At 34.8% G+C, this 144,179-nt stretch overlaps 10 protein-coding genes across 10 annotated transcripts; 4 read left to right on the forward strand and 6 right to left on the reverse strand.

Moving 5' to 3' along the window:
• Positions 1-14,269: 14,269 nt before the first annotated feature.
• Positions 14,270-17,323, forward strand: LOC120637158 (COP9 signalosome complex subunit 8). The gene is made up of 4 exons (XM_039908827.1): positions 14,270-14,426; positions 15,091-15,161; positions 15,837-16,018; positions 16,987-17,323. The coding sequence occupies exons 1-4, from the start codon at positions 14,373-14,375 to the stop codon at positions 17,235-17,237; spliced, it is 558 nt and encodes a 185-aa protein (XP_039764761.1). The 5' UTR covers positions 14,270-14,372; the 3' UTR covers positions 17,238-17,323.
• Positions 17,324-18,524: 1,201 nt separating this feature from the next.
• LOC120636993 (chitin synthase chs-2) lies at positions 18,525-54,948 on the reverse strand. The gene is made up of 23 exons (XM_039908572.1): positions 54,852-54,948; positions 44,169-44,273; positions 31,309-31,553; positions 30,370-30,536; positions 29,625-29,952; positions 28,940-29,139; positions 28,166-28,484; positions 27,624-27,844; positions 27,091-27,358; positions 26,247-26,509; positions 25,946-26,156; positions 25,661-25,861; positions 25,340-25,566; positions 24,793-24,960; positions 24,413-24,718; positions 24,099-24,340; positions 23,451-23,604; positions 23,215-23,367; positions 21,966-22,142; positions 20,600-20,767; positions 19,557-19,800; positions 19,110-19,255; positions 18,525-18,963 (listed from the first exon to the last, which is right to left on the reverse strand). Exons 2-23 carry the CDS (start codon positions 44,261-44,263, stop codon positions 18,769-18,771), a joined length of 4,698 nt encoding a protein of 1,565 aa, XP_039764506.1. The 5' UTR covers positions 44,264-44,273; positions 54,852-54,948; the 3' UTR covers positions 18,525-18,768.
• A 2,263-nt stretch (positions 54,949-57,211) lies between these two features.
• On the reverse strand, positions 57,212-76,678 carry LOC120637332 (chitin synthase chs-2-like). The gene is made up of 24 exons (XM_039909127.1): positions 76,615-76,678; positions 74,997-75,105; positions 73,132-73,376; positions 72,850-73,016; positions 72,408-72,741; positions 71,951-72,150; positions 71,560-71,875; positions 71,226-71,446; positions 71,020-71,111; positions 70,743-70,894; positions 70,260-70,522; positions 67,668-67,878; positions 67,152-67,352; positions 66,450-66,676; positions 65,909-66,076; positions 64,703-65,008; positions 64,106-64,335; positions 63,384-63,504; positions 63,060-63,212; positions 62,193-62,369; positions 60,957-61,124; positions 60,289-60,520; positions 59,272-59,435; positions 57,212-58,200 (listed from the first exon to the last, which is right to left on the reverse strand). Exons 2-24 carry the CDS (start codon positions 75,092-75,094, stop codon positions 58,021-58,023), a joined length of 4,626 nt encoding a protein of 1,541 aa, XP_039765061.1. The 5' UTR covers positions 75,095-75,105; positions 76,615-76,678; the 3' UTR covers positions 57,212-58,020.
• On the reverse strand, positions 75,606-81,886 carry LOC120637333 (MPN domain-containing protein CG4751). The gene is made up of 7 exons (XM_039909128.1): positions 81,582-81,886; positions 81,055-81,171; positions 80,267-80,501; positions 79,817-79,910; positions 79,290-79,459; positions 78,677-78,925; positions 75,606-78,595 (listed from the first exon to the last, which is right to left on the reverse strand). The coding sequence occupies exons 1-7, from the start codon at positions 81,777-81,779 to the stop codon at positions 76,971-76,973; spliced, it is 2,688 nt and encodes an 895-aa protein (XP_039765062.1). The 5' UTR covers positions 81,780-81,886; the 3' UTR covers positions 75,606-76,970.
• Positions 81,887-82,449: 563 nt separating this feature from the next.
• Positions 82,450-85,269, forward strand: LOC120637253 (ras-related protein Rab-14). The gene is made up of 3 exons (XM_039908995.1): positions 82,450-82,864; positions 83,079-83,323; positions 83,851-85,269. The coding sequence occupies exons 1-3, from the start codon at positions 82,685-82,687 to the stop codon at positions 84,047-84,049; spliced, it is 624 nt and encodes a 207-aa protein (XP_039764929.1). The 5' UTR covers positions 82,450-82,684; the 3' UTR covers positions 84,050-85,269.
• Positions 85,270-87,479: 2,210 nt separating this feature from the next.
• Positions 87,480-95,112, reverse strand: LOC120636937 (cysteine desulfurase, mitochondrial). The gene is made up of 9 exons (XM_039908515.1): positions 95,026-95,112; positions 92,825-92,958; positions 92,630-92,706; positions 91,997-92,251; positions 91,583-91,748; positions 91,205-91,489; positions 90,294-90,467; positions 89,725-89,857; positions 87,480-89,155 (listed from the first exon to the last, which is right to left on the reverse strand). Exons 2-9 carry the CDS (start codon positions 92,943-92,945, stop codon positions 89,002-89,004), a joined length of 1,365 nt encoding a protein of 454 aa, XP_039764449.1. The 5' UTR covers positions 92,946-92,958; positions 95,026-95,112; the 3' UTR covers positions 87,480-89,001.
• Positions 95,113-95,231: 119 nt separating this feature from the next.
• LOC120636938 (negative elongation factor E) lies at positions 95,232-98,268 on the forward strand. Its single transcript, XM_039908516.1, has 4 exons — positions 95,232-96,216; positions 96,653-96,806; positions 96,994-97,152; positions 98,043-98,268. Exons 1-4 carry the CDS (start codon positions 95,949-95,951, stop codon positions 98,245-98,247), a joined length of 786 nt encoding a protein of 261 aa, XP_039764450.1. The 5' UTR covers positions 95,232-95,948; the 3' UTR covers positions 98,248-98,268.
• Positions 98,269-99,512: 1,244 nt separating this feature from the next.
• Positions 99,513-101,436, forward strand: LOC120636517. Its single transcript, XM_039908031.1, has 2 exons — positions 99,513-99,849; positions 100,951-101,436. The coding sequence occupies exons 1-2, from the start codon at positions 99,684-99,686 to the stop codon at positions 101,073-101,075; spliced, it is 291 nt and encodes a 96-aa protein (XP_039763965.1). The 5' UTR covers positions 99,513-99,683; the 3' UTR covers positions 101,076-101,436.
• An 899-nt stretch (positions 101,437-102,335) lies between these two features.
• Positions 102,336-107,944, reverse strand: LOC120636526 (aromatic-L-amino-acid decarboxylase-like). The gene is made up of 5 exons (XM_039908041.1): positions 107,744-107,944; positions 104,512-104,632; positions 103,877-103,990; positions 103,629-103,748; positions 102,336-103,530 (listed from the first exon to the last, which is right to left on the reverse strand). Exons 1-5 carry the CDS (start codon positions 107,821-107,823, stop codon positions 102,460-102,462), a joined length of 1,506 nt encoding a protein of 501 aa, XP_039763975.1. The 5' UTR covers positions 107,824-107,944; the 3' UTR covers positions 102,336-102,459.
• Positions 107,945-112,018: 4,074 nt separating this feature from the next.
• Positions 112,019-119,884, reverse strand: LOC120637273. Its single transcript, XM_039909029.1, has 5 exons — positions 119,720-119,884; positions 115,625-117,756; positions 114,486-115,544; positions 112,851-114,403; positions 112,019-112,332 (listed from the first exon to the last, which is right to left on the reverse strand). Exons 1-5 carry the CDS (start codon positions 119,882-119,884, stop codon positions 112,040-112,042), a joined length of 5,202 nt encoding a protein of 1,733 aa, XP_039764963.1. The 3' UTR covers positions 112,019-112,039.
• Positions 119,885-144,179: the final 24,295 nt, after the last annotated feature.

Genomic DNA, 144,179 nt, shown 5'->3' on the forward strand with positions numbered 1-144,179 from the left:
TGCAGCTTTTGAGTGGTCTCATTATACCTACTCATACGTCAAGTGATATCGTAGTCAAACGGTGTTAATGGTAGTGCAAAAAAATGTACCTGCCCCAACTGTTATTAATGATCCTTCAAAAATTTTTGGTACACAAATTTTTATATTACATGACTAGATTAGAAAAAAAATAAAGATTTAGTCATCCATAGTAGAGTAAAATAAGATATAAACTTTGATACCGCGTAACTAACATTATTAAACAACGCGTTATTAGGGACAGATAACAAATAATTTTCAAAAAACTTTTTAAGCTCATTTTGATCTAACCGGTAACACTCAGGATATTTTGCTCTATTTAAATTACATTTAAAGTTAACTAATATTCCTAACCAGGTTGTGTACAAAATCACTTAGGTACCTGTCTACTGGTATTGTTTCAACCGTTTCTGGAACATTATTAGTACTCATTGAAAATTTTACATACATATTATAGTACTTAATTAGATATAGCTACAGCTAAGTAGGAAAATCCTCAAATATACTCTATGTTATCTAAATATTCTTATCGATTTAACTTTTGCAGCACAAAAGCTTTAAGAATATAAAAAAAGAATTTCAAGAAATATAGTAAGAAATAATGTATTAAAATTCTAACATAACATACTCAGTAGGTAGGTACCCCGATAGTTTTTTCTGAAAGGCATTATGAGTATCCATAGGTGAGAGCTGTTATATTTTACAACCTTCTAGATGTACGAGGTCACAGACATCTGCCTGTTTATTTCAAATTAGATTGTCTGTAACGTATTAACAAAACATAATTTGTTGCGGACTTCAAATGATATATTGTATCTAATTAGCATAATATGCAAGTGGTTAATGTTATTAATGTTTAGGTATTATCTTGTTAATCTTTGCTTTAGGCAACTCACATGCAATACAATCATTATTTATTACTTACAAATAGATAACACATGCAATGACATTTCTCTACTATTCACCTGCCGCAAAGGATTTGGGATTTAATATCAAGTTAGTAATTGTATGTCTATCGACCTATTCTTAGTTCACGTCATTATGTTAATGAAGTAGGAGCTTTGAGTTATCCAATCATTTTATACTTACATGTAAGTCCTCTAATTTTCCTTGATCCTATAAATGCGACTAGATAGTGCATACGTCAAAAATATTAATATTTCTGAAAGTACAAAGGATACATTCATTTATTTAATTAATATCTACCTACCAAAAAATGAAAGAACTTGAAAAAGGAAAACTTATATTTAAATTTCTCCCAGGAATGCAGATTATGGTTTAAATAATCTAATCGTTATCTATACCTACTCGTACCTACTTATAATAAAACTGTAACTGGAAGATTTCTGCACATTTAATATATTTTTAAAATTTTAATCTGGGGATACTTTATAATCGATACTGAGTCCAAAACAGATATCTCGGACATAAAGGACTCTTTATAGATACTAGCAAGTCGCAAGGCATATGGTACTCGTACAACGATCGAATGCATGCGTACCATCCTACTGATATTATAAATGCGCAAGTTTGTGAGGATGGATGTATGGATGGATGGATGTAAGAATAGATGGATAGTTTTAATGTATATTTTACTATGGTTTTCTGTAAATTGGCTGAAATGTAACGATGGTTTCTAAAGATGACTTAGAGTTTTACTGGCGAACGCCGCGAAATGATTTATACATAAAAATAATGTACTACATGTTTAAAGTAATCATGATTATCTACAAAAGAATCCGTGAGGCTATATGTCTAACTGTTATGGTTAAGTCACAATAACTGTTTTTTTATAATTTTTCTTTCACAACACGGGTATAATCGTAAGATGTTGACATTCCTATCATGATAATAATCTTTATCCAAATAAATAGGTTTAAAAATATTAATTTTGATTAAATACCTGCAAATTCCTTTTTAAATTATTCAAATTGAACGTATCGCTTAGAAGTTGCGACGGGTATAGAAACGCAAAAACCAAGAAAAATGGAGCGGGCCTCCCGACCGCGAATAACATAGTTTGGAAATAATACTGGACCTGCGCTACAATTCGTTTCTAGGTTTTTTTAAGATATTAAAATCTAATAACCGATTCGGTGCACACGAAGTTGCGCGGGTTAGCTAGTCATAAAATATGTAGGTATTAGTGGCATTATTTAACAAAAGCTTTATCACTCTAACTTCGATAAATTAGTAACTTAGTTTTAAGATTACAAATATTGTTATCGCCATCATCTCACTACCTATTTTTCAAGTAATTTACGCATCATAAGTACCATCTATGGGCATACTTGAATGAAGATATTTTTTACTTTGACTTTCATTAGAATAATTGAAAAGCATATTATCCACCTCAGCTTTTTTTTATTTGACTTCCTTTCTTAAAATTCTCCACGCTGATCCAATGTGAGTTGGAGGGCTTGTGACAATATTGAATGTTTGTATTTTAGGCTCTGTGTACCCAAAGCCTAGCACTGTACTTTCAATGTAACACATCAAAAGTGTATAACAGGTCTCTGCAGGACTAAAAGCCTCTGCCAACGGGAGGGTTCTCCTATAATCGCTGGGCAGTCGAGTTGGTGAATGCCGAACGATCTCCGCGAGAACAGAAGGGTTCGTGACAACGGAATTCTCATGTGCCGTCACCACACGGCACCGTTGTAACACAATCACTCTGTTACAGACTCCTACTCCTTCTCCTATAATACTTAGAGCAATAAGTATCTAAGGCTGTTATCGTAGGACATGAAAACTGTGTAGGTAATGTTAATGCAAATTTCTGTCTTTTACATAATGTAAATCAGCTTCATATATTTAACGTTTTACTTTGGTATGCCAAAAATAGCTTAAGTGATTGTTGTTTTCCGGAGGTTCTACTTTTATCTTTTTATTTATATCAATACACGATTTTACATTTAAATAATTAAGTAATATGTAATTATGTTTATGAAAATAGTGTCTTATTATTTAGTTGTACCCTGCCACGCTTCGCTGAGGCACGTTTTTATGGAATGGTTGAGAAATGAGAAACAAAACAAAGAATACATTACAAATGTCAGCGAGTGTTATTCTAACTTTGGGCAGATGGCGCGGTCACTGGTACATCGATCGTTATAAAAAACTGTAGTTTCGCGATCGCGGATATGTGACTGATGCAAAAAATAGTTAAAAACCATCCTTGATGTGGATTATATATCATGGTAAAATTTCAGCTCGATCGGTGCAGAGCTTTTTGAGTTTTTGAAGCGTACACAAACCAACATAACATTTTTATATATATAGATTGGACTGCGATATTTTCAGAATACACTGTTTTCAGCGCTCCCCGCGGGTGTCGTACGAGGCGACGAAGCAACTATATAACAGAAAACGGACAGCAGCGTCCTCCGTGCTACTACTACTAACTTCTGCAATCAACAACCCGTCCGTACAGCGCTGTGATTATAGGCAAACCCTCCCGTGGGGAGTCCAGCAGTGGACTGTTATAGGCTTTCGACTAAACTATCTAGTTTGATCAACTTAACTAACTAAACCCTAGAAAGATAGCCACAAAAATAACACATAAATACTCATAAATATACAGATTAACACCCAGACACTGAAAAACATTCATGTTCATCACACAAACATTTTCCAGTTGTAGGAATTGAACCAACAGCCTTGGACTCAGAAAACAGGGTCGCTGCCCACTGCGTCAATCGGCCGTCGAAATTATTATTTGTTTCCGGCGGAGTAAAATCTATTATTGCTCTACTTTCCAATTTAAACGGGACATTTAAAATTATTAATAATAGACTAAAAAGCATAAATATTAACACAATATTAATTACGGAAAATGACACGATGGTTATTTTCGCGCGCCAAGGTATACAGCCGCATCTTATACAGCCTATATTCTAAATAAATAAAGGTATTATATAATAATAGGTTCTTATTTAAAAATTACTCATTATGAATTGGGAATAATTTCATAAGGTTCATTTAAGGAAATGCCTACTATTTTTAGCCGCAAAACCTCAGTGTTGGTTAAACAAAAAGGATCTGTATCCGGCTAAATTAAAAATTATCCATTTTCATACATACATACGAGTATAATTATTCGTCATCTTAGCTAAGGTGATCTTCGAGCTCGCTAAAAATGTCTAGAACTTAATTTATGCTACTCTCTTCGAGGCCCGATAATTTAGATATCTCCTCTTCTGTTAGCAACGTCTTTCATGACATTAGTTGACATTAGTAGATGTAGTTGACATTTTATTAAAGAATTATATTAGAATAGAATCAGATTACAAGCCGTGATAGCCGTAGCCGTGATATACCAGTGGGTAAGATGTCAGCTTGCTCAGATTGTTTACAATAATTTTGGGATATATAGTTTGGTAATTACTTACACAGAACGTTATTGATTTTGTTATCGTTTTCATTTTTGTAATACGATGAACGTTTTTGTTTTCGCTATCGTAATAGATGAACGTTATTGTTTTCGTTTTGATATCGTTTTAGGTATCGTTATGTAACAACAAGCTTCAATAGCCGTAGCCGCTAGGTAGTAGTTGGCTGGTAATACTTCAACCTCCTCTTATTTTTTTTATTTTGATTTTTGTGGTTTTTCGCTTTGGATTTCGTTTTCGCTATCTTTTATGTTTATTTACGATGAACGATTACGTTATCGTTTCCCATTGGTCGTTCCTATTGGTTTACTTATTTCACTTTCAACAATCTATACTTTCTATTATTCCTCCGTCTAAAGCAGTATTATACTGCTTTACTGGAGGTAAGTATCAAACAATTCCAAAAAACTAACGAATATGTATAAATATTAAGTTAAACTTACTCAAATTTTACAACTAAAATATTTAAAAAGTTACACAAAAGATGAACATATGCCGCCGGAAACCACCATTTCACGAAAGTGTAGACCGACTACAGAGTTGACTGTGAATCACGAATCGAAGCACTCGGGTCGGAAAAAAAATATCAATTGGATTCCCGCGCGGGTCTCTGCGAGGTAGCCTATCTTTCTAGGGAAAAATATGAACGATCTTCCTCATGAAGGTATGTCCCACTTTTCCGATCAAGTATAATTCCACTATACCTATTTCAATTATTTTTGATGGGCTACGTATAGCAAATCACAACCAACATATGTTTTATGTTGGTTATGATCGAAAAAATATGCATAGCAATTAAAACTTTCACAATACCACTTATCTCGGCCTTGCTTTGAATGATTACTTTATCTTGTAGCTGACGAGCCACTTAAAAATGCTTACAATGTTTTGCGGATCCAATTAGACGCCATTTCGTGGCGATTAAAGATAGCCTGGGTGACCATTGTTTGGTGTTGGCGATCGTGTAGGAAGCCATCGACGGCAAAGCGATCACTCACAAACTGTCAACTACGTAGTAATGAACGGTTCTTAGGTCAAACGCACACTATTAACCCATGTTCAAGTATCAGTTAGGTTATATCGGTTTCTCTAACAGAGTGGCATTTTATGTATTTTATTCGTGTAGTTTCATTTATAACGAAACAGGTTATACCGGCTGTTGGCGTGGTGACACACAGTGGGCGTTTTTTTTGAACATAGCAACACTTCGCAGGGCTTGCAAGGAGCACCTTCGTTTCTGTTCCGCACCGCTAGGATCTGGAATGCCCTTCCTACTAGCTACCACTTTCCCCAGTGCCTACAATATGAGTACCTTCAAATCAAGAGTGAATAGGCATCTTCTAGGCAAGCGCGCTCCACCTTAGGCTGCATCATCGCTTACCATCCGTTGTGATTGCAGTCAAGCGCTCGTCTATAAACATATAAGAAAAACTCCTGAACCTACATCCATCAAGCCGACGTGTTGGTGTTAAGCCTCATGTGCCTGAAATTACGCCCGCAACCAAACCTTCCAGTCAGGAACACAGCTGCTTGGTGTACGTGTGTAATACGGTACTGGTACCCTCCACAAGGTCTGTCACAAAAAGCTCTACTACTATTTAAAATGAAGCGGACGTAAAAGAGTTTGCGTTTCATAGAAGGTTTTAAAACAATCAACGTTTTCAGTAGGTACCTATATTGTAAAAAAACCTACTTTACAATATTTTCTAGATTTTTTTTAATGTTTTAGGCCTCCCAAGACGTCGGCATTTTTTCATGTTAATAAAATAAAATGTAAGTAGGGCTTGGACTTACTTTTTATTTTATTTACTTGTTAAGTCAACATTACAAGTATTTTACACTTATCCAGCTAAATCCGACCACACTTTGCTATGGCTCAGTCTGATATTTTATTACTGGGGAAGAAACAAGTGTTCTAGAGGTGTTTTTCAAATTAAAATTCAAACCTCAAGAAAAGCTTAGAATTTCTGATTCCTGATGGAACGTATACACCGAGAGTACATAAGAACACTTTAATAAAAAACTAAAACGGTGCAATATAGCACGAGTGTAAAAAAAGTCGAAAATGCCGAACGGGCTATTCATCCGAACGGGATATAGGTTAGCAAATATATTAAAAGAATTAAAAGATTGTATCGAAAAATTATCAATTATTTGCGCAGTTTTTTTTTTATATTACATAAAATATAACGCAGTTTTCTACCTCAAACCACTACTTATAGTGCGCGTAAGACCTAAGCGTATTCGTCAATATAGTACCTACTCCATCATGCGTCAGTTGTTTTATTAAATGTTTACTGATCAGAAACCTATTAAACGCTTAGTGTTAAACGACATGGCGACATTTTACGACATTTCATTAATTTAAAAAGTATTACCCCAATTAGCCTTACCATGCGCTTATTTTCGGAGCCTTTTCCCAGCCATGAAATCCTTCAGGTTAATACAGCTTGTCTGCCTTTTTCTCTGCTTACCAGTAACATTATAAAAGTAAATAAACATACTGATGCTTTATTTTATTTATTTATACACTTTATTTGTACACCACAAATAGGAAAAAAAAAAAACAATTAACACAACAAAAATAAACTTAAAAAGTAGGATACAAAGGGCGGCCTTATCGCTTAGTAGCTTTAATAAGTTTAATTAATCTTGATTCCGCGATTATGTCTACATACTTGAAATTACTGTTGCCCAGGGTGCTAGAAAAAATTATGCTAGTGTGCACACTATGTACCTAATGAAATTTTGCAGAACACTGTAGATGCTTCCACGGATAATAATAAACAATTGATACAAATTGTATGCGTGCATTTCGTCATGAATTAAAGTCCCATATCGCGTTACTATAATGTAACGAAATCCAAAATTATTTCCAATGCCCGCGTTAGTGACGTTGTGAACAAACTACCGGAAATTTATAATAAGTAAATTTAAATAAAGGAGAACAAAATCCTAAATATTTTTCATGTAAAATTCGGTTGGCAAGTTTATAAGAAAATAAGTTTTCTGTGCCTCTGTAGACTAATTTTATTATAAAGGTGTGCCACCTTTAGTACACTAATGTGGTATGGAACTAACAACGATATTTCTTGACGGAACACTGACGTGATATAAATCCAGTTTAAGTTTTCGTTTCGCGGCATCAAGAGCGGTGGTAATTCCACGTAAGCTTATGAGATGCCACTAGCCGATATGGCTCACCTCCATAAGAACCTTTGACCGCGCATATTTGGACAGTTACATCCCTTGTAATCAATACTTATAATAAAACTGTAACTGGAAGATTTCTGTACATTTAATATATTTTGAAAATTTTGACCGGCTGATGCTTTATAATCGATACTGAGTCCAAAACAGATTTTTATTTAATTTTTGTCTGTCTGTCTGTTTGTCTAGCCGGGCATCACGTGAAAACTACTGAACGGATTTAAATTAAATTTGGTATAGTGGTAGCTGATATTCCGGGTCAACATATAGTATACTTTTTATCCCAATGAACATCAAGTTTTTTCCGGGACAACGATCGTATGCGTACCATCCTACTAATATTATAAATGCGAAAGTTTGTGAGGATGGATGCATGTACGAGTATGTATGTATCAGCTAAAATGATGACAACTTACTAACTCAGTATACCACGTAAAATAATAGTGGGTATGTAGCTAGCACGACGATTATGATTCTAGCATCAGACCTATTCTAGCTTCTCGATTGACTCATACGCGGACGAAGTCGCGAGGGTCTTAGTACTATGGTTTTACAACTAGAAAAATAAATTAATACGAAACGAAGCAAACCTAAATACCTTTCAAAAGTAACCAATTTAATCTAAGATATAGACATTAGTACCCTTTCGATATCTTTACGAAAATCTTAGTTAAGTAAGTAGATACAATAAGAACCAACATTTTATCAATCCATATTTTAAGTAAGTATCCTTGCAACAAAGTTTAATTCAGATGTAAGTAATTATATTTGCATTCGTTACAAAATCTAAATATCCAAACGGGTATTTTACTATGTAAGCTTCTACTTTCGGTACAAATGAGATGTTGCAGGCCTTGAAAAGACGAGCTTTTGCAAAACACATTATCACTGACGTCCTCTGCCCGTAGACGGAAGATGCACACATTTAAATTGTACATTGGCTATCCCAAACATAAAATAATCTACAATATCATAAATAAGTATCTAATATATTGGTTTTTGTTAGCATATAAAAAGCATATAAACCTTAAAAGGCAGTTAATTTATTGCAATATTGCAATTTAATTTTTCATTCTATACCATTATAAGATAGTTTATTATAGAGGACACGTCCCAAGAATGAGTATTATATCGTAGTAGTGTCTATAAAAAGATCCATAGATAGTCCAAGATATAATAATGGTTTATATTCATTAGTCAATGCCTCGGAAAATTTTAAATGGGTACATTTTAAAATAGGTAGGTAGATACGTTAGTACCATAATGCTGAATTTAGTTGAAGATCAAGATATAAAAAGTGTTCATGTAATTACGAAATAAGCACCACTCAGATTACTGATGGACTTTTGGGTCCCTAGGTGCTACAGCGGCAATCTGGAACCAGAAATTTCTGTTTTGATAGACCTCTACTCAGGGAACATGACGAAGGGATTCGCGGAGTCGCTGTAGACAAGTGTCGCATGACTGTGAAGTGTGGAAATGACAAAACACCTATGTCCAGCAGTGGGCTACCATCGAATGAAATTATACTTAATGAATATGGTGATGAAAAATGATTAATGAATAGTTTATTTGAAGCAGTTGCAATACATTTATTAAAATACTTTGCAATGAAGTTACAAGTTGCACTGGTTTACCAAACTAGTGAAAACAGTATCATCAATTATACCGTATATTAGTAGGTGTATACCATAGGCGTAACACCAGAAGTAACTTAAAATGGACAAGTGATTAATGGTGTAATAAATCTCGATTTACCTATATTGACTAAGTAGGTAATAAAATAAAGCTTCCGTACGAATGGAATACAGAATCTATCCAATTACTCAAATATAGCACGAATTATAGTTTTTACTTTCATATTCTTCATTTTTAAGATTAAGGTAGTCACAATAGATAGATAAAGGAATGATAATAAAAAATCGTTAATAACATTCAAGTTTGAAAACCAACTTTAATGTGTTCATTATGAACATTAAAAATATAGTTTTTATCAATAATCTGTAATTTGTCTCCCTGCTTACATTATTTAGTAGGTAGGAACAGGTAAAACGTAATAAAACTAAAATTAAATCAAGTCATGTAAACCTTTTGGCTGACAAGTCCACCTTAAAAAATGAAATTATTAAAATGATTAAGTGAAAATATTCTGATTAATGGTCTCCACTGACCCGGAGGAAAATACGGTGAACTGTGATTAAGTTTTTATAAATATTCATTATCAATTTTATATACCGCTCGTAATATCCGTCCGAACTGGTCCGTTTTCTCTTTCGACGAAATCGTGCAAGTGCAGGACAATAAATCAGTAGTGTAAAGTTGCCTTAATTTACGCTCATTATTTAAGTCGTATGTGCAATTTGCCGAGGGCTAATTGTATTAATTAATGCCCATTAAGTTTTGATGCGACGAAACTTTAGTGCTTATATCTTACTGTATTTCAAAAATGTTTAAACGCTTGTTAACTGAACACCGGCAACGGTCACTTTGAAAAAGGTGTTATGGTTAACTGTAAATGTTTTGTGCAGCGCAAAAAAGTACCTGTATCAAATAACTCACTTCCTTTATTATATAATGTTTGTAGAAAAAAGTAAACCTATCCTTGAAATTGTGAAAAAGACTATAAAGATAGCAACCACTACTCACGATCTCTAATACAGTTCCCATTAATTTACATTGAAATATAAAACCTACTTTAGTGTTTATTCCAATGTTTATCGGTGTCTACTTAGTTTCAGAATAAACACCTATTGAAGTAGATTATGTGTTGCCTTATTACCACTCAGTCGGTTGAATTATTTATACGATGATGATCCGAATCGGTTACTGGATGGGTGATAAACTTTCGGGGTCTTTATTTGGACTTTTTTCTTGCGTACCTCGGAGAGCTGCTAAAACCCCGCAGATCCTTTTCTACCGTTGCTTCTTATTATGCAACAAAATGTTCACCTTAAGCTGCCAATCGTACAAGGATGACCGTGGTCGCTCAGGTGTGACCTCGGGGATCAAGTGACGCCGTCGGTTCCGATATTAAAAATAATAACCCTGAATAATTGAATTTGATTAAGGTGGAAATGCTTTAAAAATTTCACTCTCTCCCTCGAATGAGAACGTGATGAGGCTAATTAATAAGTATACATTGGGAAATTAATCCACTTATGTTGAACAAATATTCTACTTACTGACTAGGGTAAATATCCCTAGTCAGTAAGTAGAATAATTGTTAAATATCAGATCCTGAATTATCCCAGAATCCTGGATTATCTATTTCGGAGCTAAATATCAATTCCACCTATTGATATGTAGAATACCTGCATAATCATCAAAATGTCTCCAAGCCAAAATAGGTTCTTACCTAGACTTACCTACCTAAGAAACCTAGAGTTGAACCTAGTAGCTAGGTATCTAAGCAAATCACTGAATTTACTATGTCCATTTATATCTTTGTATATCTAAATACAACGAGGTAAACATCTTGTACCTGCCACGATGTGTGTAGTTTAAGTGAAATGTTGTAGGTACAGGTACCAGCACGTGTTTGCGATGTGGCAAGGTAGAAATACAGCGTGAAGCAAAGCTGCTATTGAATGCAATTAGCGATTTTGCACAGCGCTGTCGGCGCAACGGCGGCGATGACGATGGACGAGCGACCGTTAGCCACGGGTCAGATGGTCCACTCACTTGGACAAGTTTACAACATTCGTGTCCAACAAGCATTCGTATCTTCTAATTAACAAAGGGTATAGAGCTGTATGTCTCGTTGGTATTTTAGTACTCTCGTTTGGATATCTAGGTACCTATTGTGTTCTGTCAATTCCCATTACCAGAGTAAAAAAATAATGTTTGTCTATCCCGTCCTTTTTTGTGCATGTTAAGCGTTTGGTACCAGTTAAAATTTTTAATTAACTCGTGTAATAATCGTAGAGGCCCGTATTGGAGAAGTGTGAAGGAGATCATATCCTCTGCCTAACAGTGAGACTATAATGGGCTGAGGATGATGGAGCTTTGAGGAGTAGGTAAAGTATCAAAACCATTTACAGCTTCGTCCTTTATCTCGAAACAGACATCTAATTGAGTTTTCTTGTTTTTAGTTAGGCTATTTTATTTCGATATGAATTTTATAAATAAAATAAAATAAAAATAAAAAAATTTATTTAATTTTATATCGGCATTAAAATTAGAACATTAAGCTACGTTAACATTTCGCTAGAACTTAGGATTCCTAGGAATTAGATGACTTGAGCTAGGCTGTGGAAAAGCTTATGTCTACAACTGTACGGTTTTAATTATTCCGCCTAGAAAAGAGCATCGTTGTCAATATTGTATCGGAAAATGGACGTTACCTACCATTTGCTAGAAAGCTGCCACTTTTTCTCTCATTTATGTTTATGCTAAGGATTATATTACTAAGTTATCTAAGTCCTAAGTCGTGGTAGGTACAGTCATTGCCGTGGTCATTTGGGCTGCGGCCGCAGCTCGCCAATCCTCAAGGCGGGGCAGTAAGCATGCCCATTGGTTACCGCCAGAGCGTGACAACACTCATTGGACATCCATACAACTAGTGAAAGTGACGACTTCACCATAACACCTTGCGCAAAATAATTACCTATTATGAGGTACATGGGTCAATCGCAAGCAAATTACATAAAACATATTCTTTTGTTTTTGTTAGTCTTGTTTGTACAATTCGACTTGACTCGAAGCTCTATAATGATTGCGTCTGGGCCTAAATCTACCTTTTAGGAGCGATGATACAATGATGTCTATAGGGTGACTGTGGGTGTACCTATGATCGGTGAAAATGTTTTACAGCCTTAGAACCATGAATAGGCGGATAGGTAGGTACCTACAGTTTACAATTCAATTGTAGAACTTTCTTCAAATTTACCAAAGTACCTTTAAATACCAAACGTACTAAGGTACCTAGTAATATAGAAAAAATCCAATTTAATGGCCGAAATACCAACTTAGATTAGAAAGAAAGATAGTGTACTTTATTGTAACACCAAGAAACACATACGATATTAACTTAATGACACAATTTATTAATAGTTGCACAATTTATTGCTAAAAATCTCTTCCAGGCTACCTAATAGCAGATGTCAAGTGGGTGAACAAAAAAAATTACAATTTACATGCCTCTTTCTATGTACATAGGGTATATACCTACTCTGTAACTCCTAAAACGGTGTTACTGTATAGAGGGAATACTTACCTATATAGGTAGGCGCCTACCTTCCTATCTTAAAAGAACAAAGAACCTTGAGGTCCAAAGGTGCTGAAATGGTTCACCCTTACAAGAAAGCTTAGGGTTGATTAGCATAGCCGGCAGTCTTGAATACAATTTGAGCTTATCAGAAAAGTCTCAATTTTAATGCATGAAAAGCGGTGATAGCCTAGTGGATTGGACTTCGGCTTCACTTTCGGTAGGCAGAGATCGAATCCCAGCACACAATTCTTTATTTTCTAAATTATGAGCATTTTAAGCAATACCACTTGCTTTTACGGTCAAGGAAATCAGATGCATGCCTGAGAGTTCTCCATAATGTTCTTAAAGACATGTGAAGTGGCGTGCGGTAATGGGTTAATAGGATGAGGTTATGGACTAAAAGGGTCCAATAAGCAAGATCCTTAATTCAGTGAAAAGATCCAAAGAAGAACTAAGTGGGTACTTACCCAAAAGTTTATAACTTACTTTATATACCTCGTCAAGTTCCAATGATTATATTTCTTACAAAATACCTACCTACTTAAGTCAAGCTTAACAATGACCACTAAGTATTACTTACTTATTAAGTTAATAGGAACTTAACTGCACTGCATTAAAAACTAAAAACAAATATGATTACAAAGAGCATTACGATGCAAATCGTTACACGCTTATTGAGAAAATTAGCATTATAAGCGACAATATTGAAGAATGACTCAGCATGTCAGTCTGTCCATCAACTCCGGTTACATTGTGACGCAAGTAAGTCGACAAGTTGACTGCAGCAAGCCCGCCCAAGCCCTCGATCAATAGCCGTGAAATTCAATTATAAAAATCAGGCCACAGCCCGTGCAATGATAATAGACATAATATTATTATTATTGACTACACAAAAAGCAATTTTGTGCAGTCATGGACGTAAACGACCTAAGACATACAAAGTAGTACCTACACCATTACGTTAAGTTAATATATATTATTTTAACAGCAACGCGCATGTTATGTTCGTTGATGTGCCACTGCTAAATTGCATCGGATAATAATTTCTTTATTCGAAAATAAGGTGCGTGCGGAGGTGTTTGACAGCCAAAATAATATTATGTATAATAAGCTCTGATGCAGATCACATCTGCATCACCGAAAAGAAAGTATTATTTTGAATTGGTTTTACGTCATTAATATTTAAAAGTAACAACTAGCTTGCCCTAGCAATGTAATGTAGTTTAATGTTTCGTACCTGTGGAAGTTCGGTGAAAGTTATATTGACTTTGCCAAAGAAGATACACACATTAAGCTACTGTGCTTTTTTTGTCTATGATGGTGCTGCGTTGCTTAATGCTCCATTGACAGAGTAAATACGAGTTAATATGGCTTAACGGTGATATATCTTTGTCTTTTTCCTACGGGAATGAATAAAGAAAAAAAACTGTCATTGCCAAATAGACATAGTCTTAAGTCTTCAAGTTGTCACTGTGTTTTGTGTATGAAAATTCTGTTTTTAGTTAATACTAACCATTTAATTATTTATTTATTAAACGCTCAATATGATCACAAACTTTGATAAATTATGCTCGGACCTAGAAAAACAAGAGCTTGAGGTAAGTTTCAATTATGTATTTGAAGTAAAAGCTTATATAGAAATTAAAAACCGCTAAAGCAGTCGCCTCATTCATAATTTCATCACCGTAAGGTAAATCTTAACGTCCACCATTCGCCAGTCAGCCAGTCATTGTGAATGCAACCAGGCCAACCAGAATAACGCTCTCCAAACTGCATTAGAGCAGTGTGATGTTTCTGTGTTTTAATACCTTGAGACTTGTGCAGAAGTGGTACATTAACAGTCTGAGAATGATGGTCACTTGTCAAATAAGTTATTATTAATTAAAGTTATTAATAACATTGTTTTTGTCACCAAAACAATAATATAAGGAAAGATTACTTTCATAATCATCATTATCATATCAACCCATTACCGGCCCACCACAGGGCCTCCACACACAATGAGAAGGTTTTAAGTCCTAGTCCATCCTTGACTCCACATGTTTTTGTCAACATTATGGAGAAATCGCAGGCATGCAGGTTTCCTAACAATGTTTTCCTTCACTATTTATGCAAGTTATATTTTAATTGTTTAAAATGGATGTAACTCCAAAGTTAGAGGTTGCTAGGATTCAAACCTGACCCTTGAAAGTTAAGCTTGAGTCCACTAGGCCATCACCATTCCCAAGATCAGTTTAAATTATTATTATTAATCTCTTTCAGGCACCAAATGGAGTTGCTTCAACATCCACATATGCACAATTATTAGCTATTTATTTGTATCAAAATGACTTGTAAGTATGCCTCAATCTTAAACTCTCAGCACTCTGACAAGTGCGTTACAAAGATAATTCTATAATCTCAAATTCTTCTTAGAGATGCTGCTTGAAGTCTCAGAGTTACGTCTACAATCATTAATCTATTGATATCACTATCTACGTTTTTTATAACCTAAGACAGGTTATAAAAATGTATAAAATGTTTTAAAAGCAGAAAGAAAAAACATTTGTGTTACTATGAATTCAAATAATTAAAATTAAAAGAGATTTTGCCTATACAGTGTTAATTTATATTATTTTCTATACAGTAATATTAAATGTTGATCTTAATAAAAGTAGGCGAGTGGAGTAACAAGAAAGAAGAAGAAGCCATAGAACTATACATCTCTATTATAATTATGCTTACCACATAGATCTCAAATGCCCTTACAGGTTCAGTTTACCCCATCACTTATAAAATATATCACTTTCAAATCAACAGTGAATCGGCATCTTAAGCAAGTGTGTTCCAACTTAGCCTGGTTCAGGTGCGATTGCAGCCAAGCTCTATTCTATAAACTGAAAAATATCAATAAAAGTGTAGATGTTTCCTAAGATTGGTCATGCTTGCCTAGCTTGCCAATTGACTAGTTCTTAGTTCTAACTACCTATATCTGTTTGATTTTTAAATTTAATCTTTGTTTCTTCTAGATGCAATGCTAAATTCTTATGGAAAAGAATACCACAAACAATCACCAGCAGCAATCCAGAATTAACTGCAATATGGGCAGTGGGTCAAAAACTTTGGAAGAAAAATCTTGGTGCTACATATATTGCTCTTGCTGCATACACATGGACAGAACCTGTTGCTAATATTATCAGAGCTCTTGAAGGTACATTATATTAATTGAATTAGTTCTATATTGTAAATTATATTTATTTTATTAGTTCTGGGATTTAGTGCTTTAAACATGTCACTAGTCAGCTACGCAGGTATTAAGGTTTGACCAAAGTGAAGATTGCCGACTGGAAGTGTCACACAATTTAGAGCATCTTGCTGGGTGCTTGCTCAAACTTACAGCAGGGTATTTAGGTGAATCAGTAAAAGGAAGGAATTATACATGACTACAAGATAGGTTACCTTTACTGAAATTCTTTTATAATCCATACTTATATTAAAAATGCAAAAGTGTTTGTTTGGTTGTGTGAAAGGATTTCACTGAGAGTTACTTGGCACAATCGCACATTGCCCTCCTACCTAAAAGACCTTCAGCCAACAAAAAGAGTCCACAATTCTGACCTTAAAACGTCATGATTAAAACAATAATATGTTAATTCATAACTTCTCGATTTACTCTCTTCCTCAAGCAATATATTAGACAAGTCACTTGGAAATAAAGAAATGTTTTGTAAAGCTCACCTTATGGTATTAACTTAAAACCTAAATAAATACCCAAATTCTCATTTTATGCAAATATTTTTCAAAGCCAGTTATCACATGTAATATTTATTCTACATTAATACCTTTGGCATTTGGTATGTCTTGTGGTGACGACAGATCAGAATACACTTGTAACCACCCCTCCTCTTTCCTAAGGGAATATAATGGAGAACGGACAGCAGCATCCTCTGTTCATCTACTACCATCTACTTTGGTCACTCCGTCCAATCCGACCATCAGTAGAGTGATCATGGGCAAACCCCTCTGTCATATGAATCCTTGAGCACACTAGTCCTGGACATTGGTTGAGGCAACTAGACACCACCACAACTAGTTACCAGCTGAAGTTCACAAACTCTCTGCATGTAATCTCTTACTTATGTTTATCAATCTTACCATTTATATAAATTTGTCTTTCAGAAAAAGTACGTGAAAGGGCGTTCAATTTAATAGGCCGCTCATATAACTCCATTTCAATAGACACAGTTGTATCGATGACCGGCCTAAGCTGTGAAGCAGTCCAGCAGATATGCAGAGAGCGCAAATGGGAACTCCAAGCTGATGGTGTAACCATAAATCCTACTCCACCCACTCAGCCAGCACCTTTACATACATCTAGTGAAGACCAGTTATTCAAGCTAACAGAGTTTGTATCTTTTTTAGAAAACTAAGTCAGTATATTATAAAAAAATATTTTTAAGATTTCATTCACACTCTTCAATTGAAGTTTCTTCTAATAAAGGTAGTTGAAATTTAACAAGTATTTATTATTTTGATTCAAAGCTGGTGGAAGATGTTTTTTTTTTTTAAATACGATATTACACTTATCGCGATCTAGCCCCAAAGTAAGCGTAGCTTATGTTAAGGGTACTATGACTAATGAATATTTTTATGAATAGTATACATAAATACTTAATAATGTACAGATAAACATCCAGACACTGGAAAACCATGTCAATCCACCAGTTTTGGGAATCGAGCCCACAGCCTTGGGCTCAAAAGCAGAGTTGCTGCCCACAATTGGCTGTCAAATGTTAAGACTCAAATCTTTTCTATTATAACCCATACTATAATATATATAATCGGCTTCTATGCGGCATCGTACCAGGACGCTATATCTCTTGGCAGGGCGTTCATTTTGGTAGGATAATAAGAATCCACGGTCGGAGCCCCCCCACCAAAACCAGAATAGAGAAAATTTTGAAATTACCTGAGCCGCGGAAATGTTTGTAGAGAAGTAGGCGTAGGTGCAGTACAAAAGTTCCCGTGTTACGTCACGCACCGCGCCTAACGCTACGGTCATTTGGAGAATTATGCAACGTGTAACTGAATTACGAAATAATATTGAAGGATATATAAGTATATTTCATAAGGACCCACCCTTTAAAGATATTAAATCAAAAGAAGCATATTGATTTTTCCATACAAATGAATTCAAAACATTTTAAGTGTTTACTTATGCCAACCCTATTGAAGATAAAATACCGACACGCGCATAGTACCTACGCTACGCGACGAGTATCTTATAAAGTAACAGGAGTCACATGATTTTAATTTTGCATGTGATGTTAGGGCTGTATCCGATTTCTTTCAGTATAAACTATGGCAGTGGTTTACTCAAAAACCTTTTCAATAACGGTTTTCGGTTTCACAGATAAGTCTTAGACATAGTATATAATGCACGTCTAAAGCCTGTGAAATATTATTTCGTGTTTCATTTACACTTTGTATAACACAATTGTAAGATTTTGGCACTTGCTTTTTTTATATATATATATATATATATATATATATATATATATATATATATATCATAATCCTTTGTTCTGTACTGGGCAGATTCTGGATTCAATATTAGTTCTCTACGGGCAAAATTTCAAATAAAAAGAAAAACCTTTTTAAAAATACTAAATGTATATCGATATGTCTTATAGAAAAATACAAAAGTAGAGTGGCAGTGTAACATCTATATCAATAATTAAATATAAACTAAATACAGTAGTGACAACAATGTTTTCACATCAGTCCGTTCTGGTAATTTGACACAATAATCACAAGACATTGTGATATTTATAAATTCACAAATTGAGTTCAATAATAATATTACTACGCTACTAAATGAGTATCTACAGTGCTTAAAACTATTCATTTTAATTCTCTAAGTTGGCAACTACGTATTTGCGACAAAGATACGCATGTTCACTAGAATCTTCCTTGGAATGAAACTTGGTTTTGCCTTGGTTGGAGTCTTATTGAGTTACTATCGTCCTCGTCGCCTAATGAGGTCTCATATCCTCGATTGACCATCCCGCCGTTAGGTTCAGCAAACACATCCTTCACTGATATGTTTGCGGTCGAAGTTCGGTGTCGCGGAGCTATTCCGAGATTATTATTTAACTGCAATATAACAAGAGTGCATGAAATTAATTATAAGGCAAAAGTACTTTAATCGTACATTGCTGGATCTGTAGATTATATAAAGCAATTGTATTGCTCATAATCATTATTGTCTGAACAAATGAAATAGTTATCATTATTTTTACCTTGCCAGTCACTCCATATTCGTTGTTGGCACCAAGTGTTTGCATTTGTGACTTTCGTCGTTCAGCCATCACAGAATTCCTTCTGGTCTCTAATGCTTTCAGTGTTTCCCTACGCAACGTCATCTTGCGATTTAAAACCGGTGTACCTGGAATGCAAAAAATTAAAACCGCTAGAACAAATAGTTCTAGTTTGCTGTCTGGTCTAGTGAAAATAGAGCTAGCAGTAGTATAGCTTTTTTCGACAGAGCTCTTTCGGGGAAGTACTAACGCTATGCTTATTTCTTTTGCCAAGCAGCAGTGTTGTTCTGGCCAAAAGGGCACGATTCCCTGGCTGAACTTTGTGGTGGGGTGTGTTGGACGCCCTTCAAAGTGTTGCTTTGTTTTTAGGGTATGATTTTCACTAGTGCATCTGCTTGGTCAGTCAATGAGTAAGATAAAAAAAATTACCTGGACCATCATTGGCATTCATATTAAAGAATCGTTTCTTGAAAGCAACATCAAGCGTGCCTATATTCCTCTTCTTTTGTCTCGCCTTTTCCAAGTTATGAATTGTTTTTCTCCTACCCACATTTTGGGGTCCCGAGCCAGAATCATTCTCGTAATCGTCATCCAACCCGTTAAGCTTTTGTAAGTCTTTTACTATTGCTATTGCATTTTTATCTAATAGAGCATCTTGAGATAGATCATCTGACTGTAAAAATGAAAATAAGTAACATTAAAAAAGCGCACTTTGTTTACCTGGTTCAGTTTGTTGCGTGTAGTGTTAGACTAGTAGGCCTATTTTGTATCTAGGTTTATATTAAACTATGTTAGGAACTATAGAAAGTTACCTCGGTTGCCTTTGGCGACATCTCGGTATGGAACTGAGATTAAAGGTTGGGTACGGCGGTTATTTGAATTTTATAATTTACATAGTAACGTAATTGGAATTCCACCGTGACCTAAAATAGACCTGCCGGGCGCTTTCTTTTAAGTTTACAGATATAGTGATTATCAGTCATGCCAATATCTCACTACATCTTATAAGTTATTTTAATTAGGAAATATTTAACTGAAACTTTTTATAAAGGGTTAAATAAAAAATACCAGAAAGCTCTCGGCCTTATAGTTCCTATTTTTAAAACTAGCAACTTTTGTTCTACGGCTTTTTAAAATTCAGTATTAATTTATTTCATACAAAAAAAAAATTATAAATTATGTTATTTCTGTGAAGTGACATTACACTATAAAACCAAATAGGTACATGTCCCTGTTGCCAAAACACAGCGAGCACGCACGATAGAATCTAGGTTCGCGCGCTGTTACCGATGTTACATTATAGAGTATCTACGTAAAATATTGAATGTTTCACAGTTTTTTAGAGTTAAAAGAAGCCGTAGAAGAAAAGTTGTTAGTTTTAATGTAAACAACTACAGGCCAAGAGCTTTCTGGTATTGTTTCTTTACCCTGTATAAAACATTGATGTATGGTAAAACTTTAAAAAAACTTACCTTCTTCGAACAGAACATGTTCAATTCAGTTGATGCTAATATATGTGAAATAGTACCGAATCTATGGAATAACATAGCGGTAAACTGAATAACCAGAATCAACGCGAAGAAAAACACGAAAACTAAACCAATAGGTTCCAGTTGCAAGTATTCCTTGCTTATAAGTACCTGAAATATTTGAATGAAATTTAATCGATTGTGTCTCAATAATTATATTGTGCGGTTTAACAAAACAAAAAAAAACAGCAAAAGCAATGTTAATAAAACAAAATTCTTATTTACTTTGAATGGAATGCTATAATTTATTTAATGATACAATAAAATGAGGTATGTGCAATTAATATTAAATGACTTGTAAATATATTTACGTAAACAAATGAATTACGAGTATTATTACACATAAGGTTATATACGACCGTGTATTAAGTAAATTGTACGAATTTTAAACACTGTATGTTTTATAAAAAGGTGCTTGCTTCAACATCAACGAATGTACCACTATAGTGCATAAACTTTGAACGAAGTATTGAAAAAGAAATATGGCAATCGAAAGTTTTGTGTTTTCTAAAAATTTTACTAATAGTAAGGTTAAACAAATCACCACATCATCAGGGATCCGAATATGTACATAGGAAACCCGTGACTGTTAACGGACATAGGAGAAACTTAATGGAAGAAATTCCACCACCTTAAAAGAAAGATAGACAAAGATTGTCAAGGTTTTGGGGTAGTGCAATTAATACAGGTTTTAAACAAAAACTGTTGCTTCATAGAAACATGGTGATGTTTCTACGGCAACTTTTTCATTGTAAGTCTGTTTAAGGGCTATAAGGTTTTTTATTAAAAGGATGTGTGAAACCGTCGAGTGACGCCCAAGTTGTTTAGTCTTCGGTGTGGAAGATTTAGAATCTTCATGCTGGTGTGCCATACCAAGACAGATCGGTTAGAGGAAGACCGTTAGACTTGTGAAGTGACACACATAAACTTGTAATATTTGGCTGTACCTCGCCTGTGTCCTCGACGTACGTAATGTTGGTCTTTACCCCCAAAGGCCAAATCACGTGGAGTTGATCTTTGTTGAGTTGTAATAAAAATACTATCAATATAAATAAAGCATTGAACATAACAAACGCAAAGACTGACTTATTGCGAAGCTCAAGTAAATCACGTGCAATTCGAGCCTGTAATATAACATAAAATAAAGCATTAATCGCATCAACTTTCAATGGTGACTGCAAAACTTACTCTAGCGGTAATATTAATTCTAGAAACGTCGTTTAGGTATAAGGCCGATTACGTATAGTCTGTTCTCACTAGTCATCATTGAAGGCCGATCATCGTTGATCACAGTTTATTATAAAGTTACCTCTTGCGAAACCTCATCATACGTAATATTAGTTTTAACTCCGAACGGCCATTTAATATGAATGTTGTCCTTGTTCAGTTGCAGCAAGAAAACAATGAGCACAAAAAGAGCATTTACCATAAAGAATGAGAATACAGAAGAGTCTCTCAATTCTTTTAGGTCCCTGGATATACGTGCCTAAAATTCAGGGTAGATTAATAACAAGGAAATAATTTCATATCATCATCATCATCATCATCGTCATTATATAATCCCATTACCGACCCACTACATGGCATGGGTCTTTTCTCAGAATGAGAAGGTGTTAAGGCCGTAGTCCACCACGCTGGCCCAGTGCGGATTGGTGGACTCCACACACCTTTAAGAACATTATATAGAACTCTCAGGCATGCAGGTTTCCTCACGATGTTTTCCTTCACCGTTGAAGCAAGTGATATTTAAATTACTCTAAACGCACATAACTTAGTAAAGTTGGAGGTGCGTGCTGGGATTCGAACTCGGCCCCCCAAAAGTGAAGTCGATCTCCTACCCACTGTGCTATCACCGCTTCATAAAATCATACGCTTAAACGTAACTCGGTTCAATAAACCGACCTGTGAAAAAAAATATTTTATCAGTAGGTTTGATAGGTATAGGATAACAATTAATCACTCGTAATGTGTCCGCAGGACGAAAATAAAAAGTAGTTTTAAGTTTTAAGACCTGTTTAGAGATTCTAATACCTATTGCATTTAAATTTTAAATAAAATTTTATACTAAGTAGATTCGTATCTGTTAGTACCTTAAGTACAAACCTGTATGATATAAGTTTAATTTTGAAATAGTTTTTTAAAAACACAAACAATTAGGTACAGTAAGCGTCAAGGCCGAGGGCTTGTACGGCGTATAACGCGAGAAGTGGCTGTGTTTCCCGCATTCGTCGACCAGTCTCTGTCATAGTGATGAGCTTGACCCTTCTGGCGTAGTGGTTGCAGCCATTAAGTTTTCATCATCATAGATAGAATGAACATATTATAAACAGATTCAATTCAATCAATATCCGTTGTAACTTGATACTTGATAGTCACAAAATGACATAAAACTTTTTTTTTACTCATAACTTCAAAGTATTTACCAAATCGTAATGGACTTTGCTAATGGGTAATATTTGTCGTGATTTAGGAAATATTAGACTAACATAAAATAACCAAATTATTTTCATTAAAGAACAAAATAACCTCATTATTTTCATTAAAGAACGTATGGTTACCTCTGCCTCCTTATTTGCGTCAATGGGGTACAAATATTTATCGATAAGGTCTTTCCAGAACGATAACTCCGATTGGTTCATAAAGTCAACCTCTCCCTTTTTTAAGTCGGTGTCTTCAATCCAATAAGGATTAATAAGTTCGTCCCTCTTTTCCTAAAAGAACATAAAAAAACACGTTAAAAACACTTTGTCGTTAGTTAATCTCTAAAGGTGAGAAAATTAATAATTGATATTACTCTGGGCATTGAAGACATAGTTTCGGTTTCAGAATCAGAACCCCGGTCTTCCTCCTCGCCTTCGGCCACAGTTACCAATGGGTCACCATTTGTACTGCCTCGGTGCCCTAACGAAAGCTTACGCCCTCTTATTTGTCCATGTGGATCTACAATTCTGAAAGAAATAAAACAATTTAGTTAGTCTATACCTCCTCTTTCTGCGGGTGTACAGAGGAGGGACAGCAACACCCTCTGTGCTAAATAAATCCTATCTACTACAATCACCAACTGGTCTGCCCTGTCTGGAGATTGTGGGCAAACCCTGCCGTTGGGAGAGGCCTTAAGTCGTTGGGTTAAAGGCTATTGATGATTTGGCCATCAATTGACATTATTATGTTTTACACAGACGCGGCTCGCGTTAGCAGTTGATCGTCGATATGATTCTGATGCGACGGTGCTTCTAAACTACCCACTTACAGTTTATAATTTAATGATACTGCGCTCGAAGATGCAATTTTATATAATTACCTACTTTTTGTAAATTAGCCTGTAAATTCCATTTAAGTGGAAATTCCTTTATGGTATAACAATCAATATTTGCGTCAACCTACAAATATTTATCGTAAAGGTCTTTCCAAAACGATAAGAAGAAAAAAATAAATTACTAACCTTTCCACGGTGTCCAATTTTTTCTCTAACTTATCAAGTGTAGAGGCAATGTGCATAAGCTGCAGTTTTTCTTCATTGCCTTTAGGTTGAGTGCAAAGCAAACACTTAAACAGTCCAGCGAACGAGAACTCGATCGAACCTTCCTCTTCGTTACTGTTAACACCTTGAAGGAATCCAAGTAGAGATTTTTGTTTCGCCTTTTTCTTAGCCTCCTCTGCGTCCTTCTTTTCTTGTTCGATTTCCTAAAAATATATTTCTATTATAATTACTGGTCTTTTTTATTTTAAAATAACCTAGGAGTTTTTATTTTATACCTTTTTAGTCTTTTTTGTCTGAACTTCTCTCGTACCCCAAGATACTACATTCAAGTTAATGACCGAGTATAAAATCAAAAGCAAGTACATAGACGGAATCGACAGTAAGTAAATTATACCAGGAACTATACACCAAAACTCTTGCGGATGCAAACAAGCTGCTATGAAGAAAGAACTTGAAAGTGATATCAAGAAGATAGCTGATGGTGATCCGATACCGTCCTCTCCTAATTGAAGCGCAGTACCAACGATTACAGCCATCATTATCATAGCATATGCAGTAGATAAGATTTGTGCCACCAATAACTGTAAAAAATAATGTATGGTTAAAAAATTGAATAAAAGATCTAAAAAATTACACAAAATACAATAAAGTTTACCTGATATTCTGATTTCATCGTGAAGCAAACAAACATAAAGATTGCGATAGGATATAGGTTGTATTCGAAAGATGTCCAGTTGTCGATTCTAAAGGCTGCCACAAAAGCACCCACCAACATAAGAAATATGGTACCGGGACCCAAAATCGTACCGCCCATCAACATCATCTGTAAACATAATAATTAAATATTATTTAAAATTAAAAAATAACTCAAAAACCCAGGTCGGGTCAAATTGTGTAAGGTATTATGTATTTCTATTAACGAATTTTCGGTACCAGCTAGGAGCTAGGAAGTTGGCGGTATCAGCCCCCGTGCCTCTGAGAGCGCGTAAAGCCGTCGATCCCGTTTATTATCACTTTATTGTGGTAATAGTCGTTAAAGCCCACGAACCCGCATTCGTGCAGCGCGGTGGGCCTATACTCTAAAACTGTCCGTGCCCAGTCAGTCAACGTCAGTTAACGTCCCACTTAACAGGCTGCGGAACATATTTTACTAACAATCTTTTCATACCAGATATAATTTTATTAAAAGAAATCATAATTACCTGGTATGCGATATAGGGAGTTGAAATGTTGTCGTTAATTTTAATCGTGTGTTTGTAATCGGCAAGCAGGTCCATAATGTTGGCAATGGTAGAGGGCACCCAGCGACGACGTTGGTTGTAGAACTCGTTGAAACCTTCGGGTGCATGAGTGTAAGCATCGGAAGCAGCTGAATATTCTACTCGATAGCCTCTTTGTAACAAAAGTGTGCAGAGCCAACGATCCTCTCCTGCAAATGTATCATAGAGTTATAGATTAAGTCAACTCGGGACGAAAAATTTGATGTCTTCAGCCTAGATGTTTATTAATTGGCTATTGCTCACCCTGATCGTATTGTACGTAGTGCCGAGCTTCGTCCGACCTTAAGGTATACTTCTTCATTACGTTGTCATCCATAAGAGCCTTTCCTCTGAACAGAGAGAAGCATCCAGGACTACAAAGTACACAGCCAATCATGTGCTCGGTCGACTTTTGCAGCCAATGCCCAATAGCGTACTCGAACAGTTGATACCATACCATGGGTCCTGAAAAATTTGTATATATTGCGTTATTGAAATTCCATAAACAAATAAAAATGGTTAGACATAAAATGTATGGGAACTCCTTACCAGATCCAACAGGGTGAATGCGTCCACATGCTGCTCCTAAATTCTTATTTTTCTTCATCAAATCTATAAGAAGTCGTACAGCTGGTGGCTGGAAATCAATATCCCCGTCAAGAGTTAGCAGAAAAGTATTTTCAGCCATCACTTCTTTCCTGTCGACTGATATAGGCAGTTCCATTAGGCGGAATCCGAGAAGATAGTACATGTACATAACCTGAAATACATCAATAACATATTATTCAGAAATTCTGATACAATTTCGGCTATAAAGGAGGCATACATAACATAGAAAAATTAATGTCACCTGAGACCATCGTTTCCTATGACGAATTTTTCCCTTATCTTTCAAATGACAGATCATTTTCGTTTTTCCTGGCAGTACCCAAGTTAATCGTCCTCCATAAGGCGCGGGATACTTCTTCGGCGGTCGAACACGAATAATAGTTTGATGTACTTCGGATGCGGCATCGTCAATTGTATCCACGAGAAGTTTAACGAATCGGTTCACTTGAGAATCGTCGTCACTGTGGTCAGATATTTCAAATGCGTCATCCAAAAATATATGAGCTAAAAAATAAATATCATTAATTTAAATTCAAATCTCTACTATCTACTTATCTATTTACTAATTAAAACATTTTCTTGTAGTCATCATCATATCAACCGTCCACTGCTGGACATAGGCCTTTTTTAGGAAGTTCCAAACTCCACGGTTTTGTGCCGCTTGAATCCAGCGGCTACATGCGACGCGTCTAATGTCGTCCATCCACCTCGTCGGGGGTCTACCAACGCTGCGTTTACCATTGCAGGGCCGCCATTCCAGCACCTTGTGACCCCAACATCTTCGACATTTCTTTTAGTAATTTATTATTATAAATTCTATGTCCGCCTTCTAAAATCGAATCTAATCGATCTAGAGCCTTACAAAATAATAACACGATGCACCTATGCACATACGTAAAGTCACAGTCTTAAAAAACCCCAAACAATTTATCCTATTTTGAGAATCTTGTAAAAAAGTTAAAAACAGCAAAGTTGTTTGAAAAACTTATACCTAACCTTGACCGATTTTAAATATCATAAGAAACTATAAAAAGCATTAAGTGTATGCAAAGTTAAAACAATGACAGAAATAATAAAGTTTTTACTTTCAAATTCGTAGTAGTCAGGGTCAACAACACGTAAATATTTCTGGGCGACACGCCGAGCGCACTGGTCTTCGTCTAAGCGCAAAATAGACTTCAAGAACTCCATCATCTCGTCTTTCGTTTCGTGCCACATAGTGCAGCATGCGTATATTCTTGTAATTTGATCTGAAGACTTTATTGTTTTGGGTGAAGATCCAGTGTTGTCTGTGTGCACCGAAATAGTTTCGTAATATTCGTCGCCTTTCTCTTTCTCTATTTCTGCAAGATCCTGTAATGTAAGTAGGTTATGAACAAGTCATTGCATGTCCAGATAAGCATCACCGCATACCGAGCGATTAACTACTAGATCATCATCTGGCTAGACGACAATATTGGTATTATTATTCGTCGAGGCTTGATTCAAAATTTCAAACATGCGAGCGGACTTTTACGCTCGGTTTCCGCTGAACCTAATGTTACCTAATAAACTGTTACATAGATAAAATTTAGACGATTCAGTTGTAATACTATTACCGTAACCGGTTGTATAATACCTCAGTTTTAACGTCCTTTTGGTCATCTCGTTTTCTATTAAGTGCCATACTCTGATCAATCAGCAATGCATTATACATTGGAAGGATAAACAGTTTTTCAGTAGACGCCAAACGTTCAGCTTTTGGAGTCCAAATATGAATCGTTATCCAGGTTTGTGAAAGTAGCCACAGCAGCCATATCCATGCCATTTGGCGTGTTATGAAGTCACCAAGTGAAAATACTATAAAAATACATAAAAGGTAGTTGTAGATTTGATTTGGTTAAACAAAAATAGGTACTTAGGTAAATTTTTAATTACGAGTCGAATTCTAAATTACCATATAATCTTTAACTGCGAAATAAATTTATTTTCTAAACATTTCTAGGTTATTAAAGATTTAACTAAGAGAAGAAATCATAAATACCAGTAATACATTAAACCAACGATTTGTTAGGTTTCGTTAACAGAACCTGTCATAACATCAAACTTATTTCTCAATAAAGGTTGTTTGGCGATTGAAAAACCGGCCCGTAATGTTATAGGATGTTATAGACAAATTACCTGGTGGACTTTCGAAGAATAGATAGTCAGGAATTGTACCATGGAATATGCAATTATCACCATTTCTTAGACCACACGCGGCAATCAAAAAGTTCACCACCAATGGAATAACTAGATTAATTGGGAAAGCATAACTGAACCCTTGGATGAGGATTTTGCAAGCAAACTTTCCGAATATATAACAGAAGTAGGCTGCGAAAACTTGGATGAGCAGCACATAAAATGCAGACTTATGTACCGCTGCTACCTCGACTGAGTCACCAGTGAGAGTGGCGTTTGCAAGATCCGGAATTAGTGTTCCGCCAAGTGTTATTTGAACCTGAAAGATAACATTATAGAAATTATATGGGGACATATATAATTTCAATATGAGTATAATATAATATAGGTATAAGTACATATCTAAACTGTCTTTCATAATAAAATTACATTTTTTGTTTAACAGACTGTAGAGTTTTATACAACAAGACGCTTTTAAAACATGTCCATTAAGTAGGTGCCATTAACAAATTAATCTTTTAATCCGCAACAAAAATGTCTTTGTATAGGTATTTTGTGTTTACAAAACTACATAAATCTTTCAGAATGTGCTCTTTTATCGTACAATTTCAACATTGATCGCGGGGCGAAGACTTCGTTGATATCGCTGCTATTTTAAAGGATATAAATAAAACACCTCATAGATTTGTTAGTTAGTCACAGATGCAGCATAAGTTCAGTGATAGTAGAATTGTTTTTCCAACCAAAATATCATTTCCTATGATATCTACTCACCTCCTCAACTACGATATTATGAGGTCCAAAACCAGGATTGAAAAGCTGGAAGAACATAGCAGGATCATCGCCGTCCATCCAAATACTCATGAGTATACACAGCAAGAACAAGATAATCTTCCAGACTGACATAAAACGGTAGGTAAAGTAGCGTGTGTAGTTTAGTTCGTCTTTGATTCTTGCCAGGCTCTTTATTATACCTATAACCATAAAAGACTTTTAAGACCGACCGTGACTTAATAAAAAGGGATTTCCTGTCAACTCATTTTTTTCTTTTGAAATCACTAGTGGCCATGTGATATTGCAAATCAAACGATTGCGTTGGTTAAATAATTCATATTTTTAATGCATGTAGACCTATCGCAGGCACTTATAAAGGGGTCATAAATATATGTTACCATTATTTTGAGGTGATGGTGATAGCTTCATTTGTTAACTTAAAATTAAAGCTAGGAGGGTTCCAAACGCGCCCTGGTGACACAAGAGCTCACAAAACACGTGTTTTTTTTTTGTTATCACCATCTCACACATTCATTAAAAATGTGATTTGATTTCCCCCCGAATAATTAAAATGTGCGAATACATTGTGCTGTATATTATAGGTACATATATCGTCGTTCGATAAAAACTGGCGCAAGTAACTAGGTGTATTCGCAGTTCGACAATGATATAGTATATTTCTTACCTATTGGACTCTGACGTGAAACGTAGTTTTCCCACCATCCTAAGGAAATACATAAGGCGGATATTGGGATAAGCCAAATAACTGGTTTGTTTTCTAACAGCGGCCAGACAATGAAACCAGTGACCTGTGCGACGATCGCAGCCATGTCAACAATCACTTTCATAAAACGTTTTGAATCTCGCGAGCTTCGGGACAGCAAGCCAAGGATCGCTGGTACAATGCAGAGACAGTTCGTTATCATAGCTCCTTTGACCACATCCAGTTCTGGTAATATTTTAAAGAATAGCAATCCCATTCCGATTGTATGCAGCGATTCCGTGATAAAGACCTGAAATTTAATTACCAAATTTTAACACTTTTTTATTCTAAATAGGCCCCCGCTTGACGACAATCTCACACAATGGACAGAAGATGTGGCATAACATAGGACGGGCTTGCCTAGTTCGCAGTATTTACTCTAGTTTAAAAGGTCAGGCCGTTCGCAACCCTAGCCATGCTGGTTTAACTTAGCCATCTTTGATTTACGCTCTAACCGTAACTTTGTGCTCTTACTTGATAGAGCTTAAAACAATAGCTTCTTACATGCAGCAACTTAATATATTTTTATAAGCTATTTTCAACGATGAAAACTCTGAAACATTGATCGGTTTTCACCCGGTTATCCCAGTAACCCGGTTATCGCGAATACTTTGTTTTAAGGACTAAGAATATAAATGTTAAAAAGTTATGTAGGTAAAATACTTACCACCATAAACTGTATATTAGTTGGTGTTTTCGAAGTTTTGAAGAAACATATTCTGACAGAACGTATTAATGTCCCTATTTCTGGAATCGCAAAGGCGGCCAGGATCGCCCACATCCAAGCCACCCGCTCCTCGTCCGGCAGACTGACTACAAATTGTTTATCCCTACCTGAAATTAAATAAGAAACAATTAAAATAAGGTTTTTGATTTTCAATTTAAAAGAAAACAGATCTTGGTCTTGGTTGGTAGTTTAAAGTTAACGTATTATTATTTATTTGATTATATAATTTAATTGCAGCGCGCCGTTTACCTAGAAGCAACTGTCTTACAAAAATAAGTAATCGTTCATCGTATAGTATTTTGTTTCGTTTTCCATTATGAGGTTCTGAAGCTAGAAGATAATCCAGAAAGCAGATTGCTGATTGTTTGCTTAATTTTCAGAAGTTTCAATATCTAAAGTTATTATAACTCTATATCTCTTCTATAATATCCTTTATACCAAATTAAGTCTCCATTTGGTACCAGCAAGAGATCTTGTTGTTATTATAAATGCAAACGTAAGTTTCTTCGATTGTTAAGCTTAAACGCCTTTAGTTTTCAAAACTAAAGGCGTTCACATAAATACATTTATAGACAATACACACATCGCCATCTAGTCCCAAAGTAAGCGTAGCTTGTGTTATGGGTACTAAGATAACTGACGAGTATTTTTTTATGAATATAGATAGCGAAATGTTTCGGGTTGTCAGGCATATAAAAAGGCAGGCTCATCCAGAAAAAAGCACTTGGGACGCAGTATTTCAGAAACAGGATTGAAAAAACATTGTAATAAAAGGACAACCCAAAATGATTGAGTAAATCTATATTAATGCGAGCGAAACCCAAGCGAAGGCAAAAGCTGGTCGCTAATAAATACTATAAGTAATAATAAATATCTTACCTAAATTTCTATTGCAATACGCTAACCGTTTGTCTTTCTTGAGTTGGGAGGTCATAAAAAGTACTGTGCCCTTGGCTATCACACCAGAACCCAGCACTACTATGAACGTGATCGTGTACGCCAGCACTTTCAGAATTCGAACTGTAAACTCCAGGCAGACCTGGGTCTCCATTGACCCACTGTCCTGCTTCGGTGGAAATTCTCTGAAGACGTCCCATCCTTTTGTTTCTTGTACCGTTCTTTGGCTGAAATAAAAAAAATGTATTTATTTAGACTATAAAATCACTGAAATTGGCCTTCCACTGCGACATATTATGTTTAGCTTGTAGGTAGCAATTTAATTAGGGATATTTATTTAATCACAAGGTTGGAGATTTAGTTAAAAAAACATTATTATTACAAGCAGAATTAAAGAGCGACTCTCGCTCATCTTGTCCTAATCCAAAGGTTGCCTGGCAGAGATCGTTACTATCGCTTAATAAGGCCGCCTTTTATATTCTACTTCTGTCTATGTATTTCTATTGTTCTTTCATTTTCCTAACTTCATAGTGGTGTACAAATAAAGAGTTAAATAAATAACCTTTTATTACCATCACGTAGTAGATGAAACAAAATTAAGAACAGTGATCTTTTTTAATACACATATTTACGCTGCCTGTATGTAAATCTGCAATTGTTTTTTGCGGGAATGCATGCTCCGGAATCTAAGCGGCACATGCGTAGAGCAATGGCGTAGAGAGCTGGAATTTCACCCCAGAACTAGAAAACGCAGCGTCGGTCAGCCCCCAAAGAGGTGGACAGACGGCATCAACCGAGACGCTGAGAGCCACTGGAAACAAGCGGCCCAGGACCGTGGATTTTGGAGCTCCTTCCTAAAGACGGTCGGTGGGTGTTGATTATAATAATATATATACAACATGTTATTGAAAACCGAGCTTTATTTAGGTACGCGTCGCGTTGCGTAAATACTATGCGCGTGTCGATCTTTTATCATCAATAGGTTTGACATAAGTAAACACTTAGAATGTTTTGAATTAATTTGTATGGAATAATAAATATGCTTCTTTTGATATAATATTTTTACAGGGTGATTCCTTATGAAATATTCTTATGTATCCTTCAATATAATTTCGTAATAATGTAGTATCATTCAAATTGATCAGGATGGGAGGAATTACAGCAAATTATAACTGTTTAATCTGTTATTTTATGTCAATATATTTGCGCATTGGAATCCTCCTGTTTGCTATTTGCTACAAATATTGGCTTATCGTGCATATTTCTGCACACGCTAATCACGGGCATTATACTAAACAGCGATGACCATCACGTGACTATTGGTCTTCAATGCTTATTAAATCAAGAAAAACAACTTTCACACGCGACCATGACGAGAAATATCTCGTGTGTTTTGTTAAGTAGATACACTTCCTTCCTCCAATATCCGGTATTTGGTGACCTCATAAAATATTCTTAAGTACGTATGATTTACAATTCGGGAAAGGCTATTTTATAGTAGTAAATTTAGCGTGTACTTATTTCAATCTTAACTTGAATTAAATAACTAGCAAAATATGATCTACATTTCGTAAAGGCAAAGTCAGGGTCGGTTCTTAAAAAAGACTGTATAGAAAGCTGTAACAATGGCCGAGTGTTTCAACACCGCGTTCTCGATTAGCCACTCGTGTTGTGTCAAAGGATTTACGTAAGGTACGAGGTGCTATATAATTTTTGTTGCGTATATAACGAACAATTACTACCCTTCCACCTCTTAGTGGCAGCGCAAATTTAGCTTGAATGCTTTTATTGCTTTGTTATAAGGTAGTTAAATGTATTTTGGGCTGAAATGTTGACTCGTTGAATGCATACTAATATGAAATGCAAAAGTATGTCTGCTTGTCCTACCTTTACGCCCTACCTAAGCAAAAAATCTACTTGATTTTTGGCATAGAGTTACTTGAAAGGACGGAGAGTAACAAAGGCATACTTTTTGTCCCAGGAAAACAAACGGTTAATAAACGCGGGCTAGTGATTAATAAAATCTACGGGTAAATATAGAATCTTGAAAAGCACGACGCGTGGATAATGTGTCAAGGGGTTTGCGTAAGGTAGCTTAATAAAATTTTCCTATATAACGCATAATTTCGTACAGACTACTCCGACTACTCTATATTTAACAATGTACCTACTGACTTTATCTATTTTTAATAATAGAAGAAGAAGAAACACTTTATTGCACGTATAACATACAGGAAAAGAAACAGTAAAAAAGTTTATTTTCTGTTTTTAAATAGTTAAAAATCGTGTAAGAAGAATCTGGAATGTGAAAAATTAAGCTACGGCTCTCCTACCGTCGATACCGAAATAAGTATATGCCTTTTTACATTAGCCAGGATATTATTGTTTCAAAGACAAAATAAAAATATTATTTTAGCATAGTAAATTATTATTATTAGTATAACTTGAATTTTAATAAACAGGTAGATTTATCGTAATAAGTAATTCGTAAAATAACATTCCGGAAGCTAATTAAATCATTTGTAATCGTTTTTGGAAACGGCTTTTAAACCGAATATACTAGGTTTATACCTAAGCTATTAGATTCACATTTTTGGAAATAGGTAGGTATCTATTTAACCTCATACTGAAGCAGGCTACCGAGGAGGTTTTAGTGGGACGAAATCTAACAAAAACGAATCTCTCTCTCCAAGAATCGGGTGTCTCTTAACACGTCAACAAAAAGAAAGAAAAGAAAAAAGAAACCAGTCAACTTTATCGTCATATTGCCGAAATAGTGACGTTGCTTACACTTAAAGCTATCTTAAAATTTTAGTGTCATGTTTCGAGTTTACACGGAGTACTGGTGACTGACGCGTTTCTGGTGATATATATATATAATATATATATATATTTTACGGCCTCCCTGGGCGCAGTGATAAGCGCTTCGACACAGTAAATTTAGCTTATATATTTACTGTGGCTTTGATTTGAGCCTTACCACCGTGCCGCCCAGAATTTAACAGTAGAATGCCGTGTAGTCAACATAGGGTTATATTTATCTAACTACTGTACCTCTAACAGGTTAGTCCGCTACTAGGCACCATAAGTTACCACCGGGTGACGTTGCAGTGTAGGGCAAATTTTAAGTGGAGTAAAAAAACTGTAGGAATAAGTAGAGCCTTATTATAATATAAAATGGACACAAGTATCTCCATTGATTCAATAATATATACACACTTGTATGGTAAACCAAGTGTGATACTTTTTAGTATAGGTCAGTGTGCTGCAACTTCAAGCATGGTTTGCTATTAGTTGAAAAATAAACGCGTTTCTCTGCTTAGTACATATAAACTACATACAATTTTCTATCGCGACTCACCTTTCTATCGAGATTTTTAAAGTCAGGAATACCTTTTTTTTATTTTATCTTTTCTATGAATGTTTTTTACCTACCCTTAGTTGAAATATCGAATTTATAGATTTGTAATGCATTAAATATTACGGAACCGACAACCTGTGACTTTGTCAATCGCGGCCTGAGCGCTATATTTGTAATACCATCGATGCCGAAATTAATATAACATGCCTTTTTTATCAGTCACAGTATACTTAAGCAATAATATTTTCACCTAAATAATATCAGGGCATGTACCTGTATATGCTACAATAATTACTGTAAATCGAATTATTGTTGTTGGCAACGTAAATGGGTTCCCCGTCCACATCCTGCCTCTCATAGTAGCTCTTGCGGTCTTGGTCACTCATTTTGACACATTACTATCCCATATAATGTAATCGAACACTGTTATCACACATCACTGGTTATATCACGAGAGATATTACAGCTAGAAATAACAAGGAACAAGTCCTCCCTGTTGGAATATTATTCAATAACTCATTGTTTCAATCAATCGAGGACAGACAACGGTGCGATCGCAATAGACACTGCTAGTGGCGGCACGCGTCTACCAAAGGAATCGGTGCGCGGTATCGCTGGACAAAATGGGAATATTAATTTTTGATTTTCGCAATTGAAAAAGACATGAATATGACAAGTAGTTTTTGCCATAGCCTTATACGTGCGTACTTCACACCAATTTTTTGTTAAATAATGAAATCTGTATGGTAAAATTTATCACCAGATTGTACCAGGAATTATAAGCCTTTAGCCAAATAAGACATCTGTTTTTTTTTATAAGATCAATTAAAATATATGGTCTAATCCAATGAGTCGCCAAGTTTGACATGAATTTTTCCTTAGTTTGGTTAAACCAAACCAAGTACAGATACAATGAATGGGAAGTATCTACTAATTAGATAAAGCATTAAACTAGATAGAGGTAAAATTAGTGGTAATAAATATTAATTAATATGACAGTTGTTCGTGAAATAAATGGGAGTAAGTACCAAAAAGTAACTTGATGTAGACATACATACTTTTTATAAGTTTTTTTATGTTTTTTATAAGTAATTTATAAGTTTTATTTATCATTTGTTGTGTTAATAAATATTTTAAAGGAAATAGTCAACCACTTTGTCCATTGTTTTCTATTCAAGCAACACTGTGCAGAGTTCTTCGTTCTGCGGCAGTGGGCACGTGAAATTATATCGCTTCGCTAATTATATTATTAAGTATAGTAAACTTATGTGAAACCAAGAGAAATGAAAGTTTCTTTTAAAAACGAAATTTATTAAGTAGATATTACAAGTGGTATATCCATATAAATGAAACACTTTCGACAGCTTGAAATAAAACTTATATATTTCATTGATTTATATGTTTAAAGTTAGTTAGTGTTTGTAGACTTTTTATATAAAAAGAGAACCAAATATTTATTTTTGTATCAAGTTACTGAATTAAATTAGTTAGATATATATTCGACCTTTGATACGAAGTTGAAGTGAATTGCCAAAACCTGTCTATAAAATTTCTTTACTTAAGTCAGTATAAGTAGGCTTAATGTCAAAATTTTAACATGTCTTCTTTTAGAACAATAGTTTTAAAACGAATAAAAACTCAAATTTTTAGAACATTAAACGCGTACGGTTACATAAATTATTATAAAAAATCGTCGAACCAAAGTTCCGCGGTGTCCTCTTGTGGCCTTTAACCTTTATAAAACATCGTTTAAGAACCTGCTTTGAGGTGATACTCGTGTAATTCAAAAAACGTGCATATAAAACAATAAATAACCTTAAATGAAAAATTTAAATGTCCCTCTATTTTTTTTCAACATGGGGCCTAATTTTGTCCATTCTACCCAGGCCAAATACGCTATATGAAATGTGAATGGCTGAGGGGTTTGGGATCCCGCAGACTTCTAGTATCTGCAGCACCAGCTCAAGTTATTATTTCTTGGGACTGCCACCGGAGTAAAATAACAGTCTACACACCTAATTTTAAATCAATAGCTACTGTGAAAGTTGTGAAGGACCTTCTGTCAATCAGGCAATTGGCTGGTTAACAGCCCTCTTTTTGTGTCGAGCCCATTCTCATACTTTATTGCCTCGACAACGCGCAAAAGTGATAATCAATACTGAGTCCAAAACAGATTTTTTTTTAATTTTTGTCCGTCTATCTGTCTGTCTGTCTGTCCGGGCATTTGCCCGGATTTAAATAAAATTTGGTATAGTGGTAGTTGATATTCCGGCTCAACATATAAGATACTTTTTATCCCGATAAACAATAAGTTTCCTCCGGAAAATGGGATGGAAATTTTTATCAATTTTACTTCATAGCTCCGTTAAATTTGAACCGATTTTAATAATTATTTTTTTATTTAAAAGTGTATACTATCAAGCATGTATGGTCTTATTTTAATAAGGATCTGATAAATATTGTCGGAGATAAAGAACATAACTCTTCACAAATTACTGTAAGTCGCAAGGCATATGGGAGAACGATCGAATGCATGCGTACCATCCTACTAATATTATAAATGCGAAAGTTTGTGAGGATTGATGTATGGATGTATGTATGTATGTACCACCTAAAATAACACGTAACAATGGTAGGTACATAGCTAGCCACGATGATTATGATCTGATACATCAGATATATTCTAGCTTCTCGGTTGAGTCATACGCGGGCGAAGTTCCGGGGGTCTGCTAGTGTAAAAATAAAAAGCGTTCCTAATTAGGAAAATGGTATTAACAAACATACACACTCACTGATGCCGAAAATGTATACCGTGTTAAACGAACAACAATCGTGGGTACTAAAAAAGGTCTTGACCTTCCCAAAATCACGATCCTGACCGTCCGCATAGGTGTAGCAGTAGTCTACTAGCTTGATGTCGTCATCACTAATTGCTACTCGATTATAATCTGTATGATAAGTTGCATAAAGCTCACTTGCACATTCAGCTATATAACGCAACATAAACAATAGATCGCTCAATGTCCCCACAGGTCACGAAAACTTGCGAAATCCTTGCCTGACTATAGAGTTCTTATGCCTTACACGGTGTAAACGCGAAAGACATAGCCCATTAACCAAAGTTTTACCAGATAATGGTGTTAATTTATAACTAGCTTCGTAACATCTTTTTTTCCAAAAGACAAGTCTGTGACAAACTTTTTTAACTTCACATTCATATTATGAATATGTTAGAAAGTAATCAAAAAGTGTATTTTGCGAGTGATAATTACTAATGTTCCCAAACATAATCGCTGATTGCGAGCCGCAATCGATCGAAAGAAAGAGCAATGCTTGTAGTTGCAAATCATAATTAAGAAGATCCGTAAAACAACCGGGATAACATATATATATCAACCAATTGCAATGAGGGACACAGCTCGGAAAACTAATGGACCTGAAGGGTCCGGAGGTGCTGCAGGGGTACCTACCGTAGAACACGTTGTGTTTTATGGTGCGTGGTAGACCTCCTACTGAATAGCCGATGACATCAGAAAACTACCAAAGCAGCCCAAGAACTCGAAGAGTGGAAATCGCTACGAGAATCCAGCATTAGACGTATATAGCTTTGATAGCGCATTTGGTAAGAGCTCGACTTCACTTTCGGGCAGCTGCGTTCGAATCCCAGCACGCCTCTAACTTTTCTCAGTTATGTGCGTTTTTAGTAATTAAAATATTACTTGTTTCAACGGTGAAGTAAAGCATCGTACAGTAGGAAACTTGCATGCCTGAGAGAACATAATGCCCTGAAGGGTATGTGAAGTCCACCCATCCGCACTAGGTCAAAATGGTGAACTACGGCCTTAGCCCCTCCTTATTGTGGGAGGAGACCCATGCTCGGTAGTGGTAACGGGATGATGTAATAATGTTGATGATGATGACTATTTATAACAAAAAAATTGCACTCAAATAAGAACCTACTGAATAGGTCCTATAATGACAGGAACGCCATTTATATTCTGTTAAAAGCACCAACAGTCAACTCGCTGCTACTAAAAATGTTTCAAGTAAAAGTTTAAATTGGAAAAGTTATTAGTATGCGAAACAGCATCTCAAATTCTCTTACGAAGTTCAGCGGTCAATGACCATGTCAAAAACCGACGCATGCACTCTCTTTTACCGATTCGCTTACGTACCTACATTATTTTGTCATTTCAAGTTTTCCTGTGACGTCATTTGTTGTCTACCGAAAAACATAGTAAACATAACAATTGAATTTATCCTGCAGAATTCGCTACGTTATTTTTGCTATAGTTTATTTTCATTAAAAGCTTGTTTCATGGGTTAAAACTTGATAACATGCTAATATACTGGCCAGTTGCTTCGTTAACAAATAAAATCAATTAAAGGAACATTTTGTTTTAATTATAGAGTAAGATACATAAATGAAATAAAATAAGTTACATACATATGGCATCTTTATTCGATATCAAGAGATGTGGATTCCTTGAAGCTTATGCTGCCTCTAAAAATATATCGGAGCGAATGTTTACGAACCAAAATAAACCTAAACAGCTAGGTAAGGTGGAACCCGTTGTGATCTAATATTCCTTGCACGCATGCCCTCGTACCTCGTAGGTACCTTTCTACTTTAGTAATAAAAATACCAAGCAATTATACGACTTATTTGCATTATGTTAAACGTGAATTTGGTTTGATAGGTTAAATTATTTTAACTGCCATTCGTTAAACTGGTGCGACTGCAGGCAATAAATTAATACCTACAGGTGACTAAAAATGATAGATTTGCAATTGAGTTAAAGGAGAAAATTGTAATATCCTTACTTAAATGAAGTGGCTTTAAACTCCATAATATAATAATTGAAATTGAACGGGGATTTTTAAATAACTGGTTGTCAAAATTACTTTGTAGAGCTAAGCCTCTAGGGTTCAAGCTAACTTTATACAAAACTTTGTAAAGATCGGCTTTGCTGTGAAGCCGTATTGGGGGTAACAAAATCTAATTCTTTTCTAAATTCTGCTTGAAACTGGGGGCTTTTTTGGGATAAAAAGAATCCTATGTCTATCTACAGGAAACAAGCTACAAACGTGTGTAGTTTCATCAAGAACGGTGCAGTGGTTCATCAAATGGCTGAAGCCGAAATTAGGTATAAAACAAAAACACTAGCATTTGTAGTAGATACCTGCTATGGATTATTTATTTTCTAAATGCTTGAGCAAATAAGAAGTGGATAACTAAGCCACTACAGTGTACGCGCGGAAGAAGTGGGGCGCAAAAATGTGGCGCACTCGATCGAAAGTTGTGTCGTCAGAGTTGACAACCTTGGCATTTGAGCGGGTTCCGGGCAACAGGCTGCGGTGACCGATCGAGCGACCGACCTCAGGCCTCTATAAAACCTATGAGTGATACGTTATTGATCTTTTGTATACCTTAATTAAGCAAGATTTTGTAAATAACACAAAGCTGATAAGCGGTTTGTAATGGAAACGTAGCACGCTAAAACTGAGTCTTCCAATTTTAAAGTAGGTTCTTGTACTTCCTACTTATGATTGATATGATTTCTAGGCATAAGTGAACTAGGGTTTCTATTTTACTTAAAAAACGGTAAAAACTCTAACTTACTGCTAAACATTTTATTTTTCATTATATAAGACAGTTAATGGTGCCAATTCTCTTGAATATAAATATCTAATCAAAACCAAATTGAGAATTCTAAAAATAGTGCTGTTCTTTTACTGGTAAACATTTCAAAAAGGACTTTAACTTTTGCCAATTTAGTTACTTTAAAGATTTGTATGCAGTATTGGCATCAAAATAGGTAATTTAATATTTATATAAATAAAATAAAAATACTAACTAAATTTAAAGATTCTTTATCCGAAACTTCAACGAATCAATAACTATAAATCTTAGTAATATTTTTACTCACGAACGCTCTTAAAATTTTGTCTATATCGGCTTCATATAAAAAGCTTAGGCTATATAAAAACCTGTTTCGGTCTTAGATACCAATGTTTGTATCGAATTGCCTGCTTTTAGGTTTTCAAAGACTAGTCAAAGTTGCATATTTTAAAACAGAATATTATTGCCTCCCGCCACTCCATTCACCACTTGAATAGCTATATGCACTTGTATGGCTCATATTATGCGCGTCACGAGATTATTATGTCTATGACGAGAAAATAGTAGACTAATAATTTTTTGTAAACCGCTTTGATTTCCTGGGATAAAAAGTAGCCTATGTCCTTTTAAATAACTTTGTGCCGAAAATATAGTATGTTGGTCACTTAGGGCGTGAAGGAAGCACAAACAAACATACAAACTCACTTTCAGTTTAATAATATCATATACTAAGGATTAGCCTGACTGGTCGTGATAAACAAAGGGATGCGGTTTTAATCGTACCTACCTACGTCCTACATTTTTATGGTGTCGCTTTCATTTCCTATAACTGCGAAATTAGATCATTTATATCCAGCCAAAATATTTAATTAGTAAATAAATACAAAGTATGTAAAGTATTTTTGGTTTCATATATTTTCTGCCTCGTTAGATTAAAATCTTATACCTACATTCGAGTCTGCTAATTAACCCGGTTCGCCTACTCAGGAATGCAACAGTGAAGCTAGCCACCTGTTTGTACATATTTTTAATGTCCACTTACACAACCGTGTAGTCAATGGGAATTTAATGCCTATCGAGGTGGTTGCGTGATGTTCCAACAACATTTCACGTTACGATGATTCCTAAGACTATTGACTCATATCATGTATATTTTACTATATATGCAAACGGCAATGACATTATATTCACTCGTATACTTCGAAGTCATTTGAATGGAAATCTGCGAAGGATTCAAGCATAAAGGTCTTAAAAAGTTTGAATACAGTCTGTAAATGTCAATTCAATCCCGGTACAATACAAAGTTTCATATTTATTTTTTATGTGCAATAAAGTATCTCAGCAAAAAGAATCTTCGACTACGGTGCAAACCTGAATGTACCTGCAACTAGCACTTCGTGTCTATTGATTCTGGTACTCTAGGTATGTATTTTTCTCCATGCATTTATACAAAGTGAAAATACCCGTGCTGACCTTACGAAGAAGGTATGTCTGCATGACGTGCTTACTACAAATGTAAAGCCAATGATATCATGCAATTGCTCTTTATGTATAGTCATAAATAAATATACGGGAAAAAAATAATGAGACTGTTTGGAAGTTTAAATTTAAGGATGTAATGTTTGTTTATATCGGTGCACTGTGTTGGGTAGCCATCGAAATAAAGGAGACATTTATTTGTATGGGTATCAGTTCGGTGAGTCATATTGTATCATCATCATCAAATCAACCCATTACCGGCCCACTATAGGGCACGGGTCTCCTCCCACAGTCAGAAGGGGTTAAGGCCATAGTTCACCTCGCTGGTCTTGGTGTAGATTGGTGGACTCCACGCACCTTTGAGAATATTATGAGAACTCTCAGGTATTCAGGTTTCCTCACGATGTTTTCCTTTACCGTTAAAGAGATATTTTAATTGCTTAAAACGCACATAACTAAGAACAGTTAGAGGTATATTATACTTACTGGGATTAGAACTCGATCCCCGAAAGTGAAGTCGAAGTCCTAACAACTTGGCTATCACCGCTTTTATATTGTATAAATTAAGAGAAAGCCATGTTACATCGATAATAGTTCTATCATTGGTGTTAGAAAATTGGCGGTACGGTATCCAACTAGCAGAGCACGTTGAGCCGCCGCCCCGGTCCAACGCTGGTAAAATTTGATATCAATCGGTAACCCGTCGTTTAGTAGTTAAACGTGCCTGAACATCAGAAATTTTGTGGAGTAAGTTAGTAAGTTGTTTAGTCGAGTCAATCCATTTCATTTTATTTTTCTCAAGCGAGTAGCAGCCCCCACAGCTCGTCCGTGCTTACTGGTTTGGCTAAACGCATCCGAACCTGTTGATTTGGTTAGGTAGTTCAGTAGTTGACTTTAATTCAATTCATTAAAAGAATTGATTTCATTGTAGGCTGTTCATCTTGCCAAATACAACTCACTCACTCGTAAACTGGACTCGACAACTGGGCAAACGATTTTTGGGCAGTAGCGAGTATTTTACCTACTAAATTACTTGATACTAGACTAAACTACTAAAATAGTGCGTACTAGGCTTCAAACCCTTTTTAATTGAACATACTGACTAGTAAGGAGATAATGAATGGATTTCTAAATTCAAATCCAGCACAATAGATTACATTAGCAGTGGTACTGCTCATATCTAAATCGTTCCCACAGTCTAAAGCATAAGAAGTGGGATGGTAGCTTGTCGCAATTTGGTTTTGCCTACTAAATAAAGCTTTACTGAATACTTTTAGTAGCTGCCAATAGGCATTGGAACAGTGTAATGGGTCTATTCTCTTTAATTCGCTCTCCTTCAAAAGAGGGGGCTTGTGTGATAAATGAGCTGAGATTGAACATTCAATTTATGACACTTCAGGCTGCTAGCAGGTCGCTAGGTCGATAAATGTAGAAATCATTATTATTATAATAAAGTTATGTTTAGGTTCGAAGAGATTGTTGCCGGTCAACATATTATGTCAGCATGTCTGAGCGAAACTTAGAAAGCGGTGATAACCCAGTAGGTAGGACCTCGGCTTCACTTTTGGGGGAGGCGAGTTCGAATCCCAGCACGCACCTCTAACCTTTCTAATTTACGTGCGTTTTAAGCAATTAAAATATCACTTGTTTCAACGGTAAAGGAAAACGTTGTGAGGAAACTTGCATACCTGAGAGTTCTCCATAATGTTCTCAAAGGTGTGTGAAGTCCACCAATTCGCACTGGGCCAGCGAGGTGGACTACGGTCTTAACCCCCTCTCATTGTAGGTTGAGACCCGTGCATTGTAGTCGGCGGTAATGGGTTGATATAATGATATTGAAGCGAAACTTTGCAAGATCTATTATTTAAATCTATTTAAGATTGCATACACATATACACTTGAGTATTAAGGCCCGGTCAAGTTCCGGGTCTCATCACTAATATGTGATAATGATTGTTAATGCCCGCCAACCCATATTGGAGCAAATTAATGGTATGACTACCATACTCCCTAACAGGCTACCCCGCCACTTACCACCAGACTGCAGTCAAGGGCTAACTTGTAGTGGAATAAAAGAAATAAAAAAAAATTGTCACCACCCGTCCTCTCCGCGCGGGTGTCCTGAGAGGCAACTTAAGGAATATAACGGAGAGCGGGCAGCATTGTCCTGTGCTACTACTACCACCTACTGCGATCACCAACCCGTCTGCCCAGCGTGGTGATTATGGGCAAACCCTACCGTTGGTAGTGTTCTTTAGTCCAGCGTTGGACTTTTATAGTCTATTGTAGAAGTAGAAGATACTGTTATTGGTATGCACTCTGCAATACCATAACCGAACCGATTTTTGTGCTATAGAAGTACTTTATTTAATTACTAACCTGCCACCATAAGTGTCGTTGGCGAGCGGCAACAGCTCGTCGTCGGAATTGTCGCTCACCTCCTCTCGCCGCGACTTCCCCCCTGAGGTCGCCATGTTTGTTTAACTGCTGAAACAAATTTATTAGAATTAAATCAATCTAATTTTGCCCAGTATCCTAAGGCGTACTCTACTTTTATTTATTCCACTACAATTTAGCTCGTCTGATATCTCATCTTGTGGTAATAATGACATAATCTATTATGGTAGCGGGCTAAGCTGGTATATTAAACCCCTCATTAATACCATTTCCACGCGGCATGGCATCGGAACGCTAAATTTCTTGGTGGGTCAATATTTCAGTGTTTTTTTCTATCTATTTTCCTTAGGTATATTTTTATCATTTGGTGAGCTTGAAACACGCGTTGAAGTCTTTTGCAAAGCGGTTAAATATAAGACCCTAGAACCGAGTTCTACCTAATAAATGGAATTTGTAACAAAATATTTTACACAGAACTATATATATATTTTAGAACAGGAGTGTAGATAATCACGGGCATAAATATATGTAAGTTTTGAATACGGAAAAGAACAAAATAATCATGTTAAATTATCATAGAGCAAAACTAACTTTCGTTCGAAACACAGAAGCTACAATTTATAATAATAAACGAGCCTCTCTTCTCCCTCTCTCTACTAAAACCGTCTCTTTACCCGGAATATAAAGTATACCATATCCATGTCCATCTCCAATAAGTTTAGTAGCTAAGATGTGCATTGCTTACTAATGAACAAGCAAACAGAGAACATGTTATTTTTAACATAATTAGATATGCATTACTTTTTTTTAATTTTCCCTAAATTTAAAATGTTATAACGATATTTGAATAGATAGCATCTATACAATGCAACTTGTTTATGATTTTTTTTAGACGACAATAATTGACAATGATCTTTTCTATAGAAGATTATTCTTTGCAGATTTATGGCGATTTTTATAAACCTAATGAATGGAAAACATACCTACTCACAATTGCAATTCCATTTTAGAACGTGATAAGGAATAAAATATAAGGATAAAATAATGTTGATCATTTATTGGTTTTTCTTTTGACATAATCAATAGATTATAACAATAGAACCGTAACTTGTCTGCAAACTTATGTCGTAACAATATTCACAAAGTGATTTAATAGTTCTAAGAAACATAATTTGCAATAATTATTTTAGTAGTTCTACAATATTATTTAGGTACAAAACATTCGATACATACGCACCTCCGTGTACAAGAAAGAAAGTAAAAAAAAAAAGTGGTTTTTTAGGATATCGATATCTCAGGACCTACTCGTACAGTGAAGCTGAACATTCCAATGAGATTACATGTTCGGTTATCCATTTACTTGTCGATTATTTATCTTTTGGATTCACTGTTTTGAATGCCTCAGAACATTAGATTTCAAAAAGCTACTAACTAACTGTACTGTAAAATGATTTCTTTAATTGATATCAAAGTGACCCTAAAATTGTATTTAAATTTAAAATTTTACGTTCGTATTTTTAGGTTATTTTACAGTTCCACGGAAGCAAAAACTTTCTGTATGTATGCCAGATGTAAATGTCGGTACGCAATATTATCCAAGATCGGCTTAGCTGCGAAGCTATGCATCAGTTCGAAGGGTATTTCTTTGACGTGCCCAGTTTCCTTTTTAAGCCTTTTTTTTAATGTACTATGAAAATATCGCCATCTATCACCAAAGTAAGCGTAACTTGTCTTATGGATACTAGGATGACTGATGAATATTTTTACGAATAATATACATAAATACTTATAATGCACAGAGAAACACTCAGACACTGAAAAACGTTCATGTTCATCACAGAAACATTTTTCAATTGTGGAAATTGGGTTCGATTCCCACAGCAGGAAAATCGCTCTTGGACTCAGAAAGCAGTAAAAGTGTTGTTAAACTGGTGGCGATAACAGATTGCATTTGCCATATAGATACAACCACAGAAATCGTTGAAAGCAACTGTAAATGATAAAAGATATGACATTAATTGATTGCATATTCAAAACATACCTACATATATCTAATAATAGTATGACAAAGCAGTACCTAAAAATACGTTTATCTTATAATATTTTTCCCCAGTGCGCAAGTTGGCCCAAAATAGAAAACAAACAAACTAATATAAACAGAAACACTTTGAAATTTATAATATTAGGAAGGAAACATGTAATAGTGGAATAAATAATAAATATCATAAAGTATTGCAATATATTTTTGTTTGTTTGTAGATGTCTTGTTGCATGTGTTTTTAGCTTAGAGGCGGGGGGAGCGTCGATGCCCGCAAGGTCAGCGACTTCCGCACACGCCGTACAGTAAACACCGTCTACTCTATACCCTATTCCCCACGCCGAATAAACTCCATACTTTTATATGCCTACTTATGAAACAAAGAACCAACACAAAGATATCGTATACGTCGGCTTCCTTAATTTTAGTCTCGAGAGCCACTTTTTGTAGAGTACAATACTCTAGAGCCACCATAAAAGGATTATCAGTTTCCTAGATGTTTTTTTTATAAAATTATTGGCTTTTGTCCTCGACTTTACTCGCAAAGAAATTGACCACGCTGCAATGGATTGTATAAAAGAAATCCACCACATTTTGTGTTCCCTCCAAAAGTTCCCTTGATATCGGGCATTATTACGCCCAATATTGTTTGATTTTTGGATTTAAAAAAAACAGATTAAATAGACGATATTTTTTAAGAAGTAGACATATTAGTTTTATTTGCATATTGTTATGAAATCCAAAATTGTTGTGTTCAGGCACATAATTCGAATTAAAACTAATAAGGCCAAAGAATAAATAATTTTGCATTTAAACAAAGACACACTTAACATAATAATAACATAATAAGTTTTTCGTCATAAGAACAGCATTTCCAGAGTCTGCTCAAGTGATCAACTTTGTAGGTACTTACCTACTTATCGAGCAGCTGTTTTGTTTTTGTCTCTTAAAATGAAGCACTTTAAGGTGATTTATACTTATTTCAAGGTCAAAGTTATAAAATAGTTTTTTTAAGCTCATTTTAGATTCAGAATAAAAGTCAATAGATTCCTACACTTAGCCTGTTTATAAATAACTCAATAATTATGAACCAATAAATATAATACATTTAAAACAGCTGAGTTTGACACCGATAGAAGAGTCCTTAAAAACTACTCAGTTTACTCTTTGCCATAGTACTCGTATGGTAAGATCTACGTATGCTTCTCAATCAATAAATATAAAATATTTATGTTTCAAATATGTAATGAATTAATGTCATATCTTTTATAATTTACAGTGCATGTTAACGATATCTGTGGTTGTATCTATATGACAAATGCAATCTGTTATCGCCACCAGTTTATCAACATTTTGACTGCTTAAAACGGTTATCGCAAGAAAATTATTACCAAATCATGAGAAAACTAGACCCTCTTTATTTCTCTATGGCAAGCTACACACTTCTGGCAGTGCATGAAATCCACCACTCAGCAGAGATATTTAAAAATAGAATTGCTAATTTTCTTCGAGCTGTTATTACAAGTAAATACAATAATGTAAACATGGGAGTGTAATCGAGCGTTTATAAATAGGTGTTTTGCATTCACTGTGCATTGAAAATCTCCGTAGATATAGCGCTGAGTAAAGTTAGAGCCGTTCGACTTGAGCTCACTTTCACTATTGGCGGCCGCCAGCTGTTCCCTCCTCCTCTCCTCCCCCCTATCATTACCTTCTAACTACCTTAGTACTACGCAACACTGCCTTACATTCTTAGCAACTAGTAACAAAATGCTCGGTACGATTTTAATCTATCTATGGTTCACTGGTACGTAAATAAAATAGATAAAATCTGTATTTCCCGTGGATGCCAGGTATCAGGGAATATCAAAAAAGTCCAAGACTTATACCACCACTTAGCTATCTAATTTTTCGCGTAATAATTATTTCGGAATCGGGATTTTCAGACCTCTAATTGACGGAAATTTATTATATTACATCTACTCCACCAAGTTCTTATAGAGCTATTTAGGCACAAGTATATGGCTATTGTTTGCAGGTTTAGTATCTACGGACAATTTAGTTAATTGTTAAATAAACATTTTATTTTACAAATATTTTTTTAAAAGGTGACCTTTTATAGATTGATCTGTGTTTCCGTTTTAATTTACTTTTGCTCCTTAAGACTAGCTTCAGAATTACGAATTGAAATCATAATAATTATACCTAATTTCTATACCCTATTAACAATCTCTGTTTTAAGTTCTTATAAAGCTGGTCTCCTTGCTAAACTGGTCTTCTGTTTACTTATCACAGCTTCACGTTTTATGGACTTTTATTGTTTGGATGAACAATGGATATACAACCGTTTATAAAAGAGAAACTTAGTTAAGGTTTCTTTTTGTATTTTACGCTTAAGAAGAATTTAAATCATAGAGGAATTAAATTTTTCTATATAACTAACTGAATGGCAAATAAAATGCGTCAATTCGTGCAAGTTCTTCTAGAGCCATTACATCAATCATAAAACAATACTCTAATAAAATATATCTGCTCTCAAAAATAAAGCAAATATTTATTGAACCATATTAAGATACATTAATTTTACCTTATCAAAAAAGTATGTATATGGCAAACATAGTTTTTTTAATCTTTACAATATTAAAATAAATAAAATTGCAGTGAGTGGTGAAAACTGCGTCTTATTAATCTCATATGATTATTTGATCAACAAAAGATTGCATAAATAAAACACACGTTTACATTTGTCAGTTTGTCCAGTATAGCTAACGCTCTTTAATATAATTATGTCTACGCGTTTCATCTTCAATTTCTTTGTGACAAGGCGCGAAAATTGTTAGACGTAACTATATCGTAGAGCGCGCCTTAGCGCCACAGGCTCATCTTTGGAACGGCTGAACAGATTATGATATGATTATGACTTTTCTATCGAAACAATTTTTTTATAGAATAGAAAAAAAACTAAAATTCTGCGCAATACAACTCGCGGTTAACAGTGATTCTTAAATAATGACTAATGGGGTATCATATATATAAACGTCACATACCTATCTACGTGTACGGATTACGACAGGTTTTGAGAGATACACGTTATGCGTGATATTATGACTCATATGAAAAGGTCTTTAATATTAAGTTATAGTTAACTTATGCGTCCCAAATAAGTTGTTTGTAGTGGTGTTAATTTATAGCGGCCCCTCCTGTATTACTTCTATGAGTAAGGTGTTCGTGTATAGTCGATTTCATTTACGTAATTCGAATTTTAATTATTTGTGGTACAACTAATTATTTATATATTATTGTACCTACAAACTTGAACAATTTAACAATTTATTTAGTTTTATTTCGGTAAATAGGTTATTACTAAAAGCGGTTTAGCGAGTTCGAAGCCCGGCACGCGCCACTGCTTTTTGGAAATATATGCGTTTTTAATTTAAGCAACTTAAATATCACTTGCTTTAAACGGTGAAGGAAAACATCCTGGGAAATCCTGCATGCTTGAGAATTCTCCGTATCGTTCTCAAGGGCGTGTGAAGTCTACCAATCCGCACTTGTCCAGCGTGGTATACTACGGCCTAAACCCTACTCACTCTGAGAGGAGACCCATGCTCTGTAGTGGGTGGAAGTTAAATGTAATTTCAAATTAAAGAAATATATACATATAATATATATATTTAACAAAGGTTTTTTTGCAATATTTTGATAAAAGAAAATAATGTAAATAAAGCTAGATTTAATTTTATATTTACTTTTACTACAATATAATTTGTAAGTTCCGTCAGAAATCCATACTGTGATAGAGCCAGTTATAAGAGAGAGCAAGGCCTTCAGCTAACTTTACACTCACGACAGTAATCCGAATTAACTATAGTATGACAAAATAAATATAAATATGCACCCATACAGTTATACCATTGTAGAGTATTCATTTATAAAGTCAATTTTAATTGATTTCTTTTAGACCTAATAAGAAGGTATCAACGGTAATAAATTAATGTTTACAATTCGCTGGAGCCCGTTAATAAAGACAAACGCGATAGTGAATTACATGATAAAGATAATATTACAGATCATGGGTATAACCAGTTGTTATATATCTCATTTCATAACGTAGTGCAACTGGGTTAGGACTAAATAAAACTATAGCTAGCCTGAAATACCTGTTCAATGTATTACAAATAAGCACAATAACATAGGCTATTATTTATATAAATAACTATTTATCCCGGGAAACGAACGGTTCCCACAGGATTTGTAAGAAAAGTAATGAAAGCGGACGGAAATAAAAACGGAAAAAAGCCAGTTTTATATAAGAACAAACCGTTTGCTGGACACCCATAAGGAAGCCAGACGACATCATACGCGGATACCGTGGCGTATAGTAATCTTTGCAAGACATCTCTGGAAGTTCATCGATTTAAACGCTGATCTTGATTTTATAAATTTTGCGGTGCATGCTGTGTATTGTAAAATAATTATTTGAATTTCGAATGAGAGATTAGGATAGTGAAGTAACTTGAAGGTAATATGTTACGAGTTATGACGCGATGCGAGGTAACGCGCGTGCGTTGAAGTCTTTTGTTAGCGATAATTATATATTTACATCACAACATTGTAGTACCTAAGGTACTACTAGTATTTAATAGGTACATATTAAAGTTTCGTGGGATACTTCTACTGAATATAACTACGCATATCAGTGCGGCATCATATAATATAAAAACCGCGAATAATTAAGTACCTATGTAATCTTAAACGAAATATTTTGCTTGAGCAACTCTTTGGTCTCGAAATAGTAGCCCACAATTATAAATTTTCGTAATAAAACAATTAAGCACAACTCAAAATTGAGTCTTGGACGTATTTTCTTCAAATAGTTACAAATTAGGCAATATCATTAATAGAATACTATGATAGATACCTACTACCTATTACTATCTAAATATCTTTCTCAATAATATTCATTAACTGATATCACTGAGACATTCATTATTTATTTTATAGAGTTAGTGGTATCTTTTAAGTAAGTGTCATTTCATATTTATTTTATTTTCTCATTTATTAGACTTATTGTCTGTTCAACTATCAACAGAAACTTAATAAATTATTTGTATACAGAGATTGAACCGTAGCGACATCTCTTTTGACCCAAGCTTCAAATTAATTTGTGTAGGCCTAATATAAGCACTTCTGGAACATACATTCTGTTTAATAAATAAAAATAATAAATATACTACGACAATACACACACCGCCACCTAGTCCCAAAGTAAGCGTAGCTTGTGTTATGGGTACTAAGATTACTGATGAATATTTTTATGAATAATATACATAAATATTTATAATATACATATAAACACCCAGACACTGAACAACATTCATGTTCTTCACACAAACATTTTCCAGTTGTGGGAATCGAACCCACGGCCTTGGACTCAGAAAGCAGGGTCGCTGCCCACTGCGCCAATCGGCCGTTTGTTTGGAGTGACTCTACCAACCGTTAGGGAGGAAGATTTGCAGATTGGCAGAGCTATTCAATACGTCTTTATGGTAAGATTGATTGGTTGTCGAAATAATCGAAGTAATTTTTAAAGAAAATTTCATAAACAAGCAACCATTTTGTAATTCACACTTGTAAATACATAATTTAAAAGAATTTTTATTTCGGACGGGTGTCAACACTCATATATCACTAAATCGTTTTTAATTAAATGCTACATATTAGTTCCTTGACTTAATATAACGAATCTGGTATAAAGGTCACAAACAAGATGATCTTAACATTTATTGTTAGCCTTGATTGCTTATGCGTGATAAAATACGAGTAAATCACTTAAAGTGCTACCATAATGATCATTATAATCAGCCTAGGAATCCCACTGGTGGGCTAAAGGCCTCTACTGCACTACAGGACGGGCTGCTGGTCGTTATTATTTTAAATTAAATGCGTGTTTGACGAGACACAATGGTGGGCATCGCAACGCTAATTTCTTCTCACCGTAAATTTTATAATTATTTTTCTGTTTTTATAATATGCTCATTGGATAATGTTAGAAATGTACATATGTTTAACAACTAAATATAATGAGAAGTTTTATCGAGCCACAATATTATTATCGGTACGTAAAACCGACCTTAATAAATTTTGTCAACAAAAACTTAAACATCAATTCCCTAAGAACTAATAAAATCACATCGCAAAAAACTAAATAGGTAGATCAACGAAATTAGATTGCGCAGATATTATTTAACTATTACATTAAATATGTTGTATCTCTGACTAAGTAACGTCAGTGAATTAACAGTATTGTTGTCGTTCACAGAAAATATTTAAATTAGATACTCTGTAATGAGGCATTGGCAATTGCGAAAGAAAACATTACTAATGAGTGCTATAATAGCAATTAATATTAGCGTGCGCTTTGAATGTAATTTCGTTTTGTAAGTGAACAACAGGTCGACTACGCAATGCATAATTTTTATTAATTGCATAATTATTGTGCGGAAATCGCAAATGGTTTTTGTTTCAGTGAGAACGACCCTCCAACGGAACCGGATATACGCGAGGTCTACGGGCGGCCACGCTGTCTTTTTCATATAATTATTATGTGATATGAAACAGGCTTATGTAACTACTACCTAATACAAAACTGAGTTCTTTATACCGAATAATTTTAATTTTAATCCTGTTTAATAAATGTATTTGGATTTTTTCAAAGATTAAAATAAGATCCATCGCGATAAGTAATAAAGTAGAGTAGGTTAACATACTTACTATATTTAATTACTTACCCGCGTTCTTCTTCAGAATATTTGACTAATCCCGTGGGGGCCATTTGTTTTCCTGGGTTAAAAAGTATGCCAACTCTGCCAAAATGGAGTCGATTGTTCGCTTAGTTAGGGTCTCAAGTAAGGACAAACAGACAAACACACTCTCGCATTATAATAAGGTTTAGTATGGTTGGATTATTTTTAACCCCTGCCGCCATAATATCTGGTGTTATAATTACTTTTTAAACTGGCTTTGCCTTCACAGTTTAGCTATGCTTTATGTATTCTGCGTCCAAAAGGATAATCCGAATTAAATGTCCGAATTTTATATTTGAAGGAATATTTAATCGCAGGGTTACTTAGCAAACCTTCAGTTTATTAACGTAATGTTTCTAAACATAGATCACCTCTCACATTACACGGAAAAGTAACGGATTAAGAGCTTAGACCTTGAATCTAGGCAAAGCCTTTGAAAGCTGACAGGGCTTATGTCATTTCTAAATAAGCGAAGATAGGTATTTATATTCTATTTAGTTAATAAGCACTCACCTAGGCAATTAGTAAGAAGTGAATAATATATACCAAAATAAGTGGTACATCCGACATCGCAGTATTGTTTTAGTAACAAACTTTGTCGTATGACAAATGAAGGTTTGAATTAAGTCTTCTATCTATAGAAATTCGTCGATTGCGAGGGCTACCCAACAACCCGTTAGCCCAACAACCCGCATTGGAGAAACCTATGCCCAGCATTGGGACGTTAACAGGCTAATGTTTATTACGGAACGTGGAACCAAGTCGGTAACTAAACGGGTATGTGACTTTTGAAGTTAGAATTTGGCCTTGAGCTTTCGAACCCAGGTATTAATACCAGATAATGTATTAGTATGTTAACAAATACTTAGTCACAATATGTTACATAAGCCCTAGTGGGTTAGTGAGTGGTGTAGGTAAGATCTATATTCCCCTCTCTAAGACATAGATGGCCCAGCACGTACTGAAGTGGGGCATTGCTAAGGTTGATTACGATAATCCTTTCATGTAGGTCTACGAGGCTTGAAGTGCCTACTTTAAAATCCTACAAATTAAAGGTATTTGACGAAAGTTTAAATTAATCTCTCATGTAAACAAAATTTCTTTGGTAACTATTTTTGTGACAGGAGTATATCATAGCCATTTATGTAAGTAGGTATAACTTTCGCTCCTAATACCTAATATATTAACGAATTTTTGGTCATTTATGTTCGCTGTTAAAAAGATATGTCAGTTTTTTAAGAATCGTTACTTTATCAAGGTTAGTACCGTCTACACACACAAAGAGGTGGTAGGAACGAGGAATTTACATAAAGTGAAATTTTATTAATATGAACAGCATATCATTAGTATAATTAATAAGGAATTCCCTCAGTACTAAGTTTCTCACTCTTACTTAAGCGATACCTACACCTCTACTTCCATTCACTTTTGTTTGACATTGCAGAAATAATAAGCGTAATGGTAAATCGGAATTTAAAGCAATTTGAGCTGTAAAATGTGTATTAGTTACGAAATGTCAACATTTAACCCACTTTGAGACATAATAGTAAGAGTTTTTGAAGCCACTTCACACTTTCGAAAGGGAAACTTTACTTGATATTTCTTGAGATAGCAATTCTTTATTATACTTCACCAACCGTGTTTAACTTACTTTCTCATTTAGTTTACTAATAATATTTTATATTGCGAATAGATACAGCTTAAGTAATTCGATTGTCTCGCATACTTTCGCAGCTGATCGCGTAACCTCGAACAAGAAAAGGTCACACAAAAGTTTCATAAAAAATTTACCAATGAAATAGGTTCACTGGAAATACTTACGTTCTATTCCAGATGTGTGTAAAATCCGGATTTATTGTTCACTTCACTATATTTTAATGGTTGGTTCACACTCGCGGATCGCGCGCATGGTGCGTGAGTGCGGTCGATCGGGTCGCCAAGCGAACACTGCGCCCGCGTCGAACTTCCAAGTCCGCTAGCAGTCAGTCGTTAGCCTTTTCTTCTGACTCACGCAAAGGCTTTTATTTCATGGGTTTTTCTTTCTAGTCACTTGACAGAGATCGAAAAAAGGCGTTTTATTTTCAAATTTATATTAGTTCAATGTAACAATTACAGAGATGGAACAAAGAAAATAAAAAAGATCAAAACATATTGAATTAGCAACTTTTTATTCTAAAATTCGTCCCTTAAAGGGGTAAAACGGTAGTTAAATTATTTATGACTAGCTGTTGCCCGCGACTTCGTCTGCGTTTGATTTATTTTTTTGATGTGGCATTAAAATTAGTTGTAGTTCTAAAAAAAATTAAAGTATTCAGTATCGCTAAGCCTTAAATGAGGGGTTTGCTGCTGTCCGCTGAGGAGTTCTGTCCTCTATCTCCAACCACAGTTTGGGCACAATTAAACCCATATAACCTGTATAGTACAAAAATAATTATTTAAATCGGTTATAATTTGTCGGAGTTATGGTGTAAAATCGTCAAACACTTTCATCCCCTCTCCCAAAGGAACCGAGCTTAATGTCGGGATAAAAAGTATGCTATATTACTTCTAACACTTCCAAGAATATGTGTACAAAGTTTCATGAGGATCGGATTAAGTTGTTTTTGCGTGAAAGAGTAACAAACTTACATTGACATTTATAATATTAGTAGGGATAGGGATAGGGATAGGGATAGGGATTATAAGTTTTTATGTCTACTATTCATAAAAATATTCATCCGTTATCTTAGTACCCATAACACAAGCTACGCTTACTTTGGGACTAGATGGCGGTGAGTGTATTGTCGTAGTATATATATATATATTTTTTATTGCTGGACCGAACAGATGGTCCACCTGATGGTAAGTGGAAAACCATCGCCTATAAACAGGTCAACACTTCGTAGTGCATGCGAGGAACACGTCCTGCAACATGCCGCCCTGTGGCCATCAACCTGAGGCGTAGGTGTTATGAGCCTGTTATGAGGTACAATGCTGTTTAGCGGCAAAAATAATACTTATCTCTGTAATTGTGTATTATCTAAGTTTATAATAAAATAAATATATATAATACTAGTGTATTCAGTATCGCTAAGCCTTAAATGAGGGGTTTGCTGCTGACCGCTGAGGAGTTCTGTCCTCTATCTCTTAATTTCGGGATAAAAGTATCCTATATTACTTCTAACACTTCCAAGAATAGGTGTACAAAGTTTCATGAGGACTGGTTAAGTAGTTTTTGCGTGAAAGCGTAACAAACAAACTTACATTGACATTTATAATATTAGTAAGGATAAAGATGTACGCATCAAAAAGTGTCATATATGTGCCTATTAGAATAAAGAAATATTTGACTTTAAGACTTTATTTTGTTAAAACTTACAGACTAAAAAGTAGAGGTTGTTGGCATCTGTTAATGAAGGGAAACGGGATTAATGGTTTGCAAAAAAAAACTTTATCTTAGCGGTTTTAAACAAACCACAATTAATAATTCAAAAGATATAAAAAAGGAGATGAAAATTGTTACTTGTTGATTTAAAAAAATTACTTATTAGAAATTATTCGCGGATGTAATCGCTGTATTCCGATAGTTATATAAATATAATAAGCTCGATCTCGTCTAAACCAATAAATACTGAGTTAATATATATCATCAATGTTGATTTGTGTATTGTGATGATGATCGATGATGATGATCACCATCGATCATCGTCACAATAATTCTGGTCGCCGTCCTATTCTTAACGCTGCACAAAAATCAGACATGAAAAGGCAATATGAAGAATACGGCTTTGTGTTAATAAAAATATATATTATTGTACGCTATGTTATATTTTCAAGCTATATTATAACGTCTTAGGTTATTTTAAACTTTTATTAATATATAACATTTATATGAATGTATTTTTAATTTATTGTTTTTATTATATTTTAACGATTATAAAAATATATGGTTCCAGTTGCCTGAAACAATAAATAATAACAATAATAACGAAATACTGCAAGTTAGCAATCTCACCTAGTGGCAAGTGATGATGCAGTCTAAGATCGTAAAATAACAGTTCAACTAGAAGAACGTTATTTTAAAGTGTGCAATAAAGAATTAAATCAAACATGGTTACGGGATAAAAATCCCATGGTTTTCCAATATCTTCTTTCAACATATTACACAATCAATCTTAAAGTAAAGAAATGAAATACCTTTGCAAATTTTCAATTGCTTTTATTATTTTAAAGATAAATTTAGATATACACTAATCACAATGGAAGTCACATTTTACAGACATAAATACTCTTTTAAGAGGTTCTTGTGCATGTTTTTAAATAAACAGAACTTTAGTAGAGACAGTTGTAAAATGAAGATGAGTCGTTTGAATAAGCCTAATAAGAAAGAGCTAGCCCGTACTGCGGACAACGTCAGCACGATTTTTGCTCTCGCGATTTACATTCTGCGTACGACATTTCATGACGCACTGCGAATAAATTTCCTGGTGTCTTCATAATCAAGAAAAAGTTCGCGCATATTAATTCCGCCCCGTTTCCCCGTTTATTTACCGCGTCAATATTCTATCGCAAGTATATGGATCTCTTTATGATTGTAACTTTGTAAGTGTTACAGAATTGAATATTTGGTTTGATTCAAATTACACGCGTTGTAGTATGACAAAACTCGTAAGGAATTTTAAGTTTTTTTTTTATTAGGAATTACACCAGTTACGAGTTGGACACAGGACAGTCGCGTCGCGCTAAATATCAAGCGGCATGACTGGCAAATCATCTGACTGAAATAAATGAATGGAAATATACAGAGCATGCTACAGTTAGAAGCGACCGGCGGCGCGATGTGTGACTCTTCTATTCATAATATTTCTTTATTCTCATTGACCTGCACGTTAATTGAAAATCTGTTCGCAGAATATAAATCGAGAGAATAAAAATCGCGCGTTTCTTTCGCAATGCGGGCTAGTTCTATGTCTCGGAGCTTTTTCGCCAGTTTATCACTGGGTACAAGTGATTAAAAGTGCATATGGTTGTCGCTCGAAGGCCCGCTCAGCGTGTACGAATTGTCTCGGAAGCGCACGTTGCTGCGTCGAGGCAGCGGCGTCATGTCATCGTCGCTATCGAGTGCCGGCTCGTAGCCTTTGTTCACGTACGAGCCCATCGACGACCCACCCGCCAACGCCATGTTGTTCATCTGACAGTTAAAAACGATATAAATATGAATAAGAAGCTGTTGCTAGCGTTCTTCGTCCGCGTTTTTTACACATCCCGTGGAAACCGTTTGTTTTCCTGGTATAAAAGTAGCCTATGTTACCCTCCGTCTTTTCAAATAACTCTATGCATAAAATCAAGTTGATTGGTTGCATCGTAAGGGCGTGAAGGAAGGACAAATATACAAACAAACAAAGACAATTTAATATTTTTCAATTTATAATATGAGTAAGGAAATATATAGGACGAGCAGTAGCCAGTTTCCAGCGATTTTCTGTCCACCTTTTTGTTTCATACAAATATCACAATAGTCGTATCCTTTCCAAGGCTTAAAAGTATCCTCTATCTGAGCTCGCGATGTATGCTTTTCTCAAATACTTCTCATGATCGAGTTTGCTGTTAGGCATGGTTAAATTATGAAAATTAAGCTTAATTTCCTATAATTCCACGAAACGCAGGAGTATCTGTATGTTGTGGGAGTATAAAGATTGAAGAAATTATAAATCACACCATACGAATTCCCCTGCTTTTCGCGGAGTATAGCAAAATTGAGCTTAATTATATATATAATGTAGTTCCGCAAAGCAACGGAAGCATAGTTGAACATGGTTTTTTTTAACCAACAATAACGCTTTTTCGGGATATAAGATATACCATGTTGTCCCACGTTTAAAAAAATGTATCTGGCGTTCGGAGTATTCCGCTACTCGAGCCTATTGCTCGGCTTAACGATATACCTATGTACATATATTAATAAACTTAACCATTGATACCTATGTATCAAACACACTTTCGAATTTATAATATGGAAGAGACAAATGTCCGGACGAGATTTAATTTTGTCCATTGTGTGATGTTCTTGTCCCGCCAGATTCTGAGGAGTTTCAACATGGCAACGGACGTTTCATTATGAGAGGAGGCCGGTGCCTTTTTTAGTTGGTGACGGGTTCATAATGGTGTTGAAGGCTACAGGCGGGTTTTGCTCAGCAGTGAGAATAGTCTGGGAAGGATTGATGAACAATTTGTTTGTCCTTTTTCAGTACAATTTACTTACCGCAGTGATCGGCTCGTCGTAAATATATCCTGCGGCAGAATCCCTCGCGGCCTGCGAGCGTCGCTTCTCCGCTATAACCGAATCTCTTCTGGTCATCAAAGCACGTAAGGTCGCGCGTCGAGACGCCGAGTTCCCTCCGAGCGACGGTAGCCTCGTTACCATTTCTGCGATGGAATACTTATTTAAAATACAAGTAATCTGCTTAAAAAGCTTTCGACGCTATCTCTCTAAACCCTATGACTCAGGGTTGAATCATGTACCATACTGCGTATTTTATATACATAACGTATATTTAATGTAAATAAACGAAAAAAATGTAGCGCCTCTCTTTACGATATAAGTAATAAAATATCAAAAACCACCCAAAATTATAAAACCGTACTAGGCAAACAGGTTACTAAAGGTTTAAGGCAATTATGAATAATAACAACCCAATACTGATGAAGGAAATGAGGCGCAGTGGCGTACATGCACAAAAGCACTACATACCCTAAAAATTATATATAACTCATATTTCTGCCATTTTATGCAATCAGTCGCGACCATTTTGTTTCTGCAGCATTCATAAGTGTCAGCGACTTAGTTTAATTTATTAAATTTAACTTTTTGCTCTTTATATTATTTGTGTTAAGCACAAGTAATACGTGTACTTAGTTGTAGAAATAATGCAGTTCAAATAAATGTGTGTGTGTGGTTTTTTTATATTTATAATACCTGTTAGAATGGATACTAATGGATATGGGATATAGAAAATATATTTTTTTTTTTCATTTCTTTCGGTGGGGACTCATTTCGTTCCCCAATAGGTTACCTCTAACTTTTCGAAGCTAGGTAATTTGGTAATTAAAATATTACTTGCTTTAAAGGCGAAGGAAAAAATGGTGGAAACGTGCATGCCTGAGGGTTCTATATCGTGTTTCGACTTTGGCCTAAACCCTTCTCACTCTTAGGGGAGACCCGTGCCTAGTAAAGGGCCGGTAAAGGGTTGATGATGGTGATGATGATGATTTTACATACCAGGGTCAGCATTATGAAGTATAGTAAGTCTTCTCTTGAAGTTGGCATCGAGATTGATGACACTCGTTTTATTGTCCCGCGCTTGTTCCAGCTTGTGGAGTGTCTTGCGGCGGGATACTTTGGAGTCGTCGACTCCTCGCCTTTCTAAATCGTCTACGTTCAATTTCTGTAAGTCCTTCGCAATTTCCACCGCATTCCTCTCGAATTGTGCATCTTCAGATAGATCGTCAGTCTAGGAATAAAAAATGGCTTCATTAACTGAAAAATGTGTCAAAACATCATCATCATCAAATCAACCGATTGGCGTCCACTGTTGGACATAGGTCTTTTGTAGGGCCGAGGACCTGTTTGGTGTGAAGTGTAAAGATTTAAGGAGTTATAAATAACGCCATAAAGATTCTCCTGCTTTTCGCGGAGTATAGCAAATTACGCTTAATTTTTATAAGATATCCTGGAATTCCGCACAGTAACGCCTGCTTCAATCCAATATCTTTTGATCTGATGAACAGATTGACAAAAATCTCTAGGCCAGCGTAGCGTTGGCGTTGTGGACTACAGCCTAAAATCTTTTTATTCGTGAAGGACACCTGTGCCCTGTCGTGGCCCGGACATAAGTTAATAATGATGCTGATAAATCTAATAACAATTTAAAGTTTTTGTTCACTTACTCTCTTGGTGAAATACCAGTTGAGTTCGATGGTGGCCAGTAAATGTGTGATGGTTGTAAATCGATGGAACAACATGCCAGCAAACTGTATGGCCATCACGGAACCAAAGAACAGAATCAACACCGATCCTATGGGCTCTAACATCAAGTATTCACGTTCGATTTGCACCTGTAGAAAAAAAAAAAGAATTACTAGATTATTGAATAAGAAAACTTAGTCCAGGACTACAATTCAGATTCTTTCATGAGATGGTCAGCAGGCTTATTAGGGAGGAATAGACGTCCTTTTCCTCCCGCCTAAGCCTCCCTCCGACTTTTACAAGAGACAAGAATCAAATGCGTATGTCTTTCAACCTAATATAGCAACAATCAGCACTACAATCGGTGTTTTATACCAGACAAACAGCCAAGTACGAGGCACTGATCCATATCATCACAAACACTTAACAAAGATCATCTTTTAACTAACGCGAAAGTCACAAATACACACAAAAGATGCCTTATAGCAAATAATGGAAGACCCTAATAATTGGCTATATAAGCTCGAATCTAAAGCGCTGGACTAAAATACAAGAAGTCATAGGTTACCCTACCCGTTGAGCTATTTTGGTACCCATTTCTAGTGCAAACATAACGCCTCATTTGGGGCGAATGGGAATAAATAAATAAATATACTATGACGATACACACATCGCCATAGACCCAAAGTAAGCGTAGCTTGTGTTTTGGGTACTAGGAAGCCTCATGAATATTTTTATAAATAATATACATAAATACTTATAATATACAGAAAAACCCCCAAATAACCAAGAACATTCATGTTTATAACACAAACATTTTATAAATATATTAATCGAACCCACAGTCTTGGACTCAGAAAGCAGGGTCGCTGCTGCGCCAATCGGCTGTCCATAAAGCATTAACAGAAGTTCAGATTTTTTATTCCAATATCTTTTCTTGTTTTCTGACCATTTTTTTTTTCATAACAATTTTAAGTGTAAATGATACAAATTGGAAAATCCTTCACCTATAAGATCTCCTTAGATTTTTAGGTTCTGAATGTAATATATTTCGAGACATACGTATAGAGTAAACTCATTAAAATAAAAAAAGGATTAAGACGAAAGAAAAAGTTATTTGAAAACTAACTTCGGAACTAACTTTTGGAAGTCAAGAAAATAAATACTACCTACGTGAAAGTCTAGTATGTGAAATTCGAGACTGACAGAATACTCACAACGTTGTTGTCGCTGTCATACATAATCTTGACCTTCTGTCCGAACGGCCACTTGAGATGCAACTGGTTCTGTCTGAGCTGAAGCAGGAAGATCGCGAGCACAAACATTGCGTTTAACATCATGAACGCAAACACCATAGTGTCACGCAAATTCTTTAAGTCCGTTGCTATCCGATCCTGAAAGGAAGATATGGGAGAATGAAACAGATTGTGCTTGTAGTGTGGGGTGAGGGCAGATCAGAATACAGTTCTCACCCCCGGGAGGAGTCGTACGAGGAGACTAAGGGAGTAATGGAGTCGCTACTACTTCTATCTGTTGCGATCACCAACCCGTCTGCCCAGCGAGGTGATTATGGGCACACTCTCCCGTTGGGAGGCCTTTTTTCAAGCAGTGGACTGTTATATTGATGAAACAGGCTATTGTTGAATTGATGAAACAGATTGTGCTGCAGAATGTGGGGATATTCGGGCAGAATTTACTGACCCTTCAGCCAGTATTATTTTGATCTTTTAGACGCTTTATTTAATAATTCTGAAATATGCAATTGGCCTGAGTACTCAGTTTCGTGTCAATATCATGTGCAGGTTGTATAAAAATGAATAATGCTATCAATACTTCTCAAATGTCAAGATATACTACCTACTGACTAAAAGTACGGGTTCATACAATTTATATGCAAGTAATATTTCTCCAGGACAGATTGACTGTTAGGGAGACAGGACATTAACTGGGCCCTGCCCCTGATAAATGATGATAGATCTTCACAGAATGCATTATTTGTTTCTAAGATCTAATTATATTTATATGAACTATAAATTTACAATACTACGACGAGGTAGGAACGAATGATTTTTAAGAAACATTACCTGTTCATCTTTATTCTCGTCAATGGGGCGAAGGTATGAATCTATCAAATCTTTCCAAAATTCGGTTTCAGCTGTCGTCAAAAAATCAACTTCACCTTTTTGTAGATTCGGGTCTTCAATCCAGTACGGGTTAATAAGATCGTCTCTTTCTTCCTGAAAAGGAATCATTTTTTTATATCTGTGTCAAACATTGCACGAATACTGCGTTAAAAATTACTGCAGTTAACTCCGATAATATCATTTTTGGATCAATAACAATCCCGGAACAAGTGACATCTTTGTTATAGGGTGGTTGCTCACTTTGTACCTAAATGTAATACGTACTCTCGGTATATCGGCTGAATGTTCACTGTCTTCGTATTCTGGCAGCATGGATAAGGTATCACCTCGGAGACCCATTGAAGATCGCCGACGTTGCATTTTTTCTACCTCTGGTGGTGCACCTCTGGAAATGTCAATGTCATGATTGGATTTTAAGCAATACGAATTAATGCAATTATTTTAATTAATAAATTTACTGAGTGTCACACACACAACAACTTCTGTATAAGATATATCAAAAATCAAAATATAAACAAACGATGAAATCCCCATCCGATGACGACGACGATGTTGTAAAACCACTTAAATTAGCAAACGATTTATTGTTAAGCACATATCAGGTACTCTGTTACGAAATGCTGTACCATTTCGTAACAGAGCTCGTCTGGGGAAGACTACCGCCATGCTTATATTTGCTGCTAAGCAGTATTGTCGCAACTTTGCGACAATGCAATTCTGAAGCGCGTGGTTGCCGGTGTAATTACAGGCACGTGAAGGCACACATCTACGCCTTAGTTTGACGGACACAGGGCAACACTTTGCAGGATGTGTTCGCACGGCATGCAGAAGTGTTGCTCTGTTTATAGGATGGTTGGTTGGTTGGTTTTGCAACTACAATCAGGTGGGCCACCTGCTTGGTCCGTCAATTATTAATATAAAAAAGTAGGATAACTGAAAAGCATCATAAAATATTTTAAAAAGTGTATGGGTAGTTTGCAACGTACAATGAGTCCAATCTCTTTTCAAGCTTCTCTAGGGTGTTGGCGATCTGAAGTAAGTGCAAGTCCTCCTTGTGATCATTAGGGTTAGTGCACAGCAAACATTTGAATAGACCCGAAATTGAGAATTCCAGCGAACCGGTTTGCTCTTCGGATTTGCTGAACCATCTCGTGATACTCTGATTATCCATTTTCTTTTTGGCCACCTCGGATGTCTTCTTTTCCATCTCCATTTCCTAAAATTGGAGAACTCGATGAAAGGATACAATCAAGGCATTTAAAGGCCTATTTGTTAGTCAAGATAACAGATTTTCTTACGGCTAATCACCGAAAAGGACGGACCGACTTTTCCTATACTTTTCAAAGTGAGGGACTTTAAAAAATTTAATGTAAGTTCTTTTTAGGCTATTGATATCCGATAATAAAGAGTTTTCTAAACGGTTGAGAAGGGTGTTGGAAGTATGTAAAAAAATACAATATATGACAATTTAGCACATTAATATGTGCATAGTTTTAAATATAATACCTATGGCTAAGAACGAGTTTTTTAATCAACCCCCAAGATAACTAAACCTTTCTTTTTTATAAATTTTGACAATTTACCTTTAGTGTCTTCTTTTGCGCCACCTCCCGCGTCCCCCATGTGACGTTATTGAGGTTGCACAACGAATAGATGATAAGCAACATGTACATGCTCGGAATTGTTATGTAGTATATAACGATATACGCCAAACATATAATCTCTTGGGGATGCAGCGCAGCTGTGGTGAAGAATATTCCGAATGTTGCCACGAAGAATAAACTAGATGGTGCCATCCAACCATCTTCGACTATTTGAAGCGCCACTCCCACGATGACCATCAACATCACCATGGCGTATATACAAGTTATGACACCTGCCACTTGAAGCTAAAAGAAATTTATGAGTACACAAATATTTATTTTAAAAGTTTATATCCCCCACGAGGTGGACGGATGACATTAAGAGTGTCGCAGGAAGCCGTTGGACCCAAGCGGCTTAATACCATGGTGTTAGGAATTCCCTACAAAAGACCTATATCCAGCAGTGGACGTCCATTGGTTGACATTATGATGAATATGATATATCAAAACTGCTGAGCCGGCTGGGTTTGAACATGCCTTTCTCTTGCCTCGACAGAGAAATGAGTCGGAAGGAAGTCGGAAAGATTTGCCAATTCAACCAGACTCTGCCCCTCGCCCTGCTAAGTTTAAGAAATGTTTTTTATCTAAAAGGAAACATTGCAGTTTCGATCTACTTTGGAAAGTTCGAAAATTTAAAGGACAATAAAAATTGCGTCATCCCTCGTCAAACGTGACATTATGATTATAAAGATTACAGATATTTTGTCAATATCCCTGTTTAAAGGGTGAGCGATTTGGTATTTATAGCTGGGAGGTCCCGGATTTTATCGCCTGGGGCCACTTTAGGAATTTATAATTTCTGAATTTCCTCTGATATGGTCCGGTAAGACTGGGAACAGTGACTTTTTTATTTACTACTTTAGTGGCAAGCTATCCAGCGTTGCAGTACGATGTCGCGTAGAAACTGATTAGAATGGGTTAATACAACTGCCATACCCCTAACGGGTTAACCCTCTTCCGTCTTAGACCACTAAAGTAAAAATTATTTATATGTATTTATAATTATTTGTATTATTTATTCCCTTAACTGCATTAAGGGAATAAATAATACAAAAGTTTCTCTGGATAAATCCAAGACATTCGCTAAATTGGAACTAAAATTTAATCACACACGCAAATGCAAATAAATCGACTAAAAAGAAATACCTGCACTTCAGATTTGCATGTCAAACAAATTAGCAAGAACAGCAGGATAGGGACCGAGTTGAGCATGAGCGCGTTTAGATTGCTCAAACCGGTGATGGCGTTGATTGCTCCTATCATCATGAGGAAGATTGTTCCAGGACCCAATATCGTACCCAGCATTAACATCATCTAAAAATGAAACAATGTATAATTTACTCTCAATGCACGAAATAGTACTTTTTTGCGAAAGAACTCGTCAGGGGACTTCCCCGTACTTACCAGCGCCATACTTATTTCTACCGCCAAGCGGCATAATTGTGTTAAAATATAAAGGGCGTGGTTGCCGGTGCTATAACAAGCACACGTGGTTTAACACCTACGCTTGAGGGCGATGGATACAAGGCGACACTTTGTAGGACGTGTTAAGATCAAATACTCTTAATACGACACGGACAGTAGTTAGGTGTCGTGTTCGGTGTCTGTTTTTCCAATCTCCATCTATGATTTTAAATCATCATGTAACACTTAAAGTTATGCAAACAAAAAAAGGTACTTGTCTCACCTGATATACTATATATAATGTGGATATGTTGTCGTTGACTTCGACCGTCCGTTTGGAATCGGCCAGCAAATCGAAAATGTTGGCCATAGTCGAAGGCACCCATCGTCGGCGTTGGTTGAAGAACTCGTTAAACCTTTCTGGACAATGGGTGTACGCATCTGACGCCGCAGAGTATTCGACTCTGTAACCTCGCTGTAGCAATAGAGTGCAAAGCCATCGGTCTTCCCCTGGTTATTGAACAAAATAAGCAAATCAGTTTGAAGGCAAGTACCATTGCAAGGACAAAGAAAATATGCTTGCATCATCATAATGCGGGCATCTTCTAACATACAATGCTGCCTGCTGTCAAGTTTATCTTTACTAGCTGTTTTAAAAACTGTTTAAATTAGTTTATTAATTCATTAAAAATGTGTTTGAGTACATAATATTTCAATTGAGAAAAGTGGTATTTCAATCGAAATCTTTCCAAGTTCCGTGGAACTAACATCATAAAGGTAAACAAGAAATATGACCATTTTGATTATAACCTGCGGGCCTTATGGTTATTAGGCCTTATTGTTTTAAATAGAGATCTGATGACTTTATTTATTATGGCTTAAATAATCCTTCATAAGTTTTAATTTTGAAAGTGAGTTTAATGGCTTAGGGTTATAAGATCGCTCCTAAAAGTTGCCTTCTGGCAGTACCAGTGTAAGTATTTACCTTGATCATATTGTACGTAATGTCTCGCTTCGCTGGAAGTTAATGTATATTTTTTCATAACGTTATCGTCCATCAGAGCTTTTCCTCTAAAAAGTGAGAAGCAACCAGGACTACAAAGTACGCAGCCAATCATGTGTTCGGTTGCCTTTTGCAGCCAATGTCCTATCGCGTACTCGAACATTTGGTACCACGACATAAACCCTGAAATTTACCAATTTAACTTTAGAACACTAATAAAGTAATCTGGTGTATCTGTGAACTTGTATATCCGATCGATATAGTACTACTCTTTGTTTGATAATTTTGCACGGCATTTGTTATTTTTATACTGTATCATTTAATCGGATCTTATCAATCTTTGGTATTTGAAATATATCCGGCAGTACAATTACTGGAAATATTTACTTTCGATATCATATACTGCACGAAAAATAAAAATAGCTTCTGTATCTTATGTGTCAAATCAAGGATATCAATGCTGAAAGCCTACCTCAGCTAATAAAATAAACCTCTTACCTGAACCAACTGGATGAATTCGACCGCAAGCAGCACCTAAATTTTTATCCTTTTTCATAAGATCAATTAGTAATGTAACAGCTATTGGCTTGAAATCAATGTCACCGTCAAGAGCGAGCAGATACGTGTTTTCAGCTATAACTTCCTTGCGGTCTACCGATAGAGGTAGGTCCATCAGCCGGTGACCGAGGAAATAATACATGTACATTACCTGTAAGTGAATATGAATATACTTTCTGGTAAATCTCTTTAAACAAAACGAAATCGACAGTTTTGAAAACTAGTGCTATCCTTCAAGTGTTTCAACCGTAAATATGTAAAAAAGAGAGCGCTTCTTTTAGATAGAGATCGATTAAGTTTAGTTTATAGATACAAGAGAAATGGCATTAGCCTATAAATGCTGCATTCCCGTCTCCCGATACTACGCTCAACACTATAAGATAATGAACGATCAGTTCTAAAGAAGGACCTGCAATCTATTGTCCAGTTAACTGTGCTACTATACTATACTCGATACTTGCCTTGTAATACTTAATAGGTTGTGACTAGAGAACCTAGTTGATTTTTTCCAAGGGCTTATATTATACACTAGCTTTTTCCCTAATAATGAGTAATCAGCAAGGAGGATCGTTTATGACGATACATTCATTAGGTAGGTACATTAATTATTATAAAGTTTGTAAGGTTGAATGGATGGATAAATATTTGTTTGACTCTTTCACGCAAAACTACTAAACTAATTCAGTTGAATTTTGGAATGGAGATAGATTTTTGGATTAGCTGATGTTACTTATTAGCTGACATAAGCTGATTTTTATCCCGGGAAAATGTACGGTTCCTGCAGGCTTCATGAAAAACCAAAAAACAAAAAAACCACAAATGAAGCCGCGGGCAACAGCTGGTTATTAATACGAATGTTTATTGTTTATAGGATACTATATTATAGATGTTGCGTGCATTGGTTCGTAGCGTTAATCACGGCTTTTTACTAAACCGTTTGATTACCTGGAATAAAAGTAGCTCTCTGTACTTTCAACTGACTCTAAGCCAAAAATCAAATTGATTGTTTGTTAGGACAAACGAACTAAGACACTTTCGCATTTATAATATGAGTAGGATTCACTCATTTCAGTGACGCTATTCTTGTGTTTTTTTTGTTCCAAGAGTGCAATAAGCTTAGGAAAAAACTTGCTTAACTTATGCATTCGTAAATTATTATTCATACGAAAGTTAAATGCGTGTTGCCAGTGATGACTTAGGGCTCCGAAACGTTGTCTTAACTATGGTATTCTCGCATAATAATTTAAAACGCTATTAATATTTTTGGAAGTAATTATGTACTACTGGGCTTAAATGGATTAAATTATATCACCGACCTACATATTAACGAATTACAGATACTAGGCCAAGATCATTCGGGCTTAGGTGTGATGTCATTACCGTTTAGGCGCAGTATCGAGTATAGTATAGTAGCACAGATAACTGGACAATCGATTGCTTATCAGCAAACAATAAACAACAATATGAGGATGGTGTAGCCAAGCTGTAACGTAAATCAACCGATTGCATTGGTTGAAAGGCGTCTATTTCATATTTAATATTTCTCAATTCACAGGCCTCTATGAAGCGTCTATACATATTTTTTCCTATTATTGTCGGGTGATGGAAATAACTACATTAGTGATCCAAGTGAGTAACTGCATAGACGGGGCCAAGACTTTTCCTACGTGCCTCAGAAAGCACGTACAGCCTCGGTCTTTTCATTATCTGCATTTAAGCAGCATGGTATGGTATGATATGTGCCTTAGCTCTCACTCTCCTAATATCAAAGAGGAGAAATTTTCCCAGTATTGCAACATTACTTTGGCTGATAATGATTAAGAATCCATATCCCAAGTATAAACATAAGTTCTTATAATGCCGTAAACCGGTAGAGATAGAGTGCATAATCATAATGGCAAATTAGGTACTTAACCACGGAGATAAGGAATTCCTAATCAGTCAATTAGCTTTTGCTATAACATTAGCCAAACCATACATAGGCAGAGTCATCATCATCATCGTTATCAACCCATTACGGGCCTAATACAGTGCACGGGTTTCCTCTCAGTCTGTGGAGGGTTTGAGTGTGGTGGACACGCTGGTTAAGTACGTATCGGTAGAATTCGCACACTCAAACATTCTGAGATGTTTTCCATCACCGATAGATAACCTGCATAAAACACATGAGGCATTCTTTTTATTTTAATGATCCGTTACCTCTTTCATCTAAAGTCATACGGTTGACTCATCATATCGACCCATTACCGACCCACTACAGGACACGAGTGTCCTCCCACAATGAGAAGGAGTTAAAGGCGTAGTCCACCACGGCCCATTATGTAGAACTCCCAGGCATGCAGGTTTCCTCACGATGTTTTCCTTCACCGACCACCGTCGAAGCAAGTGATATCTTTTTGAATTAGAGGTGAGTGCCGGGATTCGAACTTGGCCACCCGAAAGTGTAGTCCAGCTCCCAGGCACTGCGCTATCACAGCTTCATTGTAAAAAAAATATAAGTTAGGTAATTATAATATTAATCTATTTTCTCACCTGTGACCATCGCTTTCTGTGTCTTATCTTCGCCTTGTCTTTCAAATGGCAAATCATTTTATTCTTTCCCGGTAAAATCCATATCAATTTCCCGCCATAAGGTGTTGGATATTTCTTTGGCGGCCGAAGCCTTACGTTGGTTAAGTGAACTTCAGATGCCGCCTCGTCTACTGATTCCACGAGACATTTGACGAAGCGATTCACTTGGGAATCTTCTGCACTATGATCAGATACTTCAAAGGCGTCATCCATGAATATGTGAGCTAAAATTTAAAATGTTTTAGAGGCAACTGTAATAATAGTCAATTTTCTCTTTCTTGTTCATATCCCAATTGATGTGGGATCGGTACAACATGTCTTTTTTTTAATTGGCCGATAAACTGGGTTTGCCTGGCGTCAACTTTCATCTTTAGGAATATTCTAAACATATTTTATCAACACACAAAACAAATTAATATTTAATTAATAAATCAGTAGATTTACCTTCTAGTTCGTAATAATCTGGATCGATAATACCCAAATATTTTTGAGCAACACGTCGCGCACTTTGATCTTCGTCCAAACGGAAAATAGACTTTAAGAATTCCATTATCTCGTCTTTTGTTTCGTGCCACATCGTTGCGCAAATATAAATCCTGAAAAAGTTATGAAAATAGTTGAGGCATAATTCCCGTCAAACTTTTAAACGAATTTACATATCAAATGTACCCCACATTCTGCAATTAATAACTTGACAGACATTTCGCATTTCTATAAATACCTGGTAATAGAATCGGAAGGTTTAACATCGGTCATTACTTTTATTGAACTAGCATTGGATATTCTACCCGCATCATCGATGTCCTTGAAATCCTGAAACGCAGAATTGTCTTCATAAATTTATTATTGACAACGTAGAACTCAAAGTTTATTCAATGTGTGTTTATTTAAGTTGTGGGTACTATAAAGAAGCTTGTAAATTCTTACTTCTGCTTGCAATTCGTTTTCATCGTCTTTAGTCCTGTAGAGCAAGAGAGACTGGTCTACCAGAGGGCCGCAATACCACGGTTTAGCAAACAATTTATCCGTGGCTGCAACGCGCTCACATCGCGGCTGCCACGCGTGCATCGTTATCCAGGCCTGAGATATTAACCAAAGAAGCCATATCCACACCATTTCCTGCGTAATGTAGACCCTAAGGAAATAAACTGCAATAAAAATGTAACTTTACTAGATATAACGTACGTAATTTACAGAAAAAGCTTGCTGGAAGTTACAGTCTATATTTCTTTTACATTCTCTTTCTGTATTAAAAACTGACCTGGAGGTATGTCGAAGAATAAATATTCCGGTATAGTGTCGCGAAAAGCGCATGGATCCGCATTCCTCCTTCCGCAGAAGTAAATTAGGAAATTTACTGTGACTGGTCCAACGAGACTCAGTGCAAACGTGAAGCTGAACTTTTGTATAAGAATCTTGCAAGCAAACTTTCCACTCGCGTAACAGACGTAGGCCATTCCGATTTGAATAAATGACACCCACAATGCGGAAGACCAAGTGACGCCTAGTTTAAAACTCCCTCCCGTGAGTGCGTAATCTAAAGCTCCATGGTAAAGATCTTGAAGTATAACTTGTATCTGAAAATTATTACAGATTTTTTAATTAATGAATGTATATAAGTTAGTATATAGAAAATATTGAAAACCGTTTACTTCATGGACTGTATATAGTCGGTCTCCGAAAGCTTCGTTCGCACGAGTAAAGAAAGTGAATGGATCATCATCTTGAAGTTTTAATGAAACCAAAATGGTGATCATGAAAACAATTATTTTCCAAATCGAAAGCATCCTTTGTGTGTAATAACGTGACCTCTTTATACCATCTCGTAGTTCACAAAGATATATCATGGAAACTGAAATAAAAAGGTTTGTATAAAATAAGCTTCGTAGTACCAAAGCCATAAAACCGCAGGGTGATTACATATCTCGCGACAGCAATGCGACAGGCGTAAATCTTGCAATCACTGCTGTCAAACGTAACTTTTCCATACAATAAATAAACAAAAGTGACGTTTGACAGCAGTGATTGCAAGATTTACGCCTGTCGCATTACTGTCGCGAGATAGGTAATCACCCTGCCGTTTTTTTAACATTTAATTATAGAATATACCTGAAGTATGTTTACTAATAGAGCCTGCGAAATTCTCCCACCAACCAAGTGAAATCAGAAAACATGCAAACGGTGTACACCATAATGCCGGAGTACCATCCAGAAGAGGCCAAACAACAAAGGCTGTGACCTGAGCGGAAATTGCCAGTACGTCCAATATCATCATTATAGGGTACCGAGGCTCGGCGCTGCTCCTCGTAAACGCGTTTAGTAGACCAGGGATTACGCAAACAGCGTTCATTAACATAGCCCCTTTAACGACGTCCAGTTCTGGCAATATTATGAGCACAAGAATTGCCACTCCAATTGTTTGCAATGTGTCTACCGCGAACGCCTAAAATTTATTTAAACTGTGTTAATGTTTAATTACAAAAGGTTGCGGTAAGGACCTATACAGAGGTTATAGAGAGATTTAAGTAGTTGTGACTACTCTTCGACTTACCACAAGCAAATGTAGAACTTCAGGTTTTCTGGCAGTTTTGAAAAAGCATATTCGAACACTTCTAAGAAACAGGCCCACCTCTGGGACTGCAAACACTATGAACGCAGCCCAAAGCCATGTTATACGTTCTTCCAAAGTATGGACCGTTATAAATTGCTGATCTAACGCTAGAATTAAAAAAAAACAGGTTTCATTGATTAGACCTATTAATTATTAAAAATTATTGAATCTACATAACAAATTGCTTTTGTTTCAAAATATATATGTATATACAAAACTTACCTAACGCTTTATTGCAATGACTTATGTGCCTTCCTTTCTTCAGCTGAGAAGTAATAAAAAGCAATGTCCCTTTAGAAATTACTGCGGAACCTAAGACAGCTGCGAAGGTGATAATGTATGCTAAAAATTTCAGAAATTTGACTCCGGTCTCCACCCAAGAATACGAAACCATGGACCCACTCTCCTTCTTCACCGGAATCTCCCGAAAAAGATTCCATCCTTTTGTTTCTTGAGCTGTTCTTTGGCTGGAGATTAAAATAATAAAGGTATGTTATCTTCACAGCGCTATCAGAATATCGAGAAAACAATAATGTAGAACAAGATTAAAATCCGATAAGAACGTCTAACTTTGTAACTCATCATCAAAGCATTACCGGCCCACTACAGGCCACTGGTCTCCTTTCAGTGAGAAGGGTTTAGGCCATTGTCCACCACGCTGGCCCAGCACGGATTCGTGGACTCCACAAGTCTATGAGCGCAATATAGAGAACAGGTATACAGGTTTCCTCACGATGTTTTCCTTCACTGTTAAGCAAGTGATATTTTAATTGCATAAAACGCACATAACTTAGCAAAGTTAATGGTGCGTGCTGGGATTCGAACTCGGCCCGTTGAAAGTAATGCCGAAGTCCCGCCCACTAGGCTATAAACGCTATTATAGGCTATAACTTTGCAAGCAAAAACATAACTCCGAAATTTCACTGCTACATAATCCTCGTTTTAACTTTTATTTTTTTTCTACTAACTGGTCTATTTCTGATTTTAAACTCTATTGTACAACAATACATAATAAACAGTTTATCATTTTCCTATTCCACTACAAGTTAGCCCTTGACTGCAATCTCACCTGTTGGCAAGTGATGATGCAGTCTAAGACGGTAGCGGGCTAACCTGTTAGGGAGTATGTCCATACTCCCTAATAGCACACCTAGGTACATACAAATATAAAATTTCAAATCACAAATGTAATACAATAATTCAATTGTTATCCGCAAATTATAACTGCATATCGTAAAATTAAATGTATCGCTTGTGTATGACACATCATTATTTATCTAATCATAAATCACAAGTGGTCCTTTACGCAAAACCGATATAAACCCAAGTTTAAAAATTGCAATATCGTCCTAGTAACTTTAGTACTACCTACGAGTATCATACCACGAAATTGGCAATATAAATGTACAATTAATGAATACAGCGGAAGAGGGAATTTTTAGGAGCTATTATACTTATCACTCCGAAGATCCTCATCAGACCTTAACTTCAAATGTTTATGAGACCATCTAAAAGTTTCCTTTTAAATAAAAAAAAACATCATTTGTACAAATAAATCATAAAAGACGAAGATATAGCCATTACCAGTAGCCCCTTTTTTGCCCCTTAAGAAGGAAGACCCTGATAGCAAAATAATTTTGACACCACCTAACTACGCATTTTTTTGAAAATTTCAATCAGTTAAATAAATAAAATTAAAATAAGGTAAGGTTAATAATAAAATAAGGTTGCTTGGAAGAGATGGCTACCATGCGAAAAGCCTGCCTTTTGTTTCCTACTTTTTAAGTTTCCTCCGGTTGCGTATGCGTTTTTAAATCATCACATTAACCCGTCTCCTCCCTCGCTGAGAAGGTTAAAGGCCGTAGACTACCACGCTGGCCCAGTACGGATTGGTGGACTCCACACACCTTTGAGAACGTCTTCATCTTTCACCTTCACGGTTGAAGCAAGTGATATTTTAATTACTTAAAACGCACATAACTTAGAAAAGTCAAAGGTGCTTGCTGGGATTCGAGATCGACACCCGACAGTAAAGGCAAAGTGCTATCACCGCTTTAAGTATACATACAAAAAAAAATGTTTCATACTCTAAATCATCATTGTCATCATACAGAGGTTGAAACTCTACGTCAGATTCGTCAGTGTCCTCAGCGAGCCCCTTGAAATCCGGATTCGGTTTAGCCATCACCTAATTGTCTGTAAAATAAATTTTGAAAAACTACCCACTAGTAAAACATCTTACAAGATATATAAATAAGTATTAAAATACATAAATAAGTATTGTGTTTGCACAAGTTTTTTGAACTTTTTAAGAACTATAAACAAAAAAGAAAGAGAAAGAGAACGCATTCTTATGCGTTCCGAATGGACGTTGTTACTATGGAAGTGGTGTTGCTTTGCTACCAGTTCAAATGAAAAATTGGAAATTACTTTATTTCAAGTAGGCCTTGGTATCTACTTTGTAAGCACTTTCGGAATTATACTGTAATTGCATGCACGACTTTCTAAAAGGCTATTCAAGCGAATGTAAGTGTGTCTGTTTTTTTGAATGTGTGTTTTTCTAAAATAAAATAAATGAATTAAAATATTTTACCAATTACAAAACAATACACTAACTTAAATAACCTTCTAGAAAGACGTGCATGAAATTACAGTACAATAGATATATCTTACATCAAAATAATACTATGCGGAAATAGTTTTTGTACATTTTTATTATATTCTTAATTTATAAATAATACACATTAACCTCAAAGAATGTTATGAAATGCTATAAAATGCAGTCTTATAAGTAAACAAAAAGTCTATAGTCTTAACGTTACTGAAATTCTACCAGATCCTTCACTATCGGATTTATAGATGGGTTATTTGTAACATTACAACAACACTTACGATTTTTTAAAGTTAAAATGTTTTAATAGTTACGAAATAGATAAATCTACATACGTCTTTAAATACGAATGAGTGTTGTGGTGAAATTCCTAGTAATTATTTTATTTTAATTCTATTCTAATTATTTGTTTTAGTTTGATTCTAAATTTATTGTATCCCTACTGGGATATTAAATACTTTTAATAGTTAATATCTCATCAGATTTGTTATTTTTTATATTCTACTACAAGTTAGCCCTCGACTGCAATATTTCCTGGTGGCAAGAGATGATGGGTCTACAAAAGTAGCGAGATGACCTGTTAGGCGGTGAGGCAGTTATATTAAATCCTTATCCCGAATCAGTTTTTTGGTAGGTTGGTAACAAGCCAAGATCAAAGCCTCCAACAGACCAGACCAGAGAAAATTCAGGAATTATATGTTTATAAAACCCCTGCTGGGTATCGAACACGGGGCCTCCATAAGTCCACAGCACGCTACGCCAGGAAGGTCGTCGGTTATAGTCAAGAATAGAATTGAAACAAGAAAAGTTCTGGACAAATTATTCGAAGAGTACCAATCTAGGCCCGGATATAAGATTAAGCATTAAATAAAAATAGTATTACATATTCGCTTCTAGGTATCAATAGTGATATCGTAAAATATCGCAAGAATTAACGCGATACTAATAATTTACACCATTTAGAACTAGAATGAACATTTCAACGGTTTACAATCACTCTCGTATCTGTTATAACAAAAGCTTTAAGACTATGGTATATACTTAGGTACATTATTTGCCAAGTACTTAGGTGTATAAAGAGAACTATAACATACCTTCAAAGGAAGAATTATATTTAAGCTAGAATAATCCCATCAGATATTTGTACCTCAAAACACTTCACTAAATTATGTTTTAAATACAACGCAGTTATCAATATGAACTTGTAATTCACTCTACAATGCCAGTAAACTAATATATTCATGCATCGCCATATCGCGAATACGTCATTATAATTTTATTATCACAATTATCAGCATTTATCGATAATTGCTGATCATCGACGACTGTGATTTTTTGGGATCTATCTTATCTTTTAAATTCACACATGATCCCTTTACCCAAACAAGTCAATAATATACATAGCTAAAATTGTTTAGGTTCCGGAAAAAAATATAAAACATCAAAAGATTTAGTTATCACTTTCACTATTCAAACTTTTAGTAGTGTAATCCTGACTTTTACTATAGTCAACGGCATCGTCCAACTTGCCAAAATTGCCCATCGCTACTTGTGCTATTGTGTCAGCAATGCTGGCAGCACTAGAATAAGAAAGCGATGTGGTTGAGATTTTCTGCATATCCTCCTCTGTGATCTTACGAGATTGGCTATAATCTGATGCATAATCGGGAATAGTCGTTTTTTTAGTTAATTCTAACATTTGATTTAAAAATGGATCCCCCCCTAATCGAGGTGACGCGCTTATCTGCGGATAATCAGTTGCCTGAGATTCCGACATAATGCTCTTCGAAGACTCCGCTTTAGATACACTGACGTCGGAATGCTTCATAGAATCTAAAGAACTGTCTTTCCCCTTACTGATGCTACTAAAATCAGGAGGGAGGTAGTCTTTACTGCCTTTTATTAAATCGTGCGGACTCTTCATCAACATATTCTGATCGATACCGACTTTTGAAGGAATGGGACTGCTGCTTGACAGAGGTTTCAACAGTGACTCTTGCATTTTGAGCAACGACGGAGATAAAAACATGTTATTAGCAGCTAATGTCGACTTCGACATTGGATCCGGTATTCCCAATATACCAGCGCTCGAATATTTACTCGCCGAGAATAACGCATTGGCTATATCTGCGGAACTCATCATAAGGTTCGAAGCTATATTAGCCGGAATAGGCGAAGCGGAGGTTGTGCAACTTGTTGATGTACTAGTAGACGTTTTTTCGTAGTTCCCCACACCGCTCGTTAAGTTCTGTAGTGAAGCGGCATAAGACGGAAGATCAGGAAGCTTACTACTAGATAAACTTGCCGCTAAGTTAGACGACATCGCAGGACTGAAACCTGCCAGCATACTGTTGGCGGCGGCTAAACTTTCTAACCCCGCGGTACCCATAGGCAGTGGCATATTCGCCGATCCTAAACCCAATGCCATGCTCGTCAACATATCTAAGCCAGTGGGATATGAAGGTGGGAGAGATGGTGTACTAGACTTTGAAGACTTTGACGAAGTGGGTAACACTGGTATATTTAAAGGTGGTGTTTCAAACTTGTGAGGCGAACCTGAGCCCATTGCAGAAGAAACATTGATTGGCGGCACGCCCGCCGGCCTGCTAACCATTTGCTGCAGAGTACTTACTGAAGGGAAATTTGGTATAGTAGTTGGATTTGGTTTGGAAGAAGGAATCTGTTGCGGTACAGCTAACAAAGCATCCAAATCCATTTTGTCATCATGCTCTGAGGAGCACCCTAGTTCATCTCTAATGAAATGCCATAACAATCCATCACTCTGTTCTCTTGGGAACTTAGGTGTCAATGTACATTTCAACTTATCTAAATAAGCTATATCTGGTTTATAACTATCCTTAAAGTTAACAAATGCATCATCTGTAAATGTTATATAATATTTTATGCTTTTCTTTATTTCCTCCATTGCATGCGTTGACAAATGGCTATCATTGACCATATTGTATTGTAGCAATAAGGGTCGGGGGTATTCTGTAGGGCGTTGTTCTGGTGGCGGCATTACCCAGAAAAATGTCAAAGACGACTCCAAAACTGGACTTTCTGGATTATATGGAGCTGGAAAAAAGAATTTTACTATAAGTTATATTTTAAGACATATCATTGCAAGACATTCAATGCAAAGAACAAAAAACTTACAACAAATTACTCCAATACAGGGAATGTACGATATTTCTGATGGACCTCTCATTTTGATTTGGTATTCTAACTGATTATCACAATCTCTTAAACTCGGCATTGCAGGATTTGTTGGGTGTGAATGATACCATCCTAATAGCGTGAGACCTAGTTTTTCAATCTCCATTTGAATCTCCAATTCAACAAAAACCTTAGGTCTTTTATCATTTTTACTTATTAAACAAGGAAAAGTGTGAGTTATCATCATATCTGAAAAACAAAAATTAATGAGCTTTATCAGAGGATCTAATGGTAAAGAAAAAAATTCTTTGAAAGTCTAAAGTAACACAGAGATACAAGTAAAAGCTATAAATGTGTACAACATATTCTAGCGCTATTCTTAGACCAATTTTTTTATGATTACTTATTGGTTCAATATGAAAGGTTCTGTTTATATTTATCAAGCAGATATTCTGTCTAAAACCCAGCTATTTATACAAAATTTTAGCAAGATAATAGCAGTGTGAAGAAACAAAACATTTTGACATTTGAAGGTTTAATAAAGATTTATTAAGATATAAATCATTTAAATGACTAAAACTGTTAATTGAGTAAAAAAGCTAAAAAAACTCACTATGATTATTGAGATCCCAGGTCCCTGCAAGATAACCATACACTTCCTCTTTTTTTAAATGACAATGTATATCAAGAACAAGTAGAGCATTAGAACTCACTGTTACCAAGAAAGGTTGTACTTTTCCAGCTGATGAAAATGATATAGCCTCAATAAGCATATTTGCATCACTGAAATTGGGGAAAATTTTTCTAGAATTCCAATTTTATACTACAAAATCATCTTAGAATATCAAAATGCACATTGGAACAAAGCAGTGTAACCTTTAAAACCTTTTGTCCAACAAGAGAAGAAAACTGTGTCCATTAGTGGAAAATGTGCTATAATAAATTCATGAGTGATATTTTGAAATAAACAAATACGAAAATATCTTTCCAGCCAAGAAATTGCTAGTGTTCCTTGCGGCAGCTGGTATTTGCTTGGAACTAAAAATATTGGCAATCACAATAAGTTGACAGTAGTCAACATGACACTGGAACTTTTACCCTGCCACAAGAAGACTTATATCTTTGTATATATATACTCACTGCTGCATCATTCTATTTGGCACAGTATTGTGCTTTGTCACAATCCTTTGTGGTGGTGGTTCTGGGGGGCTCTCTACTTCCATTTCTGTTTCTTCTACAAAATAAAAATCATTTATTGCTTTACAAATACTATTTCTATAAGTTTTATGTTGAAACTTCTTGTTTTAAGGAATTAAAGTCATCAAGTGCACATTCTGAAGTACAAAAATCTCTGACCTTACAAAAATCTGAAGGTCTAAAAATAGTGTTCTTCTTTTCATGACATTTCTGTTGAAAAGCATTTTAATTTTGAATGCAAACACTTTGAAAACATTTCATTTGAATAAAGTTTTTTAATTTCATCTTAGGTTGGCAAATTTATAAAATGTATTAAGTTACTCATTAAAAAAAGCAATCTTACTGAAACGGAAAGCATTTCCTACTGAAATATAGATTTTTTTTTTAAATTACCATCTGTGTGCATATTTTCTCTCTGCAACTGTTTCTTCCTGAGGTAAGTTGCTTTGATAGTATCCAATTTCTTTCCTTTATATTTCACAGAAGCCCAACCACAGCCAGATCTTTTGTCTGGATTAATTATCCTCTTACAATGGATGGCCCAAGCTGATGGTGAACAAAAAATTGTTTCTGTTTCATGAGATTTTATTTTACCATCAACTTGTAAATCTCCTACAAATTTTTGCCCCTATAAATAACATTCAAACATAATACCTTAGATATAAACAACATAAAGCTATCTGTGTGTTGAAAAGTAAAATATAAAAAATACAATTAAAATCTCCTTTTTTATGTAGTAATGTGTATAACATTTTAGTAACATAATGCACTTCTAAAATGTTTTGTCTGCCCGTTTTAAAGTTGCCACCTTCCACTGGTTCATCATAAAATAGTGGTTGTTTATCTATTACATACATTTTGTATTTTTGGAATCTAAACAATGACTTGTTTAATTTGATGCAAAACTATCAGTCCATTATTTGGAATGTATTATCATAACAACTCAGAAAACTATAAAGAACCAGTTACCTCATTTAACAAAATCTAATGAGTACTTTGTGAGTTTATGTAGGACATAAATTTATTATTTAGATATTGGACCTGCCATATTGGATTTGTGATTTGATTTGATTTGTGATACATTTTTGATTACTTTTTTCCCTATCAAGTCATATTATTCAATAGTTTATTTACTCATTCTATAACTGATACTTTATGTCCATAAATCTTAAATTACTTACCAAATATTCTATAGTCATTGCAGCAGTACCCGGCTCCAACATTTTCTCTTCTAAAAGCATTTGTAATGTCACACCTCTGCCGGGCATGGACTTACTTCCAGGCTGAGCTTCAGATTCCTAAAACCATATTGATCAATAACTTTACAAGATTTGGTAGGTGTAAAAGGCTATTTAACAATATTATTTAAAATGTGGTTATGGAATCATGTATGAAAAATATCTGGCAAGCACTGTAAATAAGATTGAAATCTGACTATATCACATTTTTTATACTTAACATTTAATACTTTAGTTCAAGTTAAATTGTTAAATAATTAATTGCTGATATAAAAACTGTGAACTGGTTATGAAACAACAGTTCAAAATATTTAACTATTCATTTTGAAACATGAGTCTTAGTCTCATTCTTTTTTTCGTGCTTCTCTTCTCAAGTCTTATTCTTTCGTGCTTTTCAGCTTTTAATGTATTGTTGTTTTATAATACTGAAATTTAAGAGTACGTGAAGTAATTGCACATTAATTGCACACCTCATCTGAAAAATCTTCTCCACTTGCAAGTTCTTCTTTATCTTCATAAGGAGGTCCTTTCTGGGCTTCCGTAGGTTTCTCTTTCTTTTCATCAGCGGCATTTTCAGCTGAAATGCTTTGAGATTCTGTTTGTGGAGTGTTAAATGTGCTGTTACCCGACATTAACGCAGCAGCTAAATGAGATGTTGGCATTTCCATTTTTAGTTGAGGAAATTCATCTACCTTTCTTTTATAAAATTGAATATGGAATAGTAATCTTTACCAGTATCGTTATTGCATTGTTTGCAAATTACACGAAAATATAAATTGAACTGTACACCACAGATTATTATGAAATATGTACGTCAAGTAGGTTTGGTTAAAATATCGATTCACCGGTATTTTAATTCGATACGGTATTTAAATAATATGGCCTGAAAACATTAGCGTATCAACGTTAATTTTTTTAGGCGATATTATTTTGATACGTCAAAACGTATCAAATACGATGAAATACATCGTATTTGATATCAGAATCACTGATACTGCTGAAAATAAGAGTCTAATATAAAAAAAACTACTTAATAATTAATAAAATTCTCTTCGTTTCTATTTATCTATCTCAAAATTAGCATCGCTTGTTATTTTAATAGCCATGCCATCTATAAACTATCACATATCATATACATCTATACTAGTAAAAAATACAATTGAATTTTTGGAGTACAAAAGACATGTTTTAGAAAATTTCATCGATATATCTATCTGTTTTATTTCATTAAACTGCGATCTATATATTTGTTAAAAATCGATACTTTCTGGATGTTTAATTAAATTGACAACAACGTTGTATAAAATATCTTTTTAATCTGTGGCACAGATGACAGAATTGTTAGCAGTAGGTATTAGGTACCTACTTTACTTTATTTCTAAAATCTTGTAAAAATCGAACTGATCTGTAAAAAGTTGTTAACACATAAACAAATAAATAATAGTGATAAATAGAAACTGTGTATATATATTAAACCGTTCTGACTGCGGCGTATATATTTTTTAATACATACACATATCAATAAGCTGACAGACGACACTTTCTCACAACCAGCTCACAGCGAATTTTGACCATGGCTGTTCTTAAGACTCCTGTGTTAAAAGTTATCTTATGTGGTGAATATGGTGTCGGTAAAAGTTCTATATTTCGCCGGTTTATCAACAATACATTCCTGCCGAATTCGGATAGAAGGTCAACATTAGGGCTGGATCATTTCGAGAAGTTATATCAAGTTGGGGACAAAGAAGTCAAGGTTATTAGCTTATTTAATTATAACTTATAAATAGATGTTTCATTCTTCTTGCTAATTTAATTTTTAGTGAGAGGCCAGATGAGCGTAATTTTTTGAGCTGGGTGATGGGTAATTTTAGACTATTTCGGCGAGGCCAGCAGTATTTCTTAAATATTATAACATTGAAAAAAAAAAATCTTGTTTAGAACCACACTTACATTTTGACTAATTTCAGCTACAGCTTTGGGATACTGGTGGTATGGAAAGAATAGCATCAGTTACTTCAAGCTATTATAAATATGCTGAGGCTGCAATTTTAGTTTTTTCATTGGATAATGCCTCCTCGTTTCATGTGCTGAGCCAACATCTTTTAGATATTGTGACCTATGCAGAAAATGCTAAAATATTTTTATGCGGGAATAAGTCTGATTTAGAGGGGTCATACCCTCAAGTTACGGATGCTGACATTGAAAACTTTTGGTAAATATTATGTTTCTATCTATCTTACTGTAAATAGCTTGTATGGGGATATAATATCAAGCAAAGTATCAAATTAGTTTCAGTAGATAAAACCATATGGTAATCCTACACAGCAGCTATAAAGAATATGTTTGTTAACTAAAAATCTAAGGTGATGGTGATTCCTCAACAAGATTATCAATTTACATTGTATGGCTGTTTCTTTGGGTTTCCTATCTAATTTTCTATTTCATAAACCCACTAAGTATTTAGAGGGACAAAACAGAATAAAAATTACCTATTGAAATCTGATGAACCACTTTTTATGTTTTTGCAAGACCCTCGCATGGATGTTCATTTTTATGTGTTATTAATGTATTTCTATATAAGATGTTATAAATATTATATAATAAGACATAAACAAAAATTGTAACAATAACTTAAATGTGTCTTAAAGATTTCATTTATTTTTGATATCCAGTTAAAAGAAGACTTAATTATAAGATGAACATATTTTTATATGGTTAATATTTATCTCTCTTTTGTAGTGAGCAGTGCCACAACTTAATAAGTACTACATACAAAACATCCTGTAAAACTGGTCAAGGTTTAGAAGAAATGTTTTCCGACATTGCTAATCAGTTAGTGGAATCAAATAGATCCAGGATTGAGCTTCAAAGATTAGATCACAACAGCTTCAAGATATCCCAACCAGAACCACCAGAAGAGCCACCCTGTAGTTGTTGATTTTTTACTTTACTATCACTAATTATTTTTTATTACTGGTAATTTATTACCAACTGAAATAATACCTACAAATAAATAAATAAATATGATTAATGAATATTTTAGACCTATTGCTAGCTGCTTTGCAGTGGTCACTCCACCAGTGGTGGTTTATCAATAATGAGCGCTCTACAGAGAGTTCTGTATATCTAACTGATTAATCTATAAGAACATGTAATATGAATCTATTTATTCTGAAGAATAAATTGTGATTAGAACTTTTTTTTAGTAAAGTAATATGTACTATGCAGCTGATGCTAAATATTTTGGTTTGGCCTGTGCTATGTTTCAATATGTGTAGTAGATGTAGACAATGTTGCCAATTCTGCTGTACACAAACCTCTAAACTAAAATAATATAATATCTAAAAGTCACTCTGTCCTTATAATAGGAGCACTATTTGAAGACTTGGACATTTAGAGATTTGTTTAACAAATTAGCAGCAATAGTGTGAAATTTCAAACTTTAGTATTGATAATATGTAAGATATATTCAGTATTGTTATTCAGATATTTAGTACCAAAAATGTAAGATAATGGTGCTAAAATGGTTGTTCACTATACTTAACTGACAGCTCTAAGTCATTGTTTCTATTAGAGAATTTGAAGAAAAGGATGGTACAAGTTTTACTCCTGTATGTAATAGCTTAATATTGGTGTACAACTGCATTAGCACCATTCCATAAGTATTAAGAACAGTTTTTTTAGCAATAGCACAAAGTATTATTTGGTTTTGAAATGATGTACATATTATTATCAAGGTAATTATTTATGAAGAGATATTTTCTGTCTACATTCATCAATCTCAGCCCTTTAGTTCCCACTGGTAGGTACCAACCTACCTTCTCTTTTAATGTCTATATTCAATTATTTATTTGTCACTTGTGAATGATAACTAGCTGTTAACCAGGCTGATATCTTAACATACACCATGCCTGATTGTGCTGATAATTTCTTGATATAAAACTACAATACATATAATTTTTGGTACACAGCACAAATTCCATAGCTTGAATTCATGATTCATAACCTTACATACTAACTACTGTGCCAACAAGGATTTCTATAGTCTATTTTCTCTTGTCTTATTTTATATAAACAGTCATTTAATTACTTTTTAATGTAAAGTATGTTTTACAATAATAAAGACATACAATCATAAAGAAAACTCATTTACTTTAACATAATTGTTTTTTGTTTTCTATTTCAAAACATACTGCAAACTAAAAAGTAATGATTATTGAATGTTAGTTACAAAAAATAGACTACATTATCTAGAGCTAATACAGTCAAGGTTTATTAATGTTTCATGTACCAGGTTTCTATGAATACAAGTGACTTATCAGCATATAATATCACATTCATCACTATAATTACATCATCATCTGTACTCCATTAACATCCCACTGCTGAGCACTGGCCTCCTCTCATAGGAAAGACTGTATTAGAAAATCAACATATAGTTATATCATCATATCAACGCATTACGGGCCCACTACGGAGCATGTCCCTCAATGGCTCAGTGCGGATTGGTGGACTTTAATAACATACTTATAAATGATTATTCTGTAGGTATATATGACTTGATCTATTTTAATGTTTTTTTTGTGTTCGTTTCAGTGGGTCCCTGGAGTGCTTAGATTCACAATTAGACCTAATATGTGATGCTGAAATTCAATTTAGTCTTTGTAAAAATATTATAAATTTTGTAAGTTATCTCAACAATGATACTCAATTATTTTGTGTACTCAAATTTAATATAATACCGTATATATTTTATCAGTAGTTACTTCTCCAGTTGCTTAATTAGTGGTTTGCTATGGCAACAACGGTAATTTTTTTATGGCAGGATTAGCATGAGGTTGGTGCAGAGAACCCCCTCTTCCTCCAAGAGAGATAATAGATAGATAAAAAGCCTAACTTCTTTAAGGCCATAATAGAGTGCATAACTTTGCTATTGTTCGTGTGTGTGTTAAAGGAAAGGAATTAGGATTATTTTTATATTCGGATCGTAAATGTTTTTAATAATTAATGTTAGAATTATCATTTTGCACTTTTCCTCATTAAGCAAGGAATTCTATAGATTTCTTAGGAATTGAAGGTATGCAATTCCTAGTTTTCACAGATTTCCTATAACATATATATATAACATTATAATAGATAAAAACAATAATGAATCTCCATATAATGCAGCTTTAAAAAGCATTTCTATATATATTATTATTTTAGTTTTAAATTATGTTATGTATTTATTTATTCATGTACCTGAGACCATATTAGTTTTAAGTTCTATTAAATATTTATAATATTGCTTAAGTGTGACTGGTTTGCAAAAATAACTTTTAATGTTTGTATATGGCTAAAAAAATAATATTGCGCCTAATATAATTAACAATACCACTTTTATTAATGTTATTATGAATGTGTATAAATACAAACACATTTATAATATGATTAATAAAAGTTTGTAATTTAAATTGGCATTTTTCTTAGTTTTTGTGATATTACTGATCTAAGACACATGTTGGGATCTCTGCTTGAATGTGTTAAAATATTTTTATCAAATAGAAATAATTAATGATTGCTAAAATATTTCTTAGCTTAGTCACTTTGTTTTTGTCTCCAATCCTTCACAACTTACAAGCCAATCAGGCTTTGTAAGTTGTGAAGCTGTAAAAAGAGCGTACAAGGAACTAAAACGTTATTATGTTACTCAAAATACTACCTCCTAATATCAGTTCTAGAGTATTCCGTATGTCAAATGTGGCGTTTCAAATCAGAACAAGTCATTTGTATAATAGCTGGCTGTTTTATTCTAACAAGGAGATTAGTGGCAAATATTAAATGCAAACTGATATTAGTCCATGGCTATAATAATATATATTATATACCTATAGATTATAGCTACGTGTAATGAGAAATTGCGATCCCGACAGGCGCTGTTCAAAGCAAAGTATTTAATTTTGATTTAACGGCCAACTAACTTAAGTAACGCATTCTTTTAGCGGCCGGATTATAGTGTGTTAACTAAGCCGCCCAACAAGGTAATGAATAGAACTTCTTGCTACGACCGGCCGGCCTAGCTTTGCTTGCGCGCCAGTTCCCGCAGTGAGTATACCAAAAAGTTTACTGACTATTGAAACTCATTACGCTGGACGGAAAAAAGAATAAGTTCTCTTTTCTGCTGTAAAATATATTTTATACAGGACCATGCCTAAATAACTATGTTTTTGTACTTTACTATTTGTTCAAAAATAAATGATTGATATAATTTATTGCTCAAATATTATTATTTGTTTACTATCGTATTAGGTACCAATATAATATTTACATATTTTTATACTTGTGTGTATGTGGATACCTTCATATTTTATTGGAAAAGAAAACAAATATTACAACATAACGTATTTAATATGGTCTGTGTGCTTAAATATTATGGAATAGCCTTGCGTATTTACGAATAACGCGTTATTACAAGTAACTTGGGTTATAACGTAAAAAAATATAATTTTAGTTTTGGTTTAAAAAATAAATATCTTACTGGAACACATTTCTAGAATGTCTACTTGTATAATAATGTAAATTTTTAATTTTAAGACAACAATACTAAGAAATTATAAAAACGTTATGGTCACTATTAGCAAATCTATTACAAAACTACAGATTATATATATAAACAATCATCTCACTAAATAATGTGACTATTTACACAAAAATAATTTTTATTTTCTTTACACGTATAACATAAAATAATAAGAACAGTAGAATTATTTACTGTACTGTGTGTCTCATAATTGATATAGTTGATCAAGTGTTTTGAAACCCTCTATACAACGCAAGTGCATCTTGCGAATATTGCCGCTGTTGATAGTTCTATGTTAACACCCACATAGTATCATCCAGTCTAAGTGCTGCATCACCCACGGCAAAGTACGATAGAAACGCTTTCTCCTGGTAATATGTCGGGCAAGGAAAACAAAACAAATAAACCGTATTCTCCATGTGATTAAGTAGGTAGGCGATTATTTAGTTTTTTTTTCTGTTTATTTAAATAACCATTCTAGAAAACCACCTCCTACCTGTTCTCTAAGTAAATGGCGCCAAAACACAGTCCAGAAAATTCCAAAATGCTAAAATAGCAATCTGGTATTTTTAAATTTGCTTCATGGAAAATATTATCTCGTTATCCAATAAACATCAAGCTGGAAATGCCATTTAAACCAACAAATTTGATTAAACTATTACAGCTAAAGTGCGGAACCGAAATGATCGCGCTCTCAGAATTGATTTAACGTTAAACAGTAGACGAACACAGGCTGTTAATGGATTGATTAGTTGAACACCACACAGATTGTTCACTAAACGCATGTTTCCCTCAAAAAACACAGCTTCTACGGTAAAGCAAAAGTTAAAAACTACACAGGTTGACGCAGGAATAAAATCTGGTAAATTTATTGTATCACGGACTTGCAAGATAATGTCTGCTTCGACACTGTTTACCACCTGTGGTGAAACCACAATCTCACTGAAATTATGAGTATTAGACCAGACAAATAATAATACGGCTCTGATACGCTACCGTCGCTATGCGCGGGCCAGTAGTGAGATAAGAAACCAAATGTCTGATAGTCCTTCATTTGAGGGTACTTAGGCGTGAGTTACTTAGAGTGATAGAGTATAAATATTGAGATAATATTGTGGTAAGAATAACTTCTATACAATAAAAAAAAAATTTTTCAACAACTTTTATAGAATACATTCCATAGATATTTATTAGCTATTCTACATTTAAGTTGCCAACACTTTAATTACTAAATTTTAAATTAAATTTTCCAGATCTTTATTATATATGAGGAATAGTATCAATCATCTTTGATACATAATATTATTAGCAAATTGTGTAGATAACGCAACCTAGTGTTGAGACCATTGAATTGTTTTGATGTCCACCCCCTCCTGAACCATTTCCCATAGAGGACTCATCTCTCTGAGTCGTTCTACATGTCTGATTGTCTTTTCTGCTGTGTAGTCAACCTCTTCTATTGTTGTGAATCTTCCTAATCCAAACCTGTAAAGCAAAATTTTATTGCATACTTCATTGAAGCATTAATTATTTTAATTATAACTAGCATAAAAATCTCATACAAGATTTTTTTCCAGCAATAAAATTCATTTAAAAAACTGTCGGTTCCTTTTTAGAACTTCTGATAAGTAATTTTTTCCTACACGAACTTTCATCCACACCATATTACAATGTACCCTAACCCATCGCGTCGGATAGACCGCATGCATTATTGCACCGTTTTCGCTGAGCGTTTTTTGACTTTCGGGTTGTGGCGTTGTAAAATAGCCTATGAAATTCCTCAAGAATTAATGCAAAAAAAGATTTTAAAATAATTGCGACTCGCTTTTGTGAGTTCGAGACATCTTTAATAATAGAACAGATATATTCTGCTGGGCACAACCATCCTCCCTAGTAGAGTCATGTAGATCTTTAGACTCCATAACTTCTCCGATTTCAAAATTGGTTAAAATCAAGATATTGCTTGATTGCAAAAAACAAAGTTGCACGCTAATAAAACAGTTGGTAGTTTGTTAAGTCATGTCGTAACTAGTAAATACTCATAACAGAAATACCTGATAGAGCTGTGAGCTAGATCTTCATCTGTACCAATAGCTCTTAATACATAAGATGGTTCCAGAGAAGCAGAAGTGCACGCTGATCCACTTGATAAGGCCACATCTTTCAAAGCCATGAGTAATGATTCCCCTGAAAATATATGTTACAGGAGCTTAGTATCATACCTATCTGTACCACCTTTTTTTACAGTGGATCAGCTTAGTTAATTTAAAATTTAAATCATCGGAACATTTAATATGAATATAGTGCTGAAAACACTGCGGCGTATTATTTGTGCGGAAACATGTAGTGTTTAAAAACCTCCTAGATAGGTAGCTCTGCCATTTACTGACTACATTGTATTCATAATATAGTTGAAGAAAGAATTTGTATGCCCTATGAACCTTCTTCTTTTAAGTAATAAAAAAATATTTTTGCATTCAGAGCCCATTTACTGGGTTGTATTAATGTGAAATTTTTTAGAGATGCAGATTTTTTTACTCAATCATGTATAAACAGCTGTCTACTCTTTAATTCCCCACATTAGAATGCAGGCAGAAACTAGTCAAATTATAAACCTGTATACCTTCAACATAGGCAAACGATAAATTGACACATCCAGGATATGTTTGTTTAGGATCTCCATTTCTTATAACATGTGTTAGTTTTGTGTAAATCTTATCTAGGAACCTATTTGCCAATTTCTCCATCCATGCGTGGTCATAAGCCATTTCACGTTGTGCCAACTCACAGGCTGCCCCTATAACAAAAAATATATTAATACACTAATATAGTGAACACAATAGGCATGATGACTAATGATGTTCTGAAGTATTTACTATGAACAAAAAATATCTTATTTATGCAGATATTAAAAATTTAAAATTATATCCTGCAATATGCTTGCCGGGTGTTATGACCGCACTTGTGACATCTGCCCTAGTAAGTCCTTGTTCCATAGGTAGGATTGTTGATTTTGGTATGGTTAACACAAAACTGAGTACCTGATAGTTTCAAATCAAAAAATAATTGGGTAGTAGTCTAAGTAAGTCTTTAAATATTTGAGTAGTCTATACCGCCATGCTGATTCCTGACGCTAAGTAGTATTGTTCCAATGCTGTGTTCCGAACTGAATGGAGAAGTTACCGGTGTTATTATGGGCACATGAGGCTAAGCACCTAACCCTTAGGTTAATGGACACGAGAGGCACGTTGTATCCCCTGCAAACCGCTCTGGTTTGGCGATGGTTTCCCAGATTAGGAGTACAAAATTAAGTTTTTATAGACATCAAAAACCAGTCTCACTTAGAATATAAATTAAAATGCATATTTCAAAATACATGTATCATAAATCATTAGATCAATATATTAGCGATTCTGTGCGTCATCATGCCTATTGTTGTAATTTCAATTACTACTCTTCTATTCTACTCTATTCTACTACTCTTTTCTTGGCAAATGTTATTATTGTGTGCTCAAGTATAGTATAAGTTAGTACCTAAACCAACAACCAAGGGTGTAGGTACAGTTCCACTTCGCATTCCTCTCTCCTGACCTCCACCACTTTGAATAGGCTCCACCCGTACCCTCGGACGTCGTCGGATATACAGGGCACCTACGCCCTTTGGCCCATATATTTTATGACCAGAAATAGACATAAGATCTATATTCATAGAATTTACATCCAGAGGAATTTTTCCAACAGCCTGTGCTGCATCAGTGTGGAAAAATATCTTCTTGCTCTTGCATATGGCGCCAATTTCAGTGACAGGTTGTTGCACTCCTACAAAAAGCACATATTAAGTCAAATGCATATAAAATATTCAATATCTATTACATATAATTATTAAAATGTATAAATAGTAATTGTTCATACCAATTTCATTATTGATAGTCATAATTGAAACTAAACTTGTTTCTGGTGTAAGTGCTTTCTCCAATTCTTGTAAACATATAATACCATTTGCCCCAACTGGCAAATATGTAATTTTAAATCCTTCACCTTCCAGGGCTCGGCATGAATCTAACACACATTTGTGCTCCTGTAATAAATGTTTAAAGATGAATATAAAAATCTGGATTAAATAGTTCTCTCTTTGTATAAATGAAATGCTTCTGCAAAAAAAAAAAAAGTTTTTTTTTTTTTTTTGTTAAAAATAAGTAAAATAATAATAATAATAAAAATAATAATAAATTAAAAATAAATAAATAAGCATTATGTATCTTCATCTAATTTTGGATTATATTTGCAGTTAATAAATATGATTGATATATAACTCTGTAATCTTACAATTTGAGTTGTCACTATATGCTTCTTTCTTGGTGCGTAGAAATGTGCTACTCCTTTCACAGATATATTATTTGATTCTGTTGCTCCAGATGTAAATATAATTTCTTTAGGATCAGCACCAATGAGATTAGCTACTTGTTCTCTCGCCTTTTCAACACCCGCTTCACTCTCCCATCCATATGCATGTGTTCGAGAATGTGGATTTCCATGATAACTTACTAAATATGGCAACATGGCATCAAGTACTCTAGGATCCTGAAATTTGAAGATTGATTTAATCATGATTTTCGTTATACCCCTTGTCCTGCAAAAACATTTCAATCTCATAGACAAGTGAATTTAAAAACGGTGCCCGATGCCCTAAATGATTTTACAATATTCCTACTAAAAAGTATAGCATTATTTTAAACTTTTAGTGAGATTTGTGAACAACATAATTGGCATCATTGCTTTCTTAGAAGTCTATCCGTATAATTGGTATTTCATAAGTACATACCAATCACAAAAGTTACAATACTAACCAAATAGCATTGAATTTTTCATTGGTTAAAGTTATTCATTGTTAAAGATTGTTTGTGTAGCTGTTGCAGTGTAGTTAAGAAGTTAATTTTGTTAAAGTCCTAATAGACTTACAATGGGTGTCGTAGCTTGTGCGTCGAAATATAGTGGCCGACCAACCTCTTCATGTTTCAAAGAAAACCTTTCATTAGCTAAAAAACAAACATAAAATCTTACTATATGCACCTATTTTATACACTTAAATACTTTCTTATAATTATTATTGAAGTAAATGCATAATATTACACAATAATTAAAGGAAACATTTACCGGAATCTGTTTGGAGGTTTTTTGTTTGAACAAACATAAGTATAGCATTTTCTTGGTGAACCGATCTTTGCAGAAGATGTTTGCAAAGCACAGGTGGAAGATTTTTAATAACTCGAAACATATTTTCTTCTAATTTTTCACTTCAATTCAATTCAATTCAATTCTTGTTTATGGCTTTTGTCTGCGCCAACTGGGCACAAGGTATTTCGCCAATGTCTTGTAGATGAAGAAGGCACGAAGGAGATTGATCGGTGAAACTAATGAAAAGTTAATTTTGAATTTGTACCAAGAAATAGTTGTTATTAGCTAGTTAGCTCTTTAACCTAAGGACACAGACAACATATGCATATATATCTTACACGGATATTTTTTGTACATTATACTTTAATTTTATTACTTACTATATATTTACATAAAAATCTACAATAAGGACTGAAAACAAACATTAAAAAACATTTAACACTCAAAGGACGGGGGACTTTGGGAGGAAGAATGGTGGGATTATGAAGGTTAACTCATGTTTCTTGGGACGTAAACTTTTACAGTTCCACTGTAGCAGGGTTATTGGGCCCATTTTGGAGTAGTTTAAAAAGTTGGCTTAAGTTTTTGGCAACGTTGGGCGGTAAGGGAATTTCACTACATGGAGCGACAATACTAAGTAGAAATTCAGAGATAAACTCAAGCATTTTACCTTGGGAGGGAGGGTTCTCAACATTGTTGTTGAGAGCGCATCCATTAGGAAGGGATGAGGAGTAATCACCGACAATAGTCTGAACAGCTTTTTTATCGTAGCCCTTTGCTAGAGGAGCTCGGGGACGAGGAGAGCGGAAAACTGTTTGCCGGTAGGAGGTTTTGGAGGAAGTTACATTAGTAGGAGTAAACATTTCTTTTGTTATCTCAGCATAGGACCTGCGGACAGGAGGAAACTGAGATGATGCTTCAATGTAAGATTTATTATTCTGAGACATGACCATTTTAATAGATTGCTGCCTGGAGAATTCTGGGCAGTCTTTATCAGTAGCAAAATGACTACCAGAGCAGTGTAAACATGTAGATAATTCCTTGATGACCAAACATGAGTCACCTGTATGGGGCTGAGCACATCTGTAGCATCTGGGCTTAGATCTGCAGATTGTTTTAATGTGGCCAAAACGGCAGCAGTTCTGGCACTGTATTGTTGGAAGTTTATATGTTTCAACTGGCAGTGAGGTGTGGTATGAATATACCTTAGCAGGAAGCATTTGCCCCCTGAAGGTTAGGACAACAGATTGGGTAGGCACCCAAGTGATGACACCCTCTGTGACAGATTTTCTGTTCAGTCGCCTTGATTTCAGAACCTCACCACAGCCAGGCGGGAGCTCTAGCGAATCAACAAGCTCGTCCATCGACCAGTCCACGGGAACTCCTTTCACCAGCCCCATTCTGGTTATGTTGTATGTGGGAATTATAGCTCTATATTTGCATAACTTCAAAACTGGACTAACCAGAAAGTTGTTGGCAGCTTGGGCAGAAGTAAACTCTACAGTAATTTTGTTGCGGCCTATATTTTTGACGCCGTCGTGGATAATTGAACCAATTTTGTGTTTGTGCAAGAATTGACCGAAATTTATAGCCCGTAATGACGCTCCAGAGGATGGGTCCTCCACTTCCCGTGAGACTTGGACGATAAAAGGCCCATTATCATCGTCAGAGTATGACTTGGCGCCTTCGGTGAAGGAAGGATGTATGTAAAGGCTTTGAACGGATGGGTTTACCAGAGTAGGATCAGTTATAGTTTTTTTGGCCGCATATACGTTGGTATCCTCTCCTTGTCGTTTGCGAGACGAGGCTGATGCCCCCGGGTCGGGCGGCTCAGGAGGTGTATCTAGATCCATTTTACTGGAAACACTATAACTACAGACACATAATAAATATTTAACCAACACCAAATACGGTTAGATTTATACGAATATCACCAATAACAACTATTTCTGCTGCTGTGTAAATTCACATAAAACACCGAAATTACACCGGAATCTCACTAACACGTGTGCACAAATTGACAGGCCAAGTTACAGTTCAATATAAACAACACCAAATCCTTTTCAAGACGAGTTTACAGTAAAATCAAAGAAAAATTTGAGAAAACCGCGTCCGCCATGTACGAAGTTTCCCGCCGAAAAAAAAAAAAAAAAAAAAAAAAAAAAAAAAAAAAAACAAATTTTTCACTTCTTAGATCTTTAGAGGTTTTTTTTTATTTTGTGATTGACATGAGTTGACATATGATTTTGATTTCATTGACACTGTTTTTTTTCCGCTGTCTGTGGTGTGACTTTGAGTGGCAAACATTGTTGAACGTCATAATTTTCTGAAAATTATTGTCTATGGAAATAAATCAGATAGTAACTTTTTGTCAAAAATATACTTCGCTCAGATATCTGCTATCATTAATTCAATACGCTTTAATTTTGTGTAAATTTTGTTATTTCCTGTGAAATAACCATAATACCATATTATAAGGAGAAGCGGTGATAGTCCAGAGGGTAGAACTTCGACTTCACTTTCGGGGGGGCTTCAGTTTCGACAACTGTATTGGTCTATAAAGATAATTTCAAGTAAATTACCCTGTTAATCAGGGGATTTAATTCATTGATAACATTGAAAAAAACCCTCATTTGTAAAGCAAACCTTTAATGTTGCCTGACAAAGATAGGTTACTAATGTATGCCTCTAGCGCGTCGTTGCATCGGTTGCTAGCCAATGTTTAGTTATTAAACATTCTATCTCCAAGTTGGGTCAAGAATAGGCAGATATTAACTTTAAAGCAATGAACTAGGGTAACACAACATTTTTAAAATAATCCCCGTAGAATTATTTATTCTCAATAGATGTTCTTCTTCTTTATATTTAGGTATAGCTTTTCGCAGTTTCAAAACAGCATAATGTACTTTGCCAGTGTCAAGTAGTTCGGAAAAAACTCAATAGATGTTGCGCAAATTATGACTGACATTTTCCAGTTGCTAGACACTAGACAGCAGCGAACGAAAAAGTAGTTCATATTTTACAGATTGTCAATTGATCAGAAAACAATATTTTTCTGATAATACAAATAAAAAAAAAAAAATTAAAAATACAAAGCAAAGAAATGGTTTATCTTCATTTTCCATCAAATTTAACTGAAGAAGAGTTAATGCTACAGGCTAAATATCAAAAATTAAAGAAGAAAAAGAAAGCTCTTCAAGCTTTAAAAGCGCCTAAACAAGAGCCGGAAAAACCAATATTACCGAAGCGCCCCACAGAGGCAAGAGATGCTCGTGAAATAGCTCGTAAACTTATCAAGAGTGGTGCCATTCAAGCCATTAAAAGTCCTCCTCCTCAACCACAAAATGCTACTTTTAAACGACCGCGAGCTGGTAATTATTCAGGCAATGTTTAGTCTCGTGTTTACTTTTAAGGCATCATTATTATCGGCCTATTAGTGGCTTACTGGAGCAAGGACCATATTAGAGAGACATTTTTCATCATTGTAGTGATTTATGCAGATAGCATGACTGCAGAAACTGTAGTAAGGTGAACATCAAAGTGTTTTTTGAGGCATTGAGTTGACTAGCTCCAGGATGGGAAATAATATGGTACTGAGAATTACTTGACAGAACAACCTAGCAATATTTGCCTTTGTCCATCAAGTCCATCATAACAGTTCAATAGAGCACCAATTAAGTTTTTACCATTATTAGTGTTGCATTGCATAAAATTTGTACTTTGCTAAGTTTTTCTCCAAACTTTATCTTTAACCTTAATTGGTCGGTTTGTGACCCAAGGTATTACTAAATTGTTATTGATTCATAGGAAGAGAACGAAAACTTAGTGGTTCTACAGGAGCCACAGGTGGTGTTGCATCATACCAGCCATTCAGTGCCTCTCAAGAACCTCCACCACCAGAAGATAAATCTGCTCCACGTGTTAAATATTTATACGATTCATTTGTCACTGCAAGAGAGAAGTGAGCATAATTTTAACCCTTATTGATTTACATTTATTATTCTTAGTTTTGCTTGTGGGAGATTAAAGAGGGGATGGCAGTTACTAAATACCTTGTCATTATATGCACATAAATTTATATGCATTTATTATTATTAAAGTAATTAAATTCATCAACTTACAAAATGTATTAATAAATAAAATTTCAGAGAGGAAAAAGTTGCTCGCAATGGAGGTGAAGCTGTACACACAAGTGGGAAAGGAACTTTCTTGCAAGTACTAGGGCCACGGATAACTGAAGAAATAATGAGACGACGTCTGGCATCATTTGAACCATTTACATATACTCAAGAGCCAGAAGAAGAGAAGTAAGTAATTGTAAAATGTATGCAAACATTAAGCAAAATTTTATTATTTGCTATTGTTGCCCTGTGACTTTGTCTGCATACAAAGTAAATTTTTCTCTTACAAACTATTTATCTGTGAAGTAGCAGATAAAATTACACCTGCCTCTGGAGTTGCTACTAAGGGCATGTTCCATAACTTATGCCTGTCCTCAAGATTTGGACTATCAAATGAAAAAAGTATTTTTCCAATAGTATTTCAAGAGATTAGCAAAATTTCAGCTAAATTAATATATTTTTGCATAGATTTGATGCATTGCTACAAGTTTGCTCTCTAAAGTCAGTTCAACACTAGGATGTAACAGTAGTTGGTTAAGCATCGCTGCAGTGAGGTCACAACACAACCCAAGTTTACACCGAATTAAAGGCTTTCTCATAGTACACATACACTAAGCAAATTATTGTACCTTTTTTATTATTACCATAAATAAATTTGCCTGATAGTGAATATGCTGAAAAGTCACACATTGTGGTTCAACATGCATAGATTTTTATTACACATAAAAACACTAAGGTTAGGTTGAAAATTTCACACTAGGTTGGAAATTTCACACTAGGCACCCAGAACCCTAATAAAACATTGATTTGTTCTAATCAATCATACATTTTTTTTTGATTCAACTATAAGTTAGCCTTTGACTGCAATCTCACCTGGTGGTAATGGAACACTAATACGCGTCACGTATTTGTCTGTAGGGTAGTGACTAGCAACGGCCAAAAGCTTCCCACCAGACTAACCCAAAGAAAAATTCTAAAATTATAAATTCCCAAATTGCCCAGCATGTCCTACTTAAAGCACTCACCAAGGTCGCCGAAACTTTCTTGATTCGATATGCAATTTTCTTTCACAACAGGGTCTACCTGGCATTTGAGAGTGCTGATATGGCAACACATGCACACGCTGCGCTGGATGGTTGTGAAGAAGGTTGGCGAGTAACATTTGTGAGGAGGCCTCCACAGGCAGCGGGTTCTTGGACGCCAGCATCGACAGCAAGAAATGCACCACCGCCAAAGGATCCCAAGCGAACTCTTGTAGCTTATGACGATATGTTTGAATGAAAATAAATTGAGAAATAATAATTAAGTTTTTTAATATGAACAAAAATGTGCCAGTATATATGAAATAAAGATGTTAATAAGGCTAGATTTTTCCCTTCTGCCACCCTCTGGGTTTTCAGTCATCATTATTAGCCTATTAACTACCCACAGCTGGGGACAGGATTCCTCTCTCATAGGAGAATATTATAGAGCAAAGACTTTCCACGCTGTTCCAATCCTGGTCGGCGGGTTTGTTACGATTACTTAACGTACTTTTTACAGAGCCATTTAACACCTCTAAATTCCTCACTTACAGATGTTTTTCGAAAAACCAGCAAAAAGTTTGTCTTTAAATGGAACCGAGGACTTTGTAATCAATATTAGAACATGCGGTTCCAAATAATTGTGCACAATATTTTGGTCTTTCAGAAAATAAAGCGAAACGCGAGCTGCCAGTGACAATTTGTGCATTTATTTTGAACGAGCTGTTTCCTGCAACTATGGTATTTAAAATCAGAGTAATTTCATCATCATCATCATGTCTAACAAAAGACGTCCACTGCTGGATAGTCTTTTGTAGGTTCCAAATACCACGGTTGAAGTACCAGGCTCCTGTGCAAAACATTTGTTTTATAAAATTTTAAAACTAAGATTTTCGTGGTTAATCAACAGTTCTTAAATATAGTTCTAAACATACTTTTCTCAAAGCTGTGTGGAGTCCACCGTAGTCCACCACCGCTGTGGACTACGGCCAGCGTGGTGGACTACGGCCTTAACTCATTGTGGGAGGAGACCTGTGCTCTGTTGTGGGTCAGCAATGGGTTGATGTGATGATGAATTTAAGGAATAGGCATAAATTTCCCGTACACCAATAGTTTTCACCTAAGAGATGGTTAAACGTGTTTATTCTATAAACATCGCTTATTCATTAGCATTTGATATAGTTGATGCCTGGGTTTAGTGAAAACGGGTAGGTATTAGTCTTCCAGACTAGGTAGGTAATTTATATTTCAAATTATGTACCTATCCTAATTAAAAATCTGAATTTTTCGGGCCATTTTCAACATTAGCAACCAATACCTAAATTAGTAGATAGTCATTTACGTAAGTATTAGAAACAAGGACTTTACCTGGTTCCAGCATATCTTAGTTAGCCCTTTTTAAATGGTCATTTGTAGGATAATGACAATAGGTATAAGTTGTATGAATCAGTTTCTTGTAACTCATTAGTCACTCATCACTATATTACTCATGCATATTAGTCTAATTTAATATGCAGTCGTGGAGGTAAGCCGTTTGTATTGACCTTACATTAATGCAACTCATTTTGTGCTCGATACGCGTATTAAATAAAGTGCTGTGATTTTGTTCCTAGTTTAAATATTACTCTCATAGGGTACACACTACTTGTACTGATATATTTTAAAATATTAATATTTTCCTTGTCATTCATAATAATGCATTTTAAGGGAATTTCTTTTATTTTTATCGTAAGCGCTATATGCTTAGCGCATGCGAATGCACTTCCGCGGGACAGTGGTGTGCTTGAATCTGATAACGTGTCCATAAATCCAGACTTACGGGAAATGAAAGTAATTTCAACCGAAACAGTCTCAAAATCTGGTAAGTACCTAGGAAACTAAAATGTAAATAAAAGTGCGTAATGAGATTATGACAGCGGGCATATAAAAACATAGTGCTTTATTACTTTCCTACCTACATACATTGTTTAAATATTTAGATAGGTATATTTAGATATCTATATTTTATTCTTGGTCTTTTCGGAGGCCGTGGCTATTTACTTTTCTACCGACAAAGACATGCCCCCAAGCGTTTTAGAGTACTGGTACGATGTCGGGTAGAAACCTACTCGACCTATCATGATTTTAATACAACTGCCATATCCCTAAAAGCTTAGTCCGCTAACATCTTAGATTGTATCATCATATCAAGCGAGAGGGTTGACAATAGCTATATATTGGTCAGTTATATTACTAATTCTAGAGAAACGTAAGAGAAATAGGTTAGCTGGGATAAAAAATAATTTTGTTTCTACTATTTTGCTACCAAGACAATCCTTCAGTGCCTTATATTTCTTAAAGCTACTACCATAAAGTTTCATGAACTAAACTCTTTGTTTTGATACAAGTATAACCTGCAAAACCGGAATATCTTTCTGAATTTGTTGTTTATAACATTCCGTCTGACTGTTATAGAGGCTCTGCTTGCAAAGGTTTTATTTTTTTAAGCTATTCCATCGCTGACGCTGCGAAAATAACGCTCGTCGGTCGTGATTATGTCAAATCTACTGAGCAGAATCATGCAAGGAATTCAGCAGTTGCTCTTTTCCAAGACCAATATTTAACATTTTAAAATTCATTAATCGATTTTGCGAGAGATGAAAGCGCCACCGCTGCTTCCAAGATACCTTGTAATTGTTTGTTTATTAAAATTGCTGGCTGTAGTAAAAAAGGTGGTTTAACATTTGGTAATTTCTTAATAGAAAAGCTATCTAAAAGATTATTTATTTTTAAATCTGACGTGTACCTTATGCTCAAACGCACAGAGAATGAAACTCTTCAGTTTTATTTATATTAGGATATTTAAGTATAGGTTCACGTAGACTTGCTGACTAAAATCCAACATTAACTTCTCAGAATTTTTGACGAGTAAGATGTTACCTTCCCTACCTTATGATTAATTTGTCCGTGAATTATGTTCTAGGGATCCCAGGCCGTGTGACGTGTCCTTACGATGAGGCGACTGAAGACACAAGCTGCCAGGAGCTCTGTTTACCTAAAGGGTATTCTTATGGTTTATGCGTTAGTGGGACTTGCAGTTGCCTATAGAAATTTATATTTGTTAATCTGTCTGCATTTAAATAAATTATAATGAGATATCTACTATAGTTTAACATAATATATTTTTAAAGTTAAGTCTAAAGTTGTTTAAAAATTGTGGGTTAGGGGCAAAATAAATTATATTATAGTATCTAGCCTCATATCTGTTGTGTAATTAAAAAATGGAAGGATCTTTTATTCCGAAATATGGCAACCAAGTAGGTAAGGAAATTGACAAAGATTTAATTTAAATTTCGAATTAGCGTGCAAATAAAAAGCTATTTATTGAAAATCAAATTAATACTTTCATTCGTCATTGATTGTTGATTTTGAACAGTAATGGTAGTTTTAAATAAAAAATTCTGCCTTAGGTACGTAGTTTTAATTTCGACCGCCTGGTGTTAGACTCCTCATGGACCTTTCGTGAATGTTTTACATTTGCACGTTACATACCTACCTTCAATAATTGGTTTATGAAATGCAAATATGATTTCTCAATTCCGACTGGAAGTCAAAGATTCCAGATTTTAGTGAAAAACAAACTATTCAGCTTTTTTATTGTAGTAATCAACAAGAGAAATGCGAGATAACGGATAGGTGAGATGTATTATAGGAATGGATGACCAAAGTAATTAAGTATGTACCTACAGGAAAATAGTAAGTAGATAGGTAGCATATGAGACATTTTTAGATTTAATATTAAAATTACTTATATTTAAATTCCTACTTATAACTAGCTTATTATTGCTCTCACGAATAACATCAAAGACGTCCACATTTATGTTATTCGTTTATTTAACGCCATATAATGATTTTCAGTGGTATAAGGCAACGACTGATATCAATGTTAAGATGTCTTATTTGTGTGCAAGTTACCTACTAGCAAAACAGACGTAACTCCAAGTTTTCCAAGCGCAAGGGCAATTTGCAACACTTACGCAACATGCGACTAACGTTTGCGCGCTGTTTGCGTGTCACTTGCATAACACTTACACGCAAGCGCCACGGTGCAAGTTTTGCTGACAAGTGCAAAGCCCATGACAGTTACATGCAGGTCTACGTTTAATAGTTAAGCGGTATAGAATATGCAACTGACATGGAAATCCGGATTACCTTACCTTTCCTGTCCCAAATTAAAACACAAATGTAAAGGTAATTCATATTATAATTATTTATATTAATATAAGAACGTGGGAACGTTTTTCCATAAATAATCATGGAGTCAAAATGTTTTATTACTATGAGTAAAAATTTTTTATGTTTATTGTTAAGTCAGTAAAAAATCAAAATTTCGCACTGGTTTATTTCTCAAGCAATTTTAATTCCAATCCCTTAAAATTCATCTAATTAACACTGCATAATAGTATTCCTAGGTTTGTTTGTATTATTTTATTTACTTTGATTTTTCACAGATACTCAAAGTATCAAAATCAAGTGACGAAATTGACTGAGATTTGCCTATTACCTTAGTTGGGCATACTAAACGATTGGCTTCCCTTGTAATAATATTCCAACTAACTTCAACATCTTCCTTTGTAGTAAATCGCGAGCAAATAACAAATCTAATAACATATCGACTCCTATAAGTGCAAGCGACCATGAACACTTCTTTGGTAGCCGTCAAATTGTCAAGCAGTTGTTTAGTTATTTTATCACCATTCTTAAGTCTAAAGCAAACTAAGCCCATAGTTGGTTCTGGTTCCACTACGAATCTCTCATCTGCTTCTACTAATTTAGCGAAATGCTGTGCCAAACTAATATGATTTCTAATGTGGCTTCGTAAACCTTCTGCGCCATACATTTTTAAGACAGTCCACAATTTAAGTGCTCTAAATCGACGACCTAGAGGCATTTGCCAATGCCGATAATCTGGTACTCTTACTTCTGATTTAACATCATCCAAGTAAATACGCTGTACATCAAATGCATTAATCAAGTCGTAACTGTCCTTAACCCACATAGCCGAACAGTCAAAATTTACGAGAAGCCATTTGTGCACATTTACGTCGAAGGAATCGGCGTATTCCACTCCTTTCATTATGTGTCTGTATTCTGGGCAAACACATGCCGCCCCAGCATACGCAGCATCAACGTGCAACCAAACATTGTATTCTTTACAAACAGGACCTAATTCATAAAGGGGATCATAAGCGCAAGTGCCAGTAGTACCCAAGTTCGCGATGACGTAACATGGTATGAGCCCCTGAGCTTTATCTTCCTCAAAAGCTTGCCTTAATGTTTCCCCTCGCAATTTGCAATTTGAATCGGTCTTAAGAAGTCTCATTTTCATTGATCCGAGAACTCCAGCTTTTTCAACTGAAGAGTTGCACTGGTCAGAGGTGTATGCCACGAATTTCATTTTTAATAAGTCTTCATCTATATCTGGATCGATTTCAAGTAGTCTTCTAACCATTTTATCTTTAGCAGCTAATAATCCAACAAGTGTTGCTTCACTGGCAGAACCCTAGCAAGAGAAAATATCATTACATAAATAACTATAATAATATATATCCATATTAAAACACGCTAGATACTATAGAATCTAAAATATGATGTGCAAACCTGTATAATTCCACCACCAGGACCAGCGGAGCAGTTTAGAAATTCCTTAGGTAAACCCAGCAGCTTGCCAAGCCAGTTCATAGTTACAACTTCTAATTCAGTGCATGCAGGACTCGCTATCTATAGGAAAGTAATTATTACATTATATAAAGATAATTTAATAAAAAGTAAAACTTTTAATTAATGAATTAACATAATGCTTTTGAATATTTCTTAATAAAATAGGCCAATGGCCAAATGTAACGTACCCAGGTAAATCCCATTACTGCAATTCCATCACAAAGGAGACTCCCGATTAAGCTAGCATAGGATCCCCCTGTGGGATAGTAGGCGTGGAATTGTGGAGATTGCCAATGTGTCAGCTACAATAAAAATTAAATCACGTGGTATATTAATGGGCTGAGGATGATGCTGATGATGATAATATTTTTTTCAACATAGTTCAAAGAGAAGTTTCAATTATATAAAGTTAAATAGCATATAAAAATTCAAAATGTAGGTATAACATTTTAATCTATAGGTACTTACTAGTTTATACTAGTATTCAAATGAGGTAAGATTTTTCGTTTGTTTGTATCGAATAGTATCTGAGACTACTTCACTGGTTTAAACAATTTCTATACCATCGAAAATTAAATTATCAGCAAGTTACATAGGCAATGATTCCTAAAAAAAAATTGCAGTCAGAAGATTTGAAGTGCTCAACGGATGTTAATGAATTACACGTAAGTTGTATTTAGTGCAATAGTTTAGATAATTATAACTATATTTGCCGTGGAATATATGAGTATAAGCCACTTTTTAACACTCGTGTATTCAGTAAGTCCAACAAAAGCGGAAACTATCGTTTAATAAATAAAAAAGCTAATATTTTTTAACTTACGCCAGGCATCACCGTTTCGCAAAAATCCTTGAGGACATTTTCCCATTCTTCGGGCTGCTCTGGAGCATTTTCCGGCGCTGTTTTTATAAGGTATCCCGGCTCTACTGATGGTAAAACATTTCTGTAATAATAACAAATCGATATGAAAGTAAACTTCATCACACACAAACATTATTAATAATGTAACTATAACTATAAATAAAAATAAAAAAGGAACTAGGTGCCCCGTGTGGCAAAAAAGCGCTAAGGTCGCCTATAATAGAGACCCGTCTACCTAACAGATGATATGATTAAAATGTAGACTAAAGTGATTAACTATTGTATAGTTAATCACTTTAAGTATGGTGTCGGTTTTTTCATAAAATATAGTTTACTAGCGTACCCAGCCCGCTTCGCCGGGCTAGATTTTGTTTTATTTTATTTAAACATCATAAATTTTTTAACAAAAGCTGTATTTCACAGTTCAAAAATAGGAGTCAGGTCAATCCGGAGATTCCCTGAAAGTTTCATTGAAATCGGTCCAGCCGTTTCGGAGCCTATACGGAACATACCCACACACTTTTACTTTTATACGAGTATATATAGAGATACATTTGCTTCATTGAGCTTTCAAAAGCAAATGTTTCCCATTTTGACTTTTCCCTTTTTTTTTGTTATTTAATCTTGTTTTTTACGTACTTATTTGTAAAAGGTTTCGGGTTTGGCCGTAAATACTATATAACTAGCTTCGGGACTACAGTTTCTAAAATTGCCTTTGGGTGTGGATACTGCAACTTTTTGAGCTGGATTATTTATCAATTATTTATCAATCCCACGTTATAGTACAAACTATTAATATTCCTATATTAATGTTTTTCCAAAGCATTGACGTGTTCCTATGACGTTTATGTGTAGATATCAGGTATATATTAAATAAAAATAATAAACAAAATATTCATTTTGTTTAGTTGTCTAGTTGTGAATATCAATAAAAAATACATCTGTATCATAAAAAGACGATGACAATTAAAATCGCATCGCATAAAAAGAGCAATGTTGTATTTAGGGCTATCTATGCAGGGTCGAGTTACACAATAGGTACAAAATACTTTACGTCGTTTTTTTCTATGCTTATGTTTTGAATCAGTTCCCTTAAAACAAAACTCTAAAAACATCTACTTTGATAGTCCGCAAAAAATAATCCTAAAATAAATGGGAAAATGTTATGTACGTGATTGAATAGGTGTGCGTTTGTATATGTAGATGAAGTTTGTTGCAATATTACTTAGGACCTTAGCATTCTTGACGACTGATATTTCTAAAACAATATTATCATTTCAAATACGCACTGAACAGAATAGACAGGTAGAAAATTATCAAGATTGGAAAACAAACAAGAGTTAGCACTAGTTAATTGAAGCCATATATATAATAATAGAATAGTTAAACTAAAGGTTTCGCTAACTTGAAATTTGTAATACCCCAAATATAGTACACACTAGCCGATAGTGTTTTGTTTACTATACTTATTTGAGTTAATAGTCAGTCGGCTATAATTCGCAATCTTTTCAAAAACACAAAACTTTTTTTAATGCATATTTAACATTTGTAATTTGTTGCTACATAATTTAGTACGAGTAAGTACCTAGTAAGTTACATATTAAATCAACGCTTTAGTACATCATGTTTTTTTTTGCGTTTAATGAGATATTTTGTCAGGCTCAATATGTTCTATTCTCAGTATTTAGACAACCATTACCTATAAATCAATTATAAAATAAAAAATACGAAGATTATGTTTATTCCTTACAAAAGATACTGGGACAATAAACACTCACTATATGACTTGATATCATATTGTGTAGATGTATGGATGAATTATGAAATAGAATTATGAACATTTTAAAGAATGCTTAGCATGAACTTTGTTTTTTTCTGCATAATAAAGTAAAATTAAAGTACCCCAAGTAAACTTTCAGATATGGCTGCGCTGGGAAAATATTATTCATTTTCTTATATAATAACTCTAATTCTCATGTACGTAATTCCATTCATTTTAAATGCCAACAGTCTGCTGTTTGTTTAATAAGTTAACTTATATATACATACATATTCGTAATTTTAAATATTATTTAGGTCAGGCAGGTTTTAAAAGTTACGCTACAAGAACGATTGCTATTAAAAAGCCAAAGGCTTGCAATACAATAAATTGACCAGTCAATTAGGTAACTCGGAATAACTATTAGGTACTGCTACTAAAATTACTGCAAGGTAGTAGGCAGTATAGCAGATATATGTATTTTTATTCATTGTGTTCTAATTATTTAAGATTTCATGGATGCCCCATCCTATAAAATAAAAATACCTTTTATTATATTGTTTAGACTTCAGATTTTTTGGAAATAAACATTATTAGATATATATATATATGTATATATCTCAAACAGCACGAAAAAAGGTTATTAAGTAAAATTTTATGTTTTTCATTAAGAGTAGGTATGGAACACTAAAATTACCTATATGTGTAAATCGACTTTAACAATATACTTAAGCACAGGTATACATATATACTGTGTACAAGTAAAAATACACATTTCGCGTAATTTATTTCTCCGAAGCGTGCATCATTTTTACTTTCATAAATTAATTCTATTAAAACAGATAAAGCTCTTTTTAAATATCTATTACAGATCAATAAGTGAAAAGGACAAAAAAAAATTATCAAAATTTCACCCTATTTCAATTACCTCTATTTATTTATGCATAGATTTATTAGATATATTTTTTGAGATTTACAAGAATAAAAGAAAGAAAATCAAGAAGAAGAAAAAACTATGGTAATTTTATTTGCAAAAAATTTAATTTTATTTTCAGCCTGGTTATTGCGCGGGAAATGAAGCCACCATTCCCGTGCATTGACTTAATGTAATTAAAAAAAAATGTTTTTTTTTGAAAATTACCTTTTGAAAAAAAAATACATCCTACCTTCTTATTTAATAATTATTACTATCCATAATATCTCCTACATATTATAATAATGTAGTTATTTCAACTTAATTTATTAATTTTATTTTATTGCAAATCTATTTTTATTACTTATTAATACCTTATTTTCAAATATTTGTATTATATTGGAAACGGTCGGTACAATATAAATGGCTTAGTAATCTGTCCATGTATCAGTAAAAATTTACCATATTTTGACAAATAAGTAGGTAATTATCTTTTGTATATTATATACGTATTTACCTACCTGGTTCGAATATTATCGTAATAATTGGCCAACATTTCGATAACTGCTTGCCCACACTCGCGAAATTGCTGGGAATCCATGACGCACTTCACATGTAAAGAAACTTCAATCACAAATTTATAAAAACAAAACAATCAATGCTACCGATGTATAATAGTAATCTCTTTGAAAGATATCTGGCACTTGAAGCTGGAGGGACGTTTGGCGAGACAATGGTGAAACCAGTTATTGCGTTGCGGGTTTATATGCGTTTCACAGCTTTCTATTGTCGTTTGGTTGCAACTGCTGCAACCTGCGGAAGTGTTTCAGTAAAAGCGAACACTATAATCACTCTCTGCAAATTTGTAATCTTACGTAGTATATATATCTACCTACTTAACATTATATATGGATTTTTCTGTGAGTGTCTGTCTATGATTTCGAAATAACCTTGTTCGTCTAGTTGTTTTAATTTCACTACAAGTTAGCCCTTGGCTGCAATCTGACAGCACTGACTGCATCATCACTTACCTAATAGTTAACGATGCGGCAGTCTAAGACGATAGCGGGCTAAACTGTTAGTGATTTGACAGTTATACCCGGCATCGTACCGAACGCTTAATTCGCTTGGCACCACGTCTTTGTCGTATGTGTGTTAACTAGCCTCGGCCGAAGCCCACCAAACCAGACCAGATAACAGTCAGTAACTGTAAATTTCCAAATTGCCTCCGCTGGGGCTCGAATCAGGGCTTCCAATTTCCACTTATAAGATAGTGCTCATGGAGCACCAGGGAGGGCGTCTATAGTATAGCATTATTAATATGTCCAACTAAGTTGATACGTAAATGAGGTTGTGGGTAAGATTCCCGAACCAGGCCAAAAGAAGCGTTTTTTTTTAAATATTGGAGTAAGTTCTTGTTTGAAGATAGGTAGGAAGTGTCTATCCTTATGCCAGAGAGAGCGCGTTAAGCCAAGGCCAGCGTAAGATCTCGGTTATAGGTTGTTGGGAGAGATCGCTTTAGCGATAAGACCGCCTTTGTACGCAAAATATTTATGTTTTTTTTACTTCTATTTTTCTGTATTATTAAATTTATCTGCAATAAAGTTTACAAACAAATAAATACCGGCATTATTATAAGTAATGCCTAGTAGGAGTACCTACTTAGTTATTAACAGCTCACTTACAGGGCATGGGTCTCATCCCACAATGAGAACGTTTCAGGCCGCAGTCTACCTCGTTGGCCCAAGGCGGATTGGTGGACTCCACGCGCCTTTGAGATCATTATGGAGAACTCGCAGGCTTGCAGGTGTTTTCCTTCATCGTTGAAGCAAATTATATTTTTATTGTTTATAACGGACATAACTGTACGGTGCTATTCGAACTCAGCCCCCTGAAAGCGAAGCCGAAGTCCAAACCTAGGAGCGTTCTAAGTAGAATTATAAAATTCTTGCACTTCTGGCTTAGTTTACAAATACCATTATTTCAGACCTACTGAATCTTATAAAGTTGGTGAAAGAATTTATAAAATGGGTTCTGCAGATTCAGATTTTATAAATTAAAAGCATACTAATCTTTTCTCTTTAATAATATTATTATAGACTTATAGGTAACACCTGTGTACCTTATAATCGTCATCCGCAGCCTAATCGTCGCATTGCTGGGCACAGGCCTCGTCTCTCATAGGAGAGACGGTTTTAGAGCATAGACCCATTTTACTGCTCTAATGTGGGTCACTGGGCTTTAACGACTTTTACCTATACCTGATAACCGGGACCGACAAATTGACGTGCTCTCCGAGGCACGGGTGTTGACAACGCCAATAATTCTGAGCTGTTACTGAAAATTCTTTAACCGAAAACAAACACCCAATACCTATAATTTTTTACCCGTAATAGAAGTCAAGATCTTGTGATCTGTAGTTGAACATCTAACCACTGTGCCAACAAGGCAATCCTTAATACCTTATAATAATAATAAGTTTGTTAAGAAGAAAAAATAAAGATGTACCTTTAAAAACTGAGCCCTCATTATTTTACTTTCACTGCGCATAAAAAGTGGACAAGTAGGTAAAGTACGTACCTACAATCCTTTACAAGAAAGTGCGTTAACGCGGTTTAAGATGTATCTACTGAGCAATACGCTAAAAAAACGATAAAGCATCATCAGTAAGCTTTTGAATTAAATGTACTTTTGAACCAAAAAAGTATAACTACATTCGTCTTTTAGGTCTAAGGTTGCCTGGAAGAGAACGATATGTATTATGTAACTATAAGGCCACTATAGCTAACCGATTAGTGTTTCTTGTTGCGCGACATCGGTAATTCTGGTTCTTCTACGGATCTTCTCATTTTGATTTTATCATGTAGATCTCTCTACATATGAGGCAATACGCAGAGCATCTATCCAGATACTGCCTTATTTATATGAGAGATGATGAGTATGCTTTTATGCTATATATATTTCTGTTGAAAGAATATTTTCTCAATGTCTTTGAAAACATAAAAATTTCATACAATTGGTCTAATTAAGGAGGAGTAAAGTGATAACTGACAGTGAATTATAAATTTATATATATTATGATCTATTCACTTAGAAGGAGAATATCACGTGTAGGTCACGAACATCTCAGTCAGTAAATGTGATGTGAAGATACGTAAATTCAAGAGGTAGCTACGGTACCTACAGTACGGTACGGTACGGTATAAGACGTGTCTACATGGAGAAAATCATGCTTAGCAAAAATTCTTTTGATTTTTAATAGCTGCAGATTGACTGATATTCATTAAGAAGGAAATCAGGAAGGTTATGCTTCTTAAATTATAGGTAATTTGAGAGCGAGCAAGCGTGGCTGAGCGTTCGGTCAAGGCGATAGGTGACGCGAAGCGGTGCCGGCACTGTGCAATCCATGGTGAACAGATATTCCGAACGGCCCAATTTCTTCCTTATATACCAGAGATCTCTTTCTCATTCCTTCTATACTCAGAAATTATAAATTCCGCTGCCGGGGATCGAATACAGGACCTTCCACAGCGCCATATTCTGTTTATCGGTATTTCTACCAAAATGGCGGACGATCTACTGACATTCCAAAAATGAAGTCTTAAGTTATGATTCCTAAGGTAATTTTGGACATACCAATGCAAGTTTAAAGAATGTGTTAAAACATTTATTACAGCGAGGTTATTATAAAATTGATGAATTTCTTAATGACAAGGTTGCTTGGAAGCATCCGGCTCCGCTTTCTCAGAAGAAAGAAAAATGAATTTTAAAATGTAAAATGTAAATAGTTGATGTTGGAAAAGAGCAACTGCTGAGTTTCTTGCCGGCTTCTTCTCGGTAGAATCTACCTTCCGAACCGACAACACGACTTAGAGTCACAACACACAGACAGACTTGACGTTTCAAAAGTGCTTATATTAGGCCTACTTGAAATAATTTTTTTTTTTAATTTTGAAGCCACTGCGTAATAACCTTAATCGTTAGCCCTTTCAATCTTACATAATCCCTCAATAATATTAAGTGCAATACATCTGTTTGTTTGCCTACAGGGGTAATCCTCTGAAACTACTTAATAAACAGATTTAAAGAAATACTAAAATAAACACAAACTGATTTGCTGTCATTATTCAGCGATAAATTGTTTATTCAGGTGTTGGTGGATAATACAAAAGTATGGTTAAAAAAATAAGGAACAATTTACTATTCTGTAATTGTATAAATCTTGTATTATTCAACCGGGAAGCATTTTTTTTGCAACTAATTCTAACGCCGCAAACGACTCGTTTGCAAATGTACCTGAACCCAAATTCAAGGCTACTTTTTTAATATGATTGCTAAACTATCATCATCGTCATCAGCATGTCAACTATACGAGTAGGTCCTTTGGAAATTCTTAATTCCACGGCCTTGTGCTGTTTGCATCCAGCTTCTCTTTGCGACTCGTTTTATCCGTCTACCTAATCGGGGGTCTAATAACGCTGCGTTCAGACTAAATGACTCGTTAACCTATGTCGTTAAATCTGGTTCTTCAATGGATCTCCTCATACTGGTTGGATCACTTAGAGATACTCCGAGCATATTTCCCTTCATCGCCCGCTGAGTGGCTCTGAATGACTCTTACGAGACATATAGTGAATACCGTGTTTCGGAGCCAAAGTAACTAAATAATAAACAGTAATGTGAATATTTCTTTAATATTAGACTAAACTATAGGTTCTAGTCTACATCTGAAAGGATTGGAAAGGCGCTACTTTTAGACGTATCAATTTAGTTTAGGAGGTTTATGGACCATACAATTGGCACCATTGCCATGTATTTTATTCGCTGTAGGACTCGATAAATAAAACTCTATAAGTGCGAATATCCATTCCACATTCAGATGTGAAGGTAACAGAGTATTTTTCAGCCTTGTCTTGAGCGGGTATGGTTACGGGTAGTGCTAGGAGAGCTCCTGTGTGCTGAGCTAATGTTGCTCTTTCAAGTCTAGGGTGGAGCGCTCTGGATGTAATTCGGTAAGTTGTATCACTGCGTAGTATATGTTGCACTTCAGACAAATTTGTTCCACCTTCCTCTAGTAGCATACTCAAGATTATTTTACCCGTAGCAGTTTCTGAAACGAAGCATTATATATATTTTTTTTGTTTAACGCGCTAATATTTAAGATCTCAGTTGGACTTGAAAAATCTTTGTAGCATTTGTTACTCCAATTTATGACCATGACTATGTAAAATCATGCCCTCAGACTTGACCAATCGGTTGGCGATGCAACGCGGTTGGTTGATTATAGTTGCAAAAACACGTATAATTTGTTTATTTTTATTTGACAATAATATTCCTATTTATTTATATTCATTGTATAGATATATATTAATTATGAGTATGTTTATATAATATTGTGTATAAGTTTTTTATATATGTAGTATTTACCTATAAATATCTATTTATAAATTTTATTATAACGGCTGCCTGGAAGTGATCGCTATGTAGCGATAAGGCCGCCTAATTGTATACATCGTGTAAACTAGTATAAAAGTGTATTAATTCATTAATTCATTTAAACTTAATGCTATAATTTCATTTTGGAATAAAAATACACACATTTATATACACACACTATTGTGACCTTACCAATAAGTTGGTCGTAAACTTGAATCATTACTTCTGAAGCATTTTCAACAAGAGCATATCTCAGTGATTTTAACATTAGTTCGTTTCTATGAGGTATCATCAAAACAGTCGTTCGATAACATTCACAGGCTTCCCCGCAACTGCAGGGATCTAAAGGCCATGCTTGCACTTTTGTTTGTAAAGTATCTATAGCCAGGTCCCAACGTGGCTGCGTTGTCACTCGTACATAAAATTCCCCTGCCTCACTTCTAAACCATATCCAAGAGTTGCTTATTTGCGTACTGAGGCACATAATTTGTAAATGTAGTTTATGATCTGGTATTTCCTGCCCAGTTTCTTTAGGCATACCAACTAAAGTAATTTCCTTGTCAATTAGACACAGACGTTTTACACAAAATCTCAATCTTGAGTTATCGTCATATCTAATTGGTATGGTCGGTTCTTCATCCATTAAATATAGCTTGTACAAAGCTGTTACTAAAAATGGTGATGCTACCAAAATGTCTACTTTGTTGGGTCTGTACAAAGGCCCTGTTACTTTACACTTCCTTGTCGGATAAAGTGACCCTACGTATCCATGAAGCAAGAACACGATATATGTGTCAAATATCCTTGTTTTATTATAACCATGAATCAATAGTATTGCTGACTCTTTTTCAACAAAATTTGCTGTGTATTTAACGTTAAGATGCATTTTTTTGCCATTATCGGCGGAAGAAGCTTTCTCTACGGAAAAACTATTTTTTTTATTGTTTAATAGGGTATAGTTAAATATCAATGATTCTTGCCCTGTAGGGTTTATAACGACTTGTCTAGACGAACTCCTCAATAGAGGTGGCTTAAATTGAACCGAATCTCTTGGCTTGAACATAGGTAACGTGACATATAAATGTATAGAAAGAAATAGCATAAGTAGAAAATTTGGTTGAGTAAAATCTTTACTATTTAGTGGAAAATAAAGTCTTAATAAATTTGTTGCCTCTATTATGAGACATGCGTTATTAATTATATCACCTTCAGAGTCACCTATTACACAGAATTGCCGAAAATGTTCTTCCAAAAACGGGCAGTAATGTAATATTACAGATATTATAGCTATGCCGTCAGATAAATCAGTGGTTATATTTGTTACGATTTTAATTCCTTTATCTTTGCCTCGAAGCTTTATATGTTGTAATGCTATATTTTCATTATACCAGTCAATTAATATCTTGATAATATCTCGAGGCTGGGAGCTCATGCAAATACATTCGAAGAAACAACTGTCCATCACAAATACCTTGTAGCTTTGCAAAATAAAATCAAACCAACTTTGTTTATTTAATCTATCAAATAGTGCCACATTTTCTTTGAGATTTTGGGTAAAAATAATATCAGCATTACACTTTGCGGTAACATTTTCAGAATAAATGACAAATTGATCGTAACTTAAAAGAAAAGTTGCTTGTAAAGTCCATAAGTTAGCTCCTCGTGACTTCAATAAGTTTATTATTTCTCGGTAAGTATCATGAATCTCTTTAACACATTTGAATGAATCATCAACTCCAACAGCACTAAAATCGATAATATTAAAACTTAAGGTATCTGTTTTAATTCTCTTTAATACTTTAGTTTCTATTAAAAATATAAACTTACTTAATTTTACGTACGTGTTTCATTAGCGGGCCTGCAATTCTCCTCAAAAAATTAAGATATGAAACGTTTATTCCTTTTGATTTTGTTGCACCTTGTTGAGATGAAATTCCCGAAGATATTGCATGGAATGTGTCTGGAATTGTTGGAAACAAATCCCTCCGAAATCCTTGTTGAAACATCCACTTCTCTAAAAATGTGGTACCTGTTTCCATATAGTTAAATAAATCACTTTGAGTATTTAGGGGATAATATGGATAGGGATTATTATTCTGTTTCACAAACTTCTGTGTATGTAAAGTCAATGCACAATATGTAAAGCAAAAACAGACTTCTACTTCACATCCTGATCCGTTGTTATGTTGAAAATTTAACATTGTATTACTCGCATAACATGTTTGACAAGAAACTGAAATTTGCGCAGTCAATACAGTAAAATAAATTCCTTCTTCTTGAATTAAATCTGCATTTACGATTTCCACATTTAGATTTGGTTCTTCTTTTGAATTGCAAGTAAATAATTCTTTCTCTGATTGCCCTTCTGTTTTAATCTTGAGTGTTCGCATATCTTTTTCACCTATATAACACGGTGCAAAAATAATTCTGTACGTATCTGGAATCATAGCTGGCGCCTGCCTTTTGCCAACAAAGGTTAAATTATAATAAGGTGTAGACATTTCTTTATCTAAATATAACAAGGCAATGGCTACAAATTTACCATGATCTTTCGGATGAAATTTTAAAGTAAAACTTGCTTGGTTTTCACAGTCTAATTCAAATTTTATTTGACTTTCATTTATAATAAACTCACGTTCTACAGTATGTATATTCAAACTGAAATTAGGGGCCAGTTTTGATGTAAGAATAGTCACATACAAGTAATATTTTGAAATATTAGTCATACTAAAATCGATGGTATTATCTCCACTCGGCATAAAATCGAGTTCAAACTTGTCAAGAGAAAAAATAATCCACGGCACTGTTATAACACCTGTCATTCGGCAAAACGTTATATCTTTAGTTACAGTTTTAATTTTAACTTTTAAATTATTTTCATAGGACCTGAAATTAAAATTTATTAATTATGTCCATCAACTTACCACAAACACCAAGAAATTTAGGAATATAATATAAATATTTACTTCTCATATTCTTCAATATAATATTTTAATTCAGTGGAGCTTGTATCATTGTTTGGCGGCCCTAATAAGTCATTTACTTTAAAAGGGATATACATTTCATACTCTCGTCGAAAAATATCGTAAATTTTTATGAAGACGGTCTTGGATTGGCCTCCCTCAATTATAAATCTGAATATTCTTTTTTTTTCATTGCCTTCTGCCACGTATACATTAAAAATATTTTCATCACTTGTATCTAATACATCAATGATTGTTTTCAATGTGCTAATATTTTGAAACGTTACAGGTACATAGGTTATCATATGACAAGGTACTCTAGCCATATATATATTCTTCGGGTGAACTATTATCTTTGGTTCCACCACATTTCCACTTACAGGTAAGATTACATTTTCTTTATTAATTATTTTCAAACTAATATCAAAAGCAAATTCTAAAATACATGTAATTTTAACAATTATATTAAAATTCATTACCGTTTTAGGTCTTATAGAACCAAACATTGGTTCTATTCTAAAACCAGGTATTAAAGGCTCTACGACGTGAAATAAAGCAATTTCTCTCGAAGAATTTTCAAGTTTTACCCTTTCTATCGTTTCCAAATTTAAGGCGATATCTTTAAATACTACCGCTGCTTGTAAAAATTTTATTGATAGTTTACGCGTAATTATGTTTAATTCTAGAGGTATAGTTCTAGTGACTGTACTCAGGGAAAATAAATTTACCTCGTGAGTTTTCGTTTTTGTAGGTTTGCAAACATACTGAACTTCGCATATCTTGCAAGAATGTCCTGGAATTGTGCCCGTATTTGGAATTATTTCAAATGGAGTGTCTGGCAGTAAGTTATCCCATTTAAACATGGCTGATATGTTATAATTGTTATAAATTCTTAAAGGCACAGAGGTAACAAAACTTTCTGTCGTTACCATACCAAATTTTAAACTCTTTTCATTTACCATTAATGCCGGGTTACCTACTTGTAGCGTATAAGGGTGTTTTCGACAATATTTTTTATTGATCATGTATTCAAATGTTCCATCGAAACTTCCTTCGATATATCCATGACATAATATGGTTATACATATTTCTGTAAATGATTTCACTTTTACTTTATAAGTAATTACTTTGTTTTCTGTATAAAGTATGCAATTATTTTTTAAAAGGTGAACGGTGATATCGTACTTTGTACAGTTTTGTATTAATAGGGTTTTTTCACCATACGTAGATAAACCAACTCTTCCAAAATCTATAACAAATGGAACAAATCGAATAAGAAAGAGATCATATAGTGTAGCATTTTCTTCAAGTGTTTCGCAAAAGTTTTTAGTGGGTTTGCAGCTTATAGAACTTATATGGCAATATTCGTTATTACTGCTGTATTTTTCCAAATTAGATTTTTTCACATGCGACTTTTTTGATATTTCAAGATATCTTAGCGCTGCCTCCTTTCGAAGTTTTTTAACTTTTCTCTCATTACCAACGTAAGTATAAATAGCATTCTGCTCATTTAGTAAGTGCAATGATTCAACTGATATTTGTTTCGATAATTTTTGATAAGTTATATTTAATTGAAAATTAACAACGTAGGTGATAAAATTTCCCGAGGTGTTATTCATAAAACTATCATGAGGGTTAATAATTTTGAACTGAATATTATTTTTTACTTTTAGACATGTAGGTTTTATTGTTATGGAAACTTTTGCAGAAGTGTTCGGTAATATAGTGAAATTTTCAGGCGTGACCTCAAAACCAGTGACTCTGACATACTGCATTTTAGCACTCATTATACAAGATTCGTTGCGTATTCTTATGTATTTTGACATTTTGGTATTTATAATAACATTTCCAAAATTTAGCGTCTCTGGTGTATGGAAAACTTTGCAATCTTCGAATTGACCACTTATGTAGTATCTACCAATTTCTGAATGAAATTCATCATAGCAACAACGACTTCCGTCTGCTCTTATTAATCTCAAGTCAAACACAAATCTATTATCAAAATTTTTGAAATGTCTTGCTTTTGATATACATTCATTTTTAGGTGTGAAAGCTATTTTAATAGTATGGCTGTCTATTAGCGAAATAAGAAATGCTCTATGCGATGCAGATATTTCGTATGCCTCATCAAATTTCTGAAAAACAAATTCAGATTCTTTAGCATACATATAGTTATGACAGTTCTAAAATAAGGATATATGTTGAATGTAATTAAAACAAATAATTTCAGATTAATATAAATATTATAATGCAGTATAATGTACAGTTCCTACTCAGATTAGGACGTACCAGTAAGCATGTAAGGTTTTATAATTAGACTGTAAGGGTTTCATAAATACACTTTGGGTTAAGTGATTGAACAGTTTACGACGGATATAACATTATAATTACTCCATAATATGGCAAGCTTATTTTCAAAAAAAGAAGTTCAGACACAATCAATAACAATAATTAAAAATAAATATTTTTTTAACCTTTCTTTGCTCTGTTTTGTTTAATAAAGACTATGTATCTATAACGTTATAAGTAGTATGCTAGCACATCTTCCATGAACAAGTACAATAACAAATATTGCCACTTAGACGAAGAAGGCACTACTAGAAATCGTTTTCGCAGATAGCAAATCAAGCTTAGCCGATTAATCCGAAATCTACGCTAGTCACCTAGCAACCAGTGTGGTAGCCACTGTAGTTGCAAATACGGAAACGCTACATCAAAGTCAAAGTCAAATATTTCTTTATTCAAATAGACACAGACGGTATTTTAGATGCGTTGATTACATACAAAATGTGTATTTAGTAGTGATCTACATTTGTAAATTTAAAGCTATAGCTCCGAGGGTCCCAAACGCGCCCTGGTCTGAGAAGATGCCCATAATGGGTGGTCTTTTTGCTATCACCATCTCACATTGTCATCGTTTACGTAATCCTGTATACTATAGCAGGAATTTTGCTTTAAGCTTTCGCTTAGTACAAACTTGTACTGGTACTGGTAATTAAATTGATGAAATATGAGATATGATTGAAATATTGTAAAATTGTATACATTTTCCTTTAAATGATTGAATTTGTGTAGTCTAGTGTATTGCACTGCAAGCTTACTTTCGCTTCTAACGTTCAAATTATTGCAGCCACATTTTCTCTTATATTTAGATATATTTTTGTGAAAATACATTAGATTTTCAAATATGTATTGGCTATGACTGTCATTATTTTAACATGTTTAAATTTATCTCTCAAAGACTCTTTCGGACCCATTTTATAGATCGCACGAACAGATTTCTTCTGCAGCACGAAAATAGTGCCAATATTAGCAGCTTTACCCCATAGTAAAATTTTATATGACATAATGCTGGAAAATCACTAAAATAGATTAAGCTAGTAGTTTCTATATATGTCATGTGGCGTATCTTCTTTAAGTTTTAAAAGTTAAACATCTAAAGTTATTCCTAGAAATACTGTTGCATCCACCGGATTATTAAGTAGTACAGTGGTTTTTGCATGTTTAACATTTGGTAATGTGCATTTTATGCACTTAATTTTTTTCCATTTAAAACCAAATTATTAACTTCAAACCATTGTACTACTTTACGAGAGAGAGTTCACATCGTCAAAAGCTAATTCACGTCTATTAATTTTGAATATAAGTGATGTATCATCAGCAAACAATACTATCCCTTGATTATCCCTAACAAGGTAAGGAAGGTCATTAATGTAAATAAGGAATACAAAAGGTAATATAGAACCCTTTGAAACACCAGTTTTCACAACTGACCGCTCTCCATTAAATTTGCCTAGCAATTTGAAATTGCCTAACATTTGAACCCTATCGCGCAAGTAGTAACTGATCAAGTCGAGAGAAACACCCTGAATTCCATAGTGGTGTAGTTTTTCGTTTCATGTACAACATAATCAAACTCTTCAAACAAGTCGCAGAACACTCCAAGAGCATCACGTGACTCCTCCCAGTCTTCAAATATATTTTGTATTGGGTCAATGAACACAATTGCTTTTAACTGATCGAATTAGTAGATCGTTGCAATTTTTAAAAATATTTATCAATAACTAATCCAGGAACTATGATAATGAAATTAAGTACCAGTAAGCATCCTTCGCAAAACGTTTTGAGATATGCTGATGTTTTAAGGTCGATTTCCACATCCAATTCTCGTGTTGTAGACAGACCAACATAAGATAGCGGAAATTCTACAACTTTGAATCTTTTGAAAACATTATCGAGATTGTAGGAATTACAAGTTGACATGCTACAAATATTTGTTTAATATTGTATTTAATAACTATGCTCTAAAAAAATAACTTATTTAAAAATAGGAATAAAATACATCATATTAATAATAAATACCGAGAAAAATTACAATAGCAAGATTAGTGATGTCAAAAAACCATGTCAAGTTGGTAAACAACTTTATGAAGAAAAATTATATATTTTTTGTTACATATTTTTAATATAAATTCCTCAGAATAAAAACTAAAATATGCGATACTCTTTGGATAGACAATAAAATTACAGGTTGGCAAGAAAAATTTCAAAATTCATTTATGTATATCAAGTTGACTGACTATTAGTGCACTTTTGAAATTGTGTTCTATCTGTTTGAGACGACTCATCGGTTTGGAAAGCAGGTTCTCCCGGAAGAAGCCGTGGGGCCCGTTACTTTTCAAACATTATTTAATAATTTTTATATCTAATATGAAAGTTACTTTTTTCTTTTCGATCTCAATTCTCTTCTTCGTCGAAATCTTGTCATTAAGAAATTTATGCAGATAAGAAAATTGCATTCATATCCACTTTGGGCAAGAAGTGGGATTAAAGAGGATAGGTACAATAAATACGGTTTGATCATTTAATTAGTTAATTTCATTTCAAGTTGATGAAAGTAAATATTGTCGGGGTTGAATTTTTAAATGATGAAGATCAACGCAGATGACATAAGATAAAGATATACAACGGATTCCTTATCAACAGTTTAAGACTTGCAATAATTAAACAATTAAACCTATTTTCAACACTACAATAGTCCGATTATTACTTTTTTTAATCCTATTGTATAAAAACAAACTCAGCAGACAAAATATTTTATACAAAGGTCTGTAATAATTTCAAAATTTTCTTTCTTCACATTGGTACCAGATAAGTAGGAACGAAGTGTCCCGTGAACGGCATAACGCGCTGGAGTAATATTGTAGATGGATGTAAGCACCGGGGGTGTGTCGTACGACTCGGGAAAATTAGTTCGGGGCGGGGGAGCCCCGCGCTATCCCTACTCCGTTGGTTTATCTGATTCAGGGGGTAAAAAATTACTTCTCAATGGGAGGGCGCGGCGAGAGCGAGGCAGGGCGGGCGTGGGCGGCACTGCCACGTGGTTCAGGCTTTCATCCGCCGCGAGACCCGCTGCATTTCTAACACGCTACAAAAATGAAAAACCGCCCGTATTTGATGCCTAAAGTAACGCTACGGAATGCTGTGGTGTAGATTCAAAGGATTGGTTAGTGATTATCGGACAAAGTGGATACATGGAATTGGAATTCTGTGATATTGATGTTGGGAGAGAGCGACGTGACTCCATGGATCCGGCACTTGAAGCTATGCATCCTCTTGATCCGCCGCCTCCTGACGTACTTCTAGCGTTGTTGGCTCGAAATAAGGCTCTCGAAGGTAGGCTATGACTTAAGATAAACCAAAGTATGAATGAAGAATATAACATAAACAATAATAGTTTGTGGCCAGCAATAAAGCTTCTCAACATAGATAGATATAGATTTATTAGGCCTTATATTTAGGCACAGTGTCGCATTCACAACTAAATTTTTCTTACTTTGAGATTCAAAGATAATTACAATATTTATTTTCACTTTCTAGTTATGTTAATATATAATGTACTTGGTGTGATTGTCCGCAATTAAACGGATGGTTTCCCCCGCTTGTAACTAGTGTGTAAACCTTGTTATATTCTAGTATAGAAGAGAACTAACACTGACTTCCCCGTCTTGTACTTGTTCTTTAAATTTCCCGTTATAAATTCCTAAAGCCGTTCTCAGAATGCAAGTTGTCTTTGTGCCAGCTTTATTTCCTCAAGATCGGATCAACTCGTGAACGTAGTGGAACATAGCACACAAATAAAACAAAATTAATGTTTTTGAACCGAGAAATCTATATTTTTCCGAGTTATAAATTACACGATAAAAGCTGCTTCGCTTGTATGTACAGTGATGAAGTTTAGCTGAACTTAGGTTAGATACAGACATATTGATGCTAATTCCGTTGTACGCAAACCTTTTAACTAAACTAAATTAACACGTTGGATACAAGCAGGAGTAACTTTGAGGAATTCCATTATAAGTATATTATGAAAATTGAGCTTGGCGCATTGGGCAGCGACCCTGCTTTCTGAGTCCTTCGAGGCCTTGGCTTCGATTCCCACTACCGGAAAATGTTTGTGTGATGAACAGGAATGTTTTTCAGTGTCTGGGTTGGGTTTACCTGTATTTTATAAGTATGAATGAATGTATGAATGAATGAATGAAGTATTTATGTATATTATTTATAAAATTATTAATCAGTTATTTTAGAACCCATAACACAAGCTACGCTTACTTTGGGACTAGATGGCGATGTGTGTATTGTCGTAGTATATTTATTTATATTTATAAGAGTATAAATCTACTTATATATTTAATTTTTTATATTATTATGTGCAAACGAATCTTCAGTAATGCGCTCTTGTCGGAGTAATTAATTTAAACCAAAACTCAAAATTTCTCTCCTAAACGCCTATTTATAGACACTTCTTAACACTTGAGCATATTTTAAAAAAACTTAAATAGTAGTCTATGTTAAAATTATTGTATGCTAATGTTATCGAAAATTGTCGAGCTGTTTTGAAAACTATTTTATTACTCTAGAAGCTAATGTGTTATATCATGATCTGGTAGAAGATGACATTGAGATAAGCCTATTTGACGAGTTCTCATTTGAAACTCTCTGAAGTGAAATTAAATTTAAGTATTTGAGAGTCTGGGAGTCATTGGTTTTTTTAACTAGTTATTTTTCCATTCTTGTTCGGTGATGGTGATAATCTATGTACTTACACTTACTAACTTATAAAATTTAACAGGAAAGTTAGTAGGCTTTGACCGCCCTTCAGAGCTAAAATATGCGTTTATCTACTATCCCATATTATTATCTCATAGAAATAGAATGGGGACATGGTAGACGGAAATGTTGTTTTTTCTTTTGTATTTTTATGTCTTTATGTGGAAATTATATTTATTGACAATTCGAAATCAATATTTACACTTAAAAGTAAAGAAATTATTATTTACATTATAAGACAGGACAGAAAATACAGACTATAGGCAAGGTTGTTTGCAAACCCGAGTTGCCAACTCACAATACTCAGCTTTCTCACAGGACTGTTGGCGGGCTGTAAACTATTATTATTTCTGGTTCAAAAGTACTTTTAAGTAAAGTATTTTTTTATTTTTGTGCGTTACAAAATCTGTATAAACGTTTTCACAGTTAAGATGTGGTTTACAAGTGATATAGGCGATTGTCAGTCCTGTAAAAATGCTTAATTATTTAGAAATTATATTCAATTTCATTGTTTTAGGTTTGTAAAACAAAGACTAGATACAATTGAGAGGTGTGTGTTTGTTGAAAATAAAAGTGACAAGATAAGTGCGTTGTAGATTGAACATAAGAGTTCTATCTTTAGTATAATTCCTATAAAAGTAAACAACCGGCCAAGGGTGTCCCAGTCTGGCGGCCGGCGGGAACCCTCAGCATATAATTTTTCGCCTTAACTTTATTGTATGTATAGCGGTAAAACCATTTAAAGATTTTTTTACTAATTGAAAAAAAATATGATCTATCACGATCTGAATTTTAAGGCTTAAAAAACCACGGAGCTACTCCAAATCGCATAATATAAATAAATATGAAAAATGGTTTATTTTCTAAGACTAAGAATTATGTCCGAAGCAAAAGGAAATTTAGCTTTCTTCATCTTCTCTTTAGTAGAGGTTGAAATACTTCACAAAATAAATTATTTAGATTCATCATCATCATCATCATATTAACCCATTACCGGCCTACTACAGGGCACGGCCGCACGGGTCACCAACCACAATGAGAATGGGTTAAGGCCGTAGTCCACCATGCTAACCCAGTGCAGATTGGTGGACTAAATAAGATTATTGCTTTCAGAGTGCAGATACTATTTAATAACATAAATATTCAAACAGTTCAATTTATATTAAATTCCAAAGCTTGAATTATTATTCATAATAGTAGCCATAACTATAATTTCAAGAGTGTTCCCTGCTTGTCTACGGAACCCTAAAAAGATGACATTTTTGAAAGGTACCTACGCTACAATTACGGGGTTTTATAGGCGCGTGGCGATGCGGCGATGGGCACACCCGTCGTGCGTCGGTGGCACGCGTATCGTTCCCAACGATTCCCATTCGCCCACTGCATCGTTTTGTTTATACTTTTTACCAGCAGGGCTCCAAACGCACGTAATCAAGTTAAGTGCTCTTACACAGGAGCGTCGATGAGCTCTTTTTGATTTTAACGCTTCCAGCACCTATTATTCCGATAACGTCGCACTTAGCGGAATTGATCTAATACGGTACGGTACTACCTGTGTATCGATTTTGTTTTGTGTACCTTCGGTGTTACTTTCAAGCAACTCTGATACTTTTAAATTTTATCACAAAAAAGCGTAGCGAAGTAAGCCGTACTTCAAGTTAATAATAGCATTTAGATGCATAGTATAGGAACGTACCTAACGGCCGTATCGAATATTAATAATATCTAAATATTTCGTTGATGATCTACATAAAATTATAATTAATATTGTATTATAGATATCATAGAAGTACTAAGTTATTATCATAGTCGTAATTACAAATTAATACCGAAGCTGCCAAAGATTTTTGCGTCAGTCGAGTTTTTGTACATATAGTAAGGGAGTCTTGGTGTTACAGTATGCTTTTTTTGTAGAGTTCGGGAAACAAGAAAAACGAAGTTTACCTTTGAGTATTGACGCCAGCTGTGTCATAACGATCACAATAGTCCCCCAGATAACCATCAAATAACTTAAAAAATATGTACTATATTTTTGGTCAATTACTCAAACACAAAAAAAACATCCAGAGATGTATAGGTAATAGGGCATTGTCCTTACTTATTTCAATACTGAGAGTCTATTTTAGAGTAATCAAAATCAACGCAGCAACCACATTATTAAGGGTTTTACTCCCTAATACTTATTCTATTAGGGAGCATTTATCCGCCCGCGGAATGTCTGTTATTATATTTTTTGTAAACCTGCATTATGTTCGATATGCATTGTATTATACTAGTAGCGGTCGCACAAACTGTTTCTCTATGGGAAAATGTCCATCGTGCGAATGTTTTCAACCGGCATTAAAAAGGTCTTAGCATAATGTTGCGTCCTGATTTTCATAAAACAGTTTCTCCGATCGATGGTTAATCTCCAGACTGATTTTCCAACTACGCGGGAGACGATCGTCCAATACGCTTGGAGAGTGAAAAGGCGCAGGACTGACAGCTTAACATGCTCTCCGAGACTGGGTCATTGTCAATTTTTTTGAACAAAACAATGACAACTAATCGTAAAGTTTGCGTACATATTACTTTGTTATCCAATCATATCCTCAAATATTGCCTTGTTGTCTTCATTACTGCATTTAATAGAATTGTATTTATGGTATTATGAAACGTAGGTACGGGTATGTGAAGGAGGCAAAAACCGGAAACAGACGATTCGTTGCGCACACGCCGGCCACGTGACCACTTCCGCTGATAATGCGACAACATAATAGGCGACATCTCCACTTTCCCGCCTTTAATAAAATACTTCCTCTATATGTTATACACTTTCACACCAGCTAAGTAATTTACATGACACTATTATTTAATTTTCTGATACAGTTGACAGAATATTTTAAAAGCATTATTCATCCTTACATTATTAATGTACCAATGGGCACAGTCTGGTCTCTGTTGTCGTTGTGTTGTTGTCTAAGAGATAAATCATAAATAAATAACATACTACGACAATAAACACATCGCCATATAGCCCCAAAGTAAGCGTAGCTTGTGTTATGGGTACTAAGATGACTGAAGAATATTTTTATGAATAATATACATGAATACTTATACGGATAAACACCAGGACACTAAAAAACAGTCATGTTCATCACACATAATTTTCCACTTGTGGTCGAACCCATGGCCTTTGACTCGGAAAGCAGGGTCGCTGCCGTCTGAGATACCGCCCTGTGTTTATCAATCTGAGGTGTAGGTGTTAACAATCAACGCCCAAGAGCCATGGTCCTTTAATTACACCAGCAACAACGTTTCTCAACAGTTTACCCTTAAAGGGGTGAAATGGAGGATTGATATTGTATGAAAGTCCGATAATTCTGAAGTCAGAGCATCAAAATTTTTAATTTTAAATAAAGCCGTTTTATTATACCTTCATAAGTGTGTTGAATAGGGGATGAAGTAATCGGAAAATTTACGTATAAAAATAGTAAATGTACGGAGCGGGCAACCTGTAATACTCATTACAGTATGATCCTTATATATAACCAAAGGGCCCAGCAGAAAAGCATCCTAAATGAATCAAAAAGAAATAAATGGGGCTACAGTAACTCTATGGTTTAAAGTAAAACTGAAGCTAAATCATCATGCTCAGCGGGGGGTGCCATCTGTCTCCCCTCGGACCATAGATTACCTTGCATAAGATTATCTACCTGATTATAATCTCTAGTGTTTTGAAAGTAATGACTTCTAAAAACACTCAAAATTATAATTTAGCTTTTTGTGAGTTAGCCTTTAAAAAAACCGGTAGTATATATAATATATACTACCGGTTTTTTTAACCGGTAGTATATATAATATATACTACCGGTTTTTTTAAAGGATATTGCCAGTTTCAACAATTAAATATTGTTCAACTTTAAATATTCTTAATTACATAAGAGGGTTTGCCGATATAACATGACAAAAAAGGTGGCAAATGTATAATATTAATACATTTTACTGTCTAGCGGGCGTGATTAAAAAAAAGAAATCATATTTTATACATACCAAACAAAAGCGGACGCAGAAGTCATATTTAGTAGAGTGATTTTATGTAGGGAGAATTCTTTGATTACTCGAACATAAAGGGCTTCTGTTCAAAGCCCGTGATCAGCTTTATCCCTTTGTTAGAGTTTTAATCAATCAGGGAGAGGCCATGCACAGTTTTCGAGTCGTTCTCATCAGTTCGTGGTATTCTTGTCTATACTAATAATGAAAAGTCTTAAGGTCATCAAAAGATTCAGTTAATTTTAGTGTAGGCGATAAAATATGTTCATCAAAATGCGATTGCTGCTTATTTAATATAATGTATACATATAACCATCTTTAAATTACAACTATTCATTACCCGTGCCGTGTGTATGGTGAGGTTAGTTTTTAATTGCCGAAGGTTTGTAAAAATATGATAATCTTCAAAAATAGTAAAATATAGACCTGCCCGTCTACTCTTTAAAGGTTTGCAAGATATGAATAGATATAAATGTTTTTAATTTTTGAAATAGTGCATTGCTAAGTTAAATAACTCGCCGAGCTTTTGCATTTTTATGAATGGAGAGCACTGAATACTGCTCAATATTCAGACAAATGCAAAAGTTAAGCAAGTTATTTAATCATTTTTAACTCAATCTCAATTTAAGATTTTATCTTAATAATTGTTTTCCCTAATAAATTCATATCAAAACAATGTGGGTGAGGCTCGTGAAGCAGATGGTAAGGGGAGCGATTGCGTGTGTAGTTATTATTAAACAACACATTCGTATAGGTAGCTGACTAGCTGCTCTTTAACTTATATTACCACAAATTGAGTAGAGTAGAGCATTTGTTTAAACTAAGTAGGTATGACTACATCTATACTTAGTTCAAAATCGTACTTTGTTACCTAATATAAATAAATAAAACAATTAAGACATCTACAAGAAATAAGAAGAGCTATGTATGTAGGCAGTCAGTTATACAAAATATCTTTACTTTTTTTCGTAAAAATGTTTCTAGAACGTGACCTGTTAACCTATAATGAATAATGTCATTTCCGGATTCATGATTACAGTATATTTAAGTGTTAATTTGCTTGGTCGTAAATCTCCTAAACATAACAAAAGAAAAGAAATAAAATTTGATTGCACTTTAGTCACCTTTGTCTTCATTTCAAGTGCCGATGAAGAAACATTGCAGGCGCTAAAATTAAATGCTGAGGAGCTGCTAACCTAAACGTACACCGGCAAAGCTCGAGTCCGAGTGTAGAAGTATAGCCGTTCTCCGTTATATTCCCTTAGTCACCTCGTACGACACCATTGGGAAAAGGAGGGAGGATGGCGATAATTTTTGTTCCCGGCTAAGTTTGTTGTGGGCTCTTCTTAGACCAGGGCGCGTTTGGAACCCTCGTAGCTTTAGGTTTAAGTTGGCGAACGAAGTTATCACCATCCCCTTACAATTACGTAAACAAATATGTTTGAACGCTTTATAAGTGCCTGTGATAGGCCTACATGAATAAAAAAGTACAATATCATAAACACACCAATAGGAATAATGAAATTTTCTTTTTCAATAGGATGCTAGTTAGACTATCTTTCAATTAGTGAAAAAGTTAGTTAAAATTAATAATAAGGAATTGCCTAGCGATCTATGACTTGTGTCATTGCGACAAGAATAACCAGGTAGTTATTATCAAATACTAACCATCAAATTTTGTGTTTTGTATAAAGTAGGAACTGAATACTGTAACTGATTCTCAGTAGCATTGTAAGGAATGCATTTTGCTACGTTAGCACCTCTGGATTACCAATTTTACACGTCGCTAATTATGGTTAATGTATGTTACGATTTGACTGCAGAACTTCACGTGAAAATTATGGTTTAACGCACAAACCTATTTTATTACCACCCATTTGACGGCTTGAATGTAATATAAAATCAACGTTGTTTTAACACTTCGTCAGTTAATGATGTTTGTGCCAATAAATTATTCATATTAAAAGCGATAAATGTCCGTGTCTGGCATTAAATTATAATTACGGATCTTAAAACGTTTTCGCCTTCACCTTGTTACGGCGAACAATTTACCTAAATAGCACGTTAGAGAGAAAATTAAGGAGACGAGCGACCTCGGCTGCTCATTACGGGGTAGTATTAAAAGCGGGGCCCTTCTGATAGAATATGTATTTTTACGAGCGAAGGGCGAAACTTCGTGCATGTTTGATGCGTACAATCTCGGCCGTTCCACCTGCGCAGTCCGTTTGCTTTTTCACTAACTTTGCTTCATAGAGTGTAATGAAACGTTTTGTTAGGTATGCAAGATGTTAATAGTAATAAGAAGGTACCAAATTTCAAAGTTCAAAGAACTTAAATAATAATTATTTAAGATCTATGAACTCCCTAATAATGTATAACAATATCACGAAATCTATACTTATAAAAAAACTGTAACTGGAAGATTTCTGTACATTTAATATATTTTGGAAATTTTGACCGGGGGATGCTTTATAATAGATACTGAGTCCAAAACAGATTTTTATTTAATTTTTGTCTGTCTGTCTTGTCTGTCCGGGCATCACGCGAAAACTACTGAACAGATTTAAATACAACTTGGTACAATGGTAGCTGATATTCCGGGTCATCATATAGGATACCTTTTATCTCGATAAACAATAAGTTTCCTCCAGGAAACGGGATGAAATATTTTATCAATTTTACCTCATAGCTCCGTTAAATTTGAACCGATTTTTATATTTTTTATTTTAATTTTAAAGTGTAAACATGTAGCAACATGCAACATTTAACAAAGATCGGATAAACATTCTCGGAGATAAAGGACATAACTCTTCACAAGTATCAGCAAGTAGCAAGGCATATGGGACAACTATCGAATACATGCGTTAATACTACTTAATATTATAAATGCGAAAGTTTGTGAGGGTGGATGTATGTATGTATGTATCAACTAAAATAATGACAACTTACTAACTCAGTATAGCACGTAAATTAATAGTAGGTACAAAGCTACCCACAATGACTATGATGTTAGCATCACATCTATTCTAGCTTCTCGATTGACTCGCGGACGAAGTCGCGAGGGTCCGCTATTAAAGATATATGATTCTTAATTTTATATTTTCTGACTAAATAATTATCCACTTTAGTTACACAGTGTGTACTTAGTATAATTTTCCCGATAGAAAAAATAATTATAACGTTCTTATATAATTAATATTTACTGTAGCTAAGTTCTTTGGTTTCCTTTTAAAAGAATTAAATGTTGGAATCGGTACTTTAGTCGGATTTTTTAATAAAAAATAATAAAATATGCTAGAAATATATTACTAGTTATTTTTGTTATCTTATTCATTTGGTAAATAATATATTACTTAAAAACACTTTCATTATAATATTTTTTTTATTAAAGTGTCTTTAAGTATATATTAGTTACCAAATGAAAAAAGGTAACATAAGCAACATAAGCAGTAATATATTTTCAACTTTGCAAACTGAAATCGGTAATGTCACGGATTTAAGCATAACTACTGGGCACTGGTGTTCCGACTTACAAGACAGGTTTAAAGGAGAGAGCTTATCCTCCACACTGCTCAAATTGGGGTATGCTGGCTTAAACGATTATTATCACATGTTACTCAAGGATCGACGGAGGACACAGTAAGCTTCATAACTCCGGGTTGGTGTCATCAATAGCCTATAATAGTTCAGGACAGGAGTAAAGGCTCACGTGTTCGAAATCGCAGTAGATGTTAGTAGTAGCACGGAGGACGCTGCTGCATGTACTTCGTTATACTCCCTGAGTCGCCTCGTACGACGCCCGCAGGAAGAGGAAGGGTTCTTATGAAAAGTAGAAATAAACCAGATAATCTTGTGAAGTTTTCAGCCGTGGCAAGTTACCCTACCCAGAGAGCGGTGGCGTGCATTGGGCTTTTTAACAGGGTATGCATACAGTGGTAAGATTGCCAAAAACGCCAAAAATCCCCCAACTATACGAGTTATAAATAAATTTTAGGGCAGTGCTTTTGTGAATGTACGAAGTGCACGCCACTGCCAGAGAGAGGTGCTGCCAACCAATTTAGCATTTCAATACAATGCCGCGTAAATCCGATCAGTTGTAGGTATGGGTTCAATATAAGTGCCATACCCTTAACGAGCCTGCTAACTTCTAAGACAGTAACATCCCTTGCAGAGCGAGAGGCGAAATTGCAGTCAAAGGCTAAGTTGTAGTGAAATTAAAAAAAAAGCAACAACACTGTCTGTCTTTTATAAAAACTTTTCCAAATTCTGTAGTTTTCTTTTTTTCTCATATAGATCTTAGAAATGTTCAATAAACGGGTTATATCAAACAAAAATATCATTTTAAATCGGTCTGGGGGCTTCCTGAAATAAGCTAGTTTAAACGAAAACAATAAGCAAACAAACTTTTTAGCTTTATCATTTCATATGAGTTTAGATTACGGCAAAACAGTTTACAACATCGAACAGTTTAGTTATCGAAAAATAGTTTAAGCATTTGAGTGTACTACCAAGTTTGACTTTATATTATTCTGTTGTATTTTTTTGGATTTTGAATGAATCAGAAACGACAATCTTAGTTGGTTGAACAGATTTTTAAAGGTTGATTTATGTATACGTCATTTTAATATCATTGATTTTCGCATTTTTCCCTTCGCATATACTGAATTTTGACATGAATCAGGAAGTAGGAAATTTGTGGTGTCTCCGTATGTCGTAAAGCACGTTACACCTTTGGTTCTGGGTATTACCCCTAACGTGTGGTAATAATCGTTAATGCCCACCAACCTTCATTGGAACATCGTGGTAGGTCAATGCTCTAAAATATGTGAGTGCACGCTTATGCCCAGCAGTCGTACGTTATAAGGCTGATGATGATGATGTTGACGACAGAGTAATGGTAGCTTTTTTGGTTGTATCCAGTAAATTAAACTTAAAGTACCTACTAAGGTATGAAAAAATTAAATATGCTGTAAAACGTTTTATCTTTTTTAGGAACTATAAAATGTTACAGCAGTAGCATTGACATTAGTATTTAGTAATTTTAAACTTCCCGTGAGATACCTACACAGTTAGATCTATCTTAATATATATAAATCTCCTGTCACGATGTTTGTCCGCGATGGACTCCTAAACTACTTAACCGATTTTAAATTAAATTGGCACACCGTGAGCAGTCTGGTCCAACTTAAGAGATAGGATAGCTTAGATCTTTAATGATAGTCGCAATTTCATTTTATTGCAAATTATTTGTCTTTAATTAATTGACAGTTACATGTTATATATATATATATACTAGCTGTTGCCCGCGACTTCGTCTGCGTTTGATTTTGTATTTTTAAAGCATTCAGTATCGCTAAGCCTTAAATTAGTATAGTAGTATTATATATATATATAACATGTGACTGTCAATTAATTATAGAAAAATTATTTGCAATAAAATAAAATTGCGACTATAATTAAAAATCTAAACTATCCTATCTCTTAAGTTGGAACAGACTGCTCACGGTGTGCCAATTTAATTTAAAATCGGTTAAGTAGTTTAGGAGTCCATCGCGGACAAACATCGTGACAAGAGATTTATATATATTAAGATATATATATATATATATATATATTATTTTATTTATATAGGAGATTTATATATATTAAGATAGATCTAACTGTGTAGGTATCTCACGGGAAGTTTAAAATTACTAAATACTAATGTCAATGCTACTGCTGTAACATTTTATAGTTCCTAAAAAAGATAAAACGTTTTACAGCATATTTAATTTTTTCATACCTTAGTAGGTACTTTAAGTTTAATTTACTGGATACAACCAAAAAAGCTAGCATTACTCTGTCATCAACATCATCATCATCAGCCTTATAACGTACGACTGCTAGGCATAAGCGTGCACTCACATATTTTAGAGCATTGACCTACCACGATGTTCCAATGAAGGTTGGTGGGCATTAACGATTATTACCACACGTTAGGGGTAATACCCAGAACCAAAGGTGTAACGTGCTTAACGACATAAGGCACTAGACACCACAAATTTCCTACTTCCTGATTCATGTCAAAATTCAGTATATGCGAAGGGAAAAATGCGAAAATCAATGATTTTAAAATGACGTATAAATAAATCAACCTTTAAAAATCTGTTCAACCAACTAAGATTGTCGTTTCTGATTCATTCAAAATCCAAAAAAATACAACAGAATAATATTAAGTCAAACTTGGTAGTACACTCAAATGCTCAAACTATTTTTTGATAACTAAACTGTTTGATGTTGTAAACTGTTTTGCCCTAATCTAAACTCATATGAAATGATAAAGCTAAAAAGTTTGTTTGCTTATTGTTTTCGTTTAAACTAGCTTATTTCAGGAAGCCCCCAGACCGATTTAAAATGATATTTTTGTTTGATATAACCCGTTTATTGAACATTTCTAAGATCTATATGAGAAAAAAAGAAAACTACAGAATTTGGAAAAGTTTTTATAAAAGACAGACAGTGTTGTTGCTTTTTTTTTAATTTCACTACAATTTAGCCTTTGACTGCAATTTCGCCTCTCGCTCTGCAAGGGATGTTACTGTCTTAGAAGTTAGCAGGCTCGTTAAGGGTATGGCACTTATATTGAACCCATACCTACAACTGATCGGATTTACGCGGCATTGTATTGAAATGCTAAATTGGTTGGCAGCACCTCTCTCTGGCAGTGGCGTGCACTTCGTACATTCACAAAAGCACTGCCCTAAAATTATATATATATATACTACTATACTCATTTAAGGCTTAGCGATACTGAATACTTTAAAAACAAAATCAAACGCAGACGAAGTCGCGGGCAACAGCTAGTAGTATATAGAGAAGTCATTCGTCCACCATAATATTGAATACCTACCCGGAATATAATGAACAGGTATTGATATTTTCGCTGAAATAACTGCGTCATTGTAACTTGTAGGCAATTGGTAATGTAGGCTTATGCAGCGGGGGTGGAAAAGGGAGTGAGGGGAGAGGAAGGCATGGGGAACTGTAATCAAGAAGAGTAGAGCCGTCCCCAGGCACCGCCCCCGCGCCCTCCCGCGCCTCCCCTCCTGAAACCCTCACGAATTCACCTCGAGGGCAATGCCTCAAAACCTCTATTGACTTTTCGTTTGCCAAAGAATAATTCTTACGATTTCTTTGTTTATATAAAATGTCAATACTACCTTAGACTGGTTGCTGAGTAAAGGAAATATCAAACTACGTTTTAGCAACGAATTTGCTATAATCCGTGAAAATCCAGAAAAATCTGTATGATGTAATTTTTACACATTTTTAATTTTATGCCATACCTCGTGCCTCAATACGTTTTCAACGCACATTTTTATATCATATATTAACCTTACAATGTACCCATGGTAATTTTTATACTTGATAGTGATTTTATACTTGATACTTGATTTTGAGTCTGTAGTGACTCTACTACGGGTTCGGAAGGCAGATACTTTCATACTTCGTAAGATGCCCGCAGAAGCGTATATGTTTGTTTGTTTGCTTGTTACATGTTGTTACATGGCTTAACCATATCATCATCTGCAGATCTTGATGAAACGGACACATATAGTATAGCCTGTACCTTGGAGATAGATAGGATACTTTTCGCATAAAATCACACTGGTCTCGTTGACAACAAAATGACCCCAGACGATAGTTTACAAAACTGAAACCTGAAATGCGGACGAAGTCAAGAATGAAATAGCTTGTAAAAATATAAATTATAAAAAAACTATGTGTCACGGTTAACGTGGACCTTTGAACAATAGAGCAAAACCGCAATGTCTCCTATTAGTTGGCGCTACCGGTTGCTTTAAGATTTATAAAAAGGTATACCTAAAAATTAAAATAATTTTAGCAACGGTGATACGAAAACCGTTGCCAAATTAGCGAGCACTCAGGTCGCGATTGCCGGAGAGATGTGGGTTCAAAGCTTGCTGATACCGAAATTTTTACATGCATTTTATATTCATACAGTTTACTGTGTACAATCATTGTGAATAGCCGTTTATCTGACAGAGTACAAATTTAAGCTCAAATATTCAATGGAGAAAAGTGGAAAAATATAACTTTCAATCAGTAACCATATCTTTCCTTGGATAACGCTGACTTTTTCAAATGTCCAAAACTTTGAATTAATCTTAAAAACACATGTTAAATCGGTTATGTATGTAAGGTTGCGAGAGCAAAAAAATAACGTCTCGCAATAATTTATTACATGGCAAACACTTTAAAATAAACAGTAGCCGAGTGAGCAGGCGGAAAGCAATAATGAATTAAACCTCGGAATAATTATTATTGGTAAGTCAATATAAAATGCTTTGTAATACACAACATTTGTGCCAACAATCAGTCGGTAATGCACGGCTTTTGTAAAACAACAAAAGTTAACCTGTCTGCCCGTCCGGCTAGATGGAATTGAACGAATTTAGGGTTGCAAAGGAAGCAATGACACGCCAGTCCCGACAATGCGCTCAACATAACCATAATTCTTGCGATTAAAAGGTGCCATTGTCATGCCAAAATAAGTCATAATGCTTTGGAACGAAAGCTTAGGGGTAACTTTTAAGCTGGTCGGTATAAAATGGCTCGCAAACAGAGCCGCCATGTGTTCTATACCGCATGGCGCGTTGACAGTGCGATCATTATTGTACATCCAGTTCTGACATCAATCGCTTTAATGGACAATTATTACCTATATTTTATTGGAAGAAAGAAGATCAAAAAGTACCTGTCGTTTGCAATGTTAAATGAATCGAGTACCTGCTTAATTTTTTTTACATGAACGGTTTTAAACAAACGGTTTGAAACATTGAAGATGAAGTTTTGGTGTACGATTGAGACAGTCAGTTAAAATGACTGCGGATGGAATAGAAAGGCATTTGTAACATTCACAATAATATATAAGTAAATAGAGAGGAAATATAATAGTCTACGAAAATCGAGGAATAATAAAAGCTATAAAGATAATAAAGAGGTTGCATTCCTATCCTAGAACATGGCCCAGCATGGCCATGTTCTAGGATAGGAATACGTAAAAAAATGAATTAAGGTAAAAGAACAGGGGAAAAATTAATAATCGGAAGACCAAGGTAGACTTTTATAAGCTTTTTTAAAGTTATAATTGATTGACCAAGCAGATGGCACACCTGGATGGTAAGTGGAAAACCATTGCTTATAAACAGGGCAACAGTCACAGGGCATGCAAGGAGCACGTCCTGTGTCCATCAATTTGAGCCGTAGGTGTTAAGTCTCATATGCCTGTAATACCACATCCTTCAGACTGGAACGCAGCATTGCAACAATGCTGCTTAGCGACAGAAAAAAGCATAGCGATAGTACATTCCCGGACCAGGTCTGTCACAAAAAGCTAGTCCTACAACACGCCAAGTAACAAAGGTTAGTGCCATATTATTTAGGAATATCAGGGGAGATCATGGAAAATTACTCAGACTGAATTTCAAGATGATTTTGTTGTTTATTTTATTTTTTTAAAGCGACTTTTACCAACGGATTTAAATGTTTTGAATTCGATGGAGTATTTACCGGATTCTTAAATATGTTTGATAAATATCTGTTATGATAAATAGCCGTATGAGAATAATCAGCACTTAGGGTTTATGCTGTAGGTGTTTATTCGACTTTTACCTATATGACTTATGCCTAATTTACTTGTTTGATAGGATGATTATAATCCTAATAATACGGCAATTATATGTTAACCTTCGCTAGATGTTAACTGCCTTAGTGGTCTTGTGATTAGCATGTTCAACTACGATTTTGGGTACGCTTACCAGATCGCACTAAGAGTTGTGACGTATTAGATTTTTTTTAATCTCAGTACTATCCTGCAGTTATATTTGTGGGAAATGACAATGATGATGATAATAATAAGCATGAAAATCTAGGGATTATCCAAATCCTCAACAACTTAAAGCAACTGACGCGTTTGCGTTCATTGGCTCGGTCATTTCGTTGTGTAGTTTGATTTCTTCGAGTAATTTTCAATATTTTATAACTCTTAGCTCAGAAATAAGTCAGTCGTCGTGAGTATTCGAAATATGAGATCATATGTATTGCTTACCTTAAACTAAAACCCTTACCAAAACTTTAAGCATTTCATTTTGTATACGTACTTCTAAGTTCTTAGTCAAAAGTCATCACAGATTTTAAACAAGATAAACTAAGTGTCCACGGCCATAGAGACGTTAATCGGGCGATTAAACGGCCTTATACTTAATAGCTAATACCATTAAGTGATAAATGCAGCGGTCCGCGTATGAATAATTCCACTGGATGGATACAATGTACGGCTTTCGCTAAACGGCTCCATATTTTCAAAATCCCCATAGAGCAATAATATTCAATGAGGCGAGCGAGAGCGATGTATTGTCTGGTGTAGTGTGAAGCGAGATGGGTGATTGCCGGGGACATCGGATGGCAAATCCTGGAGATTAGCGAGACGAGAACGACATGTGGCCTCCTGGCACTTAGCTCGCAACCCTCCGTAGGCATCCCCGTTGGCGAGGACGCAATGCCGCGCACCCATACGTGTCAACTCATTCTTCATACAGGACATTTTAAATATTCATTGTTATGTGTTTTGGTTTTAGGTTTATATAGAACTGCTAGCTTTACCGACGATTTACTGCGTGGAATGGTTTTGACGGGATATAAAGTACTTAGCGCATACATATCAGACACTGACTCCTTTAGCTATATTGCAAACAAATCACGCCGACCTGTTATTCTGTTGTCGTTTGAAAGAACAACTGAGCATTAGTCAAACTTTTGTTTCATGATACATTTAGCGTAGTTTAAAGTAGAGTAAGTTTTCGTTTTTCACAACTTTTTTAAATAAATTTTTAACCGAAGGTGTAGACCGAAATATTTATACTATGAAAATAAATTATCTTCTACTAGCCAGCGCCTTCGCTTTGTATATTCCGATGGTTTAAAAATCCCGTGGGAATGCCCATCTCTAGAATGCAAGACATATATACAGAACTTAGGTGACAATCACACTTTCGCATTTGTAATATTAGTATCTAAGCATCAAGCATGGACTTAATCCATAATAAATTAAATAAATAAATATACTAAGACAATAAACACATCGCCATCTAGCCCCAAAGTAAGCGTAGCTTGTGTTATGGGTACTAAGATAACTGATGAATATTTTTTATGAATAATATACATAAATACCTATAATATATAGATAAACACCCAGACACTGAAAACATTCATGTTCATCACACAAATATTGTCCAGTTTTGGGAATCGAACCCACGGCCTTGGACTCAGAAAGCAGGGTCGCTGCCCACTGCGCCAATCGGCCGTCAAAAATTGTAAAAATTGTACATATACCTACCTAGATGAAATCTCAGCCATCTGTTTATAACCTACGATTGTTATATAAAGATATATCTGCCTATATAACATTTTACAGAACATGCGGGTAACCGACTCCAAAAAGTACTCTTCAAACAATAGAACATTTGTCACAAATTATTTGTACCATTTCGAAGGGTAGATACAAGGTGCCCACTTGTATCGTGATACTATCTTAAATCGCGAACGGCCGTGAATCCAAAGGTCGGTGCGGGTCACTTAAGCCAGGTCTATTCAGCGTCATCGAGGCGGAACGCGCGAGTATATACTTCGTACACCCGTACTATGGAACAAACTGTACCCATACACTACGTGGAGGACGCACATGATGCCATATGTCGTACGCATTACCGTTCTCGCTACGTACCCATTGCCCTTCAAGATTGATGACAATACTACCCATTCGAGCGTATTAGGGCATGTAAATGTTATGCGATTACTTAAGCAAATGGCTTTTGAAATTTTATTGCTCTGCAATCATGACTGCTTGATGTTATTTTTTATCATTATTACAGGCTTAATTAATATTCCAATGCTGGACATGTGATCCTCTCTAATGAAAGATAGAGTTAGTCAAAGTCAAAAATATCTCTATTCAAGGCCCACTTTTGATGCGTACATGAGAATTACACGGTAGTGAGATGATGGCGATAACCATATTTATAAACTTAAAACTAAAGCTGCGAGGGTTCCAAACGCGTCCTGGTCTAAGAAGAAGCCCACAACAAACTTAGCCGGGTGTTTTTTTTGTCATCACCATCTCACATTGACATCAAATAATTCACACCCAAGCTTTTATATCGATTACGTAGTCCTTTATACTATAATAGGACTTTTCTATAAGCTTACGTTTAATACAAACTTTGAACTTTTTAAGAGACATCTCCAAGATGTCAATCGGTAGTTTATTGTAGAATTGTATGCAATTTCCTTTAATCGAATTATGAATTTTATGTAACCCAGTATATTGTAATGTAAGTTTATTTTTACTTCTATTGTTAAAATTATTGCAGTCACATTATTTCTAAATTTAGAAATGTTTTATGAACATACATTAAATTTTCAAATATGTACTGACTATACACGGTCATTATTTTAAAATCTTTAGATTTACCGGTATAGGGCACGGATCTCCTCCCACAGTGAGAAGGGTTCAGGCAGGTTTCAACTAGTGTTTTTTCCTTCACCGTTGAAGCAAGTGATATTTAAATTACTTAGAACGAACAAACCTTAGAGGTGTATGTTGGGATTCGAAATCGGCCCGCCTAAAGTAAAGCCGTAGTCCTAACCACTGGGCTGTCGCCGCCATTTCTATCGCAATTAGGCTATTTTAATAATATCTAAATGAATTGCAAACTACAATAAATAATGGATAGGTATTATGTTAGTAGACACAACCACCCTCATTACCTTAAGTTCATGTAAACCGTGAAGTAAGTGCATTACACAAATTAGATGGCTTAGTCTACTCATACGATTATGTAAGCGGTAACTTGATTCGGATAAGTTCATTGAGTCTTGTCTTTGTTATCTTCCAGGATTTGCTTGCGACATGCCGCGAGAACTTTGTTTATAAAAGACCAGCTACGAGTATGCCATTATTTTTTTTTTTTTTTTATAAATAATAAATAAATATACTACGACAATACACACATCGCCATCTAGCCCCAAAGTAAGCGTAGCCTGTGTTATGGGTACTAAGATAGCTGTTGAATATTTTTAAGAATATAAATAGTATATAAGTGATAAACACCTAGCCACTGGAAAACAATCATGTCTATCACACACGTATCATACACGTTTTAAAGCTATGATATGTGTTTGTACGTTATATAATATGTAACAACATATTTAAAAAGGTTTTAGGTCACAGTGTATTTCCATACATGGCGTGCAAAATGTAAGCATCATGCAAATAATGCAAGAAATGTCCTTTTGTTGTAAAAAATCATTAAAAGTATAAAAGTTCTTATTTTAACCAAATTTGAGTTCAGATCAAAATACGTTGACAACTGTATTTTGATCTCCTCCTGCGGTCTACGTACGAGGCGATTAGCTTAGTTTATTTTTATTTTGTTTATAAACAGTAGCAAATTATGACAGATTTTCAAATGATAACAAATTCATTAATTAATAAAAATTCAACATCTTGCTTTCTTTATAACAAATTCTATGCAAAAACACATTATATTTATTTTACGTAACTTATCATTAATTACGTTACGTAAAAAGAAGCGAAGTGATAGTGATAGTGGTTAGGTTTTCCGCCTCCCTTTCGGGATGACCCCCTTTTTTAAGTAATTAAAATGACACTCGCTACACTTGCAAAAGGTAAACATTGTAGTAAAACCTACTAGCCTGAGAGTTCTACATGCTCTGAAGGAATCACATTATATTTATTTTACGTAAATTATCATTAATTACGTTACGTAAAAAGAAGCGAGGTGATAGTGATAGTGGTAAGGTTTGCCGCCTCCCTTTCGGGATGACCCCCTTTTTTAAGTAATTAAAATGGCACTCGCTACACCTGCAAAAGGAAAACATCGTAGTAAAACCTACTAGCCTTAGAGTTCTACATGCTCTGAAGGATGTGTTGAGTCCACCAATCCGAACAGCTAGCGTGGTGGATTACGGCCAAAACCCTCCTTTTTCTAGTAGGAGACCCGTGCCCTATAGTGGGCCGTTGTTAGGTTGTAATTGTTGATAACGATGGTAACTATATACTCTTGTTTCATGAAATATATTGAAATATATAAGGTTACTAGCTGTTGCCCGCGACTTCGTCTGCGTTTGATTTTGTTGTTTGATGTGGCATTCAATTTAGTTGTATTGTTGTTGTATCAGTATCGCTAAGCCTTAAATGAGGGGTTTGCTGCTGTCCGCTGAGGAGTACTGTCCTCTATCTCCAACCACATTCATCAGATCTACACAGTTTGGGCAAAATTAAACACATATTATAAGTAGTACAAAAGTAATAATTTAAATCGGTTATAATTTGTCGGAGTTATGGTGTAAAATCGTCAAACAATTTCATCCCCTCTCAAAAGGAAACGAGCTTAATGTTGGGATAAAAAGTATCCTATATTACTTCTAACTCTTCCAAGAATATGTTTCATGAGGATCAGTTAAGTAGTTTTTGCGTGAAAGCGTAACAAACAAACTTACATTGACATTTATAATATTAGTAGGGATAGGGATATAGTGCAATTTTTATTAGTTAGAAAATCAAATCAAGTTATTATTGACAGTAAATAATTGTGTTTTAATGTGATATGGTACGGTAAGATTTTTGTATTCCTTTAGTAGATCCCACAACATCGCATTAGATATTCTTCGTATTCTAAGGACGTTAACAGACCATTGAAGCTTAATTTGAATCACTTATACTTACTTATTTATACCTTTCTAAAATCTCATGAATTCTGTAACAAATTTCCAGCAATACCTACTTAATTATAAACATAGATCGACGTACACATACGAAGTATTAATTATCTCTATATAAAAGTTATACTTGCCATACATTATGATGTGCAATTTACAAGGCTATTAGAAAAGGGGGCTCTAGGATCTAACCTCTATAAAGCATCACATTCTCGTTTTGAAAAAATAAAATATTAAGGAAACCTTAAAAAAAAGTTAACAACCCCTACCTACTGTTTGAAATAAAGTGTATTTGTTGTAAGCCAAATTTTGATGACTTCAAAGCTGAAACGTCAAGCATGTCTATTTGAAGTGACTCTACCACTATTCTTATAGTACTTCTCTTTAAAGTTGCGTAGTTTGAACTTTTAAGAGACGCCCAAAATGTCAACCGGTACCGCTAATATGAAATACGGCATATTTCATGACAGTGATTTGTATGACAGTGATATAGATATCTTTAATAATGATGAACTACTAATGAATAAATTGTTCATGCAGACTTTTCCTGTTCTTGCTTGCTGTTACGTATGCGGTTTAAACAAATCAAGCTTATGCATGAGCCCACTTCCACGATAAATTATAATTGGTGACCGATTTTTTCTTTGAAAAAAGTAGCAAGTTGGTACTGAATGCAATAGTGCATGCGTCCTACAAAATGTCGGCCGAAAACAATTCAGTAATATTACGGCAAAATTACCTGTCCGATTATCGTACCTACAAAAAGTCTGACGTGGGCGGATCTCGTGGACCCTGATTCCTCCCAAATTGATTTATCGAAGGGATGATAAAGTGTTATTGAAACAAATATTTGTGGTATGAATATTATATATACTTTCCAGGCATATCAGAGTTTTCCATCAATACTCTTGCTATAGAGGTAATCGCATGTTTATCAAGTTGCAGCAACTTAAGAGAAATGTGTGCAGATAATATTTTGTATCTTATAAGCAGCAGATTCGATTATCACGCAAAAAGTTAACTGACTATTGATTCTGATCAAAAACGATGATTTTTGAACACCACTGAATGCATTTCTATTAAGATCTTTATCTTCTTATCTTTATCGATTTTTAAAGGTGTCATACCATACGATCCTCATCTCATGACAAAATATGGATGTTGTCAGCACCGCATTGCGATCTTGGCCTATAGCATTAATAATATAGTAAGCTTGAACAGTTGATAGTCCGGACGATTCCTATAAAACTTTATGCCCAAAATAAACAATAAAAAGGCGGCTGTTGAAAGTATGTCATTCGTTTTGTAGGGTCGTTCTCACCCTTGTTGTACCGCCAAAACACTTGGCACAAAAAGTGTAATAGAGTTAAGTAATGATCCCCACTAGAAAACAAGTGAAACACAAGTGGAACTATTCATACCGCTATGTTTTGTTTTTAGTTGAAGTTAGAATTATTTCTTTTCTAAGGAAAATAAAAATATATTCAAGGCATGTTTCATAATCTCCCAAGCTTCAACTGATTCATAGATTTGATGTTTGTTTTGGAAATCTGCCACGATGTCAAATTAAGCCATTAGTTAAAGTTTAATGGGCGTTTATGAAAAATTTCCACAATTAACTTTTTAATATTTAACTTTAGAGTTTGTTACTTAAATGCAATCAATTAATTCGCGCAACGTGCAACACCGTCCTCTGTGCTACTATGTTTTAGATATAATGTTTATTAAATTCATGTTACGTCAAATCCACAGTTTAAAAAAAAAACTGTTTTTTTTATTCCATTACAAGCTAACCCTTGATTGCAATCTCCTGGTGGTAAGAGATGATGATGTCTCAGATGGTTACGGCCTAACCTATTAGGGGTATTGTCAGTTATATCGCTCTATCACCAGACCTGATCAGAGAATATTTAGAAATTATAAATTCCCAAATTGCCCCTGACGGGAATCGAACACTGGACCTCCAACGTGAAACCACAGCGTTCACCTCTGTACCAGGGAGACCGTCCAAAGCTCTATATAATGTGGCCAAGGATTGCGATCTAAACTAATAATTTAACTTTAGCCGAACGATTTTCTAATAACGTTGACTTATTCCATTAGCAAAGAGTCATCCCCTGCCGAGCTATGGTTAGGGTAGCCACATACGAATCAAATGTATCACTAATAATGGACCCGAAGCGCCCTGACCCTCGCGATTCAATTATCGCGCGGGGCTTACATTGATCTGCCGACGGGTGAAAACGATACTTGTGAGAGATTGCTCCATTGTTTTTTCTCGCGGCCTAAAAAGTTACTAGCACGCGTCAACGTTTTGATAAGGGTGAATTTGTGTTCTAGTGTAAACGCACTGAGTAAATCTGATCATGTTGATTTTAAGCGCAACATTGTGAGACTATGACTCCTAACTAATATTTCCTCAGTGTAGATAAAACTTACTAATTTATAAATGCGAAAAATAGTTTGGTTTTTTATCTTTGCTATTTATAAATAAGCACCCAATCAACATAATTATTAGCATAGCTTAAGTTGCTAGAATGGAGAGTAACATACGCTACTTTTTATCCCCTGGAAAACAAACCATTCCCAGGGGTGTTGTGAGAAATCGTAA

Source organism: Pararge aegeria, chromosome 3 (assembly GCF_905163445.1).
Source record: "Pararge aegeria chromosome 3, ilParAegt1.1, whole genome shotgun sequence".
Taxonomy (NCBI): Eukaryota; Metazoa; Arthropoda; class Insecta; order Lepidoptera; family Nymphalidae; genus Pararge; species Pararge aegeria.

Bases quoted from the DNA above. Each gene is read 5' to 3' on its own strand.
- LOC120637158 (XM_039908827.1), top strand. From the start codon at position 14,373: ATGATCACAAACTTTGATAAATTATGCTCGGACCTAGAAAAACAAGAG. The intron at 14,427-15,090 runs GTAAGTTTCAAT...AATCTCTTTCAG, and splicing joins TAGAAAAACAAGAGCTTGAG to GCACCAAATGGAGTTGCTTC. The intron at 16,019-16,986 runs GTACATTATATT...TTTGTCTTTCAG, and splicing joins TATTATCAGAGCTCTTGAAG to AAAAAGTACGTGAAAGGGCG.
- LOC120636993 (XM_039908572.1), bottom strand. From the start codon at position 44,263: ATGGCGACCTCAGGGGGGAAGTCGCGGCGAGAGGAGGTGAGCGACAAT. The intron at 27,359-27,623 runs GTATTATACAAC...CTTACATTACAG, and splicing joins AAAAGGACGTTAAAACTGAG to GATCTTGCAGAAATAGAGAA. The intron at 25,862-25,945 runs GTAAGGAGTTCC...CAAATTTTTCAG, and splicing joins CATTCACCCTGTTGGATCTG to GACCCATGGTATGGTATCAA.
- LOC120637332 (XM_039909127.1), bottom strand. From the start codon at position 75,094: ATGGCTAAACCGAATCCGGATTTCAAGGGGCTCGCTGAGGACACTGAC. The intron at 66,677-67,151 runs GTAAATACTTAC...TTCAATAACCAG, and splicing joins TTACGTACAATATGATCAAG to GGGAAGACCGATGGCTTTGC. The intron at 58,201-59,271 runs GTAAGTAAATTG...TTTAACTGTCAG, and splicing joins ACGACGAGCCGATCACTGCG to ATGAACAACATGGCGTTGGC.
- LOC120637333 (XM_039909128.1), bottom strand. From the start codon at position 81,779: ATGGAAATGCCAACATCTCATTTAGCTGCTGCGTTAATGTCGGGTAAC. The intron at 80,502-81,054 runs GTAAGTAATTTA...TGTTATTTATAG, and splicing joins CAATGACTATAGAATATTTG to GGGCAAAAATTTGTAGGAGA. The intron at 78,596-78,676 runs GTAAGTTTTTTG...TCTTTTTTCCAG, and splicing joins CTGTATTGGAGTAATTTGTT to CTCCATATAATCCAGAAAGT.
- LOC120637253 (XM_039908995.1), top strand. From the start codon at position 82,685: ATGGCTGTTCTTAAGACTCCTGTGTTAAAAGTTATCTTATGTGGTGAA. The intron at 82,865-83,078 runs GTTATTAGCTTA...GACTAATTTCAG, and splicing joins TTGGGGACAAAGAAGTCAAG to CTACAGCTTTGGGATACTGG. The intron at 83,324-83,850 runs GTAAATATTATG...TCTCTTTTGTAG, and splicing joins GCTGACATTGAAAACTTTTG to TGAGCAGTGCCACAACTTAA.
- LOC120636937 (XM_039908515.1), bottom strand. From the start codon at position 92,945: ATGTTTCGAGTTATTAAAAATCTTCCACCTGTGCTTTGCAAACATCTT. The intron at 92,252-92,629 runs GTAAGTCTATTA...TTCAAATTTCAG, and splicing joins CACAAGCTACGACACCCATT to GATCCTAGAGTACTTGATGC. The intron at 89,156-89,724 runs GTATTTCTGTTA...TTTGCTTTACAG, and splicing joins CTAGCTCACAGCTCTATCAG to GTTTGGATTAGGAAGATTCA.
- LOC120636938 (XM_039908516.1), top strand. From the start codon at position 95,949: ATGGTTTATCTTCATTTTCCATCAAATTTAACTGAAGAAGAGTTAATG. The intron at 96,217-96,652 runs GTAATTATTCAG...ATTGATTCATAG, and splicing joins TTTTAAACGACCGCGAGCTG to GAAGAGAACGAAAACTTAGT. The intron at 96,807-96,993 runs GTGAGCATAATT...ATAAAATTTCAG, and splicing joins TTTGTCACTGCAAGAGAGAA to AGAGGAAAAAGTTGCTCGCA.
- LOC120636517 (XM_039908031.1), top strand. From the start codon at position 99,684: ATGCATTTTAAGGGAATTTCTTTTATTTTTATCGTAAGCGCTATATGC. The intron at 99,850-100,950 runs GTAAGTACCTAG...ATTATGTTCTAG, and splicing joins CGAAACAGTCTCAAAATCTG to GGATCCCAGGCCGTGTGACG.
- LOC120636526 (XM_039908041.1), bottom strand. From the start codon at position 107,823: ATGGATTCCCAGCAATTTCGCGAGTGTGGGCAAGCAGTTATCGAAATG. The intron at 104,633-107,743 runs GTAGGTAAATAC...TTATTATTACAG, and splicing joins TACGATAATATTCGAACCAG to AAATGTTTTACCATCAGTAG. The intron at 103,991-104,511 runs GTAAGTTAAAAA...TTTTTATTGTAG, and splicing joins GCGAAACGGTGATGCCTGGC to CTGACACATTGGCAATCTCC.
- LOC120637273 (XM_039909029.1), bottom strand. From the start codon at position 119,884: ATGTCAACTTGTAATTCCTACAATCTCGATAATGTTTTCAAAAGATTC. The intron at 117,757-119,719 runs GTACTTAATTTC...TTTGTTTTTCAG, and splicing joins TTTGCGAAGGATGCTTACTG to AAATTTGATGAGGCATACGA. The intron at 114,404-114,485 runs GTAAGTTTATAT...TATCGATTTTAG, and splicing joins AAACACGTACGTAAAATTAA to TGCTGTTGGAGTTGATGATT.